General features: G+C 48.1%; 2 protein-coding genes, 1 non-coding gene and 1 pseudogene across 5 annotated transcripts; 2 read left to right on the forward strand and 2 right to left on the reverse strand.

Annotated features, from left to right (window-relative positions):
* Nucleotides 1-588: 588 nt before the first annotated feature.
* On the reverse strand, nt 589-59,948 carry RFT1 (RFT1 homolog). 2 transcript variants are annotated; one of them, XM_066245135.1, is made up of 13 exons: nt 59,845-59,948; nt 55,845-55,930; nt 53,385-53,501; nt 52,014-52,203; nt 51,108-51,209; nt 46,113-46,250; nt 38,770-38,848; nt 23,817-23,867; nt 22,956-23,086; nt 20,869-21,013; nt 8,983-9,088; nt 2,073-2,322; nt 590-1,362 (listed from the first exon to the last, which is right to left on the reverse strand). In XM_066245135.1, the coding sequence occupies exons 1-13, from the start codon at nt 59,905-59,907 to the stop codon at nt 1,195-1,197; spliced, it is 1,626 nt and encodes a 541-aa protein (XP_066101232.1). In that variant the 5' UTR covers nt 59,908-59,948; the 3' UTR covers nt 590-1,194. The 2 variants fall into 2 exon arrangements, with proteins under 2 accessions (XP_066101233.1, XP_066101232.1); XM_066245136.1 differs by lacking the exon at nt 2,073-2,322 and having other exon boundaries at nt 589-1,362.
* An 8,133-nt stretch (nt 59,949-68,081) lies between these two features.
* TRNAA-GGC (transfer RNA alanine (anticodon GGC)) lies at nt 68,082-68,157 on the reverse strand. Its single transcript has one exon. It is a non-coding gene; the product is annotated as a tRNA-Ala (tRNA).
* A 23,515-nt stretch (nt 68,158-91,672) lies between these two features.
* Nucleotides 91,673-122,458, forward strand: PRKCD (protein kinase C delta). Of its 2 annotated transcripts, none has more exons than XM_066244904.1 (18): nt 91,673-91,902; nt 108,701-108,823; nt 109,977-110,176; nt 111,457-111,517; nt 111,688-111,850; nt 111,948-111,979; nt 113,751-113,836; nt 114,098-114,227; nt 114,873-114,973; nt 115,811-115,907; nt 116,101-116,201; nt 116,314-116,487; nt 116,704-116,795; nt 117,374-117,436; nt 118,404-118,542; nt 118,717-118,905; nt 119,491-119,619; nt 121,754-122,458. In XM_066244904.1, the coding sequence occupies exons 2-18, from the start codon at nt 108,709-108,711 to the stop codon at nt 121,910-121,912; spliced, it is 2,031 nt and encodes a 676-aa protein (XP_066101001.1). In that variant the 5' UTR covers nt 91,673-91,902; nt 108,701-108,708; the 3' UTR covers nt 121,913-122,458. The 2 variants fall into 2 exon arrangements, with proteins under 2 accessions (XP_066101001.1, XP_066101002.1); XM_066244905.1 differs by having other exon boundaries at nt 116,104-116,201.
* A 13,677-nt stretch (nt 122,459-136,135) lies between these two features.
* LOC136314015 (protein FAM118A pseudogene) lies at nt 136,136-136,975 on the forward strand (annotated as a pseudogene).
* Nucleotides 136,976-142,512: the final 5,537 nt, after the last annotated feature.

Genomic DNA, 142,512 nt, shown 5'->3' on the forward strand with positions numbered 1-142,512 from the left:
TCTGTGCAGTCTCCATGTGGGAAGTCACAGCCAGCTGTAAAGCAACATTTCCTTCAGCGGACAAGGTAGCTCACATTGGATCACAGTTTCCTTCAAAATCCCCTCTGCCAGGTGACCAGGTCACGGGTCTTCAGCCAGCTCACACCTCCTCTGGGGAGGCAAGTGCTGGCCCAGGGCACCCAGCAGGGAAGACGTGTGGTTCTGAAAGATTTTGTGTTTTAATTTCTTGTATTTCTACTGAGTAACTTGTTTCCTTCTCTAAAGACCCAGACCACATGGCTGACATGGGAAAGCCACAACTCCAGGGTACGTGTTCTTGTTTGGCACTTAACATCAGCTTTCCTTCCTCCTTTCACAGAAGTCAAATATTCCTGTGCAAGGTAAGGTGGCTGTATCTCTTTTTCTGTGCCCGATGATTATTTACATCCCAGGTATAGTTTGTTGGAGCATATAGCTCCTAAGATCAATCATATCCACAAGGAATTAATACATTAATCAAAAGTGAAAATGCTGATTAGAACAAAATGGTGAAAAAAATTAATGTAACTATTTTATTTTTATTTTTTATTATTATTATTATTTTTGTATTTTTCTGAAGCTGGAAACGGGGAGAGACAGTCAGACAGACTCCCGCATGTGCCCGACCAGGATCCACCCGGCACGCCCACCAGGGGCGATGCTCTGTCCACCAGGGGCGATGCTCTGCCCCTCCGGGGCATTGCTCTGCCGAGACCAGAGCCACTCTAGCGCCTGGGGCAGAGGTCAAGGAGCCATCCCCAGCGCCCGGGCCATCTTTGCTCCAATGGAGTCTTGGCTGCGGGAGGGGAAGAGAGAGACAGAGAGGAAGGAGGGGAGGGGGTGGAGAAGCAAATGGGCGCTTCTCCTGTGTGCCCTGGCCGGGAATCGAACCCGGGTCACCCGCACGCCAGGCCGACGCTCTACCGCTGAGCCAACCGGCCAGGGCCAATGTAACTATTTTAAAAGAGCTTCTGGTCTTTCCTTAAAAATAGAACTCCTTCTTCCTGATGGAGACGTCAAATGGATAGAGAGTGTTAGGTCCAGTGGTTCTCCAATGTCTCCACTGCCTGGGCTGGTCTCACCCTACTGCAGACCCCTCTGTAGGGCTCTTCTGCCCAGGAAACGTTTTCTGCCCACAGCTGGTCCAGGTGCAGAGGTGTCAGTGAATTCCTAAGGTCACGTCGTTTTGTCAGCAAGCCTGGGAACACCTAGCTGAGTCCTAAGAAAGTGGATCAGCTTGGTCTCTGTGAGGAACACTGTCCCAAGAGTCGCTCCCAAGCAGAAGGCCCCCACAGCCACGTGCGCCAGCCTGGCTGGCCAGCCCTGCTCGCAGCACAGGAACACCTGCAGAGAGAAACCACCGTCACTGCCCTGGCCCTGCCATCTGCACCTACCTCCTTGCTCCGGAAAGCCAGGGAAAGTGCAGGCCCTACTTACTGCCCCAGCACTGAGTCGGACAAAAGGCACGACAAGTATGTACTGCAGTGTCTACACTGCAGTGTCTACTCCAGTGGTAGTCAACCTGGTCCCTACCACCCACTAGTGGGCATTCCAGCTTTCATGGTGGGCCATAGCGGAGCAACCAAAGTATACATAAATGATAGATTTAACTATAGTAAGTTGTTTCATAAAGATTTATTCTGCCAAACTTAGTGAAAATCCGACATAAAGTACTTGATAAGTAATTACTATTATATGCTTTAACTTGCTATAACTCTGCTTTATCAATTTTATAAAGTAAAGTTACTTCCCTACTTTATAAATCACCATTACTGTGGAACCAGTGGGCGGTTAGAAAATTTTACTACTAACAGAGATACAAAAGTGGGCGGTCAGTATAAAAAGGTTGACTACCCCTGTTCTACTCTGTCTCCACTGGTAACATGGTTTGGTAACAGCTATCATAAGATACTGTCCTGGAGGCCTAGGAGAAGGAATACTAGGGGGCAAGTACTAGCCCAGCTGCTTCAGGCAGAGCGGGAAGGGGAAGCCTAGAGGAGGAACAGTGGACAGCTTGCCAAAGCATGTGGTGTGAAGGCTGCAGGGACTCTCACCTCTGATACACAAGTAACCCCACCACTGAGGGCAAAGGCTCCAAGGAGAACTGGCGACAGCTGCAGGCCAGCCAGGGGCCGGTAGGGGCTGTCCCGGTAGTAGCGGTGGATGAAGCAAAGGCTCTGCGTGATCCGAATGCCCATGTTAAAGCAGTTGGCCAAGATGAAGCCCACGCTGCCGCACCAACGGGTCAGGAGATAGGATAATACCAGGAATGAAGACGACAGGGCCAGCATTGTGAAATTGTACCTGGGGAGAGGGAAACAGGCAAAGCAAGGCCGTGGAAAACTTGTCCTAAGACAGTACTCCCGCAATAATGGTAGTGGTGAATATGAAGTCACAGAAAGTACCTCCAAGTTCCCATAATCCAGCTGGTCTTCATAACACTGAATGCTACAGATAACGTGGAAATGTCACTGCCCCTCACCCCTGGATAGAAGAGTAAGAAAATGAGCAACTCAAAATGTTTATGGTTTTTTAAAATTTTTTTAATTGATTTTTAGAGGGGGGGGGAGAGAGAGAGAGAGAGAGAGAGAGAGAGAGAGAGGAGGAAGCATCCACTCCCATATGTGCCTTGACCGGGCAAGCCCAAGGTTTCGAACCGGCAACCTCAGCGTTACAGGTTGACGCTTTATCCACTGTGCCACCACAGGTCAGGCTGTTTATGGGTTTTAAGGATAACAGTTGGTTAGTTTAAGTGGTACTTTGTGATAAAAACACATAAAAATCCTATTCAGTTCAAGTCTTCAATGTGAGTCACAAGAATATGACGCAGGTGTCTACGGCCATACCACCCTGAATGCGCCCGATCTCGTCTGATCTCGGAAGCTAAGCAGGGTCGGGCCTGGTTAGTACTTGGATGGGAGAATATGATGCAGGTAATGATTACATACAAACGCTAACCCTATGCAGGTACTGTGAGGGTGTTGTGAATGAACACAAATGGACTTGCTCTGTGGAATTCTGCTTCATTTTACAGACCAGGAAACCAGACACGTGGAGCTTGAGCAATATGCCCAGAGAGTGAGCCGACACTCCAACCTGATCCCTGGCTCCTGAACTTTAGCACTGCACACCACCACCTTTGGGAAACAGAGAAGCCCCAACTTTGCCAGTGGACATCACTCAAAGCCAATGACCGGCCTTCAAACTGAAATGTAAACAGAGAACAAGGCCTGGATCATCATCAGTGCTCCCCAGACTCTTACACATCCTTTTCTACATCGCTACAGCTCTTCAGAGCCTATGGCTGGATGGACTGTAACTGTTCCTTTCTCTGACTGCAAAGCAGCACATCACCTAGTTGTCTCCAGTTGTCAGCAAGGGAAACTAAGTCTCAGCAAAGGCAGAAGAGCTGCCATCGTCCTCCAAACGGCTGTGGCACAGCCACAGACAAAATTATCCAGCTTCTGGCTTCCACCTAGTGCACAGCAAACATTCTCAGTACACAGTTGTTGAGGGAACTAAATCCCTTAGGTTCCCCCAACCTGCATCTGCTGGGTCAGGAAACCTCAGAGGCCACCACTCAGGTTCTGCACATGAGGGGCGGGTAGAAAGTCACTGTGTTGCTGGAATACCCAAGTACTGGTCCTTAGGCTTAATAAGCTCAAGGTACTATGCAGTATACTTTACCAGAGTGGGTGGTAAGACTACCTACTGCTACACCTGCGCGCACGCGCACACATACACACACGCACACACAACCCTATGCTCCAACAGAGAAGGTGTGCTCTCATCCAGAAGTACAGAGAGGGAATTTGTTTCTTAGTTGAGAGTCTCTTTTAATAAGCAATGAAAGTACATGAGCCCACACCTTCACAAGGGGAGTTTTTTCACTACTAATCAGTGATGAGAGTAGCCGACTTGATAACAAGTCACTGAGGTGGGACCTACCATAGACTAGTACTCTGAAGTCTTTTCAAAAAAGTCAAAATGTGTAATCTTGCTAATTTTGTTTTCTTTTTCAGAAACTATCAGAAAGGTCCACTACACCACCAATCCTTAGAGTTTAAGCCACAGTTCACAAACTTTCAAACTCATCCTCACCCAACTCTAAGTAAAATGGCAACAATGAATGAATCCAGTCACTAATTCAAGCAGGGATGAATTCAACAGTGTGGCTTCTTTGGTATGGCCATTTGGGAGGAGCTCATGATATTGTCCACTGTTTTTCACTAGAATAGGATTTTGCAGCTGCTGAACTTTCAAGAACTCATAAATCTACAGTGTTACAGACATAATCCAGGAAAAAAATGAAAATTTTAAAGATGCAATTAAAATACCATTTTTTAAACCAATGCAAAATTAGTGACAATAATGAATATTCTATAAGGTTTAGTTAACATAAACAGTAAATTATTTATGAATCCTTATTTTTCCATGGCCCTAAGACACTGAGCCTAAAATCAGTTTGATCAAAAGATGGACGGTCAAGGATATTTTTTTTTAAGTTTTGCTTTTTATTTTATTTTATTTTATTTTATTTTTTACAGAGACAGAGAGAGTCAGAGAGAGGGATAGACAGGGACAGACAGACAGGAATGAAGAGAGATGAGAAGCATCAATCATTAGTTTTTCATTGCGTGTTGCGACACCTTAGTTCAGCAGTTCTCAACCTGGGGTCGCGACCCACAGGTTGAGAACCGCTGCCTTAGTTGTTCATTGATTGCTTTCTCATATGTGCCTTGACCGCGGGCCTTCAGCAGACCGAGTAACCTCTTGCTTGAGCCAGCGACCTTGGGCTCAAGCTGTTGACCTATTGCTCAAACCAGATGAGCCCACATGCAAGCTGGCGACCTTGGGGTCTCAAACCTGGGTCTTCCGCATCCCAGTCCGATGCTCTATCCACTGCGCCACCACCTGGTCGGGCCGGTCAAAGATATTAACTGCAGCAGCAACTGAAGTGTCCCCCAGTGGGTGCTGGTTGACTACATCAAGGCACAGCCACACAGCATAGCCAGCATGAGATGTAGCCTCCACTGCCATGAAAAGGACGGTGCCAGTCTATGCCCACTGTGAGAAGACTGCACTCATTCTCTTTCAACATTACAGAGTCCCATGTCATGTTGGGCACTCAGAGACAAAGGAGCTGTCAATCTCGGGCCTTTGTATCACTGTCCTCTGTGCCTGGAAGGTTCTGTGCCATCTTTGCATGGTAGACTCTTCTTGTTTATCCAGGCCTCAGCTTAAATGACACCTCCTTGAATAGGCCTCCCACTCTCACTATATACCCCTGTTTTAGTTCTCTGTGTAGCACAATATTTTCTCGTTTATTTATTTTTAAAAGAGATAGAACGAGACAGAGACAGGAAGGGAAAGAGATGAGAAGCCTCAACTTGTAGTTGCGGCACTTTAGCTGTTCATTGATTGCTTCTCATATGTGCCTTAACCGGGGGGCTTCAGCCAAGCCAGTGACCTGTGGGCTCAAACCAGTGACTATGGGTCATGTCTATGATACCACACTCAAGCCGGTGACCCTGCGCTCAAGCTGCAACCTTGAAGTCTCAAACCTGGGTCCTCATCCAAGGCCGATGCTCTTTCCACTGCACCACCACTGGTCAGGCAGGTATTTTCTTATTTATTTACTTGTTTGCCATCTGTTGCTCCCACTGTCAGCTCCAGGAGACAAGCTCTGTCTTGTTTATTGCTATGTTTTTGGAGCTTAAAACAATCCTTGTTAGAGAGTAGATGCTCAAAAAGTATTTGTCAAATGAACAAAAGGAAATGAGATATTCTTAACAAAACAGAACAAAAATTCTTCAATAGGGCATAATGAAAAATCTATAAATCATATTCAATGTATATTATGAAGTTAGTAACAAAAAAAGCAACTTGCAAGTCAAAGGATGTTCTAATATTTCATATCCAGCAAAATACTCTGGTTTTATTTAGAAAAACACTGATCAACCTAAAGTTGATTAAGTAAAAGCCCATGATTTTATCAATATTTTTTTCAACTCAGAATCTGAAATATCCAATATAAACCAATCATCACACTGAAGTAAGCTGCCCAATTCTACTATGAAAATTCTTACTTGAGTTTTATGTCTGGTTAAATTCACAGAGATGAAAAAAATGCCAGGAGTCAGTGATGAGCCCAGGTGCTCCATATGCTCAGACCAGGGCCAGGTGTTGGGGCCAGGGCCCACTATGTTTAAAACATATCTGAACAACACTCTTAAAGTCACATTTTACTCTTAAGGGAAGTGAGCTACTTAAAATGAGAACTGCATTAGAAGTCACTCTGCTCTCTTTTCTCTCTGTTGACTACTAATACCATGAAAATAACAGATTATTTATGTACTGTTAAATCCCAATACAACTAACTTAAAAGTTGTTTCTTTTAGTTCAGTGAATCATAGGAGAAAAGAAGGAACCAGCCACCGTCTATACTCCCTCACAATTTAGTTTTAAGAGATATTTTTTCACATTTTAAGTAGGCATAATGTTGATTCTTTCGCTCAATAATAATGCTAAAATTATTATCACAAAATTCCCTTCAAAGAGATAGTTTCCTAGTCCAGAGCCCTTTCCGCTTTGACTTATTGCCTCTTTTAGTATGTTTTAAATTATAATTAAAAATTATTTCAGCCTTCTGTTCCTTCTGGACAGGAAGGAATTGCTGTGGTCTGACTATGCCGAGTAAAAATGAAGCCTCTCATTGTTGTCCTGGTGGCAGGTGGTCCAGTGCCACCAGGTCTCCCCTCCAAACCAGGCGGACCATAGAATTCAGGTGGTCCTTCAAGAAACACGTTATATATGTCGCAACACAAACAACCTCAAACTTGTTCCCAAGTAGTAATTTAAATATTTATGTATATATGATCAGCCCCAAATGTACAAAAGAGTCACAAAGAATAATGGCTTACAAATTGTCCAAACAATATTATTAAATACTAACTAATATAAAAAAAAATTCAGTGGTACAGTGGATAAAGCATCGACCTGGAATGCTAAGGTTGCCAGTTTGAAACCCCAAAGTCATTGGCTAGACCAGGGGTAGTCAACCTTTTTATACCTACCACCCACTTTTGTATCTCTGTTAGTAGTAAAATTTTCTAACTGCCCACCGGTTCCATAGTAATGGTGATTTATAAAGTAGGGAAGTAACTTTACTTTATAAAATTGATAAAGCAGAGTTACAGCAAGTTAAAGCATATAATAATAATTACTTACCAAGTACTTTATGTCGGATTTTCACTAAGTTTGGCAGAATAAATCTTTATAAAACAACTTACTATAGTTAAATCTATCTTTTTATTTATACTTTGGTTGCTCCGCTACGGCCCACCATGAAAGCTGGAATGCCCACTAGTGGGCACTAGGGACCAGGTTGACTACCACTGGGCCAGAGTGTGGGCTCATCAGCTTAAGCCCAAAAGTTGCTGGCTTGAGCAAGGGATAATGGCTTGGCTTGAGACCTAGGTCTGATCCCCAGTCAAGGCATGTACGAGAAGCAATCAATGCACAACTAAGGTGAAAGCAACTACAAGATGATGCTTCTCACTCTCTCTCTTTCCTTTTTCCCTGCCTGTCTGTCTCTTTCTCTCTGCCCCCTTCCGGTTTCTCTATATCTCAATAAACAAACAAACAAATAAATAAAGTTATCTTTTTATACTAGAAGCAACTTTCAAATAATATAGTATTTTCAAAATTAAACTTAAAAAAGACCTTTCCATCCATGGAAGAAAAGGGGAGCAGTGATGGATTCAAAGCAGTTTAGTAGCTACAAATTTAACTATCTGAAGTACTCCCTCACATGTCTAGACCAATATATGAAAACTTTGTTATGATCTAAAAGTAGGCTGGAAAATCATTTTAGTGAGTCATGATATGGCAGCTTAAACATAAAACAACAGAATTAAAAAACATCAGTGTATCCTGTGCATAACTGCTGTTATTTACTGCCTCGTGAAAGCAGAACATTTCCATCACATCCACCCAAATATATATTGGATCACAGTGCTCACTGTAGTTTTTACTGTGAAAGCTGGTTTGGGCAGCAGTTCCTCGGGCCCTAACTATCATCAGGAGCTGTGTAATGAAAGAGTCCTTGGCCCAAGCCCTTACAATTCTAGTTATGTTGGCCTGAGAGGGGGATAAAACTTCCTAGGAATCTGGTCTAGGCTGGGACTGCTGCTTTAGATTCTAGCTCTAAACTGTGGTATAGCAAATACAATCACCAAGCTTTTTTTTTTTTTTTATCACCAAGCTTCTTGGTGAGACAGTCCAACTTGGGAAGAGAGGTACTCCGAATGAGAGGAATGGTTCCCTGACTCTTCGAACTATCCTTTCCCATTCTGCCCCCACCAATGGTCCTCTGAGGGCTTTCAACAGCACTCAAGGCAGTACAGAGGCTGCCTGAACACCCAGAAGGACCCAGCCCTCAAAAGGCAAAGAGATAACAAGGGCCACTCATCCCATTACCTACACCCACCCCTTCTACTTCCTTTTCTTCTCACTATCACTTTTATCCTTCTCCTCAACCTCATCCTATAGTGATGTCTTAAGATACTGCCTTTCCACTTTTGGTATTTGGACATAAGGGATAGATAATTATGGGTGTGAGGTTCTTAGTCAGCAGTTCGTGTGAGAATCACCGAAGAGCTTCTTAAAACATACACACTGGTGAGGGGCCTGTTGATTCTATAGGTGTGGTAGGAGAGAGAGAGGTGGAGAAGTGGAGCTTGTCTTGTGCCTGTCTCCACAAAGCTGGATTAACACAACCCTGCAATGTCCAGATTTCTCCTCCACAAATGGTGCACTGGACAGCCTGGGGAAGGCACTGTACTAGTGCTACCTCCCTAAGAGCCTCTGTAAATGCATGTCCAAATGAAAAGAAAGAAGACTGGCAAGTTACTTCACTTTGGCTGAAGGCCATGATGAAGATGTGTCTTTAAGGTTACCTACCTGTCAACCTGCTCTTTGCTCATGGCAGCAAATGTGAAGCACTCGGTTACTCCATTGATGGCAAGCAGAAGGACATAGAGACAATAGGAACGCAGCAAAACAGGACCTATAAGGAAACAAACCACTGAGATGCCACAGCCTCAATAGGAGGCCCACATCCACCCTCACGGCTGGGTGGCCAGAGAACACCAGAACTGGGTCATGAGCCCTGTTGGTATCGACAATGGCAAAGGCATGCTCAAGCCTGTGGTCTTAATCATCTGGAAGCAGTCCTATCATTCCACGGCACCAACTAAATTAACAGCTAAAAAAAAAAAGGACAAGTATGAATAAATGCATAGATCTCTTGCTTAACAACTAAAAGCTTATTTGGCCAGCAAGCGAATCTCACTTTTTAAATCAGCAAGAAGAGGCCTGCTAGTGGGAGCACTCAAGGACACTAGTGGCCCTGCATGTTAAGAGAATCTCAGTAGAAAGGGTCTTGAAGAAAATACCTTGGGGAGCAGCAGGAAGCTATAGAGATAGATCTCCCACAAATCTGCAGGGAGAATCAGAGCCCAGTGTTATTTTTTTCTACAACAGACTAATGCAGTTCTATAGCTAACTAAGAAGCTTTGAAAAAATGTGCTAACAAAAGATCAGAAGCCTTAAAAATGGGACTGATCCCCTCTTTTAAGAGGGCCATTATCGAGACAGCCAAGCAGTTGGTAAAATAAACATATACCCAATTTGTGACCTGGCAATTCCACTCCTACATATACCTCTCACAGAAATAAAAGCATGTGTTCACAAAAACACTTGTACATAATGTCCACAGCAGTTTTATATATAATGGCCCAACAGGAGAAAGAATAAATAAACTGTGGGCCATCTATACAAAAAAATACTCAGCAATCAGAGAGAAAAAACCTACTGAATCATGTAAAATCATGGATAAATCTCAAAAACTTCATATTGAGGGAAAGAAGCTAAACACAAAAATAAATAAAAATTAAAAAAAATAAAAAGAGGCCAAACACAAGTGTCCATGTTATAATATTTAATTTATATAAAATTCTAAAAGCAGTTCTTATCTATGATGACAGAAATTAGAACTGTGGTTATTTCTGAGGTGAAGGGGAGAGTTGGTGGAAGGGGTACTGAGAGACCTTCTAGGGTAACAGAAATGTTCTATATATTATTCTGAATGGTGGTTACCTGGAGATATATATATATATACACACACACACACAAACACACACACATACACACACATATACATCAAACTGTACTCTCAAGAGCACAGCATTTTATTTATATAAATTAGACTTCAATAAAAAAAAATGTGCCAGTTCAATCCCTGGTCAGGGCACACACAGGAATAGCTTGATGTTACTGTTTCTCTCTCCCTGCCTCTCTTTTTTTTAATTTATGATATTAATTTATTGTGTTTACATAGATTCAAATGTCTCACCGAATATATCTCCCCCCACTCCCGTGTTCCCCTTGGACCCCCTCTTGCCCCCTCCCCCCAGTGCCTTTCCCCCTTCCCTCCAGGATTTGCTGTCCTGTTCTCTGTAATGAAATTATGACAAAGTATATATAATTTCACTAATCTCTTTCCCTTCTCTGATCCCATCTTCTTTCTACTTTCCCTCTGACTGCTTTCACTCTGGTCCCTTTGATCCCGCCTCTGCCTCTGTTCCGTTGCTCAGTTCACATTGTTCATTGGATTCCTCAAATGAGTGAGGCCATAGGATATTTTTCTTTCTCTGCTTGGCTTATTTCACTCAGCATGATAGTTTCCAGTTACATCCATGTTGTCGCAAAAGGTAAGATTTCCTTCTTCCTCACAGCGGCGTAGTATTTCATTGTGTACATGTACCTCAGCTTTTTAATCCACTCATCCACTGACGGACACTTGGACTGTTTCCAGATCTTGGCTGTGTAAACAATGCTCCAATAAACATGAGGGTACATTTCTTCTTTTGAATCAGTGATTTGGTATTCATAGGATATATTCTTAAAAGTGGGATAGCTGGGGCCCTGGCCGGTTGGCTCAGCGGTAGAGCGTTGGCCTGGCGTGTGGGGGACCCGGGTTCGATTCCCGGCCAGGGCACATAGGAGAAGCGCCCATTTGCTTCTCCACCTCCCCCCCTCCTTCCTCTCTGTCTCTCTCTTCCCCTCCCGCAGCCAAGGCTCCATTGGAGCAAGGATGGCCCGGGCGCTGGGGATGGCTCCTTGGCCTCTGCCCCAGGCGCTAGAGTGGCTCTGGTCGCAGTACAGCAACGCCCAGGAGGGGCAGAGCATCGCCCCTGGTGGGCGTGCCGGGTGGATTCCAGTCGGGTGCATGCGGGAGTCTGTCTGACTGTCTCTCCCCGTTTCCAGCTTCAGAAAAAAAAAAAAAAAAAAAGTGGGATAGCTGGGTTCAAAGGGCAGTTCAATTTTTAATTTTTTGAGGAATCTCCATACTGTTTTTCACAGTGGCTGCAGCAGTCTGCATTCCCACCAGCAGTGCAAGAGGGTTCCCTTTTTTCCACACTCTTTCCAGCACTTGTTATGTGTTGCTTTGTTAATGAGCGCCATTCTGAGAGATATGAGATGATATCTCATTGTGGTTTTAATTTGCATTTCTCTAATGATTAATGATGTTGTACATTTTTTCATATGCCTATTGGCCATCTGTATGTCCTCTTTGGAGAAGTGTCTATTCATTTTTATTGCCCATTTTTTGATTGGATTGTTTACCTTCCTGGTGTTGAGTTTTACAAATTCTCTATAAATTTTGGTTATTAACCCCTTATCAGACGTATTGGAGAATATATTCTCCCATTGTGTGGGTTGTCTTTTTATTTTGTTAATGGTGTCTTTTGCTATGCAAAAGCTTTTTAGTTTCATATAGTCCCATTTGTTCATCATGTCCTTTATTTCATTTGCCCTTGGAGATAAATCAGCAAAAATATTGCTACGAGAGATATCCGAGAGTTTACTGCCTATGTTTTCTTCCAAGATGTTTATGGTTTCATGACTTACATTTAATTTTTTATCCATTTTGTATTTTTGTGAATGCTGTAAGTGGTGATCCAATTTCATTTTTTTGCAAGTACTTGTCCAATTTTCCCAACACCCTTTGTTTTTTTTTTTGTTTGGTTTTTTTTTTTTGTTTGTTTTTTTCTGAAGCTGGAAACAGGGAGAGACAGTCAGACAGACTCCCACATGCACCCGACCGGGATCCACCCAGCACGCCCACCACGGGGCGATGCTCTGCCCACCAGGGGGCGATGCTCTGCCCCTCCGGGGCGTCGCTCTGCCGCGACCAGAGCCACTCGAGCGCCTGGGGTAGAGGCCAAGGAGCCATCCCCAGCGCCCGGGCCATCTTTGCTCCAATGGAGCCTTGGCTACGGAGGGGAAGAGAGAGACAGAGAGGAAGGAGGGGGGGTGGAGAAGCAAATGGGCGCTTCTCCTATGTGCCCTGGCCGGGAATCGAACCCGGGTCCCCCGTACGCCAGGCCGACGCTCTACCGCTGAGCCAACCGGCCAGGGCCCCCAACACCATTTGTTAAAGAGACAGTCTTCATTCCATTGTATGCTCTTACCTCCATTGTCAAATATCAATTGTCCATATAGGTGTGGGTTTATTTCTGGGTTCTCTGTTATGTTCCATTGATCTGTATGCCTGTTCTTTTGCCAGTACCAAGCTGTTTTGAGTACGATGGCCTTGTAACATAACTTGATATCAGGAAGTGTGATACCCCCCACTGTATTCTTCTTTTTCAGGATTGCTGAGGCTATTCATGTTCTTTTTTGGTTCCATATAAATTTTTGGAATATTTGTTCTATGTCTTTGAAGTATGTCATTGATATTTTAATAGGAATTACATTGAATTTATAGATTGCTTTGGGTAATATAGATATTTTAATGATGTTTATTCTTCCTATCCATGAACATGGTATTTGCTTCCACTTGTTTGTATCTTCCTTGATTTCCTTTATCAATGTTTTATAATTTTCTGAGTACAAGTCTTTAACCTCTTTGGTTAAATTTACTCCTAGGTACTTTATATTTTCTTGTTCCAATTAGTGAAGGGGATTGTTTTCTTAATTTCTCTTTTAGACAGTTCATTGTTGGTGTATAAAAATGCCACTGATTTCTGAATATTGATTTTATATCCTGCCACCTTGCTGAATTCATTTATCAGGTCCACTAGTTTTTTGACTGAGACTTTAGGGGTTTCTATGTACAGAATCATATCATCAGCAAATAATGATAGTTTTACTTCTTCTTTTCCAATTTGGATGCTTTTCATATCTTCATATTGTCTGATTACTGTGGTTAGGACTTCCAGAACTATGTTGAATAAGAGTGGTGAAAGGGGGCACCCTTGCCTTGTTCTTGATCTTAAGAGAATTTCTGTAAATTTTTGTCCATTGATTATGATGTTAGCTTTGGGTTTGTCATAAATGGCCTTTATCATATTGACATATGATCCCTGGATCCCCACTTTGCTGAGAGTTTTGATCATAAATGGGTGCTGGATTTTTTTTTTTTTTTTTACAAAGGCAGAGATAGACAGGGACAGACAGACAGGAACGGAGAGAGATGAGAAGCATCAATCATCAGTTATTCGTTGCGCGTTGCGACTTCTTAGTTGTTCATTGATTGCTTTCTCACATGTGCCTTGACCGTGGGCCTTCAGCAGACCGAGTAACCCCCTGCTGGAGCCAGCAACCTTGGGTCCAAGCTGGTGAGCTCTTTGCTCAAGCCAGATGAGCCCACGCTCAAGCTGGCGACCTCGGGGTCTCGAACCTGGGTCCTTCCGCATCCCAGTCTGACGCTCTATCCATTGCGCCACCACCTGGTCAGGCGGGTGCTGGATTTTATCAAATGCTTTTTCTGCATCTATTGATAGTATCATGTGATTTTTATCCTTCCTTTTGTTTATGTGATGAATCATATTGATTGATATGCAAATATTGTACCAGCTTTGTCTCCCCAGAATAAATCCCACCTGATCATGGTGTATGATTTTTTTCACATATTGCTGGATCTGGTTTGCTAATATTTATTGAGAATTTTAGCATCTAAGTTCATCAGGGATATTGGTCTATAGTTTTCTTTCTTTGTAGTGTCTCTGCCTGGTTTGGAATCAGTATTATGCCTGCCTCATAAAAGGAGTTTGGAAGTCTTCCCTTCTCTTGAATTTTTTTTGAAATAGCTTGAGAAGGATAGAAGTTAGTTCTTTGAATATTTGGTAAAATTCTCCTGTGAAGCTGTCTGGCCCAGGACTTTTATTTGTTGGGAGTTTTTTGATAACTGTTTCGATCTCATTTGATGAAATTGGTCTGTTTAGGTTTACTAATTTTTCTATATTGACTTTTGAAAGATTATGTGTTTCAAGGAATTTGTCCATTTCACCTAGGTTGTCTAATGTTATGGCATACAGTTCTTCATAGTATTTCTGCTGTGTCATTTGTTACTTCTCTCTCATTTCTAATTTTATTTATTTGAGTCCTCTGTCTTTTTTTCTTGGTGAGTCTGGTTAAAAGTTCATCTATCTTGGCCTGACCTGTGGTGGCGCAGTGGGATAAAGCGTCGACCTGGAACACTGAGGTTGCCGGTTTGAAACCTTGGGCTTGCCTGGTCAAGGCACATATGGGAGTTGATGCTTCCTGCTCCTCCCCCTTCTCTCTCTCTCTCTCTCTCTCTCTCTAAAAATCAATAAATAAAATATTTAAAAAAATAAAGTAAAAAAAAATTCATCTATCTTGTTTATCTTTTCAAAGAACCAGCTCTTGGTTTCATTGATCCTCTGTATTGTTTCTTAGTCTCTTTGTCACTTATTTCCACTCTGATCTTTATTATTTTCTTCCTTCTACTTCCTCTGGGTTTTACTTGCTGTTCTTTTTCTAGTTCTTTTAGATGCTGGGTTGTTTATTTGAGCTTTTTCTAGTTTCTTAAGGTATGCTTATAGTTCTATGAACTTCCCCCTCCGGACTGCTTTTGCTGTGTCCCATAAATTTTGAGTTGTTGTATGTTCGTTTTCATTTGTTTCAAGAAAATGTTTTTATTTCTTCTTTGATCTCATTGTTAACCCATTTGTTATTTAATAACATGCTATTTAGTTTCTAAGTGTTTGAGTGTTTTTCAATTTTTCTATTGCAGTTGATTTCTAGTTTCATGCCATTATGATACAAGATGCTTGATATGATTTCAATCTTCTTAAATTTATTGAGACTTGTTTTGTGTCCTAATATGTGGTCTATCCTAGAGAATGTACCATGAGCGCTTGAAAAGAATGTATATTCTGCTGCTTTAGGGTGAAAGGTTCTGAAGATATCTATTAAATCGAGTTGATCTAGTGTGTCCTTTAAGTCTGCTATTTCTTTGTTAATTTTCTTTTTTGAGGATCTATCCAGTGATGTTAGTGGGGTATTGAAATCCTCTACTTTTATAGTATTGCTGTTGATTTTGCCCTTTATGTCCATCAAAATCTGCTTTATATATTTAGGAGCTCCTATATTAGGTGCATAGATATTTATAATGGTTATATCTTCCTGTTGGATGTTCCCTTTATCATTATGTAGTGACCTTCTTTAGACAGCATATGTACAGGTCCTGTTTTCTTATCCATGCAGCTATCCTATGTCTTTTGATTGGAGCATTTAATCCATTTACATTTAAGGTTATTATTGATATGTAGTTATTTATTGCCATTTTATTCTTTAAATCTACATTCCCTTTTACTAGATTTCCCCCTTTTTGTTCTGTTTACAGCAGGCCCCTTAACATTTCTTGTAGCATTGGTTTGGTTGTAATGAATTCCTTGAGTTTTATTTTTTGTCTGGGAAGTTTTTTATTTCTCCTTCAATTTTAAATGATAGCCTTGCTGGATACAGAAGTTTTGGTTGTAGGCTCTTGTTTTGCATTACTTTTAATATTTCTTGCCATTCCCTTCTGGCCTCAAATGTTTCTGTTGAGAAGTCAGATGTCATCCTTATGGGGGCTCCTCTGTAGGTAATTAATTGACTGCTTTTCTCTTACAGCTTTTAGTATTCTTTCTTTATCTCTTAATTTTTGTATTTTAATTATGATGTGTCTTGGAGTAGGCCTCTTTGAGTTCATCCTTAATGTAACTCTCTGTGCTTCTTGAACTTGTGTGACTTTTTCCTTCATCAATTTAGGGAAGTTTTCAGCTTTGATTTCTTCAATCAGATTCTCTATCCCTTGATCTTTCTCTTCCCCTTCAGGAACCCCTATAATGTGAATGTTGTTTCTCTTCATGTTGTCACAGAGCTCTCTTAAGAATTTCCTCAGACTTTTTGAGCCTCTTTTCTTTTTGTGCACTGCTTCCTTGCTTTTGTTTATCTTGTCCTCTAAATCACTGATTCAATCTCGGCTTCATCCATCCTGCTTTTAACTCCTTCTAGTGTGGTCTTCGTTTCTGATATTATATTTGTCATTTCTGACTGGTTCATTTTTATTATTTCAATGTTCTTTATAATACTTTCTATCTCTTTATTTAGGTGCTTGTTATGTCCATCCATTGTTGCTCTAAGATCTTTGGACATCCTAACAATCATTATTTTAAACTCTGCATCGGTAATTTGGTTATTTCCATCTCATTCAGATCTTTTTCTGGGAATTTCTCTTGTTGATTCATTTGGGTTGCATTTCTCTACCTTCCCATTTTGTCTTTTTTTAAGAAGGGTGTGGCCACAGGAGACCAATGGGTGTGGCCTCTGTGTTCCCCTGGTGTGGTCTGTTTGCAGGACTGCCACCCACTCTGCCGCTGCCTTTGGCGTTGGGGCATCAGCCTTGCCAGTGCTGGCCCTCTGCTGCTGTCGCTGCAGCTCCCACCTTGCCTCCATGTGCGGGACTGCATTCACACAACTGGACTGCAAGCCCTGGCCTGCCCTCTGCCTCCGCCCTGCCTCCACAGGCGGGACTGTGCTCTCGTGTCCAGGTTGCAAGCCTTGGCCGGTCCCTGGCTTCTGCCTTGCCCCCATGGGTAGGACTTCAGGCGGGACCATTCTTGTGCCTGGCCTGCAGCTGTGGGTTGGACTGCTTTCGTGCACCCTGTCTGCAGCTGCGGCCAGTCCCCAGCTTCTGCCTCCGCGGGCTGGACTGCGCTCTCGCGCCTGGGCTGCAGCCACAGCCAGCCCCTGGCTTCCGACCCTGCTGATGGGACCATGCTCCCACCTCCTGCCACTGCTCACCCTCCGGGGAGCACTCAGCAGTGTGGGGGTGGTGATGCAGCTGAGACCTCAGAACTCAATACTGTAACCCTGATGCCTCCCTGCTTCTAAGTGATTCTTTGCTCTGACTGCAGCAAGGGAGCTTCTGTTTGGCAGGTCTCCCTGTCTCTCTTTAAAAAAAAAAAAAATGTAACCACTAAAGGAAAACGATTGGGGCTGTGTGTGATGGGTGGAAGGGGGGAACTTAAGTTCCAGAGTCTCAGTATCTGGGTCTCATTCATGGTTTATGAAGCTGCTTGATCTGAAAGATCTCTGTGCTGTGAGGATCCTAAATAGTCTTGTGGTAGTCAAAAATTACAAAAGGAGGTCCTGGCCAGTTGGCTCAGTGGTAGATTGCCAGCCTGGCATGTAGATGTCCTGGGTTTGATTCCCAGTCAGGTCACACACCCACTTCTTCTCCACTCCTCCCCCTCACCCTTCTCTGTCTCTCTCTCTCTTCCCCTCCCACAGCTATGGCTTGATTGATTTGAGCACGTCAGCCCCAGGTGCTGAGGACGGTTCTGTGGAGCCTCTGTCTCAGGCACTAAAAATAGCTTGGTTGTAAGAATGGCCACAGATGGGCAGAGCATTGGCCTCAAATGGGGGGTTGCCAGGTGGATCCTGGTTGGGGCACATGTGGGAGTCTATCTCTCTATCTCCCCTCCTCTCACTTGGAAAAAAAGAAAAAAATTACAAAAGGAATGCTAACAGGGCAGCCCTGATGCCTAACAAAAACTATCTCGCATGGCCTTCTCCTGGTTTCCACATGTTATCATGGCATGTTGCATTTCCTTCCCCAACCTGCTGCAGGAAGTAGCCTGGCCTCCACCACAGCTGCAGGGTAAGTCCAGCAGAGGGGACAGGGACCAGGCTCTGCCTTGTGATGGCTCAAGGCATGCTCAGTGTGCTCCCTTCTCTTCTCCATCCCTTTCTCTCTGACAGAGAGAAATGGGGCTCTTCTTATAACATGTACCTCTTACTTGGTAACTGAAAGCCAATGGCATGTGTGGGTCTCTCTAAAGGTGAATAATGAACTGCTTTGCATCATGGAGAACACAAACTCCTGCATAAAACAGTAATTCAAAAAAAAGGGCTTTAGGCCCTGGCCGGCTGGCTCAGTGGACAGAGCACCAGTCTGGCATGCAGACGTCCTGGGTTCAATCCCTGGTCAGGGCACACATGTGAAGTTACCATCTGCTTCTCTTCCCCTCCCTCTCCCCCTTCTCTCTCTTTTCCCCTCTTGCAGTCAGTGGCTCAACTGGTTTGAGTGTCAGCCCAGATACTGAGGATAGTTCGGTTGTTTTGAGCTCCAGCCCCAGACAGGGTTGCCAGGTGGATCCTGGTGGGGCACATGTGGGAGTCTGTCTTTCTATCTCCCTTCTCTCACTGAAAGAAAGAAAGAAAGAAAGAAAGAAAGAAAGAAAGAAAGAAAGAAAGAAAGAAAGAAAGAGAGAGAGAAAGAGAAAAAGAGGAAGGAAGGAAGGAAGGAAGGAAGGAAGGAAGGAAGGAAGGAAGGAAGGAAGGAAGGAAGGAAGGAAGGAAGGAAGGAAAAGAAAGAAGGCTTTAATTAATTTAGGGGAAAGAGGTTGAAATTGAGGATTGAACTTTATGGATTGAATTGAGGAATGTTATAGGTCGGTGATGGCGAACCTTTTTATAAAAACCGCCCACTTTTGCAGTGCTGGTCAACCTGGACCCTCCTGCCCACTAGTGGGCGTTCCAGCTTTCATGGTAGGCAGTAGCGGAGCAACCAAACTGGCGCCAGGATTGGAACTGCCCCTACCAGAAGCCACAGGGGGATTTACAGAGAACTGAAGTTTGGCCCAAAATAGAGGAAGCTCTCATTTTGGTCAAAAAATGAGGAGAGAATGCTAGGAGAACAAACTGAGACACGACACTGATGCAGCCCTGGGCCAGGCAAGAGATGACGATGGCCCTCAAGATCCTCGGTGGCACCCCAAACCACAGATTCTTTTCACAGACTAAGAAGCCAGACCATTCTCAAGACTGTTCTCTCTGAAGATGATACTGAAAGACTATCTTTTTGAGTCTAAAGTTATTAATGACTCTAACACAAACCATTAGAGACAGAACTTATTATTTTAGAAATCAACTAACACTGACCTCTTTAATTGATAATGTATTAGCAAACTGGCACCTGGATCTCACTTGAGTAAAAGAACAACACAATTACAGTCATTTGTTTATATATTCTCTGTGACTAATTACTCTACCGGGTGAATGTAACATTGATGGGACAGCCCTCTCCTCATGGCAATGTTCTGTGATGGCCCTTACATTAAAGGCTGCTCCCTGGTGATTACCTTGTCCAAGGGGCAGAGCTGCCATGAAACAGCAGAGCCTGCAGTCTCCGCACACTGACTAATGACTTCCTACTGCGGCCTCCTGCAGTTGCCTGATAGAAATGTACTTCTCACAGCATGAGTCCCAGGGAGCTGCAAACCACCCACTGGTTTCACAGCAGGTGTTTTCACTGCCTTTGTTCCAGTGTAGAAACCTGGCCCTTTTTTTTCCTAATACCAAAAGTTTGGACTCTAAAGCGTGCCATTAAACTTGCAAAATGTAAATTGACAAAAGCTCTTAACACTGAGATGGGACAGCAGAAAGAATTCTTCAGGGTTCTGGTCTAGTGGCCTGAGGAATAAAAACACCTCTGCTAAACCCAAGATGAAACACTGCAAGTGGACTGCCGGCCTATGGCCCAGTGCATTTTGAAACTGGTGATGTTCCAGGGCCCAGTAAGTGCTGTGAGATGCTTAGTGGCCTGCAATACTGGGTGTTTAAAAATTTGACAGTCGCCCTGGCTGGTTAGCTCGGTGGTAGAGCATCGGCCCAGCATGCAGAAGTCCCGGGTTCGATTCCTGGCCAAGGCACATAGGAGAAGCATCCATCTGCTTCTCCATCCTTCCCCCTCTCCTTTCTTTCTATCTCTCTCTTCTCCTCCCTCAGCCAAGGCTCCATTGGAGCAAAGTTGGCCCAGGCACTGAGGATGTCTCCACGGCCTCCGCCTCAGGTGCTAGAATGGCTCTGATTGCAGCAGAGCAACACCCCAGAGGGGCCTAGCCTTGCCCCCTAGTGGGCATGCCGGGTGGATCCTGGTTAGGCACATGTGGGAACCTGTCTGTCTACCTCCCCCCACCCCTTCTCACTTCGGAAAAATACAAATAAATAAATAAAATTGACATTGTCAATACTTTTCTTTTTCAAAAACTGAGTCACTGGGTTAAATGTACAATATTATTTGCTGAGATCAATTTTATTCTCTGAAAATGGCTGCACATTATCCTTCAAAGGCTTCAATGCATCAGGCCATGAGATTTATGTGGTACTCACTATCTTCAGATGTGTTCAGTACCAAGCGGAGGCTCATTAGAGGGAGCCTCCAGAAGGGGAGCACACAGAATCGCTTGGCAAAACACAGTTTAGGCCTAGGAGGAAAGCCAAGGATTCTTGACAACTTCAAGTGAGGTTGGGATCAACCTGTGCCAAAGCCCCCAACTGTGCTGAGTTGGTCTGACCTCCTGTGAGGGAACAGCCCCCGCCTCCACCCATAGCCTTAGCCACCAACAATTCTCCCTACATGACACAAGTTCCTGAATTTCAAAAGACTCTCCTATTTCTGTTTAGAAATTAGGCAACTCTTGTGCATACCTGATCCTGAGCTAAGAATGGTCCCTCCGTAGAGATCCAAAGCCAGCTGAGAGTAGGCAAAGCCAAAAACGGTGATGGTCAGGCCAACCAGCAGGGCCAGCTTGAGCAGGGACTCCAAAACCATGGTGGCCACAGCAATGTCCTCCTAGTACCAAGGAGAGGAAAGGAAGTGGGATGAATTATAAACTAAAAACTTCAGGCCACCAAAACCAAGATAGCCAGGATACTCGCCACCTTCCTCAAGAATGCCTGGGCTGGTCCTGGCTGGTTGGCTCAGTAGATAGAGCGTTGGCCCAGCATATGGACATCCTGGGTTCGATCTCTGATCAGGTCAGACATGAGAAATGACCATCAGCCCTGGCTGGTTATCTCAGCAGTAGAGCATCGGCCTGGTGTGTGGAAATCCCAGGTTCGATTCCTGGTCAGGGCACACAGGAGAAGCACCCATCTGCTTCTCCACCCCTCCCCCTTCTCTCTCTCTCTCTCTCCTCTTTCCATAGGCATGCTCAAATGAGCAAGTTGGCCCCAGGTGCTGAGGATGGCTCCATGGCCTCGCCTCAGCTGCTAAAATAGCTTGGTTGCCAAGCAATGGAGCAGCAGCCCCAGATGGGCAGAACATCAGCCCCAGACAGGGGTTGCCAGGTGAATCCCAATGGGTGCAAATGTGGGAGTCTGTTTCTCCACCTCCTTGCCTCTCACTTGATAAAATAAACAAACAACAAAAAAAAAGCCACCATCTGCTTCTCCTCCCTTCCCTCTCCCCCTTCTCTCCTTCTTCCCTTCTCGCAGCCAGTGGCTGGATAGATTCGACTGTTGGCCCAGGGCACTGAGGATAGCTCGGTTGATTTGAGCTTCAGCCCCAGACAGAGGTTGTTGGATGGATCCTGATCAGGGTGCATGTGGGAGTCTGTCTCTCTATCCCCCCTCCCCCTCACTTAAAAAAGAAAATGAATGCCTGGGCCAAGGAGCAGGTGCTGGTCACATTCTTCACCATCAGCAGCCTTGCTATAATTCTGCCCACCTTCAGCCTCTACACCCAGTAAACCACCATGACTGATCAGGTCACACACTAAAACCCCGTGCCCATCAAGATTATGGGAACATGCCTGACATGCCCAGCCACCCCCAGGACCTCCAGGGCCCAAGCTTCAAGTGACTGAAGAAACTGTGAACACCTCCACTGACATGGAGAAGGTACCCTCTTCTGTGGCCCCCAATAAAAATGTGAAAACTGAAAGAAAAAAAAAACCCGGTCTTCACATCTGGCCTTCCCCCTTTGCTGTTTTACAGATCACACTCTCAACTGGTGACAGGCATCATTGCTTTTCTAGAGCCTGCATTTCTTTCCATAAATTAGCAAATGAAAAAGGAGAGGCAATGTGTGCCTCCTTCAGGAGTACAGGGGACATTTAGTTTTTCACTTGGGATACATTATTTCATATGTTACTTAGGAAACACTCACTTTTCCCTCTCATGTTTATTCTTAAACGGGATAGCAAATTCTCACATTTCTAGCCAGCATTGCCAGTGTTCTTCTGACAAACATCTACAAGTCCTGAGGTCCCTGTCAATGTCCTTAGAAAAATATGCCTGAATCAAATTGAGAACCAGACTAGCTCATTGTGTGATACTGTACATGAACTACATTTTGCAAAATGTCTTCTAAGACATGTAAGAGGCTGGCTTAGCTTGCTTTTAATTCTAAAATAAGCCAGATATTTTCAGTGGTTTTAGAAAAAGGGAAGTTTATACAACCAAATGTTCCTGGATTAAAATCTCTACTGTATTTAGCAACCGAAGTATGTAGAATCTCACGTCAGAATGTAGCTCTGGGCACTTAACAGTCCTTAAGAACATTGAAAAACTGGTGTGGTGACAGAAACCGAAAGACCAGGTCATTTCTTCCTCAGATCCTAGGTCAGCCTTGCCCCAGTCTGCATCCCTTGGCTCACCTCTGGGTCTCACACCTAAGACTAGTGTGAGACAGATCAGACAGAAGGGAAACAGACTGTACCACATTCCTGTCTATTTATCTTGCAATTAGAGAGATAATTCATTTGAGACGGTGACATAAGAATGAAGACTACCTGCTTCTGAAGTGTGGCATCTTTTTCTCTCTCCAGCACCTTAGCAAAGAATACATAAAAACTCTCCTCTATTGGATGGAAAATTAACCTGGCCACGAGGGAGCCAAGATTGTTCACTATATCATACACACCTACAAAACAAAAGGGAGAAACAACAATTGTACTGGTTTTCCTCTTTGAATTTTCACAGCACTAGATACTTCTTTGCTAATTTAATTTTTTAAATGCATCTTTGAGATAACTATAGAGTCACATGTAGTTGTGAGAAATAACAGAGATCTAAGTACTCTTTACTCAGTCTACCTCAATAATAACATCTTGCCAAAATGATAGTACAATGTCACAACTAGGATACTGACATTAAAGGTCAAGACACAGAGCACTTCTATCACCAGAGCTTTTTTATAAAAGTCACTAATGCCCAGTTGACTTTTTTCTATTTTTATTTCCACTACTCTGAGGTTATATGCAAAAATAAATATGAAAAAAAATACTGAGACCTATCCAGTCACAGAAAAATGGGGTGAATCTTTGTGACCATGATGATAGCTCCGTTTTCTCTTCTCTTAGTACCTCCAGCCCCCAAAATGAGTATCAAAGTTCTGCAGAAAGCAGAGTAAGGGCAGGGGAGCTCAGCGAAGAACCTGCCACTTAAGTCACATGAGAAGGGAGAGTCAGTACACTACATATATTTATAAAGATCTATAATTTTCAATCTTCAGGAGTCATGTTTTTATTATATTCATTTTTTATAAGCCTTAGTTTCATTTTTGTTAAATATATCAAAATGTAAAGAAAAATGTTAGAAAGTATTTACTAACAGTATTCCACTTTAATTAAAACTACAGAATTTCACCTTACCCTGATCACCAAAATTTAATACATTCAAAAATGTCATCACATATCGCTCCCCTGCAAAGAGAAGAGCAAAATAATTAGCATTTCGAATGTACATTACTTTCTTGTTTCCTTTTCTCATTGCTATCAACTTTCACAGTTGGCAAATACTCTCAAAAGAGAAAAATTAGATAATCAATTAAAGAAACATTCCTTGTCCTAATGTTGATTTCAAATAATCTCAAAATAGTAACAATTTATTTATTTATTTATTTTAAAAAAAATTTTTTAAAAAATATTTTTCTGAAGTTGGAAATGGGGAGGCAGTCAGACTCCCGCATGCGCCCGACCAGGATCCACCTGGCATGCCCACCAGGGAGCAATGCTCTGCCCATCCAGGGCGTCGCTCTGTTGTGACCAGAGCCATTCTAGCGCCTGAGGCAGAGGCCATGGAGCCATCCTCAGCACCTGGGCCAACTTTGCTCCAATGGAGCCTTGGCTGCGGGAGGGGAAGAGAGAGACAGAGAGGAAGGAGAAGGGGAGGGGTGGAGGAGCAGATGGGTGCTTCTCCTGTGTGTCCTGGCCGGGAATTGAACCCGGGACTCCTGCACGCCAGGCCGACACTCTACCACTGAGCCAACCGGCCAGGGCCAAAATAGTAACAATTTAAAAAGTGCTGGGGGATTTATTGACAACAAATCTAAAACAGTTATAAACAAAACAAAATCAATAAAATCTGTTGGATAAGTTTTTTTTTAACTATGAGGAGATGATTAAAATATTAATAATGAAAATAATTGTCCAAATTTAAGGGAGGTCAGCTAATTTGAGTGTGAAAATTCTGTAAAATGAAAGGTCCAAAAAAAAAAAAAAAAAAAAAAAGAAAGGTCCATGGTTATGTGCACAGACTCATTAAAAGTTTCCTCTCCAGGTAGAGAAAGTTCCATGGAGGCTGGCAAGGCTCTGGAGCCCAAGTTCATGATTCAAATTTAACTCTAATGCCTTCACAGTGAAGACACCAGTCCAGAGCCCCGCTCCTCCATCCCCAATTTTCATGAATTCTCCTATTATCTGTGAATGAAAAGCACTGACCACTATGTAGATAGAATACTGAAAAGTGTTCACAGCCCCACAGAGCAAATTCTCACCTCCTAGCATCCTGCCTTTTTTTTTTTTTTTTTAAAGGCAATAAAAGCAGTGCTCTTCTCTCAAGTCTCTCTGGCCCTTACCTCCCTACAATCTCCTAGCTGCTGCATCAGCAGCAGGGACCTCCCTGGGTCCTCCCAGGCACTGGCCCCATGGCTGCACTCACTCCCATTTGCATCTCTGCACTGCTCCAACCCATTCTCACTGCTAATAGTCCAGCTGCTGCAAATCCAGCTAACCCTTGCTTTCACACCTTTAAATATACCTAATGTTTGTAAAAAGTCCATATTTCTTAATTCTGCATTTGAAGGCTTTTATAAACTAACCCCCAAGCTATCTATTTTATTTATTGTATTTATTTCTTTAGAGAGAAAAGGAAAAAGATGAAAAATATCAACTCATAGTTGCCAGTGTCTCCTTGCTCAAGCCAGCGACCTTGGGCTCAAGCCAGTGACCATGGGGTCAAGTCTATGATCCCACGCTCAAGCTGGTGATCCTGTGTTCAAGCCAGCGACCTCAGGTTTTTGAACCTGGGTCTTTAGCGTCCCAGGCCAACGCTCAATCCACTGTGCCACTGCCTGGTCAGCGCCCCTCCCCAACTATCTTTTTGGCCTCCCTTCACCAACCTCATCCGCACCTCCCACCGTCACATGGTCATCCTCTGCTACACCCTACCAGGCTGTAGCCTCCAGCTGCTCTGAGTCAGGCTCAACATTTCTGCAGGGAACTCCTTGTGTTCTGGCACAATAGGCCTTTCCTTCCTATGCTCTGTAAGCTCCTGGAGGGCAGGAACCAGGTCTCAGTCATCTCTGTGTCCCTGGTTTCCTAGCAGAGCACAAGGAAATGAGAGGGCACTCAGGAGATGCTGGTGAATGAGCTCACATTTCCAGTACAGTCCTCACAGCTCTGTACCAGACTTGTTGCGACACCTTAGTTGTTCATTAACTGCTTTCTCCTATGTGCCTTGACCGTGGGTCTTCAGCAGATGGAGTAACCCCTTGCTCAAGCCAGCGACCTTGGGTCCAAGCTGGTGAGCTTTGCTCAAACCAGATAAGCCCATGCTCAAACTGGCGACCTCGGGGTATCAAACCTGGGTCCTCCTCATCCAGGCTTAGCAGGGTGCTGGGGAGACAATGGTGGACAACACCCTCTCTGCTCTCAAGGAACTTACATATGATGCACACCTGAAACTAACATATTATTGAATGTCAACTATAATTAAAAAATTAAAAAACAAATTTTAAGTTAAAAAAATTATCTGAGTTGATCAGTAGAAATATTCAACAAAATAATTTAATTCCATTTTTTTAAGTGGGAGTCCAACACTCTATCCACTGTGCCACCGTCTGGTCAGGCTCTGTACCAGACTTAATCACACAAATGTGCATCTCTGATGAGAGAATGAGCTCCTTGAGACCGTGCCCTGCTACTCATTCATCTGTGTACTCCCAGCACCTGGCACACAATGTTCAGAGAATATGGGGGCAGCATATACATTTTTGCTACTACAGTGAATGATTTCAACTTTTTCAGAACTATAGTTTTAAAGAATCTGGGGGGGGGGGGGCCTGGCTGGTTAGCTCAGTAAGTTAAGAGCATTGTCTCAAAATAAAAAGGTTGCAGGTTCGATCCCTGGTCAGGGCACACACAGGAAGCAACTAAAAAAATGCAATACTGAGTGGAACAAATGCTCCTTTCCCTTTCCCTCTCTCTCCCTTCCTGTCTCTTTCTTAAAAAATGAATAAAAATTAAGCCCTGGCTGGATAGCTCAGTTGGTTGGAGCGCTGGCCCAGAGCACAGAGGTTGCTGGTTCGATTCCCCAGTCAGGGCACCTATAGGAGCAGCTTGATGTTGCTGTCTCTCTCTCCCTGCCTCTCTCAAAAAATAAATAAATAAGTAAATAAAAATAAAAAGAATCTGGAGGTCCTTGTCAAGCCACTTCCTTATTTCACAGCCATGGAGATTGCAGCCCTGAGAAGTTCCTAACATCCTCTACCAGTCAGGCCAGTGTGGCCCAACTGTGGAGCAAGCAAGCAGTGGTACCTACTTCAGACCTAGCTCAGGAGGGTTGAGTATGTGGCTAATTTACACCTGCTGCTACAAATACATGTCTAGCCACAGCAATCCAGACAACCAACTCAGAGCCACTACTTGGACTAGATCCATTCCTCCACTCATTTAAACTGCTCTTAAAACTTTTGGAGGGCTTGACTGATGGTAACACAGTAAATAGATCATTAACCTGGGATGCTGAGGGCCCAGGTTCAAAACCCGAGGTCTCTGGCTTCAGTGTGGGCTCATCTGGCCTGACTGCAGGCTCATCAGCTTGAGTGTGGAGTTGCTGGCTTGAGCAAGGGGTCACTGGCTTGGCTAGCGCTCTTCCCCCAATTAAGGACATGTGGAAAACAATGAACAACTAAAGTGTCACAACTATGAGCTGATGCTTCTCATCTCTCTCCCTTCCTCTCTCCCTCTCTCTCTCTCTCTCTCTCTCTCACACACACACACACACACTCACATGCGCATGTACATGCGTGTGCACACATGCATGCAAAACAAACAAAAAACTTTGGGAGGAAAAGAAAAGTGCATATCAGCATCCACCCTTTCCAAAACTTTAACAATAAGGTGAACTATCACAATACACAACTGCACAACAGATACCTTTATCAGCAAATAATGAATACCAGTCATGAGCCAGGCTTAGCAGGGTGCTGGGGAGACAATGGTGGACAACACCCTCTCTGCTCTCAAGGAACTTACATATGATGCACACCTGAAACTAACATATTATTGAATGTCAACTATAATTAAAAAATTAAAAAACAAATTTTAAGTTAAAAAAATTATCTGAGGCTTGACCTGTGGTGGCGCAGTGGATAAAGCGTCGACCTGGAAATGCTGAGGTCGCCGGTTCGAAACCCTGGGCTTGCCTGGTCAAGGCACATATGGGAGTTGATGCTTCCAGCTCCTCCCCCCTTCTCTCTCTCTGTCTCCCCTCCCTCTCTCTCTCTCTCTCTCTCTCTCCCCGCTCTAAAAAATGAAAAAAAAAAAAAAATTAAAAAAAAAAAAAAATTATCTGAGTTGATCAATTAGAAATATTCAACAAAATAATTTAATTCCATTTCACAAAAACAATTTTTCCCCTAATGATGAGTAGGAACTGACCAATTTGTAAAGAAATCATGTTTATTTTTTTAAGTGGGAGTATGGGAGATAGAGAAACAGACTCCTGTATGCAGTCCAACCAGGATCCACCCAGCAACCCCTGGCTGGGGGGGATTCTCAAATAAAACAAGCTATTTTTAGCACCTGATACTGAGGCTTGGACCAAACAAGCTATCCTCAGTGCCTGGGGCTGATGTTCAAACCAATCGAGCCACTGGCTGCGGGTCAGGAAGAGAGAGAGAAGGGGGAGAAGGAAAGGAAGAGAAGCAGATGGTTGCTTCTGATGTGTCTCCTGATCAGAGATAGAACTTGGGACGTCTGAACACTGGGCTAACGCACTATCCACTGAGCAAACTGGCCAGGGCCATATTACATTAACAAATTTTAAAGTATATTTATTTTTAGAGAGAGAGGAGGGAGGGAGGGAGGGAGAGAGAGAGAGAGAGAGAGAGAGAGAGAAGGGGGGAGGAGCAGGAAGCATCAACTCCCATATGTGACTTGACTAAGCAAGCCCAGGGCTTTGAACCGGCAACCTCAGCACTTCAAGTCTATGCTTTATCCACTGCACCACCACAGGTCAGGCCATATTATTTTATTAAAAGAAACTCTTTGGCTATTAGGATGCTACTAGATACAATACTCGCTTACTAAAAATAAATGAACAAAATATGAAAGAAAAAGAAAAGAAATACACTGATAGTTAAGGCACTCCACTCAGCTCACCAAAGGCTTCTGACCCTTACTTCTCTTAGAGTCCTCAAATGGTTTCACTTTTGTAATGGCCATGTAATAGGCTCAGGCTAGAAACATGTACTCTCAAAGCTCAGAGAGCCCTCAGACATCTCCTGGTCCTACCCCTTAATTCAGACAAGAAAAGTGAGGTTTACAGGGAGTTACTTCCCTTTGGAAGTATAATTAGTAAAAAAAAAAAAAAAAAAATGGGGGGAAGGAAAAATAACAAGATAATAATAATGATGGTTGTAGAGTGCTAAAATTATTGGAAACTTTTCTTTCCCCAAAATTTTATAACAGAGTCATATTATTTCTTTTAATAATTGACTTTAGAGAGACAGAGAGGAAGGGGGACTGGCGGAGGAGAGAGGGAAGGGGAGAGAGAGAGAGAGAGAGAGGCATTTATTTATTGTTCCACTTAGTTGTGCATTCACTGCTTGCTTCCATATGGTCCCTGACCGAGGATCAAACCCAAAACCTTGGCATTTGGGGATGACGCTCAAACCGACTGAGCTAACAGCCAGGGCAGGAGTTATTATTTTTATTATTAAAAAATAATTTTTCAAAAGATTTAAAAATATGTTCAGTAATAGATACATAGGTGTATAGACATATGAAATTTATATATAGAAACTACCACCTTCAGCAGCTTACAGCTGTCTCAGATCTCATTCTTTGACCTAAAGCTGGGTATAAATAAACCAACATACATACATACATACATACATACATAGAAAAACTAGATGTACTTATAGGTCCTTGCTGGCCCTCTGCATTGAGAGCTCTGTCAATGTTAAACCGGAAAGCTTAGAAAGTTGGAAAGCTTACCAAACTATTATACAAGTGAGTCTTATTGTCTGAGAAAATAAAATGATGAAAACCTGGTTCTTAAAGAAAGTTCAAAATGAAAAGAAGAAAGCGTATAAAAAGTTAATATAAAAAATATAAAATGAGGGAGAGACAAGATGGCGCTGGAGTAGGCGAACGTACCAGCATCTACCTCCCAGAACCAATGTGGATTACAAACTAATTTTATGAACTATCAACTGGAAAAACCAACTTTGGACTAAACTAAAAGGACTCTTCAACCCAGGAACGCTGAAGAAGCCACCCAGAGACTGGTAGGAAAAGCGGAAACGTGGAGAGAGCTGCCCAGCTTCTCGGAGCGAACGGCAGCAGGGAGAGACTCGCGTGGCGGGAAGTGAGTTTAGCAGAGGGGAAAGGGCCCTGAGCCCCAGGAACAAAGCCCCAGCCTGCAGCCCCAGAGCCCAGAAGAAGCATAAGGACAGTATTTAGCTTGAAACAAGTCAGGATACTGTTTGTGAGAGAGTCTGATTTCTCAGAACCAGGATCCTTCTTAAAGGGACCACGCAGAACATCTCTCTCACAAACACTCACCCGGGGCTCCTGGAGACGGAGGGAGAGGGGAGAGAACCACAGTAACAGAAAGAGAGTGCAATCTAGGAGGCATAGGGAGAAACATTTTTGGGAGATAGCCACTCTAACCCCTGGGACGAGTCACTCCCCAAAGCTGAAGTGAATATTTCCCCCGGAAACAGCAATACCAGCAAAGGGAAGCAGGAGAGCAGCCAAACAAGCTCCCCCGCGGCATTCAGAGCAGAGTCGCATAGAAGGAGGGAGCTTTCGGGTCTACGGTAGTGAGTCTTAGGGTCCGAGCTGCAACGCCCCCACCCACACGGCTGAGGGTGCACCGGAGAGCGGGCGGCAGCGGGAGACAAAAGCGAGGTTCTGCTGGCAGGGGCGGAAGCCGGCTGGCCACCAGTGGGCTCAGGTGTGAGCTCAATCTTGCCCGGCTAGGGAGAAGGGGGCGTGCAAAAGCGGCTAAGCTCAGCTGCCGGCAGCCTGTAATCCAGCCTCCGGGAGAAGGGCGGGAAACCCAGAAAGGGTAGAAACCAGCCCCGGAGCAAGGGCAGAGGAGCACATCCCTGCCCCGCCTGTGCAACCCAGGCTTGCGGTCTGACTTGGTAGCAGGCTCCTCCCGCGGGGGTGGAGCCAAAAGCCCAGAAGAGGCGGAGTTCCGCTACGAAGCTGAGCTTGGGCACGCAGCTTTTCCTGGTGGTAGAGCCAAGGCTAGCAGCTGTTCCTTGAGTGGGATCATCCTGCAAAGGCAGGGCGAAAGCTCGGAAACAGGCGGAGACCCGCAGCTGAGCAAAGGTGCTCGCCAGTGCCCTCAGGACCGAGCATAACATCACACACGGGGGCGGGGCAAAGGCCAAGGCCACCAACCCTTGTGCACCCGAGCACGTGATCACAGCCACTCACGTGAAGAGAAAATGCGGAGGCAGAGAAATACAGCACAAATAAACCAAGAGAAATCCCCAGAAAAGGACCTAAGTGAATCAGATATAACCAAATTACCAGATGCAGAGTTTAAAATAACGATTGTTAGGATGCTCAAAGATATTAGAACCACCATAGATGGCCATTACGAAAACCTAAATAAAGAGATAACAAATATAAAAAAGGACATTGAAATAATAAAAAAGAATCAGACAGAAATGACAAATACAATATCTGAAATAAAGAATACAATGGAAGGAATTAAAAGCAGGATGGATGAAGCAGAGAATCGAATCAGTGAGTTAGAGGACACAATAAATAAAGGCATGGAAGCAGAGCAGAAAAAAGAAAAGAGACTCAAAAAGTCTGAGGAAACTCTAAGAGAGCTCTGTGACAACATGAAGAGAAATAACATCCGCATCATAGGGGTTCCTGAAGAAGAAGAGAAAGAACAAGGGATAGAGACTTTGTTCAAACATATTATAGCGGAAAACTTCCCCCAATTAAGGCAGGAAAATATTTCACATGTTCAGGAAGCACAGAGAACTCCATTAAAGAGAAATCCAAAGAAACCAACACCAAGACACATCATAATTAAATTACCAAAGCTAAATGATAAAGAGAAAATATTAAAAGCTGCTAGAGAAAAAAAGACAATCACCTACAAAGGAGCCCCCATAAGGATGACATCTGACTTCTCAACAGAAACACTTGAGGCCAGAAGGGAATGGCAAGAAATATTCAAAGTAATGCAGAACAAGAACCTACAACCAAGACTACTTTATCCAGCAAGGCTATCATTTAAAATTGAAGGAGAAATAAAAAGCTTTACAGACAAAAAAAAACTAAAGGATTTCACTACAACCAAACCAAGGCTGCAAGAAATGCTAAGGGACCTGTTGTAAACAGATCAAAGGAAAAAAAGAATATAGCAAAAGAGAAAAACAGTTTTAAAGAAAAAAAATGGCAATAAACAATTACATATCAGTAATAACCTTAAATGTTAATGGATTAAATGATCCGATCAAGAGACATAGGGTAGCTGCGTGGATAAGAAAACAGGACCCATACATATGCTGTCTACAAGAGACACACCTTAAATCAAAAGATGCACACAGACTGAAGATAAAAGGATGGAAAAAAATATTTCACGCAAATGGAAATGAAAAAAAAGCTGGGGTAGCAATACTTATATCAGACAAAATGGACTTTAGAACAAAGACCATAGTTAGAGATAAAGAAGGTCACTACATAATGATAAAGGGAGCAATACAAAAGGAAGATATAACCATTATAAATATCTACGCACCTAATATAGGAGCACCTAAATATATAAAGCAGACTTTGATAGACTTAAAGGGTGAGATCAACAGCAATACTATAATAGTAGGAGATTTCAATACCCCATTAACATCATTAGATAGGTCCTCAAGAAAGAAAATTAACAAAGAAACAGCAGACTTAAAGGACATATTAGATGAACTCGATTTAACAGATATCTTCAGAACCTTTCACCCTAAAAGAGCAGAATATACATTCTTTTCAAGCGCTCATGGGACATTCTCTAGAATAGACCACATGTTAGGGCACAAAAGCGGGCTCAACAAATTTAAGAAGATTGAAATCATATCGAACACTTTCTCTGATCACAATGGCATCAAACTAGAAATCAACCACAATAGAAAAATTGAAAAACATTCAAACACTTGGAAACTAAATAGCACGTTATTAAACAATGAATGGGTTAACATTGAGATCAAAGAAGAAATTAAAAAATTCCTAGAAACAAACGATAATGAGCATACATCAACTCAAAATTTATGGGACACAGCAAAAGCAGTCCTGAGAGGGAAGTTTATAGCATTACAGGCATACCTCAAGAAGCTAGAAAAAGCTCAAATTAACAACTTAACCCTGCATCTAAAAGAACTAGAAAAAGAACAGCAAGTAAAGCCCAAATGTAGTAGAAGGAAGGAAATAATAAAGATCAGAGCAGAAATAAGTGACATAGAGGCTAAAGAAACAATACAGAGGATCAATGAAACCAGGAGCTGGTTCTTTGAAAAGGTAAACAAGATCGATGAACCTTTAACAAGACTCACCAAGAAAAAAAGAGAGAGGACTCAAATAAATAAAATTAGAAACAAGAGTGGAGAAATAACAACTGACACAACAGAAATACAAAATATTGTAAGAAAATACTATGAAGAACTGTACGCCAAAAAACTAGACAACCTAGATGAAATGGACAAATTCCTTGAATCATATAATCTTCCAAAAATCAATCTGGAAGAATCAGAAAACCTAAACAGACCAATTACAACAAATGAGATTGAAACAGCTATCAAAAAACTCCCAAAAAAGAAAAGTCCAGGGCCTGATGGCTTCACAAGTGAATTCTACCAAATATTCAAAGAAGAACTAACTCCTATCCTTCTCAAGCTATTTCAAAAAATTCAAGAGGAAGGAAGACTTCCAAACTCCTTTTATGAGGCGAGCATAATTCTGATTCCAAAACCAGGCAAAGACAACACAAAAAAAGAAAATTATAGGCCAATATCCCTGATGAACTTAGATGCAAAAATCCTCAATAAAATATTAGCAAACCGGATCCAGCAATATATGGAAAAAATCATACACCATGATCAAGTAGGATTTATTCTTGGGAGGCAAGGCTGGTACAATATTCGCAAATCAATCAATGTGATTCATCACATAAACAAAAGAAAGGAGAAAAACCACATGATAATTTCAATAGATGAAGAAAAAGCATTTGATAAAGTCCAGCACCCATTCATGATCAAAACTCTCAGCAAAGTGGGAATACAGGGAACATACCTCATGATAAAGGCCATCTATGACAAACCCATAGCCAACATAATACTCAATGGGCAAAAATTAAAAGCTATCCCCTTAAGATCAGGAACAAGGCAGGGTTGCCCCCTTTCACCACTCTTATTCAACATAGTTCTGGAAGTCCTCGCCACAGCAATCAGACAAGAAAAAGAAATAAAAGGCATCCAAATTGGAAAAGAAGAAGTAAAACTATCATTATTTGCAGATGACATGATATTGTATATAGAAAACCCTAAAGTTTCAGTCAAAAAACTACTAGACCTGATAAAAGAATTTGGCAAGGTGGCAGGATATAAAATCAATACTCAGAAATCAGAGGCATTTTTATACACTAATAATGAACTGTCAGAAAGAGAAATCAGGGAATCAATCCCCTTTACCATTGCAACCAAAAAAATAAAGTACCTAGGAATAAATCTAACCAAGGAGATTAAAGACTTGTACTCAGAAAATTATAAAACATTGATAAAAGAAATCAGGGAAGATACGAATAAGTGGAGGCATATACCGTGCTCATGGTTAGGAAGAATAAACATCATTAAAATGTCTATATTACCCAAAGTAATTTATAAATTCAATGCAATACCAATGAAAATACCAATGACTTACTTCAAAGACATAGAACACATATTCCAAAAATTTATATGGAACCAAAAAAGAACACGAATAGCCTCAGCAATCCTGAAAAGGAAGAAAAAAGCGGGAGGTATCACACTTCCAGATATCAAGTTATATTATAAGGCCATTGTACTCAAAACAGCATGGTACTGGCATAAGAACAGGCACATAGATCAATGGAACAGAACAGAGAACTCAGAAATAAACCCACAGCTCTATGGACAACTGATATTTGACAAAGGAGGTAAGACAATACAATGGAGTAAAGACAGCCTCTTCAACAAATGGTGTTGGGAAAACTGGACAGCTACCTGCAAAAAAATGAAACTAGACCACCAACTTACACCACTCACAAAAATAAACTCAAAATGGATAAAAGACTTGAATGTAAGCCATGAAACCATAAGCATTTTAGAAGAAAACATAGGCAGTAAGCTCTCTGACATCTCTCGCAGCAATATATTTGCTGATTTGTCTCCACAGGCAAGTGAAATAAAAGACAGGATAAACAAATGGGACTTTATCAAACTAAAAAGCTTCTGCACAGCTAAAGACAATAAGAACAGAATAAAAAGACAAACTACACAATGGGAGAATATATTTGACATAGCGTCTGATAAGGGGTTAATAACCAAAATTTATAAAGAACTTGTAAAACTTAATACCAGGAAGACAAACAATCCAATCCAAAAATGGGCAAAAGAAATGAATAGACATTTCTCCAAAGAGGACACACAGATGGCCAATAGGCATATGAAAAAATGTTCAACATCATTAATGATTAGAGAAATGCAAATTAAAACCACAATGAGATATCACCTCACACCAGTCAGAATGGCGCTCATCAATAAAACAACACAGAATAAGTGCTGGCGAGGATGTGGAGAAAAGGGAACCCTCCTACACTGCTGGTGGGAATGCAGACTGGTGCAGCCACTGTGGAAAACAGTATGGAGATACCTCAAGAAATTAAAAATCGAACTGCCTTTTGACCCAGCTATACCACTGTTAGGAATATACCCCAAGAACACCATAGCACTGTTTGAAAAGAAGAAAGGCACCCCCATGTTTATGGCAGCATTGTTCACAATAGCAAAGATTTGGAAACAGCCCAAGTGTCCATCAGAGGATGAGTGGATTAAAAAGCTTTGGTATATATATACTATGGAATACTACTCAGCCATAAGAAATGATGACATAGGATCTTTTACAACATGGATGGGCCTTGATAACATTATACTGAGTGAAAGAAGTAAATCAGAAAAAACTAAGAACTATATGTTTCCACACATAGGTGGGACATAAAGATGAGACCCTGTAACAGTGTTGGGGTTACAGGGTGGGGGGAGGAGAGGGAGGGGGTTGGGGGAGGGGAGGGGCACAAAGATCATGGCTTTTCAGCATTGGCCATATTCCCCCCTTAATCTATAGACAGATAGCAAATATTTACGTATGGTGTTCCCACTATAAAGACTGCTGTCTTAGGGACAAATGCTGACAAACTATTTCAGCAGTTCCTCCTTCTTCAAAGACTTATATGTAAACATAGAGCTCCATGTTTCATAGGACATACTCAAGCTCACTCCATGCTTCCTGGTGCTTTAGCACAAGGGAATGCCCCCCCCCTTTTTTTTTCTGTATTTTTTCTTTTATTTATTTATTTTTTGTATATTTCTGAGGATGGGGATGGGGAGGCAAGCAGACAGACTCCTGCATGCGCCTGACTGGGATCCACCTGGCATGCCTACCGGGGGGAATGCTCTGCCCATCTGGGATGTTGCTCTGTTACAACCGGAGTCATTCTAGCAACTAGGGCGGAGGCCATGGGGCCATCCTTAGTGCCCAGGGTGGATTTGCTCCGGTGGAGCCTTGGCTGTGGGCGGAAGGAGAGGGACCGGGAGGGGGGAGAAGGGGAGGGGTGGAGAGGTAGATGGGCGCTTCTCCTGTGTGCTCTGGCCGGGAATCGAACCCGGGAATCCTGCACACCAGGCCAATGACTCCGACGGGTCTACCATATCATGCTTTTTACTTAAAAAAAAAAATTCACATTTCTTTTGAAAGCTGATGAACAGAAGACACCAAATCTACCTTCTTTATTAGATCTAGCTAATAACACTGTTCTGTCTTTTTTCCAAATAGCTCCAGATATATGGAAAAGATTTATATAGGCGGATGGGGATCCTCAAACCCCTCAGCGAGATCTTCTGAGAATGGCTTTTAAGATACCTAGAGGCAGAAAAAGCCCAATAGAGATCAGGGGGAACTACCAGCTTTTAGGATACACCCTTAAAGGCTCCAGCACCCCAAAGGGGTCTCATAGGATGCCATCTGGGTCCTGCTTCAATAGTGGAAAGGAAGGTCATTGAGCTAAAGCCTGCCAGGCTTACACACCTCTGCTGTGAGGAAACAGGGACACTGGAAGGTGGGCTTCCCCCTCGCTCCTCTAAGGGAGGGTTCAGTCTCTTCCAGGCCTGCTCCAGCCACCTATGACCTAACCTTGCCCAGAATGCTGGGGTTTGCCACTGAAGGCTGAAGGTGCCCAGGGCCGTCGACCCCATCTACGACACTGTGGACGAGCCTAGGGTATTTCTTCCAAGAAGCAGGTAAACTGATCTCATTTGCACAAGGGCCACTTAACTATGTTTTGCCTGAATAGTCAGGTTCTTTATTCTTCCCTCAAAGATCTCTGTCGTGGGTGTTGATAGTCCTATTTTCTGCTGCTTTGCTTAATATATAGTGTTTCCTTTATTCCTCCTACCTCAATGCCCCACTCATATTTCAGGCTGGGACCTACTCTTAATTTAGAGCTCTCTTTCCTCCTTTTGCCAACTTGTATTATGAATTTACCTTTGCCACCCAGCTTAGTGTATCCCAAGGTTCTCTTTACCAGGCCACAGTCACAGAGCTCCAGGGAAAAGCAACCTGGTCTCAACTCTCCAGGCAGAGGAGAACAGAAGCTCCATATCCACGCATGCTGCAAATGGCTTTTTCCAGTCTACCTGAATCATTACCAGCTAGAAGCAGCGGTCATTGAGACTTGGACATGAGCTGCAAAGTATAGAATGGTGACAACAATTCCAGTGCCATACGGACTTTTCCTGTGGGGAACTTTCCTGGACTCCTGCTCCCTGTGACAGCTCCTAACAGACTGAACTGTGGTTGGGTTGCATTTTTCAGGGATTTGGCATGGTGAGGGGGCCAACTTGGACTTGGGGAACATGTTAAGGACACTACTCATTTATGGATTCTTGCTGTATTGGCCAAGAGTTTGCTTAAAGGCTTTTAATCACTGTAAAAAAAATAGAGGACTAGATGAAGAAGATGGGGCACATATACACCATGGTATATTATTCAGCTAGGAGAACTGGTGACATTGGATCACTTATAGCGGAATGGTGGAGTCTTGGTAGCATTGTGCGGAGTGAAATAAGCGAATCAGAAAAAAACAGGAACTGCAGGATTCCATACATTAGTGGGACATAAAAGCGAGACTGAGAGGCATGAACAGGAGTGTGGTGGCTATGGGGGGTGGGGGGAGGGAAGGAGGGAGAGGGGGAGGGGAGGGGGAGGGATACAGAGAGAACTGGATGGAGGGTGGCAGAGGACAATCTCTCTTTGGGTGATGGGTATGCAACATAACTAAATGACAAGATAACCTGGAAATGTTTTCTTTGAATGTATGTACCCTGATTTATTGATGTCACCCCATTAAAATAAAAATTTATTTATATATAAAAATAAAAAAATAAAAAAATATATATATAAAATGAGACTACAGATAGCTTTCTCTATTTTCTGATTTTTTCTATAATTAATATAATACATTTATTTAAATGATATAATATGTGGTTTTGAAATTAAACTTAGATTCCAATTAAGTTGTTCTTATAGGACCCTGAAGAAGTTATATAATCTCATTGACCCTCAGTTTCCTCATCCATAATAAATAAAGACAATATCTTTCTTACAAGGGTGTGGATTTAATTAGACAATGTGTAAAGTATCAAACTAAATAAATATTAGTTTTCCCTCCTTATATGAAAAGCTTCCATTTCCAAGGTTCCTCTGACCAGGGGCTGTACACAGCAGGTGGTCTGGATCTAAGTGACAGGAGTTCTGTGGAATCCCCTTACTTATACTATGACCTTTTACTTACCTTCTGTCAAAATCTGTTTCAAGAAAGACTGTTTGAAAAAACTCCAAGTCAGTTTAGCCTCCTTCCAATTTACAAAACCCTAAAAGAAAAAACAGAACAAAAAAATCGCAGGCATTACAAATCTAAGAGTACAATAATGCTACATGCAAGGCAAACTCATTTTGGTCCCTAAATGCCAACTTGGATGGTTTCCACTACTTTTTCATTTAATGCTATGCACACAGAGGCACACAAAAATACTGGCAAAGAATTTACATTCTTAAACATGAAGATAAAGCCTGACTAGTGGTTGCACAATGGGTAGACTGTTGACCTGGGACGCTGAGGTTCCAGGTGTGAAACCCCGAGGTTGCCATCTTGAGCACGGGCTTACGGATCACAGACATGACCCATGGTTGCTGGTTTGAACCCCAAGTTGCTGGCTTGCACAAGAGGTCACTGGCTCGGCTGGAGCCCCCCAACCAAGGCACATATGTATGAGAAGCAATCAATAAGCAACTAGAGTGATGCAACACCGCTCTGATGCTTCTCATCTCTCTCCCTTCCTGTTTCTCTCTCCCACTGCTAAAAACAAACAAACAAGCAAACAAAACGTGAAGACAGAATGTCTAGATAGGACAACCCCCTATAAGGGGCCTGCCCAGGATTCATTCACTATGACCCCTGATGAATTGTGCTGTCCTCTTGCTGCTACCTAGGCAGTAAGCTGACCACATCTCACACATACAGCTTGCAGTCAGTTATTTCCTTAAAAAATGTCTGAAGCATGCCAAACTGCAGAACAAATTCTGCTCCATTTTACTCCACATCTTATGCTATATTTAGCCATCCAGGATCCCTTTACATAAAGTATATAAACTTTGCTTGTATGTTTTCAAAAGAAAGTTAAGCTTTTCATGTTAGTTAAACCACTCAGAATTGGTATGACAGAGGAAGGGAAAGAAACAAAAACAAAACTTCTGGCATGGCTCTTCCAAAACTCCCAGGGGTCCTTAGGAAGAGCAGAGGTCAACCTTTTAAGAGATAGGCAGCCTCAAAGCCAGAGAGCTGAGCACAAAAAGGAAGATTGGGACAGCTAGCTGAACATGACTTCTCTTTTCTACCTCCATCAGTTCTCTCTGAGGTATCCTCCTCTATCATGAAGGAATCCTCCCAAACTATGCTTCCTTCGGGGCATCTGAACCTGGAGCAGATGCCAGAGGTAGCTCTAGTCCAGGAGTAAATCTTCCCAAATGAGGAAACAGGGCATCTCCTTTACCCAGAACAAAGAGCAGCAGGCTCCCTTCCACCACAAGGGGGCACTGTGGACCGTGTCATGTTTGGGGATCTGGTCCTGCCCACAGTCAGAAGCCATGGGCATAGCACCTTCTCTCTCTTACATTCCCCATGCCAGGTGATCCTCTGGGGGGCTCTGCACAGCACCACCTTGCTCTTTGAAGGAAACAAAGTTACAGCTGGTCCACAGGCTCTTCTGAAGCCTACTTGCCTGTAGGTTGTGAATGGGTTTGGAAAGATGACTGAGCTCTCCTTAAAAAGCTCTTTAGGGCCCTGGCCGGTTGGCTCAGCGGTAGAGTGTCGGCCTAGCGTGAGGAGGACCCGGGTTCGATTCCCGGCCAGGGCACACAGGAGAAGAGCCCATTTGCTTCTCCACCCCTCCACCGCGCCTTCCTCTCTGTCTCTCTCTTCCCCTCCCGCAGCCAAGGCTCCATTGGAGCAGAGATGGCCCGGGCGCTGGGGATGGCTCTGTGGCCTCTGCCTCAGGCGCTGGAGTGGCTCTGGTCGCAACATGGCGACGCCCAGGATGGGCAGAGCATCGCCCCCTGGTGGGCAGAGCGTCGCCCCTGGTGGGCGTGCCGGGTGGATCCCGGTCGGGCGCATGCGGGAGTCTGTCTGACTGTCTCTCCCTGTTTCCAGCTTCAGAAATAGCAAAAAAAAAAAAAAAAAAAAAAAGCTCTTTAGGAGGGTGAAATCATGCCAGTGTCTCTGATATAATACCTCACACTTGAGCATTCTTTTCTCCTAGTGCCTTCAATTTAAATGGACCCGTGGTTCAAAAGGAATTACCACATTACTTCCTTTGCCCAAAATGCTCATTAAGGACATAGAGGCAGGAAGTCCAGAGTTTGGGTTTCTTCTCAAAGGCATCTGCTAAGTGATATAAAAGAAGTGCATTCTTCGGGCTTTTACCATTCTGTTCAGAATGGACTTGTTACTTGGGACAGTTAAAAGGCCTATTTCACAAGAGTCAGGTTGGTACCGCTGAGCTGGTCTACAGGCTGTGACCTTCTCTGGAATCATCAAGTCATTCCACTGGGGAGTCTGTGGCCACCCTCCTGTCCCATGCCTTCCATAGCCTTCAAGCCCCACACAGCTCTCCTTCATCTCCCTCTTGCTCCAGGGCTATGGACTCTGCCCTAGCTTGTCCGTGCCCCATTTCCATCTGCCCACTGTTCTTAGCACTTCTCATCTGGATGACTGCCACCGCCTCCTTGTGGGCTTTTCACGTCAACCTTTCCTCTAGCCCAGCGGTTCTCAACCTGTGGGTCGCGACCCCAGCGGGGGTCGAACGACCAAAACACAGGGGTCGCCTAAGTAAGGCTTATAAAATGTATTGTATAATAAGGCTTTAGGCGACCCCTGTGTTTTGGTCGTTCGACCCCCGCCGGGGTCACGACCCACAGGTTGAGAAGCGCTGCTCTAGCCCATTCTTACCATAGTGAGGTTTGAACTTCAAGCCCAGCTCAGAGAATGGCGCTCAAACTGCAGCCTTCCAACTTCCTAGTGAAAAGGTCATGAGCAAGATACTTAACTTTGCTAAGGCTCAGTTTTCTCATCTGCAAAATGGGATAAGAGGTCCTATCTGTTGGAGCTGACTGAATGAGAGAAAACAAGATAATAAACCTGTATCAGAGGGTAAGCTCCTCAATACAGGCAATTAGATCATGACACTGTTCAAAATCTTTCATTAGGCTCCATGGCACTGTGGCCACCACTACCTGGTCCCAGCCCAGCAGGCCACCATTTGCTTCCTCTCCTTTCCCTAACTGTTCAGCCAACCTAAGTACCCCAGTCAATCCAAATTCCAACACAGTGATGGCACATAATAGGCTCTGAGCAAATGTTCTTCCTTCCTGCAGCCACAAATGCACATTTCTAACACACACACACACACACTCACCTCTGCCCACCATATGTCAAAAGCAGCTTTCTCCATGAAGCCTTACTTGATGCTCCCAGATGGAATTCATCAGTTTTTTGTTTCTATTTTGTAAACAGCAGGCAAACACACACACTGTTTTGCTCTGTTTTAGCTGAGTACACTTCTTAACTCCCCACCACAGTGCAAGTTCAGAGGGCAGAACTTGCCTGGTTAACCACCTTGTACAGTGGTTAACACAGAATCCTGCTTAATACATGCTTGGTGTGTTAAATTCCTTAGTTTGATTCAAATATTAGCAGATATCTCATACTAAATCACTCAGAAGTGTCAAGAATAAGAGATATAAAGGGAAGTCATTATTTGTGGGATCATTAATTTAAGACTAAATAAGTATCTTTAACCCTTTTAATACGAACATTCATGTACATCCTCGTGCCTCCTGACCATTCAGAGTACGACTGTACATGTACAATGGCAACATTTATTTTTTTTATTTTTTATTTTTTTGCATTTTTCTGAAGCTAGAAACAGGGAGAGACAGTCAGACAGACTCCTGCATGCGCCCGACCGGGATCCACCCAGCACGCCCACCAGGGGCGATGCTCTGCCCATCCTGGGCGTCGCCATGTTGCGACGAGAGCCACTCTAGTGCCTGGGGCAGAGGCCACAGAGCCATCCCCAGCGCCCGGGCCATCTTTGCTCCAATGGAGCCTTGGCTGCGGGAGGGGAAGAGAGAGACAGAGAGGAAGGCGCGGCAGAGGGGTGGAGAAGCAAATGGGCGCTTCTCCTGTGTGCCCTGGCCGGGAATCGAACCCGGGTCCTCCACACGCTAGGCCGACGCTCTACCGCTGAGCCAACCGGCCAGGGCCTGGCAACATTTAAAAAAAGCAAATGTACATTCTTCTTGTTTTCATAAATTGGCTATCAAACAAACATGATTTTAAGTTAATAAAACCGTAATTGTAACTAATTTCAATTTTTGAAAAAAAAACTCACTTTCAGGGGTCAGCGAGCATGAAAAAAACTCACTACTCAAAGGGTTAAAGAAGATTGAATTCTATAAGAATAGGAAATAAATCTCTCAATTTGGTCAAATTGAGTTTGAATATAATTGACCAGCTTTGTATGAAGACCCAGCTCAGAAAGCTGCTCCAGAATCAGGTTAGGCATGTTGCCAGTGGTAAAGTCGTCCACTGCATTCAAAACACATCTTGGCCCTGGATATCTGGCTCAGTGGATAGACCGTCAGCCCCACATATAGACATCCCAGGTTTGATTTCTGGTCAGGACACATAAGAGAAGCAACCATCTGCCTCTCTTCCCTTCCCTCCCCCCCTTTCTTTCTTCACCTCTCGCAGCCAGTTGCTTGACTGGTTCAAGTGTCAGTCCCAGGTGCTGAGGATAGCTCAGTTGGTCAGAGAGTTGGCCTTAGGCACTAAAAATAGTTCTGTTGATTTGAACATCATCTCAAGACAGGAGTTGCCAGGTGGATCCCGGTGGGGGCACATGCGGGAGTCTGTCTCACTATTTCCCTTCCTCTCACTTAAAAAAAACCCAAAAACCGCGTCTCATTTCTTTTCTCTTTTTTAAGAAACAAACTTGAACAATAAATTGTTTTACCAGGAACTTCCCAATCTTTATGTAAATAAATCACTTGAGGCAATAAGCCAAATTTTGGGGGGAAGACTATATAGCACAGAGATTAAACACATAGACAGACTAAGGTTAGTCCACAGGCAGAAGTTAGACAGAAGTATGTCCAAAACCAGCTGTGTGATTTCAGGTTAGTCAATTAACTCCTCTGATGCTGCTTTCTCATCTATAAAATGGAAACAACAGAATTTGCCCTCTAGGGTACTAAGAGGGCTAAAGACAAAAGTGCATGTAAAGTACTTAGCACACAGCCAGGCAAAGAGAAGCATATAGTCAATGGTAGTTATTATAAACGGCTCTGTGCCAAAGTTCAAATATTTTCACAAAACTCCTTGAGTCTTCAGAGGGCCCCCAAAGTTCATGTAGACCAACAATCTCACCTAAAACATGAGGACCCTGATGTCTGGAGAGAATCCTTCACATCTACACGTACTGCCTCCAAAATGCACAGGGAGCCTCTGAGGCCCAGCAATCGCCTTCCTCCATGTCTATATTCCAGCCAGCAGCCAGCAGGGGACTGTGCTCTGTCCCTCAGCAGGAACGGTATCACTGTGTATACAGTGCACACAGCCTTCTCAATCATCTTCCTCCATGTCTATACTCCAGCCAGCAGCCAGCAGCCAGCAGGGGACTGTGCTCTGTCCCTCAGCAGGAACGGTATCACTGTGTATACAGTGCACACAGCCTTCTCAATCACCTTCCTCCATGTCTATACTCCAGCCAGCAGCCAGCAGGGGACTGTGCTCTGTCCCTCAGCAGGAACGGTATCACTGTGTATACAGTGCACACAGCCTTCTCAGGGTCAAGGCTTCTGTCCCAGCACTATGAGCATGGGTACTTAGGACAGACTGCTAGGTTAGACTGCTGAGCTGTCACACTAATTGTTTGCCTTGCTAGGACATTTTGGTGAAGCTACTTCTGCTCTCACAGCAGCAGTGTGATGGTGTGATAGTATCAGCTGTCACTATGGACACCCAGTTGGGCCAGGCCAGTGATAAGCACCTTACGTACCCCACCCCATCGGCTCTCATAAGCATGTTAGGAGGGAGGAACTCTTATTATTCCCATTTAACAGATAAGGAAATGAAACTCGGAGTTCTGAGCCCATCACAGGATTAAATACACACTTGATAGACTTCTTTCATTACCCTCCTTCTCTTGCCTATATTAATGGTCCTAATGCTTCTTTCCAAAATACTGCTAGGGTGCAGGGACTGGCCCAGTGTGTAGAGCTGGACAGGCTTGGTACCAGTGAGCCCTGGGGAGCACTCAGGGGAGGGGACTCTCCTGCATGCTCAGGTCTGCTGGAAGGCAGAAGCTCCATACAAGAGAAGTGATCTCAAGTCCTAAGCCTCCATTCTAAGCCTGCAGATGAGGCACCGTGGTATGCCAAAATGGTCATGTTGATTTCAGTTAAAGATTAGGTCTAGTTGATCAGAATAGAGAACCCTTATCTAACAAATCAGAACATATCTGGCTTTGTAACATAAATCAGGTTTTTCTTGAAAAACTGTAGAGCAAGATTCCATAAATTCTGAGACTAAAATCCCAAATATTTTACCTCTTTTTAAAGTTATCACAAAAGAGGGATAAAGAGAAGTCCAGTCAGATAAATGCACCACACCCAGCCAGGAAACAGGCAGGGCAAAGGGAAAGTGGTCGGCCCGGAACGGAGCAGTGCACTGAGCAGAGGCAGTGCAGTACACCACATGTGCAACTCGGGGCCTCGGACAGCAGTCCTAATCCCACAAGAGTCAGGAAACAAAAGTCAATGCGCTAAGAGACTATGAAAACATTATGCCTCACTCATTAGCATCTAGAATCCTCAGAGGCCGACGTGGGAAAGCGGATCACTTGAGAAACAGGCCTGACACTACAGACGAAGGAACCATGCAGAGGTCAGCCTTGTTTTATCAGCACTCTGGAATGGCGGTGCCAGAGGTCAATCCTGGTAAAACCGAGATAGCAGGACAGAGAGTGAAACAGCGGTTACAGCCTGCGCTCTGCTGGCTTCAAGCCACTCTAGGCGTCTGTCCTCACTCTGACTCTCACCTTGGGCAGGTATTTAGTCACTAAAGCCTCAGTTTCTAACCATAAAATATAAACAATAGTGTTAGCCTCACAAAGTTATTGTAAATAATGGAATGTAGAGGACTTGGCCTAAGGTCTAGCACATTGGCTCTCAATGCAATTTTGTCCCCCAGGGGATATTTGGCATGTCTGGAGCCACTGTAGTTGTTATAACTGGGGGGTGGTAGCTACTGGCATCAAGTGGGTGAAAATTTAGAGTTCTTTTAAACATCCCACAATATTCAGGACAACTCTTACAACAAAGAATTATCCAGCTCAAAATGTCAATAATGCCAAGATTTAGAAACCCTAGCTGAGCTCATAGCAAGCACTCAATAAATATGAGCTATTAAATTATCTTGACTATTATAATAATAAACAATCAAGTTGTAGTTTCTTTCCCTCAAGGATAACCAGCAACTGTGATTACAATGATAAGAGACAAAAATACATTACTTACTCTACTTCTCGGAATGCTGGGTAACAGATCTGTCATTCTGGAGACAGGAAGAGTTTGTTGCTTGTTTGATTTCGGGAAACCTAGTAACTTTTTGAAATAAATAACATAGCAGAGCATCAAAACTGCAGTAAATAAAAGCTGGAAAAAAATAAAGAAAATAATGGGTTTAAATCAGTTTCAATATAGGTATAATTAAGATATGCCTATTAATTTATCTTTAAAGGCCAAACAAGAAATAGAATGGCCTTAATTAACTGCACCTTCTACTGAGCCATGGCTCACTGTCTGGGCTGTTCCCTGAGACTGAGCTTCACTGCTGCATCTCCAGGGAAAGTGTTCCAAGCACCTCACCTGACTGGGGGTGTTATGTTCTTGGTGAGCAGAACATAATTTCCATGACAGATATCCACCGATGTCAGAGATGTTCTCAAAGGACGGGCAAAACAAACAAACAAAAACCCACGGCTCTCCCGACTAAACAGCACATTATGAGGATTCCAGGGTCCTGGCTGGGCTGATAGCCAGAGACCTGTCATCATCTAGGAATGGGATTTCCCATAAACTCTGGAAACTGACTTTATGATTACAAAGCAGAATTGAGCTGCTGGCTCTCTCCTCTGTACCCAGTGTGTGGGCAAGGCAAGAACTACTACTAGATGAAAAGGGAAAGGTGGAATGACAAGCGAGCCCACTTTCCTTCCACCCATTTGGGACAAAGGATGGCTTTTGGCCAGGAGCAGCAGCCTGGGGATTTATTTGCAGGCTGGGAAGGAATGTTCTAAGAGCCCCCTTCTACAAGTTCCCTTCTACACTCTTCCCCCATGAAAACAGCTCAAGAAGGAATAGGACCTCCAGGCTCCCTTTTAATCTGGAAACACCTGTAGGAAAGGCACAGAGCAAGGACAAGAGGAGTCTTGGTTTAGCAGGTTTATGCTCCTCTGCTATCCACACCTGTTCCATCCATGCCTGAGAACAGAGCCTACCATCCACTATTCTTCTTTTTCTTTTTTAATTTTATTGAGAAATAATTGACATCCACCACAGTATAAGTTTAAGTCTCACAGCATGATGGTTTGATTTACACATATTGTGAAATAATTACAATAGGTTCAGCTAGCATACATCTTTTCTTTCTTTTTTTTTTTTTTTTTTGGTGAAATGAGGGGAAATAGAGACTCCTGCATGTACCCCAACTGGGATCCTCTCAGCAACCCCATCTGGGGCTGATGCTCAAATCAACTGAGCTATTCTCAGCACCCAGGGCCAACACGCAAACCAACTGAGCCACTGGCTGTGAGAGGGGAAGAGGGAAAGAAGGGGGAGAGGGAGGGGAAGAAAAGCAGATGGTTGCTTCTCTTGTGTGCCCTGACTGGAAATTGAACCTGGGACATTCATTCACTGGGCTAATGCTCTATTCATTGAGCCACCAGGGCCCCTCCTCTTTATTTCTAGAGGAAAATTGATGTAACATAACATTGACTGTTTCAACCATTTTAAAGCATACAGTTCAGTAGCTTTTAGTACATTCAGTGTTGTACAACCACCATCACTATGCTATTCCAGAATATTTCCATCACTCCAAAAGGAAATTCTGTACCCATTAGGCAGTCACTCTCCATTTCTCGTATGCTATGACAATGACTGATCTGCCTCTGTCTCTCTGGACTTGCCTATTCTGGATATTTCATATTAATGGAATTATAAGATAGGTGGCCTTTTGTGTCTGGCTTCTTTCACTTAGTATAAAGTTTTCAAGGTTCTTCATGTTGTAGCATGTATCAGTATTCCATTTTTATGGTTGAAAAATATTCTATTGTATGAATAGAAATGTAAACACTACATTTTGTTTGTCCGTTCATCAGGTGGGCATTCCGAGTACTTCCACCTGAAATTGTGAATAGTGTAGATATGTACAATAGTGTAGATATGTACAATAGTGTACATCCATGTACAAGTTGTTTGCACACCTGTTTTTCATTTTTTGGGTATATACCTAGGAGTGGAATTGCTGGGTCATTTGGCAGTTCTACATTTAACTTTCTGAGGAACTGCCAAACTGTTTTCCATAGTGGCTGCACCATTTTACATTACCGCCAGCAACATACAAGGGCTCCAATTTCTTTATATCCTCACCAACACTTGATATTTTCTGTATTTTTTTTATAATAGCCATCCTGATGGGTGTGAAGTAGTATCTCATTGTGGTTTTGATTTACATTTGCCTAATGACTAATGATATTGAGCATCTTCTCATGAGCTTACTGGCTATTTATTTGTCCATCTTCTTTGGAGAAATGTCTATTCAAGTCCATTATTCACTTTTGTTGTTGAGCTATAAGAATTTTTTATACACTCCAGAGTGATCCTTTTGAAATCTGATGCCATGGGGTGAGTGGCTATATGAGAAAGAACTTGGAGGTGGGTTGAACAAATGGAATCCCAGGGTACTGGCTGTGGCTTGTCTTCTGATATGAGGTGCTGCTGGCTCTTAGGCCTCTGACACATAAATTGACAGAGAATGTGCCAGAGAAGAGCTCTCAGAAGTCTTAGGATAAGCAAGCAAATAAACTCAGAACTGGCCTTGCTGAGGCCTTGCTGACTTATGACCTATGTAAGACATATCCTGGGTGGGAGTTATGATCATCAGAAAATCATCGCCTGACCAGGGGGTGGCGCAGTAGATAGAGCGTCACACTGGGATGCGGAGGACCCAGGTTCAAGATCTCGAGGTCGCCAGCTTGAGCGCAGTCTCATCTGGTTTGAGCAAAGCTCACCAGCTTGGACCCAAGGTCGCAGGATTGAGCAAGGGGTTACTCTGTCTGCTGTAGCCCCACGGTCAGGGCACATATGAGAAAGCAATCAATGAACAAGGTGTCGCAACGAAAAACTAATGATTGATGCTTCTTATCTCTCTCTGTTCCTGTCTGTCTGTCCCTATCTATCCCTTTCTCTGACTCTCTCTCTCTATTCTCTGTAAAAAATAAATGAATAAATAAATAATAGAAAATCATAATGAGCCCTGGCAGGATAGCTCAGTTTGTTAGATCATTATCCTGAAGTATAGAGGGTGCTGGTTCAATTCCTGGTCAGAGCACATACAGGAACAGATTGATGTTTCTGTCTCTCTCTCTCCCCCTTCTTCTCTTGCCACAATCAATAAATAAAATTTTAAAAAGAAAGAAAGCCCGGTGATGGCACAGTGAATAAGGTATCAGCCTGGGATGCTGAGGTCCCAGGTTTGAAACCCTGAGGTCACCAGCTTGAGCACAGGCTCACAAGCTTGAGCATGGGGTCATCGACATGATCCCATGACTGCTGGCATGAGCCCAAATGTCATTGGCTCAGCTGGAGCCCCCTGGCCAAGGCATGTATGAGAAGCAATCAGTGAACAACTAAAGTGCCACAACTACAAATTGATGTTTCTCATATCTCTCCCTTCCTCTATCTCTTTCTCTCTCATGTTCTCAAAAAGAAAGAAAGAAAGAAAGAGAGGAAGGAAGGAAGAAAGGAAGGAAGGGAACAGAGGGGAGGGGAGGGGAGGGAAGGGGAGGGGAGGGGAAGAAAGGAGAGGGGAGGGAGCAAGGGAATCATAATGAAAGTACCTTTCCCAAAAAGAGTTAACCAATAGCTAGGTGTCTGCGTGGCCCTCCTGTCCTATTAGGGAGAGTGCATCAAAAAGTATGATGAGGTCCTGGCCGGTTGGCTCAGTGGTAGAGTGTCGACCTGGCGTGCAGAAGTCCCGGGTTCGATTCCCGGCCAGGGCACACAGAAGCGCCCATCTGCTTCTCCACCCCTCCCCCTCTCCTTCCTCTCTGTCTCTCTCTTCCCCTCCCGCAGCGAGGCTCCATTGGAGCAAAGATGGCCCGGGCGCTGGGGATGGCTCCTTGGCCTCTGCCCCAGGCGCTAGAGTGGCTCTGGTCGCAACAGAGCGACGCCCCGGAGGGGCAGAGCATCGCCCCCTGGTGGGCAAAGTGTCGCCCCCTGGTGGGCGTGCCGGGTGGATCCTGGTCGGGCGCATGCGGGAGTCTGTCTGACTGTCTCTCCCTGTTTCCAGCTTCAGAAAAATACCCCCCCCCAAAAGTATGATGAATGCTGAGAACTATAGCTAATAAAATGTGGCAAAAATAATCACAAATAACTTGTCTGAAATATGCAGTTGTTTGCAAATATACTAGCTTTCAGGAGGCAATTCTCATTCTTATTCTATTCATTTTAAACTATTCAATATCTCTTCTGTGTTTCATAAAAATATTTGTAGTTTTTGCCTAGGACATGGAAAAGGTTTTCACATAAATCATTACTAAAAATTTTAACTTACCTTCCTATACATTAAGAAAAAAATTACAAACTGCTTTAAACTATAAGATGTTCTGGTAACTATCTGATCTTAGGCTCCATTTTTTAAATTAACACTTGTACTCTATATTTTTATTAGAACTAGAAATATGAACTAGAAAATAAGATGAAAATGAAGCCCAAACTACTAAAACTAAAAATATATCTACGAAGACTTGATTCATGCCCTCTGAATTATGTAAGATATTTTTATCTCAGGTTAAATAGGTGTGGTAGAGCTTCCTTCTATTCTGAAAACAACTGACTGCAATCCAGGGAAAAGAATAGACATGCAATTTGATTCCCACCCTATTCCCTTATTACTTTTTTCCTCCTCCATAAGACAGTCAGACAGTCAGACAGTCAAAGATCAGTTTGATATGGGCTTGCCCACAGAATGTCTACAGGAATTTTGATGACTGACAGTGAGGCCCAGTGTGTGGCCTTCACCAGGTTCCTGGGGACCCCAGTGGTGTCAGTTTGTGGAGCAGGATAAACATGACAGCCAGAGGAGAGGCAGTGACAAGACCATCTTTTTAGAGCTTCCTGCCTTCCTCACATGCCTGGATACTTCACAGCTAAACCATGTAGGAATGGGAACAAGAAGGAAAAACCAGATGGAAAATAGATTACACAAAAGTTAAAAGCTATAAGTATTACCTGGGCTAGAGAGAAAATGTGCAGTCCCCAGTGAGGCAGCCACAGCACGAGACAAGCTGTCAGCATGCTCTTGAGGATTACCGACAGGCTCTCAGCAAACATCTGCAACATGTGGTAAGAAGTGCACTTTACAAACACCATTATAAACTATGCAAAAACATTATTAAAAACTATTTTAGCCTGGCCTGTGGTGGCACAGTGGATAAAGCGTCGACCTGGAAATGCTGAGGTCGCCGGTTTGAAACCCTGGGCTTGCCTGGTCAAGGCACATATGGGAGTTGATGCTTCCAGCTCCTCACCCTCTCCTCTCTCTCTCTCTCTCTCTCTCTCTCTTAAAGAAAAAAATTAAAATAAAAAAAAAAACTATTTTAAAAGATGTAAAAGAATGACAAATAGAAAATCTGGGATACTGGTTGCCCTGGCAGTGGGGGTGGGGCACATGGTTGGACACAATTTTGATAAAGGTCTGTTTAGGTTGAGTGGTAAGTTCATGGATCTTCAATATATTATCATGCTTTACGATTTACATGTATGTTTTATACATTCTTTTGTACATATCAAATTATATATTTTAAAAGATGAAGAAGAAAGTTAAAATTAGTATACAACTAAAAATAGAATTAATAGAAAAATCTGAAAGACCTTTATCGTTCTTTTACACCGTTATCTAAACTATTAATTTCCCTATTAGCAAACCTGTTTTTTCATTAATAGCAGAGGTAAACTTGAGCTCAGCCCACTGCCAAATTTCAAGTGAATGAACTAAACTGATCGCATTACCTCTCTCCAAATACCTTTTTAGATACAAGTCTGAAAAAAACCCATTCTTTCCCATAAAGGCATTTAAAAACAAACAAACAAAAAACTACTTTTGCATTTCCTATTCACAGCAGAAAGTATACTGACCTTGAGCTTGACAAACATATGTGCTTGTGCCAAGACCCAGAAGGGCTCTCCCACAAGTTCCACCACAGCTGAGAGACCAAACACCACAACTCCAGTTCCATAGTGGGGGATAACATTAGGGTCAGGCACTTCAAGCAACTGTAACCAAATCCAGCCCAGGAACAAGGACCAAAACACACCCAGAGGGACTCTAGAAATGGAAGAGGGGGAATGTTTTTTAATATGCTAAATATTGAAAAATAACTATATATTAAAATAGTAATACTGAACAGAAAATAAATACAGTTATAATCATAAAAATAGCTAATTCTTATTTAGGCACTTACTATGTGCCAGGTACTATATGATTCACCCCCTTTATCTCACTGACACCTCACAATGATCCTGTCATTATCTCCACTTAAATGATGAGGAAACTAAATAAAAAATAACAAATAAATGATGAGGAAACTAAGGCTGACAGGCACTGGGTAATTTGGCCAAGGTCATGAACAGGTAGTGAAGGGCAGAAGTAGGACCCAATCCTGATCTAATGCCAGACTATACTCCTATCCATTGTGTTATACTGACTAAAAATGCAAAAGTCCCCTAAAGTGTGTGCTTGTTTCCACTTAGAATGACTAAAAGACAGTATATAGCTGGTACTTACACCCAAATGAGCAATAGTCTAGTGCACAGTATCCCTTCCCATGTATACCACAAGAGCACTTAAATATGGCTGGGTAATTAGTGCCATTCCTCTAATAAAGAGAAACCTACCAGCCCTTATGATATCCATAAGGAAATAAGGAGTTGCACAAGGGCAGCACTGGGAAACAGCCTCAATCACCAGCCCTCCCTACAAGGATTTAAATGCAGAAAAGCTATTATAATTTTTAACTGATGTTCTTGGTCTTCAAGATTATTCTAAAAGGCTTAGAACTGAAATCAACATAACAAAATTGAAGCAAGATATAATGAAACTCCTAAAAGGCTTTTATAAAATACTAAGTGGTTGTTAAAAGTTCAGGAAATCCCACAGGGGAGAAAGATTAGGAATAAAAAAGGTGGCACAGGCCCAGTGGGGCCCAGTGAGGCCCAGATAGGGATGAAGAACAGCAGAAACAACCTCCAAAAAGGGTAGAACTAGGGCTAGAAACCTGGCCCAGAAGCCCCCCAGAGCCTCCACCTGGCTCCTGGCCATCCAGAGAAAACAGTGAGGCTGCTTTTTCCACACAGAGGCTCTTCCCTTTTTAAACCATGCCAAGGCTCCAGAAACCCACTGCAAAACCAAAGCTGGAGACAATTCAGATTTAGGCAACTGTTATTCTTTAACTGGTAATATTTGTTTCACTTGCCTTTGAAACTGTTTCCTGACAAAGCACAACTCACGTTAGCCACAGGAGGTTGATGGTCTGGCTCCAATTTCTCTGGGTGCTTCCACTCAGACATGCTCTACGGAAGGCCTCCCTGGCCAGGAAGATGGTGGTCGAGTAAAGCAGTGTCAGCCTGAAAAGGAAACGCAGAAATCAATAAGGTCTCTAGTGTTTTTATAGAGAGAATTTCTGAGATTTTACCAGCAACAGGGAGGAAAGAGTCTTGATCATAAATCATTGGTGGTGATGTGGAAAACAGTGAGTTCTTACAGGACCCCTCGCTAGTCCAGTCAACTCAAACAACAGAGTTAGGAACCAAATAAAGAACACCTGAGTGTGTGTCTACCTACGCTGTTATGGCTGGGATAGAAACTGGCACCGTGGCCCCAAACCCAGCAGGATCTGTGGCTATAGGCAGAGGTGTAGCTCAGACGGTAAGGAAAAGGACAAGATATGACCCTATACAGCAAGGGAACCACTTGGTCACTGTGAGACTGGAGACCTAATGGCCCCTGTGAGAGAAGCTGAGGCTCTAGCTAAAAGAATCTCAGGACAGGCAAAAAAGGCTGGCCACCATTACAGAGGCTGCTGCAGCCCAGGTCAGCAAGGCTTGTCTGTATACTTCTTAGGCGGCAGCATCCTGGCGAACCTTCCTGCCCCTTAGTGAGGAGTAGCTGAGGTTTCCCTTCCTCAGCAGACTGTGGATGGCCCGGGGCTAAGGTTTCTGAGATTGCCCAAGCATCATCCTGGCACCCAGTGTTTCTGTCCAACATCGCGAATGAGGAGACGGAACCTTATATTAAGCTGGCTGGAGGTCAGACAATGACTATCAAAGCAGGGACCTACCAATCTGGAGTAGACTAGCTGGGGAGAGGCCCAAACTGCTTTAAAGTCTGAGCACCTAAGAGCAGTGGTCCCCAACCTTTTTTGGGCCACGGACTGGTTTAATGTCAGAAAATATTTTTATGGACTGGCCTTTAGGGTGGGATGGATAAATGTATCACGTGACCGAGACAAGCATCAAGAGTGAGTCTTAGACGGATGTAACAGAGGGAATCTGGTCATTTTTTAAAAATAAAACATCGTTCAGACTTAGATATAAATAAAACGGAAATAATGTAAGTTATTTATTCTTTCTCTGCGGACCGGTACCAAATGGCCCACGGACTGGTACCGGTCCGTGGTCCAGGGGTTGGGGACCACTGCCTAAGAGGATTTGATCTTTTCCTTCTTGCCTTTTTTTTTTTTTTTTTTGGAGGCAAGGGGAGAGAGAGAGGGAGACAGGAACATCAAGCTGCTTCTGTATGTGCTCTGACCAGGGAATCGAACCGGCAACTGCCATGCTCCAGGACAACACTCTGACCAAGTGAGCTACACATCCAGAGCTTAATTTTTATTGATTTTTAGAGAGATAGAGAGAGGGGAGAGGGCAGGGAAGCACCCAAGTGTTGCTCTACTCAGTCATGCATTCTTTGGTTGCTTCCCATGTGCCCTGACCAAGGATCAAATCCACAACCTTGTTTCAGGATGGCGCTAATAACCAACTGAGCTAATCAGCCAGGGCCTCCTTCCTGCTTTTAAAACAGTAGTTCTCAGACTATGGTCTTTACTTCAAAATCACTTGAGAAGCTTGTCAAAATGCAGATTCCCGAGCCCCTCCTCAGTACTACCTTGTGCAAAGCTCCCCCAGTGATTTCTTTGTCCATCAATGTTTGAGAATCTTCACTAAGCTCCAATACCAGAGCCAAGAGCATATGTTTGGTAGGTATCAGAAGTGAAATGCTGTCTGGAACATAATGTCTTGTTTATTAGGTCATGAAGATGCACCTGAGAAGCTAAGATATTCTGCGCACTCAAATCACTTCATATACCCTTGTGTCACTTGTGAATACAGAAGATGAGTGGGTGTTCTTGAACAGAAAGGAGGAGAGTAGAAGAAAAAAAACTGAGTCCAAAAGACAAAGCAAGTCAGCTAAGAGCCTCCAAGGAACTGATGACAAGAACACAGCTCTTACCCCAGTGGCCTGTTTCCATTACACAATTCACTGAGAGAGAAAAAAATTCACTGAGGGAAGGAAGATGGTGCTCCAGCCCTGTGATTACAAAGCACATCCTCGTGAACTGCAGAATTCCTGCTGCCTTTGCTATCAGCAGGACAAGAACGTACAATTATCCCCGAGATAAGGTTTGCAATGAATTACTCCCACTCCTCTCCTGGGTTATAAGAGCAGATGAACAGGAAAGAGCTGGCAGGGAAACGTGCAATTGGAGGCTACTAATGGAAAACACTCCATGGGTTCCTTAAAAGCAACGCTCCCTGCTCATTCCCCCTCCCCAGCATGCTTCTCCTCAGCCCACTGCTAACACACTCTGACTTAATAAATGTCCAAGCTTCTAGAATTCGAGGGTGACACACAGTCAAAACCTGACTGGGGATGTGCCGTTGTGGACACCACCAGGGCACATCCCTTCTTACCTTACATTCACTATGCCAATGATTTCCTTTGACAGGAAGCGAAGAATAAATGCATTCAAGACAAAGGTGATCAATCGAAACAACACCTACAAAAAAGAAGAAAAAGACGTAAAAATAAGTTATGTTGGGAGTGTTTACTTTGCTGAAATGAAAACAACATGGCTGCTCTTCCTAATGTAATAACATACAGCAGCTTTGCCATGGAAACCCTTTCTTTTTTAAAACATTTTTAAAAAATTGATTTGAGAGAGAGAAAAGAGAAGAAGTGGGAGAAGGAGATAGAGAAAGAGATCAATTTGTTGTTCTACTTACTTATGCATTCATTGGTTGCTTCTTGTATGTGCCCTGACTGGGGATCAAACCCTCAAACCTTGGCATATGGAAACGATGCTCTAACCAATTGAGCTACCCAGCCAGGGAGACCTTTCTAAAATACTCAACCTGTCTTGCATTTCTTCCAAAATTTCATTCCTTGGACCTGACCAAGTGGTGGTGCAGTGGATAGAGCATCGGCCTAGGATGCTGAGGACCCAGGTTTGAAACCCCAAGGTCGCAGGCATGAATGTGGGCTCACCACCTTGATCTTGGGGTCACTGGCTTGAGTGTGGGATCATAGATATGACCCTATGATCACTGGCTTGAGTCCCAGGTCACCGATTTGAGCAAGGGATCACTGGCTTGGCTGGAGCCCCCAGGTCAAAGCATATATAAGAAAGCAATCAATGAACAATGATAAATGAAATCAATGAACAATCAATGAGCAACTCCCTTGCTGTCTGTCTGTCCCTGTATGTCCACCTCTCTCTCTCACACACACACGCTAAAAAAAAAAAAGAATAATTCATTCCTGGGGATCTCTTGACATGCCTGGGCAGTGCTCAAAGAACCCATCAGTAAACTCTTATTTACAGATGAGAATAGGGTGGCCCTGACAGACTCAAGGAATCTCTTTGGGTTCAAAGTCAGGCACTCCAGGAGGCAGAAAGAAAATTTTAGTTAGTGCTTCACATTCCCCCTCCCTCCAGCCTGTTTGGAAATAGCATGCACTTAGCAAGTGGGAGCCTGCAGGGTATAGCAGACTCACTATTAATCTAATTTCTCTTTCTTTTCTGCTTACTAATATCTGGGGATTCTGACAATGACATCTAATCTCTGAACTTCAGTTTTTAAATTAGAAAACAGGAAAGGCTGTATTTACTTACTGAATATTTGCCACTTTCCAGAGAGGAGTTGAAATAACTTTTACTGATTTTTTTTAATTCATTTTAGAGAGGAGAGAGACAGACAGAAAGGGAGAGAGAGAGGAGAGAGAGACAGAGAGAGAAGGTGGGGAGGAGCTGGAAGCATCAACTCCCATATGTGCCTTGACCAGGCAAGCCCAGGGTTTCGAACCGGCGACCTCAGCATTTCCAGGTCGACGCTTTATCCACTGCGCCACCACAGGTCAGGCTGAAATAACTTTTAAATGACAACTGTGATAATAATGTAATACAATATGGGGGGGGGGACAGAGTCCAGCTACTGCCATTTGAAAAGAATATATCCTGAGCCTTTCACCTGTCAATTAAAGAAAATCCCTTAGCAAAGAACTCTTCCCATGAGACAGAGAACAGGTTGCAATTAAATGGGGTTACTAAATGGGGACACTGGCTGAGGTGCAAGCCTAAGTGGCTCTCCCTCTGTGCACGAGCAGCACCACAGGTATAATTCAACTGCACTCAAGAGGAAACCAGAAATCACTCCTCTGTCAAGCACTCTCAGTTACCATGAACAGCTGCAATCTTAGTCAATCAAAGTATGCCAATGAACCGTTAAAGTCTGAAAACCTCCAGGGAAAGGTATGACCAAAAAGGGAGAGTGCAGTTTAACACGGTCCCTTGAAGTGTCACAAAGCAGCAAGGTCTCCAAAGCCAAGGTATCACAATCTAAACATTCACGGTGTCAAAAGTGACCTTTTTTGTGAGTCTAGTGAAAGCTCTGTAGCTCCCCTTAGAAACATGCAGGTACATACAGGGGTGGGCTAAAGTAGGTTTATAGTTGTGAGTATGCGAAACAGAGTTTATTCTTGTATTATTACTTATTGTATTACTTATTTGAATTACAACTGTAAGCCTACTTTTGCCCACCCCTGTACATACATACACACAAAATTCTGTATTCAGTATTAGAGGTTTTAAGACAATTCACTGAGCCATTAATGGGAAAAACCATTGAGCTGAAAATCTCAACTCATCATTTAACTGTTAGCCCCATCATGCTCTAATGTTTATAAGTCTCAATTTCCTCCTCTGTCAGATGAGGCCGCCTATTTCATGGGTTGATAACAAGAATCAAACAACATTGTGTAAGTAAAAACATTTTTGAAAAATGCATAGATGAAAAACAGTAATACTTTCATGATGGCCAGCTTGGAGTTAAGACAAAATAAACTCTCAAATTCTTGCAGATTTCAATGTAATTGCAAAGCTACCTCAAGTGTCTGTATTGTAATCTGAGAAAGCATTCAAGATTGAATGAAAATACTCATAAACCCTAAAGATTGTGTATACTTTTTAAAAACCTCATGTTTATATTAACTTCAAAGTCAAACTTATCTTTGTCTAAGAAACCTAATGTCTCAGGCTTTTCCCAATCTCTCAATTGGTTGGAATAAAAGTTTGAACTAATGAAGCTCTGAGGCTGCTCATAATACCTACTGTGTGCTCCACACAGTGGCTCTTATTAATAACAGTCTTCTTATTAATAAAGTCCTTTAACTTTGTAAAGGAATTTACAGTTTAAAAAGAGCTTTCACATGTTAATTATTTGACCCTTAAAAGCAAACAGGTAAATGCACATGAAGCAAGTAAGACTCAGAGCAAGGTGAGTTGCTCAATGTCATTTCATCTCTACAACCATTTAAAAAATTCTAATGATCATAATGAAAATAGCTAACATTTATTATTTATAATGTACCAGGCACATAATAGGCATTTCATCTAATCTCCCTAATGACCTATGAGGTTGCAATACTGTTCTCATATGAGGAAACTGATGCTTGGAGAAGTTAAGCAATCTTCCCAAAGATGGGCATCTAGCAAGAGACAAGGCCCAAACTTTAGCCCAAGACTGCTTGTTTCTTCTCCTAAACTCCATATGAAACACTGGCTCTCTAAAAATAAGGGGAAGGTGGACTCAGGACTTTTGTGAAAAGGGTTGAATGACTGCAGAGTGAGACATAGAGAAACTGAACCACTTGATTTAGAGTAACCAGCTCCTAGTGTTAAAAGAAGCTTTGGATACTACTTGGACCAACTGGCATGTACCATATCTGACAGATGATGAAAATTAGGACCAAGAAGAGGAAATGATTGGTCCAAGATCATATAGCCAGAAGGGAGGCACAGCCAACATTTACTAAGTACATAATAAGAGCCAAATACTGTGTTAAGTGCAATTATCTGCATAACTTCAATCTAGACTAAGAGTAACCTTACCGGCCAGGTACTATTATTACCCCCAGTTTCCAATGAGGAGCTGAGGCTTAGGAGGTGAAGCCACTTGTCTTGGTTTATGCACAAGAACACGGTAGAATCAGGATTTCAATTCAGGCCTGCCTGAGCCAAAGTCCTTGTTCTTAGCTATGCCATATTGTCTTTCTGAACTCAGTGCAGAAACTGAGAGTTTGAGGAAGGTGTTTGAAGATAAAAGGTGGAGCATAAAGAAAAAGAACCCTTTGCCTTAAAAAATAACAGATTCTACAGCACCACAAACACCCCTGGCACGTGACCTCTCTCCTACTGCCCTAGGGGAACTACAATCCTCAAAAGGAAAGTGGCTTGTTTGCAATCTCTCCGCCAGGGCTCTGAACGCAGGCTCCCAACTCCCGGCCCAGGAGCTCCCTCTTCGCCTCCACGCCCTGCCGAATCCTTCTGTAGCGGGTTCGACCGAGACTGAGTCTGCCTGCAGACTCGCGAATGCCAGCTGCGGGTCGCCTTGGGGTCGGCGAGGCAGAGAGTACCTGCAGGAGCAGTCCGGAGGAGGCCTGCCGGGCCGCCTGGCCCAGTACCTCCTGGATGCGCATAGCCACGGCGACCGAGCTGTCACCGGGAAACGCCGCTGCTAGCCGGCTTCGTCGCGAGAAGACAGCGTCACGGAGTAACTCGCTCACTGATTGGTGATTTGGGGACAAAAGGCGGGGCATACAGAGTATGGGCCCTTTAAGTGGGCCGGGTTGGGGTTCGTCAGTGCGTCTGCGCCGCATCTCTTCGTTTTCTGCGGGTGTGCTTTGTGTGCCCACCCCTACTTGTCTCCAATAAGGTAAATAATGGCCGTAACAGAGAAATGTAGAGTCGCTAAAGCCCTTTCTGAGATTCTCAGCCTACCACCCAGAAAACACTGACTTCTCTGACCTCATTAACAAAATTCATGTCTTTTGACCTTTGCCTACAAAATCGTAGCCATAGCCCCTTGAATTAGGCTGGACAGGAAATGACCCAATTTAATAGAGAAAAAAGCTGAGGACCAAAAGTTAAATTTTGACATGTGTGGTTTTATGGAATCCTTCCTAAAGTTCTGAGAATTGGGCCTTGTCAAATGAGTAAGGTGAGTGAGACCTGGAGATACGAAGTGACCTCTACATACACTTGTCCCGGGGTGGAGCAGAGCAGGCCGCAGGCTCCTGATCCTAAGCTTACCTCACTTGCCTGCATACTACCAGTTGTGAGGACAGAGCAGAGAATGGACAGGAAGTGCTTTATGAAATGTAAAGCACCCAACACACACAGTTAGCTGTTCTGTTGTTCTTATTATCTGCTATGCAAATTCTAGGAAGCCTAATCTATTCTAGGCTTCCTGTGATTTGACCCCTAACCTACCTTCTTAACCATTTTACATACAATCACTGTGCTTTCCCTATGCACTCTAGACTCAAGCCATTAGGAGCCCATAACTGTTCCTCAAACAGACCCTGCCTCATTGACCTTTGCTCCTGATGCCCTCTTTGTCCAAAGTGCCTTCCCTGATGGCACCCTACTCACCCAGACCCCACTGTCCTGACTTTTCTGAGTACCACCATCAGCTCCTACTGCTGACTGAATGTGTGTCCTCCCCAGATTCATATGTTGAAGCCTTAATCCATGCTGTGATGTTATTTGGAGGTGGGGCCTTTGGGAGATAATGATGTCACAAGAATAGAGCTCTCAATGAATGGGATTAGTGCCCTTATAAGAAGAAACAAAAGAGAGATGAACTTTCTCTTCACCCTGTGAGGATAGCAGTAAGACGACAGTGATCTTTAAAACAGGAAGAGGGCTCTCACCAGAACTGAATTAGTCAGTACTTCATCTTGGACTTTCCAGCTTCCAGAACTGCAAGAAATAAATTCCTGTTGCTCAAGTCATTCAGTCTCTTGTATTCTGCTACAACTGCCTGAGCAGGCTAAGATAGCATTTGTAAAGCTCTGTGTAACCCTTTGTAACTCAGCACAATCTGCTTTGCAATGAACACTAGCATACGTTTCTCTGTCTAAATAGCCTCTGAGCTCCAAGAAGGCAAGAGTGAAGCTCACCTGGCTTTATCTCCCGCAAGGTGGCAGAGAAAGTTTCTAGGACACCCATAAATACCTCCTGGTACTTACTGCTGTTGGAAACAGATAATGAGGCTCAAGGCCTATGTACCTCCATATCCCCATCTTGCCAGATTAATTGATCTCTATCTTATGGTAGAGGCTCAGAATGTGAGCTTTTGACTGTCAGAAAGACCTGGCCCTGAATCCTTATTCTGCTACTCACTGAGTGACCTCAATACGTTTAACTATTAAATCGGGAATATTATCTGTCCTATGAGGATAAGCATAAGAATTAAATTAGACAAAAGTCTGGCCCTTAAGAAGCTTAAATTCTAGTAGGGGGAGACTGAAAAACAAAAACCTAACAACAAACAATAAAATTGTACATAGTGATAAGTTCTGTGAAAGAATGAAGCCAGAGAAGGTAATAGAGACTCTTGGAGTGGCAGGAAGGAATAATGTTCTGGAAGGCAGAGCAAATCAGGCACCCATGTGAGAGATGAGTGTACCCACAAAGGAGAGCAAAGTGTTGGAGGGTCAAGATATTCAGCCTAAAGGCTGAGATGCCCAAGGCCTGGACCTGGAAGCTTTCCTACCCCATGGACCTTGGATTGGCAGGTAAGGTAGGCTCTTGATCCCCAGCCAACCAGCTGCCTCCCCCACAGCTCATCCCTGGAGCAGAACCAGCCAAGAGCTCTTTATGTCCACATGCTCCTAACCCTGGTCATCCAGGTGGACTGGACTGGGAGGGACAAAGGGATCATTTCACTAAGGTCCAAGAAGGGCAAAACCTCCTAGGGATCCAAGGTACAGACCCCAAGGGGCTCCTGGGAAAAGAGTCATGGGTCTTTTTTTCTTATTCTGAAAGTTAAGACTTAGCAAGGAGAGACTAAACAGTACTTTGTGCCCAGAGCCATGCTAGGTGCTCAGGGGAGTGGGGAAGAAGGAATTGTGATGAAAGTCAATGACCACTGGCCTGACCTGTGGTGGCGCAGTGGATAAAACATCAACCTGGAATGCTGAGGTCTCCGGTACAAATCCCTGGGCTTGCCTGGTCAAGGCACATATAGGAGTTGATGCTTCCTGCTCCTCTCCCTTCTCTCTTTCTCCTATTTCTCTCCTCTCTAAAATGAATAACTGGCTGACCAGGCAGTGGTACAGTGGATAGAGCATCGAACTGGGATGCGGAGGACCCAGGTTCAAGTCCCCAAGATCGCCAGTTTGAGCGCGGGCTCATCTGGTTTGAGCAAAAAGCTCACCAGCTTGGACCCAGGGTTGCTGGCTCGAGCAAGGGGTTACTCGGTCTGCTGTAGCCCCACGATCAAGGCAAATATGAGAAAGCAATCAATGAACAACTAAGGTGTCACAACGAAAAACTAATGATTGATGCTTCTCATCTCCGTTCCCTATCTATCCCTCTCTCTGACTCTCTCTCTGTCTCTGTAAAATAAAATAAAAATTTAAATTATTTAAAATAAATAAATAAAATTAATAACTAAAAAAAAGAAAAGAAAGTCAATGACCACTGATGCCACATCAGGCACTTGTCTGAGCTCTCTACTCCTTCATCCTCTCAACAACCCATGAGGTAGGTATTACAAATAAGGGAACTGAGGCACAGAGATGTTATGTCACTCATCCAAGTCCATTTAGCTAGGAAGTGGTCAAGCTGGTATTTGAACCCAGGTGCTTTCTACAAGAGTGGTGTGCCTGCCCTCAAAAAATTTTCTGGTCCTGGCCCTGGCCGGTTGGCTCAGTGGTAGAGCGTCAACCCGGCGTGCGGAAGTCCCGGGTTTGATTCCCGGCCAGGGCACACAGGAGAAGCGCCCATCTGCTTCTCCACCCCTCCCCCTCTCCTTCCTCTCTGTCTCTCTCTTCCCATCCCGCAGCCAAGGCTCCATTGGAGCAGAGATGGCCCAGGCACTGGGGATGGCTCCTTGGCCTCTGCCCCAGGCGCTAGAGTGACTCTCGTTGCAACAGAACAACACCCCGGATGGGCAGAGCATCGTCCCCTGGTGGGCGTGCCGGGTGGATCCCGGTCGGGCGCATGAGGGAGTCTGTTTGACTGCCTCCCCGTTTCCAGCTTCAGAAAAATACAAAAAAAAAAAAAAATTCTGGTCCTGAAGGACACCTAAGAGTCCTCATATCTAAACCACAGGAAATATGTGGGGCCCTGAGGGAGTAGACCCTAGGAGGGCTGCAATGGCCCAGTTGCACTGAGCCTCTCCAAAGACATCGCCTCTGTTAATGGTATTGGCACCAACAGGGCATGGCACACTCCATGGTCTTTGTGAGGAGGCCTAAGCTCAGGGCTGGTGAGCTATGGCCTGCTGGCTGTGGCCTGCTTTGTATGACCTGCAAGCTAAGAATAGTTTTTATAGTTTTAAATGGTTGGGAGACAAAAAAATCAAAAGAATATTCTGTGACACATGAAAATCATATGAAATTAAAGTTTTGGTGTCCACAAATAAGGTTTTATCGGAACACGGCCACATCCGCCATTTGTTTATACACTGTCCACAGCTACTGTCTTGCTATAACAGCAGAGTAGTTTGGCCCAAAATGCTGAAAATATTTACTATTTGGCCTTTTACAGAAAAAGTTTGCCAAGCTTGCTAAGCCCCAGTACCTGACACACAGTAAACACTTCAGTATTGAATGACTGAATGCATGGGTGAATGAATAATGGAGGACTAGGAAAGGAAGAAAGACAAATAAGAAGGTTGTTTGCCCTGGGGGTCACCTGGTTTGGGGAGCAAGTGATCCTTGGAGAACACCAGACCATAATTGGTGGTCACTGAAGGAGCTGTTTCCCCAGGCTCCCCCTCCCTTTTGCTCTCTGTGCCAGGTGGCCTCCTTGCCAAAGAAAGCTGACCCAAGCTGGCTATTTTATTACAAAGCTGGAGGGGGTGCCAGGGTTTGACCCCACGCCAGTTAGACTCCCGGGGTGCTGGCAGCAGGTGGGGAGGCAGGGTAAAAGCCTGGGCAAGAGGGGCTTGGGACTCCAGCTGGGTGGAGGCAGGAGAGCTGGGCATTATCTCATAAACCAGCCACTAGGAGGCAGAACATCTTGGGTGAGGGCCTCCCCACAAAGCTTTCTGCTGCCTACCTGGTGGAGGACCTCCACCAGGGGTCCCTCCTTGCAAGAGTACTCAAGTCTCTGCCTTTCACTCAGAAGTCCCTGGGCATGAGAACATGGCTGTGCTCCAAATAGTTCACATTTGATGTGTGTGTATGGATCCTGCACTGGGCACTTCACTTTCATAATCTTGTTTTACTTCAGGAGCAGACCCACGAAGCAAGCACTATTATTATCCCTATTTTACAGACCAGGAAACTGAGGCTCAATGAGGTTAAAAGACATGCCTAAGGGCTAGTAAATGGTGGTGCCAGAATTTTCCCTGAGCAGTCTGGCTCTCAGACGCTTAACCAGGAATGAACTAGCGTCCAACCTCAGCAGCTCAAATTCAGGAAGGCTGAGTAGGTCTAGGGATCTGTATTAACCCACACCCTGGGTGGTTCTGATGCAGTGGACCAGACTGTGAGAGGCACTGTCCAAAGGCAGATCTTCAAGCACCTTGAAAAATCTGCCCCCTTTTCTGGGCTGGAGAGTCTGTCTGCTTAAAGCAGGCAAAGCAAGTCCTGAGATCTACCCCTAGGCTTGTCCAGCCACAAGGGGTTTTGTTTTCAGGATTAGGCTGTGGGTCAGTGTTCAGGGCAGCAGGGGCTGGAGGCAGTGCCTGTGGGAGGGCCTTGAAGAAATCCTGTGCCAGGAAGGGTGTACAATGTAACCCTTGGGTCCCAGCATCTGCCCATGGGTTGGGGGCAAGCAGCCACAGGGCCCTGGCTCTGCTGGCTCCTCTAGGCATTGATTTGTGCAGAGACAAAAGAGTAACCTGCAATACTCACACATCAGCCTGGTTCATTTCACTGCAACCTCTATTCCTGAGCTGTCACCCTGTGCTGGGCATCAGGAGGGGCCATGAGAGTGAATGAGACACTATCACTACCCCTTCAGAGCTGAGGATCCCTCTCAGAGGAAGCATAAGTGTGATACCAGGCAGGCTGAGGCTGAAAAGGGGGAATTCAGGGTGGGCAAGGGGAATTCAGGGCTGGGGACCAGATCTTTCTGGCTGGGGCATTAGGGGAGCTTTCTTGTAGGGGCTGTTTTTGGAAGGCAGAGGTCTTGGTCAGAGAACACAAAGGAGGGTACTTGATGAGCCAGTTGGGCCCCAGGATTGGCTTTGACTGCCCTGGAGAACAGAAATTCTGCCACCCACTGGTCTGTGGCCAGTGCCCAGCTGGTGGCCCTGAAAAGAACAGCAAGTTCACAGATATGGACATGTATTTAGGAATGAATAAAAATTCAGTAACATGTGTTCACATGCATGTGGGAAGTGAGTGTGCATCTGCACATGTTTACAGGCCTATTTTCCAAGGTGTGCCTTCAGATAGTCTGTATGTGGTGAATGTATACATGCACATGAGTGGATACATACTTGTGAATTTACATATGAGTATGGATGGGAAAGCATGTATGTCAGATCACATGCAGTGCATGCTACGTGGGAATGTATGAGGGTATGAAGGTGTGTGTGCATGCAAGCATACAAATGTGTGTGCTACTCTGGAGGTCAGCTTTCAGGCTTTCTGATTCTGGGTCCGTGGCCCCCACAAGTGTGATACTGGTTGATATTCTAGTGTCAGACCCCCACTTTCCATGCATCTCCTCAATTAATCCTCTCATCAGTCCTATGAGGTGGGCTTATGATAGTTATATAATAATCTTATGAGTCATTATTTCCATTTTACAGAGGAAGAAACAGGCTCAGAAAAATAAAGTGATTTAGCTAAGGATTACTCAGCCAGTAATTACAGAGCTAGGATTGAAACCAGGCTGCTGGACTTCAGAGGTCCACTTTTACCTTTTTCTACAAGCTCGTTCTCGGTGATTCAAAAGCTCCTGGTGAGGAAATGCTCCTGGCACACTCACAGCTGGCCTGGACCTAACATAGACACCTAGGGCTTTTCACATGTTAGGGAGTAAGGAATTGTTGTCCCTGGGGTCTGGCTCTCAGGACCCAGGGCTACACATGTAGAAAGGTCACATTGATGGAGAAAAGGAGCAGCCCTTGTTTATCCAAAATCCCAAAGAATTTGGGCCAGAGCGAGCAGAGGCCCTTAGCCTGAGCACACGTTGTGCTTCCTAAACTTTGGAACAACAGTCCTGCATAGAGAGTTGCCCCAGACTCTCCTGGGCCAGTTTCTCAAAGGCTACTCACCAGCACCTGCCCTTGGAGAAACCCGGGATCCCAGCCTGTGGAGCCAGGACAGGCAGGGCCTACCTGGGCCCTGACAGACTGTCAGCTGCTCTAGCATCACCAACTTGCATTCCTGTCTTTCTTCTTGCATTGAGGGCCTGAGTGCCACGCAAAAAATTAAAACAAACAACAATAACAGTGCAAAAAATAATAATAATAATAAAAATGAGTCACACAGAATTATTTCCTCCACCATTTGGAGATGAACTAATCTTAAGTTCAAATGCCTTCGGAACAAATCATTTCATTTCTCTGAGCCTGTTTCCTCATCTGTAATATGGGGGAGGTGATAATAATGCCTGTCACATGGGTTACTGTGAGAATTAATGAGATCATGCATGTAGAGGCTTCCACACCACCAGGTACACAAAAGAAGTGTGCGCAACAAATGAGGAGCTCCTGGTGTCATTTTCATTGACAGATCTGACGACATTTTTCCCTGTGACCTTGGAAAAGCATTCAGTATTGCTAGACTTCCACTCCATACCCTATAGAGATTCTTTCGACTTTTTATTTTGTTAGGCTTAATTAAATATCTTTAAATATTTATTTTTATAACTTGGTACCATAAAATTCACCTCTTTTAATATGTACAACTTAGTGGCTGTCCATGTATTCACAGTTGTACAACCATCACCACTATCTAATTTCAGAACATTTTCATCAAAAGAAACCCCATATTTATCCCTTTTTTCTATTACCTCAGCTCCTGGCAACCAGTTATACACTTTGCATCTCCTTGGAGTTGCCTGTTCTGGACATTTTATATAAATGGAATCACATAGAATGTGGATTTTTACATCTGGATTCTTTCACTTAGCATAATGCTTTTCTAAGTCATCCATGTTGTGGCATGTATCATGTATTCCTCTTCGTGGTTGAATAATGTTCCATTTTATGGGTATACCATATTTTGTTCATCAACTGATCAACACTTGGGTTGTTTCCACTTTTTGGTTATTATGAACAGTGTTTCTATGAACATTTGTTTACAGATTTCTGTGTGGACATGTTTTCAGTTCTCTTGGGTGTGTAACTAAGAGCGGGATTTTTGGCTGTTGTGGTAATCTTTTTTTTTTTTTTTGGTATTTTTCTGAAGCTGGAAACAGGGAGGCAGTCAGACAGACTCCCGCAACCGCCCGACCAGGATCCACCTGGCACGCCCACCAGGGGGCGACGCTTCGCCCATCTGGGGCATCGCTCTGTCGCGACCAGAGCCACCCTAGCGCCTGGGGCAGAGGCCAAGGAGCCATCCCCAGTGCCCAGGCCATCTTTTGCTCCAATGGAGCCTTGGCTGCGGGAGGGGAAGAGAGAGACAGAGGAAGGAGAGGGGGAGGGGTGGAGAAGCAGATGGGCGCCTCTCCTGTGTGCCCTGGCCGGGAATCGAACCCGGGACTTCCGCACGCCAGGCCGACGCTCTACCACTGAGCCAACCAGCCAGGGCCATGTTGTGGTAACCTTATGTTAAGCCGCTTGAAGAATTGCCAGAGAGTTTTCACAGTGGCTGTGCCATTCTTTTTTTTTTTTTTTTTTTTTTTGTGTGTGACAGAGATAGAGAGAGATAGAGTAAGGGACAGATAGGGACAGACAGGAAGGGAGAGAGACGAGAAGCATCAATTCTTTGTTGTGGTACCTTAGTTGTTCATTGATTGCTTTCTCATATATGTCTTGACCGAGGGGCTACAGCAGACCAAGTGACTCCTTGCTCGAGCCAGCGACCTTGGGTCCAAGCTGGTGAACTTTGCTCAAACAAGATGAGCCTGCGCTCAAGCTGATGACCTCAGGATTTCAAACCTGGGTCCTCCGCATCCCAGTCTCACGCTCTATCCACTGCGCCACCGCCTGGTCAGGCTCCATTTTTTTATTACAACCAATAGTGCATGAGGGTTCCAATTCTTCCACATCCTCACCAATGGTTACCATAGTCCATGTTTTTGATCATAGCCATCCTAGTGGGTACAAAGTGGTACCTCATTGTGGTTTTGATTTGCATTTCCCTAATGACTAATACTGTTGAGCATCTTTTCATGTGCTTATTGGTCATTTGTATATATTTTTGTAGACATGTCTATTCAAATCCTTTGCCCATTTAAAAATTCCTATTTTAGGCAACATTTACTGAGCACCTACTAAGGGATGGGGAAGGGCACATGGAGTCAGGAACTCTGCTTGAGGCATGAGAGCTCGCTTTGCTCTGCTTCTCAGGGCTGTCACACTGAAGCATGTGTGTGAAGGAAGAGACACTGCTCAAAAAAAGGAGGCACAGACCGGACAAGGGCCTCAAGTTTCAGAGGCTCAGTCTGTGCAATGCATCCTCTCAGGGCCATACTCAACATGGGTTGATCAATACCTAGCAGCCAGCTGACTCGATGTGGCAGCCACTCAGGTCACCAACAGAGCAGGCACCCCTTGGGTAAGCACCCTCGGGGAGTCCCAATTTAAACCCACCATCCCCCAGCCAGGGCCAGCTATATACAATCCCTGGTCATCCCCAGGCAGTTCTGCAGGGTGAGTGTTAGAGGCAGTGAGGCTGCTGGAGCCTGAGCAATAGGGAAAAAGAGGGACCCTGCTCTACCCCAACTTCTGTGTGTCTTATACATGTCCTTTGGCCTCTCTGAACCTCCATTCTCTTATGTGTGAAATGGGAGGATAATAAATAATAGCACAATATCTTAAGGTGGTTATTAAGCTGAAATGGGATGATACATGTAGAGGACTTTACACAGGTTGAGGGCAGAAGAAATGTTCACTAAATATAACTCATAGTATTTTTTAAATTTATTGATTTTAGAGAGAGGAAGAGAAAGAAAACCAGAAACAGACAGAAACATTGATCTGTTCCTATACCCTGACTGAGGATCAAACTCACAACCTTTGCATTTTGGGATAATGCTCTAATCAACCGAGCAATTCAGCTAGCGTAACTCATAGTATATATTTTTTGTCATCTAAAAACTGAGAGGGATAAGATCAGAGGTGGATTTAACAGCGGGTGCACCAGGTGCATGCCCCGGGCCCCGACTTCTGAAGTGCCCCACAAAACCCCAAATTTACACTTTTTCTAATGATACCAAGTTTGGTTTCATATATTCAATTTTAACATTAGTAGTACATAATATTTTTATTTATTTAAAAATATGGTTAACATGTATTTTTATTTTCCCTGTCTTTTTTTTTTTAAGGGACCCAATATTTTCTTCTGTGCCCAGGGCCTCAACTGACCTTAGTCCGCCTCTGAATAAGATGATCTATAAAGGCCCAACTTCCTTAGAGAAAAGAGACGTGATAGAAGCCAGGAGTATCTCTGGGTCCAATGGGAGGAGCACAGAGGGCTGCCAGGCTCTTTCAGTCACAGCTGCTTCTATGGGAGCAGCCACTCTGAGTTCAGGGTTACCCAGAAAGGTTGCTCGGGCAATCAGACCACTCCAGGAAGCCTTCTGGCCTCTGTGGCTCTCTGGTCTCCCTCCTAGCTGTGTCTCTGCCCTCCCAGCTCTTGCCATAGTGGCCAGGAGCCTTCTCACTGATCTACCAAGCACATGGCTGAGGGGAAATGTTTCCAGATAAGGTGAAAATAGATCCTTCTCCAAATATGCCCATCGTGGCTAAGAAAAATAAATAGATCCAAGAAGGAAAAGATTAGGGACCAGCCATCAAATGAGGCCAGGCCTTGGCAGTTCTGGAGGCTGCCAGATTGGTGGGGGTTGGGCTTGTGCAACAGAAGAGTATGTGTGAGTGTGTGCATATGTGTATGACTGAATGAGTTTATGCATAACAGCATGAGTGAGCATGTGTGACAGTAAATGTATGTGTATGGATTTGCATTTGTGTGAGTGTGTGCCTTTATGTGTGTATGCAAATTGGGTATGTGAGCATGTGTGAGAGACTGTGTTGTGCATTTGTGTATAGGTGTAAGTATGTGAGCATGTATGGGTGTGAGTGTGTGAGTATGGAAGCATTGTGGGAGTTCATTGAGAGCATGAGTAGTGCAAGTGAGTGCACATATGACAGTGTACAAATAAGTGTGTAAGCATATATGAGTGCAAACATGTGTTCAAGTGTGAATGAGTGAAAGTGTAAGCATCTGTGTGTGTGTGAGTGTGTCTGAGTGAGATGTATGAGTATATGTGTGTGAGTGTTCACCTAAGTTGTGTGGTGTATGCATGTGAGCAAGTGTACACAGGGATGTATATGAAGTGGAATACTGCCTGCATATAGACTGAGTGTGTGAGTGGACGTATGAGTGCATATGAGCTTGTGTGTGTGGTAAATGTGTATGTACAAGTGCTTCAAGTATATGATTGCATTTAACCTCTTCAAATACCTTAGAAAATGTGTATTGATGTCACCCCCAGTTTATAGGTGAGGAAAGGGAGGCCCTGTTTAAGTAACTTGCACAAGGTTACACCACTAAGAAAAGGCAGAGCTGCCTGACCAGGCGGTGGCATAATGGATAGAGCATCGGACTGGGACGTAGAGGACCCAGCTTCGAGACCCCGAGGTCGCGAGCTTGAGCACAGGCTCATCTGGTTTGAGCAGAGCTCACCAGCTTGGACCCAAGGTCACTGGCTCGAGCAAGGGATTACTCGGTCTGCTGAGGGCCCATGGTCAAGGCACATATGAGGGAGCAATCAATGAACAATTAAGGTGACCCAACGAAAAACTGATGATTGATGCTTCTCATCTCTCTCCATTCCTGTCTGTCTGTCCCTATCTATCTATCCCTCTGACTCTCTCTCTCTCTAAAAAAAAGAAGAAGAAGAAGATGCAGAGCTGCCATTTACAGTCAAGTCTCTGTGACTCCAAAGGCCACAGCCCCTGAGAACAGACCCCAGCCCTCCTGCCTGCCTGACCTTCACATCTCACTGATATAGGTCCTCCTAGCTGTCCTGGTCCCCTGAGATCACCCTGCCTGCTCTTGGAGCTCCTTGGACTCAGGACTCATGATCTGCCACACAGTCCTGAATTATGCCACTTGCTGGGTCATGATCAACATCATTGTCCTAACAGCTCCTACTATGTGCTAGGAACATTGGGACCTTTACATGTGTGATTGCAGTCTTTACAAGAACCCTTCAAGGTCAGGATTATGTATCTCATCTTACAGTTGAGGTGATAAAGGGACTGCTCAAGGTCTGGCAACTGTAGGAGGGGTGTGGGTAACCTGACCCTAGAGCCTGAGAGCCCCCATGCCTTCCCACAGGATGCTGGTGAAGAGCTCAGCCTACTTTACTTCATTTAAGCCTCAAGATTAGTGACTTCCTCCCACCACCAGCTTTGACCTATTCAGGGTTCAAATTTATGCCTCACCAATACCACAAGACAGACAGAAAATCCCTAATAATTGTGGTCACTCTCAAACACTTGAAACTCCTAATGTTGAAATGGTGATTGCCAAGGGTTCTCCACATTTATACCTCAGGGAATGAATGTAAAATAATGTAGCTCTATCTTAGTGTAAGGACACTGGGCAAGTGACTTAACCCTTCAGAGCCTCAATTTCCCCATCTGTAAAATGGGTTATATAATGATGCCCACCTCACAGGTTTGGAGTCAGGTAAAACCAAGTTGACATAATAGTGCCTTAGTAAAGAACTGTGGATCCATTAGTTGGTTAAATATTGGCCTCAAGACTCTGACAGGCTGGCCTTAGATGGAGCCTAGATGGTATGGTGGAGATTTCAACTTCCAGATTTCCGGGGACTTGCTCAGAACACCTCAGGCCTTAGCGCTCTGCTCAAGTCCCTGGTGTTTGGGCCCAGCAGGCCTGGCTTTCCTTATAGGCACTCTAGGGGCAATGTGCCGGCCCCAGCCTCTCCATTTCACAAACAAGTCCAGCAGAGGAAGCAGCAGATTCTCCAAACAGCTGTGGGTCCCAGAGTTGCAGCCCAGGGAGGGAAGTGTGTGCTTGATGGGGAAGTTGCTGCCACAAACACAGGGTTGAGAAACACGGTGGGGAAAATCCACCAGGCTGCTGAGCTCTGGGGAGGGGAATCTCCAGGGATGGCACACGCACACCACTCCCTCCTTTGTTCCTTGGGGAGGTAGGGGCGTGGACTTCTGCTGGTGTGGCTCTCTGAGGTGCCTGCCTTTCCATTCCCTGCATAGCTTCTCTACTTTTTTTTATTATTATTATTACCTAGATTCAGTTTCCTCTGTCTGAAATACCTTGAATGGCTTCTCTTTTCTTGTTCAACTCTGAAGTCCAGAATGGTGAGACCACTTGTCTAGGATCAAAGGGCTTGCTTGTGACATCCATCCTCTGCTTCCTCAGACCCTCTTTCCCTTTGGAAATCTGCCTTCCTCATCCTAGCTCTGTGCCAGTTTCCCTCTGCTTCATGGAGGGCTGTCTGGAAATACAGACTTAAGGAACCATATCAATAAATTCTCACTAAAGTATTACTGATTGATACGTGAGCCATCCAGAAGAAGCTAAAACCTCATTGGCCTGTCTGGGGGGATTCAATGCCACAGAAGGACATTACTTTTTTTTTTTTTTTTTTTTTTTTTTTTACAGAGGCAGAGATAGACAGGGACAGACAGACAGGAATGGAGAGAGATGAGAAGCATCAATCATCAGTTTCTCATTGCGCATTGCGACTTCTTAGTTGTTCATTGATTGCTTTCTCACATGTGCCTTAACCGCGGGCCTTCAGCAGACCGAGTAACCCCCTGCTGGAGCCAGCGACCTTGGGTCTAAGCTGGTGAGCTCTTTGCTCAAGCCAGATGAGCCCGCGCTCAAGCTGGCGACCTCGGGGTCTCAAACCTGGGTCCTTCCGCATCCCAGTCCGATGCTCTATCCACTGCGCCACCACCTGGTCAGGCAGAAGGACATTACTTAATGTATCTCTTTCCTTTCCTCCCTCCATCTTTTCCCTAGTGCTCCCAATTCTGATCTTGTGTGGCCTTCTGATCCCTCCTCTCTCTGGCTTTAATATGGCCGTCTGCTCAATGGAGAATTGGTCAGGCTGGTCCTGGAGGGCCTTGGAAGAAAACCCGGGGTGCAGGGCTGATTTTTCATGCACATAAGCCACAATTCCTGAGCTCCTCTCAGGAATCTGCTGACCTCACCATCTCCACCCATCAGATGTCCTTCCATCCTGCTGTCCCAGGCTTGAGGGACCCAGTCCTGTGTCTACTTTTCCTTATAGTCTAATCTTCATGAGCCTGACAGCCCATCCGCATAAGCTCAGACCTCCCGCTCCCTGGGGCCACTTTCTGCCTGACTGAGGGCTGTTCCTCCTCACAGGAGCAGGAGGCACCACCTGGCCTGGTCAGAGGTTCACTTGAGCCGCTCACTCTACCTCTCTCCCTTTGTTCTAAGCTATTCCTTTCTCCTTTTCCAGAAACAAATAGGAAACTGGGCCAGTTTCTGGAATGATTACAAGAAAGATTTCTAGAAAGACTCAAACCTGACCAGAGGGAATGGCTGGTCTTCTCCCAAGGAGGCTGAGGTTGGGCCCTTCTAAGGTTTCTGCAAGCTCTTGGTTCTTTTTTTTTTTTTAGATCTTATTTACTCATTTTGGAGAGAGGAGACAGAGAGAGAGAAAGGAGGAGCAGAAAGCATCAACTCCCATATACGCCTTGACCAGGCAAGCCCAGGGTTTTGAATCGCTGACCTCAGCATTCCAGGTCAACGCTTTATCCACTGCGCCACCACAGGTCAGGCAAGCTCTTGGTTCTTAACCCAAGCAGGTTAAAATGCACCCACTTCCCACACAGAGCACTTTTGAATCACTTTATAAGACTTGAGATGTGCTACAGTTGACAGACTGTCCTAATAATACACTTTGCAGACATTTAATGAAACACGTAAGATTTTCAAGCTCCTTGTCACTGAGCTTACACCTTGCACTGTGTCATCTCAATATGCTCCTCAAAACACTGTACTACTGTTAATCCCATTTTACAGGATGAGAGAGGTTCAGCGCCTTGTCTAAGACTGCACAGCCAGTGAGCACTGGGCCACTGAATGGGTCTGCCTCTCCCCACAGCCTGGATGGATCTTTGTCACCCTCGACTCCTGGTTCTGTCCTATGGACTCTGGGGTGGAACTGTAGGCCATGGGGCTCACGCCTAGTCAGAAGAGCCAAGTGCTGCCAAAGGGCCTGGCCGGTAGAACCAGAGCCCTCCTCCTGGCCCAGTTAGATGCTTGGCGCCAATAACCTGGGACTCCTCCCAGGGGTGAGCTGCAGGGCACATGCTTTACCTGCCAGGAGCCCGGAGGTATGAAAGAAAACACCATAAATCATCAGGAAGCCTGTGTAAATATTTTATAGCTGGGTCAGTAAATAATGCAGCTCCCTGGACAGACCTGACCCAGTTCATCTGTCCCACATCCAGCACCTAGGCCAGTCTGTCTGGGCCCCTCTCCTACCTTGTATTTTTAAAGCAAATGCCGAGGCTCAGTGCGGGGCACTTCCACATGCACCACCTTCACTGCTTCCTCTGTCTGAAATACCTTTGCCCACGGTTTGGATCTGCCTCTTTTTCCCTAAGCCTGGCTAATTCGTCTTTCTCTTTTAGGAGTCACCTTCTCCAAGAAGCCTTTTATGATATTTTGGATGGTGACAGAGTATTCTGGCTCCACAGTGCCTGGGCTTCCTGCATCTGGGCTCCACTCACTCTGTGTGGCCATTTCTTGGTGACTTGTCTGCTCTTCCTCTGTCAGCTCCTAGAGAGAAATCATATCCATGAAGTTGAGTGCAGAGCTTAGCATATATTAGGTGCTCAACAAATAATGTTGAAGGATCGAATAAATTATCTTGTTTAATCCTTAAATAAGTCTGAGTCAGGGATTCTTGTGTTATTGCTATTATTCTTATTTTACAGACAAGAAAACTGAGGCCCAGTAGCAGTGCTGGGATTGTCTGATCCTAAGGCTAACCCTTTCTCAATAACCCATCTGAGAACATGCCTCTTTCTCAGTCTCATGCCTCTTGCTCAGTCTCCTTGAATCAGGGACCCTCTGTTTCTGCTCAGGGAGTCCCTTGACCCCTGCCACAAGCTCTAGCACCCAGTGAGTGCTAATCTATGTGTATGAGTGACTGTGAAAGGCAAGGCAGCAGTCAGGATTTTGTCCTTGACCTAGGCAGGTAAGCATAGTGAGCACCTGGGAGCATTATGAGGGGAACTGTGATCCCCAAGCCCCAGAGCAGCTCTGAGAAGTCATGCATCATGGGAGGGTCTAGGCCCTAGATGGAGACAGCTGGGGAAGGTGATCAAATATAGCAACCCAGATGCCTTCCATCTTAAGGCACTGTGCCACTTGGGGCCAAGTCCTTAACCAGGCCATTGCAGCCTTGCAGGAATCTGAGACACAAAGACAGATGATCCTGTCTGCCTTCTCCTCATCCTGTGTTAGGCGCTGAGAACAAGGACAAAGAAATCAGGGCACAGGCAGTGTGAGGTGAGACAGGACAAGGACAGCTTTGCGCAAGAAGCCCTGGCCTAACCCTGGCCTCAATCCACTGCAGGAGATGGGCCACAGAAAGAAAGTTAAATGGGTTTTGACTGACGTGTCAATTTCAGCTGGTTGCCAAGTCTCCCTGGAGCTGTGTTGAGAGGGATTCTGAGCTGTATCCCTCCAGGCCCAACAGGAAGTGCTGTGATCAGTTAGCAACATCTACCTCAAGCACAGAGGTGGGCACAGTAACCCACATCCAGATTTGCCACCCTCTCACCTCTCTGAGGCTTTCAGCACTGAGTAGAGGTTAAATACAGGTTTGTGGGTTCTTGTTGATTATTAACAAGATAAGTGCAGAAGTCATTTGGAGTTTCCATTTATGGAGATGAGAAATATGAATATGTGGCTTTTTTACTATGATAATCTGCAAAAGCCAGAAAGAGAATGGAAGGAAAAGAATGGGAGAGAAGGACAGCCAGCCAGTGAGAAGTGAGATGCCTGTAAGAACCTTCTGGTAGTAGAGACTGAGCCCCTGAACCCAGGGGCAAGGACAGCCACAGCCTGGCCCCACCAGTCAGCAGGAACCGGGAGTTTTCCAAGGCAAATTCCACAGGCAAATTTTGGCAGAGGCCCAGGTGGTGGCGCCCTGTGTTGCAGGAGGCTGGGCTCAAACCTTCAATGCCCAGCAAATTCAGATATCCTGACTGGGCCCAGGGCAGTGCAAGGGGCACAGAAGAGTCCTGGGTGAAGGTCTTGCACGAGCCCCTCCCCTCACGCAGCTTCTGTGCGGGGGAGAATCTTGTGGGGAACAGAGCAGGCAGGATGCTCCCTCTGGACTGAGGAAATCTAGGCAGACCATGGAGGAGGTGGCAGGGCTGAGAGGTCTGAGGGGCAGCCAGATGTCATGTCTCTGCCCAGCCTCTCACTGCCCCTTGGACACCCAACCGGTAAGGCGACACAGGCAGGGTCCACACAAGCTTTGGCAGCTGGGTAACAAGCCTCCGGAAGGGGAGTTCTGTCCTTCCCCTTCCAGTTGCCGACACCTCATACCCATCACTGTCTGACTCCACCCAGGCCAGTTACCAACTGTCCCACCCTTGCTCCTGCCTTTAAGAGTAGGATGACCTAGTGACAGTGAACTCTGGCCTGAAATTCATAGCAGTCTGCAGTGTGAGGCTCAGTTTGGCTACCACCCAGCCATGTGACAACAGGCATGTCATTTGGTCCCCCTGGGCTCAGTTTCTCTTCCCATAAAATGGAGCTAATGATGGTGTCCACATTATAGGGCTTTGTATGAAGTTTGTGAGTTAATGAACATCAAGTGTTAGCTCAGGGCCTGCTAGGCAGTGAGTACTTGATATATGGGGGCTAGAATTACTGTCATAATGACTCTAATCTGAGACCAAGTTCATGTGCTCTACATCCTATGTATGGTCCATATTTCACCCAGACTCCCAAGACTCCTTCTAAGATTCGTAGGCATGTAGGCTGTGGAGGGCCCAGGAGCTGGCTCTGAATCAAAGGCCTAGGGCAAAGCAAGATAAGGAGAGCAGGGGCTCCCTGCAGCCCTGTGGATCCAGGGTCCACCGAGCTCTGGACTGTGGGCAGTCGGCCATCCCAGGCCTCCTATAATTACCTTCCAGCAGAACTCTGTGGCACTGGGTGAAGGCAGCAATTGTCAGGTTTTATTTTGATACTCAGACAGTACCCTTGGGTAGCCCCACACCAGCTGGCTGCTGCCAGATATGAATAAAGATTGAGTTTTTTTGGGAGGAGGCCCTCCCCAGCAGGTTGACCTCTGAGTACATGGTCCAAGGGTTCAGGATCCCATGTGTCCATGGACTGACCTCTGCCAGGCACTGGGGCAGAGGCTGCCCTTGGGAGCCTGGGGCAGCTGGGAAAGAGGATGGGGAGTGCTCCAGAGCCTCTTGGACACAGTGTGGAGCTGGAATATGAAGCAGGTAGGAGGACCCAGGAGACCCAGAGTGGGCTCTCTATCTTTGTCTTCTTCCCCTCTGCTCCTTTCCCTTTTCCCCTCAGCCATGCAGGCCTTGGTCTTATGTGAGAAGATGCTAGCATGACTTCCACCAGGGTGGCTTAGAGGAAGGGTGCCTCAAGGGAAAACTCTGAGCCTGAGCCATCTCTGGAGGCCACGTACCCTTGTTTGCTTGAGCCTGGCCCTCCCCTTGCCCTCCCAGTGACCTTTCACTCTCACCCAGGCCTCTCACACAAAAGAGTGTATGCACATACAATACCTGCACACTCTGGTATGTCAGCGACTACCAGGGTGATGATGGAGGAAGTTATCATGACTTTCCACCCCATACTCCCCATCTTGAAGCAGGGAGAAGGGAGGAGGACTTTGGAAGTCCGCCTCCAGGTGGGGAGAGAATCCTGTATGCATTTATGTGCATACGGACACTCTCAGGCATTAGCACAAGTCAGTCTGCCCCCAAGCTACCTAATCATGTGCTGCTGATCCCAATTCTTTTGGGAACATCACCACCTACTGCATCTGACTCCCCAGAGCAGAGCTAGGTATCTCTGGGTCCCCAGAGGGGCATGCAGAGCACGGTCTACCAGTGCCCCAGTGCAGTGCAGTGCAAAGAGCCCAGAGGCTCAGGCCAACCCCAGCCAGCTTGATTTCCATAAAGCTGGTGCTCCCCAATCTTTGCTCCATGAAGGCCCAGGATGCTGGAGAAGCCAGTACACATGCAGTTGACAGATACTGTTGAGCATTGTCTCTGAGCACAGGGGTGCCACCATGGGAAAGCTAGTCTTTACTAAGTGCCTCAGTGTAACTGGCCCTCACAGGGTGGGGGCCGTGTGTGTGATGGCACAGGGAGAGATCAGGAGGAAAGGACATGGCCCTTAAGGGGTGACCCGACAGCTAGGGAAGGAACAAAGACATACAAGAAAGGTCTTAAAAAGGACACATGCCAGAACAATGGCATCAGGGAGCCTGGAGACCTAGAGGCAAGAATTCTAGAATCTACAGTGAAGAAAGGAAGGGTCTTTGAGGTGGTCCGTAAGCCCCCTACATGCACCCACGCTCTCACCCAGGAGTCTGCCTGTCAGTGTCCCTGTAGCCCAGCATTAGGGCTGGACCGCCAAGCTCACAGAAGGGCAGTGACTGGTGAAGTTACCCTGGACTCACAACCCTGTGTACCCACCCTCTCATGTGAGCAAACCCTGTGCTCATAGAGCAGGCTCTAATCAGCCCCAGGCACAGCCTTGAGGAAGGAGCTTGGTCTGTTGGGCAAGTAGAGATTTCTGACTCTGCATCTTCACTCCTGCACTGCCTGTCCAATTAGTCCCAGGAAACCCAGGCAGCATTAATATGAATAATAAAGTCATGCCTTCATTTATCCACTTATTTAAAGCTGCTTGTTGCAGTTATTCCTGCCTCCAGGCCTCTGCTCTTACTGTTCATCTGTCTAGAATGCCTTTTCTCCTTATCTTTTCCCCTCCAGTTTCTGCCTAGAAAACTCCCTTTCCAAGGCTTCCTTTTCTTTCTTCATCACAGGTCCAAAGGCAGGTTGAAGCCTTTGTATCACATCGAAGTCCACTGAGAACATGAATCCCTGCTGGTCTCTGGGGTCCCCTGTGCACCCCATGTTCCATCCCCACAGGCTTACCTTGCTGTTCCCTAGAATTGTCCTTGGATGCAGTAAGTTCATCAGCTCTAAGTCTTTGCTCTAGCTGTTCCTTCCGCCTGGAGTACTTTCTCTGCCTTCCCACCACTGCCCAAAATGGAATTCTTTGTCCTTTCTGGCCCAAGCCAGGGCCACCTTTGCAATGGAGGCTTCCCTTTTTCCTCAGCTCTAGTACAGGGCCTAGCACACAGCACATGCAGGTTAAATGCTTGCAGGAGGGAAAAAACAACAGATTTCTATCCTTGGCTGGTAATCATGAGCAAGTCACTTTGCCTCTTGAGACCTTAGTCTCCCACCTCTACAATGGTGAGTTAGGTGAGATGGTTGGAGCCTTAGATTTTATTCAGAAGACTTCAGGCCATGTGAACTTCCTTGTCCCATCCCAAACATACCCTGATAGTAACAAAGTTAAGTCATATAACAGAAATAGCAGTAATCTATTGAGAGCTCACTATGATGCAGGCACTGCACTTGCCCTTTCTATTGTCTGCATTCTCTGAGCCTCCCTAAGGGCTACAAATAGCCCCATTTATACACAAGGGAGTTAAAACCAGAGATGGGAAGTGACTTGCTCAAGGTCACACAGCTGAGCAGCTGAGCTCCCTGCAAGTAGACCACCCCCCAGTGGCCTCAGGGGACTCCTAACTTCAGGCCAGGGCCTCCTGAGATGGCCACTGCCCTCCAACACACTTGTAGGAATAGGCTTTTTGCTAATGCTTGCTCCTGACTCTCAGGAGGCTCAGGCTGAGGGTCCTGGGCTGCCCTGAGGGTCAGGGACCCCCAGCCATGTGGAGGGGAAGAGGAAGCCCCAGAGGGCAGGCACTCAGGCATGTAGCAGTAAGGAGGCTATAACTTAGCATCCCTGCCTATACAAAGAAAACAGGTACCTGGCCTCCCAAATCATACTGGACTCTATCCCCTCCCCTGGTAGATATAAGAGCCAAAGTCCAGTCTGCCATCTGGGCCTAGCTCAAGCAAGACTTGCAAAACATCTGCCCCTGTTCTGGTTTTGGAGTTGTCCTGACGATGCCCCTGCCAGAAGTGACTGGCAGGCAGCCAAGCCAACCCCCACTACAGCATCCATCCTTTGTCTAGGGAAAAGTCCAGGGACCCCCTGCAGGACATGCAAACAAGCCATGCTCTGGGCTACTGAATCAGTCTCCAACAACCTATATGGCCTTATTCAGAGATTCCCCTGAGCCTCAGTTTCCTCATCTGTGGGATGAGATTAGAATACCTGCCCTACTTGGGTATAGGCCATCAGAGAGCAAGCAGCAGACTCTCCATGGTGCTTAGGGAAGCTCTTGGCCAAGAGGTAAAGAAAAGAGTGTGTCTAGGTGTTATTGCAGGACCTGATCCTTGCACCCCTCAGAGCAGCCCATTCCTGTCCATGCTCCCATCAGACCCTCAAGTATACCTGAAAAGGAGGGAGACATGGGATAGGGAAGGTAATAGGCCTCCTCATCCTTACTCAGGCAGTTAATCCTTGTGACCACGCAGAGTTGGGTCTCTGATTCCTTCCATCATGTTTCTGAGGAGCTGAGCTACCTGCACGAGGTCACACAGCCAGTGAGAATGAGCTGGGAGGGGAACCCTGCAATCTGGGGCCCAGGCGAAGTCACTAGGCATCCTACCTCTGAAGCCACCAGGTTTTTTCCCTGAAAGCCTAGAAGCTGCAGCCTCACACATCCCGAGGGCCTGGCCCTGCTACCTGACATTCTGAATAGCCTTGGGCAATGGCCTTGTTTCTCTGAGCCTCACTTTTCCTCACCTATAAATTAACCCTTTGAGTAGTGGGTTTTTTTCATGCTCGCTGACCCTGGGGGAATAAGGTTTTTTTTTTTTTTCAAAAAATGAAATTAATTATAGTTAGAGTTGGAGTTTTTTTTGTTTTGTTTTGTTTTAGTTAGAGTTTTATTAACTTAAAATCATGTTTGTTTGATAACCAATTTATGGAAACAAGAAGAACATATATTTGCCCTTTTTTAATGTTGCCTTACACATTTTTAAAATGTATACTCTGGATGGTCAGGAGGCACGAGGACGTATGTGAACGTTCATACCCCTCAAAGGGTTAAGGCTGCCCTTACTTTGAAGGCTGCCCCTAGCATTAAACTAGAGGCTCAGCCTGAACCTGGCAGGAGCCAGTAAACATCCTAGTGATAACAATATGTACCATTCCGTCCCCACCCTTGTGTAGCTGAAGTGTTCAAAGCCTGGAGGGGTGGGGACCTGCCAAGACCCTGCAGCAAGTCAAAGGCATTGCAGGGTGAAACTCTAGCCTGTGCGTACCAGGTATCTTCTGGGCCTGTTCACTGGGGACCTGTATAAGCCTCGACTCTGCTGCCACCTCCATCCCCGACATGAACTCACTACTTGGGTGCACTCAGGCTCACCTCAGCCCAGTGGTTAGAACTTCTCCAGAAGCTTCACCTCATGCTTACCTCCCATCAGACAAAACCCAGGATGCCAGGCCTACCCCAGTTGCTAGATAGAGTTCTCTCAAAGCTGGGGCTTAGCTAGGGGACCTGAATCCGTGGGAAGCCCAAGTGTCCAAGAACCCAAGCTCTGGAAGCCCCAGGGGAGGCAGATGTGGGGGCCAGTTGGTGGTGCCAGCTGCCAGGGGAGGCCCTGTAGGCAGGTGGGGTAGGGCTATAGGAGGCATTCTGAGGCCCCCTGGTTGTCCCCTGTCCTCACTTCTTTTTTTTTTTTTTTTTTTTTTTTTTCTGAAGCTGGAAACAGGGAGAGACAGTCAGACAGACTCCCACATGCGCCCGACCGGGATCCACCCGGCATGCCCACCAGGGGCGATGCTCTGCCCACCAGGGGGCGATGCTCTGCCCCTCCGGGGCGTCGCTCTGCCGCGACCAGAGCCACTCTAGCGCCTGGGGCAGAGGCCAAGGAGCCATCCCCAGTGCCCGGGCCATCTTTGCTCCAATGGAGCCTTGGCTGCGGGAGGTGAAGAGAGAGACAGAGAGGAAGGAGGGGGGATGGAGAAGCAAATGGACGCTTCTCCTATGTGCCCTGGCCGGGAATTGAACCCAGGTCCCCCGCACGCCAGGCCGACGCTCTACCACTGAGCCAACCGGCCAGGGCCCTCACTTCTTTCTGATCATCCTATTCTCTCTTCTTCAGAGAACTGAAGGCTGAGGTGGGACATTGGGCTGGAACTTGATAGCTAGACAGGAATGGGTGAGGTGGCAGAGGGATCATTCCTCAAGCCCTAGGCCTGGGCACTACTATTCCCCAGGATAGAGGGCCCACTCTGCCCTGGGATCTACCTAACCTGTTAAAAGGGCTGAGGGAAGAGCTTCATAAAATAGGTGGTAACTAAGCTACCTGAAGATGTACAAACACCACCTATACATACACTGAAGACTGAGGAGTTAGCTAGGGATGCTATTCCAAGCAAAGGGCACAGTGTGGGCAAAGGCGCAGAGGTGAGAGACTGCGGGATGTAATCTGGCAGGAACTGAAAGAAGCTCTCTTCCTGGAGCTGGGGGACTCCTGGCGCAGAGGCTGAGCCACGCTGGGCCTGACAGCCATGCAGACTCTATCCTTTATTCCGAGAGAACCATAATCTGCTTCAGGGCTGGGAGAGACCAGTCCTTGACACTTTAGAAGGACTGGGTCACTGCTGTGAATAAAGAGAATTACAGTATTAGTGATGTGGTGGGGGGGTCCTGAGTAGAAGAGACTGCAGATGGCCCGACAAGATACACCAGTGACTCAGGCCCGGGTGGTCGCAGTGGGGACAGATGACTGGAGAAGTCAGAATGGAGAGACTAAGGCACTGAGGGGACAAAGACCTGTACAAGCTTCCACAGTAACCTAGGGCCTGGCTGGGGTGTGGGAAGTTGAGCATGGGGAGCAGGGCAGAATCTTCCCTGATACTTGTAGCGAAGCTTCTGCTTGAGGGAAGAAAAGTTCCTTTTCCTTCTTTTGTACCATGATTGTGCCCCCATGGCACTCCCCACAGTGGATATAGTTAGACTGCCACCTACCTTTTCGAAAGCCTGGGGGTGTTGGAGTGATTCAGCTGGCCTGAGTCCTCACCCACTAGCCTAGAGTAGAGTTGTAAAAAGCCCCACAAGGAGGCCCTGGCCAGTTGGCTCAGTGGTAGAGCGTCGGCCTGGCGTGCAGAAGTCCTGGGTTCAATTCCCGGCCAGGGCACACAGGAGAGGCGCCCATCTGCTTCTCCACCCCTTCCCCTCTCCTTCCTCTTTGTCTCTCTCTTCCCCTCCCGCAGCAAGGCTCCATTGGAGCAAAGATGGCCCGGGCACTGGGGATGGCTCCTTAGTCTCTGCCCCAAGCACTGGAGTGGCTCTGGTCGCGACAGAGCGATGCCCCGGAGGGGCAGAGCATTGCCCCCTGGTGGGCAGAGCGTTGCTCCCTGGTGGGCGTGCCGGGTGGATCCCGGTCGGGCGCATGCGGGTGTCTGTCTGACTGTCTCTCCCCGTTTCCAGCTTCAGAAAAATACAAAAAAAAAAAAAAAAGCCCCACAAGGGGCCTGACCTGTGGTGGCGCAGTGGATAAAGCGTCAACCTTGGGACCTTCTCCTTTAGATTCCAATGGCTTCATGTGGGTAGTGGTAAGGAAGGGGCTTGATGAATAGTAGGGAAGACTGGTCTTTTCTGCCACTCCCTTCCCTCCAGCTACCCCCCCCACACACACACACATGCATATACACCAGCTGGCACTTAGGTGCATACACGAGAATCCAAAGTTGGATTCCACAGAATGCTCCCACTGCAGTCCCTATGGCTCCACACTCAAACCCACTCACACTTCCCCCAAGGTCCCTCTTCAACCTTCCAGCTTTTCTTCCAAAGAGATGTCTCCAAGGCTAGGAGTGGCCCACACACAGGGAGCTAACCTCCTTCCCCAGAGGATAGACAAGTATGGTTGCAGTGCAACATGATGGAACTAGAGCAAACATTGCACGAACATCTCAGGCTTCCAGCCTGTGGAACCCAAGGCCCAGTTTGAAAGTCAAGTTTATCTTCTTTGCAAGGCCCCAAATCTTCCCCACACCTGGCAGCTCCTGTGATCCTGGGCACAGTAGTACTAAAGCTGGGGAAGCCTGTGGAGTTGATTCAGCTGGCCTGAGTCCTCACCCACTAGCCTAGAGTAGGGTTGTAAAAAGCCCCACAAGGAGCCTGACCTGTGGTGGCGCAGTGGATAACGCGTCAACCTGGAAACGCTGAGGTTGCCGGTTCAAAAAACCCTGGGCTTGCCTGTCAAGGCACATATGGGAGTTGATGCTTCCTGCTCCTCCCCCCCCTCTCTCTCACTCTCTCTCCCCTCTCTATAATGAATAAATTTAAAAATCTTAAAAAAAAAAAAAAAAAAAAAAAGCCCCACAAGGGGCCAAGGAAGGCTTAGCTTGTATATCTCAGTCTTTGACCTAAGTTTTACATACTGTCCAGAAATTCCAGCCTTCTTCCTCTCATCCCTCCACTGCCTTGGGATAACTGCTTCATACCCAAAGGCCCTGAGGGGCTGGCCTGGGAATTGGCTGTGTTTCTGGCCCCCATTCCTGCTCACCATTCCTGCTATCCAGACCTGCCCAGCAGCTTGGCTGCTTGCCTAGATGTTGTGGCCATCTTGGCCACAGACTGTGGCCGCTGAAGCCTGTGGGCAGAGGCAGGACCTAGGCGTGTGAAGGTGGTGCTGTGGACAATAGCCTGAGGGTGAGACTCAGCTCCCTAGGGAGGCTCCTCCCCTGACAACCTCTGCCTTTGCCCACCACAGCCTGCTGGGCATTGGGGAGGAGGCATGTCTCTGCCAAGGGAGCTTACAGTCTGAGGGAGATGGATATAAACAGCCAAGCTGCCCATTTCTAGAGCTGAACACAGGGGTGGGCCCACTGCACCCAATTCAATCCATCCTCAAAGCAGACCCAAGGGGTGAGGATTTTACAGATGAGGAGCCTGAGGTTCAGAAAGGGCTGGCACCTTGCTCTAGGTCACACAGCCAATTAGTATGGAGGTCCTTTCCACTCTGGAGCCTCTGTACCATGTGGTCAGTGCCTCAAGAGAGGACAGTGTGAGTGGGGGTGAGGTTGAGTTGAGGGGAGGGCTCATAGGAAGCAGAGGGCCCCTTGGTTAGGGGAAGGTATCTGGAAGGCTCCCTAGAGAAGGATCTTTGGCATGGGGCCTTGTTAGACGACTAAGAGCTTGAAGGAAAGGCATTCCAGGATCAACCCTCACCCTGAGCAGAGGCAGGAGCCTTGATAAGCAGTGTATGGGAGGTGGGTTAGCAGGGGTATTCTGTTGCCCCAGGGCCTTTCATACCCCTGGAGGACCTGAGCCAGAGGGTGCTGGCTATGTGGGCACCTCACTCAGGCTCTGCTGGTCCTACTGGCCCAACCACTTCTCACTAGGCACTGCCCACAGCCCCTGCTCACAGTCTTGCCAAGATTTTTGTTGGCAAACCCTGGATGAAGTCTTGGAAAGGAGCCTACAAATCCTCCCATTCTGGTCCTGGGACAAAGTCATTAAGGGGTCCTGAGCCCCAGACTACTCTGCCATCTCCTTCAGAAAGTCTGCCCTGATTGTGCCCTCCAACAGAACAGTTTCTAAAATGCACTGACAGTGTGGAGGGTTGATCTGTGTGGGGAGATTAAATTATTTGTGCAACTATGGGAGATTTCTACTCTCCTCTGTAAACGTGTCTTTGTTTTCCTTATTTGCTCCCCCCCCCCCCAGAACAGTCAATATGTGTCATTACTCTTCTAGGTTTCCGTAACTCTTCCTCCCCATTCTCATCTTCATCCAGGCCCCTGTCCTCACAGTTTTCTCAGAGGTTGCCAGGTAGGGGACAGGCTGCGGTTCCTTGTGGGACACCCACACCCAGGCCCTCGGTTGCGCCATTCATGAAATGGGCGTGCGCAACTCTCCCTAACTTTCCTGGACGGAGCCTGTAGCCGGGAAGGACGAAGAGCGGAACGCGCCACCCTGCGCCCCAGCCCAGGTGCCGGCGCCAGTTCGGCCTCCAGGTGGCTGCCCAACCCCGGAATAGAGCCGGGTCTTTTATAGTCCGGCTCGCGTCACGCGACTGGGCGGGGCCTCCGCCCCCGGCCAAGGCGGGCGCGGCGGACCCGAGCAGGCCAGTGTCCGAGCGCAGGGTATGGGCCTGCGGGGGCAGGGATGGAGGTGTGTGCCTGCAGTTCTGCCCCGCCCTCCCGGCCTTTAGGAGCCTCCTCCAGCTCAGCCCCACCCCTACCCCCCTGTTTCCCAAGGGCCAAGCTGGGCTTGGTGAGCTGCCGTCTGGGGAGGAAGACTGAGGCTTGCTCAGGCGAGATGGCCGTGGGCCTGGTGAGGCCCGCGGCCCTCCGGGTCCTGTGGGTGACTGAGCCTCTCTGCTCCCAGGTGTCCGACCTGGTGTGAGATCTGATATATCAGAACAGAGCGGGGCTGTTGCTTGGGGGTTCTTCTGGGGCTGTGTGTGAGGGAATAGCTGTCGCTCAGTGCTGACCCTGACAACACCAGCGCCCAAACTGATCCCCCCTACACACCCCTTTTGGGAGCACGGTGCGGGGGGGGGGGGGGGCTGTGCGGTGGTCATTGTAGGACTGAGGCAGTCCAGGGGATGCACACCCCTGTGAGAGCCACAGGAAAGCCCTGTGCCCTGCACACCCAGAGAGCGCCTTCCCCTTGTGTACCCCAAGTATTTTTCAAGTTTCACCCAAACACAAATATGCTGAGGACAGAACTTAAGGACTATTAGCTGGGCCTCAGCAACTCTGGTGGTTAACACCAACATAGATTGAGCCTTGCGCCCAGTGCTTTATGAGCTTGATCTCTGCCAGCCTCTCAGCACCCATCAGGCCAATATTACTGTTATCTCTATTCCACAGAAGAGAAAGCTGAAATACAGTTTAGTCACAGGTCCAGGGCAGAGCTGGGATGTGAACCTGGACCTTGTAGCCAGCTGGCCTGACACTTCCCTACCATGTGGCACTGCCCTGACTTGCCCCCTACCCAGTGCATGAGGGTGAAACCCTTGCTCATGACCATCTTGGTGGCCTAAGGCATGTCAGTAGGTTGGACCATGTCCCAAGTGTCCTTTTTACTTGCTCTATCCCCAGTGGTACCCTCTAAGGCTCTGCCATTCCAGCAGTTGCCCAGGCACATCATCCTTGCTGGCCTAGGCCTCCCATTCCAGAGACAAGAGCCCCATTCTCACCTGACCTGTGGTGGTGCAGTGGATAAAGCGTTGACCTGGCATGCTGAGGTCACTGGTTCAAAACCCCAGACTTGTCTAGTCAAGGCACATACATGAGAAACAACTGAGTTGATGTGCTTCCTACTCCTCCCCCTTCCCTCACCTTTTTCTCTCTCTCTCTCTAAAATCAATAAGTAAAACATTAAAAAAGAGAGAGAGGGGAAAAAAATGAAGAAAAAAAAAGAGAGAACCCACTCTCCCTTGGCTAGGCCAGCCCTCTGGGTGTGATAAAGATGGCACTGGCAGTCAAAGCTTCGGGGACAGGGCAGGGATGGTGATACAGAGCAGAAACAGAATGGGAATGAAAGGAGAGAGGCCAGGACAAGGACTACCCTTCACAGGCGTCAAGTGAGGGACCCCATCCTGCTTGTAGCTGGGTGTGTTCCAGAGACAGAGGGAGGTCTAGGCCTTTTCCTGTTTGCTTGGCTGAGTCCTGGATTTCCTGTGGAGGGGTCTGGGAACCCCCAGGTTCATGACCTCTGAGTGGGGTAGGAGGTTGCAGGGGTCAGGGTGGCCCTTCTTTGAACAACCCCCCCCCCCCCCCCCAGCGAGCCTGCAGAGGAACAGCCCTGGGAGAATGCTAGGGGTAGGAGTCTGGACGCTGCCCAGGGCTACTCATGATGGCCCATTTCCCTGGCTGCAAACATGGAGGAGAAAGGGAAAGTACCACTTCTGGCTGCTATGAGCCCAGCTCCGCTTGGAGAGTTATGCCCCATGTCACAAGAGGCTATTGAGGGCTCTTCTAAGGCTGACAACCTGTGACTCGGTCAGGTGGCCATATCTGTATCTCTGACCAATGTGAGCTGAGCTCAGCCCTCTCCAGGTGGCCGTCGTGGCTGAGGCTCCACACACATCATCTCACCTAACCCTTTCTCAACCCTGGCATGGGCCTGTCATCAGCCCCTTTCATAGGTAAGGACTCAGGATCAGAGAGGTGTGGTCACCTGCTCAGGGCCACACAATTAGCATGTGATGCAGCCAAGGCTTGCTCCCAGGATTTAGCAGGCTCTTCTAAATTTGAGTACAGGGAGGTTATGGGGGACAGAAGTAAGTTTATTTGAACCCTGCACTGATATACCCAGTGTGGTACACAGGAGCAGCTCCAACATGCAGAGTGGCCCCAGCCAAGTTTGGCCTGGAATCCCTGGCTCCCACAAAAGCCTGTTTTCCCTAGGGCCCTAGTCCCAGGGCCTGTCTCAGGAGGAAAACGTCCCTTCTCTAGGCCAAAGTGTGGCCTGCATAATCCTGAGGGCCAGGAGAATGCTTCCTGGTGTCTAATCGAATTTCTTGCTCTTGTAACACCAGCCCCATTCTAAAATAGTGGTTCTCAATAAGGGGTGAATTTTGGCTCCCAGGGGACATTTGACACTGTCTGGAGACATTTCTATTTGTCACGACTTGAGGGAGGGGAGTGCTACTAGTGTCTAGTGGGTGGAGGCCAGCAATGCTGTTGCACAGGACAGCCCCCACAATAAAGAATTATCTGGCCCAAAGGTCAGCAATGCTGAGACTGAGAATCTCTGAAGTAAAACATGGGCTTTGGAGCCAGACAGACATTAGTTTGAATCCTGCCTCTGCCAATTTACTAGTTGTGTACCTTTCACCAAAAGACTTTACCAGTCTTTGGTGATGGTCAATTTACCCATCACCAAAAGTGACACTGATAGTGTCCTTAGTCTTAAGGGGACTTGAGGACTAAAGAGATCATGCATACTCAGTATCCAACACAGAGCCTGGCACTGGGGGAGCTGTCAGTGGCAGCCATTATTCTTTTTTTCCATTTTCCAAAGTGAGCCTACAGTAGGAGAGCAAAGGTCTGGTGGCTGGACCTGCAGCTCCCCACCAGTGGTGAGCCTATTGTTGATACCAAGGTTTGACCACTGTGGACCTAGAGGGAGGAGCCAGAAAGGAAATGTGTTCCCAGATGGGCAAAGGTCACTTGAAACTCACCTTGCTTACCCTTCTCAGGTAAGCCATGAGGTTGGGAGTCGGGATGGGGGTGGGGATCAGGACACAAAACACACTAATAATACATACACAATAAGGTCCCTTAGCTCAGGGAAGATCCATGGATTCACAACTGGGCTCAGGGAGGAGTGGCATTTCAGTGAACATAACCGAGACAGGGCGAGATATGGGGGTGGGTGGGAGATGGTATCCTAGCCCTGGGAACAGCATTCAAAAGTCTGGTTGTAAGGAGTTAAGTATAAGGCCTATTTCCCAAATGATAGTCCAGTGAGGCCAGAGGGGTCTGTTTGGTAAAAAGAGCTTACCCCAGTGGGGTGGGGGACAGACATATGGGCTGCGAACCTGGACATTAACTATTTTCAAACTAGGTCCTCCTTTCCAGGGATAATTCCTTCCCAGGACACCAGGGACTCCTTCTCTCTGTGGTGGGAAGGGTCTTAGCAATTTTTCTCTTTGCAGTTCAGACACACCCCCCCCCACACACACACTTAAAACATAATTTCAGGATCCACATCTCTGCTAGGGGTCTCCATCGTTGGGGGTCACACTGAACATTCCTCCATCCTCATCCTCACAGCCTTTAAGTACCCTTCTGACCAACCCAGGGTCCTCCTAGCTAAACAATGTGACAGCCATTCTGCCCTCATCTAGCCCCTCCCTTCTCCTGCCTCTCTGCTCATCCATCCCTGCGGAGAAGCCCATTCCTTTGTAACAGCTGCCACCAACTGCTCCTTGAGAAGACCAAAGACCTAGCCCTGGCCTGTCTCTGCTGAGGCCCCCTTCATCAGCTTAGGCCTCTTCAGAATTGCCGTCCATTTTTATTCCTTAGGTTTCAACTAAAAAGAGCTGTCTGGACTCTCCTCATCTCCTCTAGGTGGTCCCCCAGGGGTCCTGGGACCTGGAACCCACTTCTCTGTCTCTGGAAAGTAACATTTCTTTTAGAGTATATAGCCAATGTCTTGGCTTTCTGAGCTTTGGGGGCAGGGGCAGGGAAGTAGACTCCCTGGGTCCCACTCCTTCCTTAGACTTCAGCCCAAGGAATACTTAGTGAATGAATGAATGAATGGATTATGCTTGGCCGCCAAGAACCAAGCCTGGGAAGGAAGCTTAGGCGCCTGCCAGGGGCCTCGGAGAGCAGTGGAAAGCCGGGCCAGGAGAGCGGACGACCCGTAGATCAGGGTAGGGGCTGCTCTCAGAATTACCTGACCAGCAGCGGCAGGCCAGATAGAACCTCCCGCTCTGGAGTCTTCCCATCTCATCTAAGGGCAAGGCTGAGACTATCTGGCTTGGAGGCCGGCACCGAGCCCGGCCGCGTCCGCACTCTAGCCAACAGGAAGAGAAAGAGAGAGGCCAGGCGAGGCGGACCAGCTGGCCGGTGGGGAGTCCCAGGCGTGGGTGCCAGGATCAGGGGAACCCCGGTCGGGTGAGTTGGGCTAGAGGAGAGGGCAGCGCCCCCCTTGCCCGAGCCTCAGTGTTCTCGGAAAAATGGGGCCTCTTTTAAGGGCTGGTGCACGCACTGATGGGGGCGGGGGACGAGGTGTTCCTTAAGGGAAGAGAGGCCCAGATGCTGAGTGACCCGCGCAGAGAGGTGGAGGCGCGGGACCCCAGGCTCTGGGCGGGCGGAGGCGGGGTTTTCGAGGGGCAGGCCCTAAGCGGGGGCGGGGCCGGGCCGGCACCTGGGTGAGGTTGCGCCGCCCCGCCCCTTTGCACTTCCGTGTGCAGCGGCGCTGGAGTAGGGGGTGGCTTCCCTGAGATCCCCGAAGAGACCACCAGCCCCCGCCCGCGGCGCCGAGGTCCGGAGGATACTTCAGTGGCCGCCCGGCCCGTCCGGGTCGGGGTCCCGCAGACTCCCGTCAGCGCGCACGCCCAGGAGCCGCGCTGGGAGCGGGACCCTAGCCACCGCGACCCCTGACGCCTGGCTGTGCGCCTGGAGGTGAGTGCGGGGCCCGGACGTGGGATCAGGGCTACCCCGAGGGCGCGCCGCCCCTCCCTTGTCCCTTCTCGCTCCGGTTCCCGTTTCCGAAACTGAGAAACTGAGCCGCGGCCAGATAAAGTCCTGCGGCGCTCCGGGACCCGCCGGTGCCTCCGGCCCCCGAGTCTGTCTGTCTGTTGCTCCGTTCACCGTAGGGAGGCCCTCTCGTCCGTCTTTGTGCGCCTGGCCCCTCTACCCGCCTCTGTCCCCAGCTCCTCCGAGCGTCCGCCTGTCCCTCCCGAATCTCTGGGGCCCTCTCTCCGGCCATTTATCCCTATCCCCTCTAGATTCGCCCTCCCGCCTCTCCTTAGTCCCTGTCTGTCCTTCGCCCTTCGCTTGCCCCATCGCCCCACCCAACCCACCTCCCACCGCCCCCTAGATACTGTTCTCGAGCCGCGCCCCCGGCCCACGCTCGCCATCCCCAGCCTGCCCCGCGCCTCTTTTTTTACTGCGGGACCCAGGCCAGGCCGCCCGCCCGCCGGGCCTCGCCTCCCGCCCCTGGGTCCCTGCCTGGCCCGCGCGGCGCCTCCTTCTTGCTCTATCTCCGTTCAGTCTCGGTGTCTCTCGGTCTCTCCATCTGTCTCCGGGCTGGGCGTGGCTCCTCGTTTCCACCCCTCCTTCCGTCCCTGCCCTTTGGCTTCTCTGAGCCCCCTACCATGGTGGCCCCTTCCAGTACCTGTCTGCCCCAGGCCTCTACCCAATCCAGACGCCACGCCCTTGGGGGCCCAGCCAGGTGAGGGGAGGTGGTGGAGAGAACCAGGGTGAAGAGGCAGGAGGTGGGCACGGACAGTATTGCTCCACTTCCCCAAATCCCTCACTGAGCTCCTCACTTAAACCTGATCAGAAAGACTTGATGCGAGTTTCCACTTGTATGGATGGATCTTCTCTCCTTGAGCTGATTCCTCCATATCTGGGCTTGTAGGTATGTTGTGTGTCTGTGTCTGCTTGGGTGTTGTCACTGTCTGGAACTTGCCCCTATGTGTCCTTTTTCATATGTGCAGTTTGCCAGTGTGTGTGTGTGTGTGTGTGTGTGTGTGTGTGTGTATGTATGTTTGGGTGTTCTGAGGCTGTGTGTGTGCTGTGTCTTGGTGTGTTCTTTATCACCAGACTCCCCTCTAGGTATTGGTGTGTATGTGTCTTTGTGTGCCCATGTGTGCATCCCTGTGTGACTGGGAGAGTCCTATGTTTATGTTGCACAGTGGTGACCCACTAGCAATGAGTACATTCAAGCTTTCAATTGTGGAAGCCCATAGTGTTAGGGTGCCAGCCCACCAGGCTCCTGTGTGTGTCTATGTGAGTATGTGTATGTGTGTGTGCTCTCACATTGTTCTTTCTCTCTTTCTACCACCAAGTCATTGTAATCAGGCTGACCTGGTCACCAAGGGAGGGGACTGGTCCCTTGGGTTTCCTCGTTGCTGCTGTGGACTGAGGTGGGGTGCAGTGGATAGGCCAGCAGAGGGCAGAGGGTGTGTGTGTGTGTGTGTGTGTGTGTGTGTGTGTGAGAGACGTGGAGGTGTTTAGACAGCTGTATCTGACTGTAGGGTGGGGATCTGGGGTGTGACGGGACTGGGACTGGGGCTGGGGGTGAGACTCACAGTCTGACTGTATGAAACTGTGAGTATATGTACTAGGGGAGTAACTGATTGTGGGGAACCGAGAGTGCTTAGGCGTGGGTGTCAGGAGCAGGAGGGGATGAAACAAGGTGTGTGTTGCCTGCACCCTGGGTGACAGTGCTGGGTGGGAAGGTGAGAGCCGTGTGTGTGTGTGTGTGTGTGTGTGTGTGTGTGTGTGTGTACGTGGGAGGCTGTGAGGGTTTGGGTGTGCATGTAGCACACTCACACCCAGCCCTGGCCCCTGGGGAGAGGAGGAGGCTTCCTTCTCTCACTCTCCTCTACTCCCCCCAGGTTGACAGATAGCAGATGGCAAAGCTTGGGGTTTGTAGTGTTGTGACCAATACCTCGGACTCTGGACCCAAGAAAGAAGGGCACAGAAATCACTATTAAGAGCAAAAGACTGGAGCTAGGCTTCTTTAAAGCTGTTTCTTTATTTGCTGAAGGGAGAAAGTTGTGAGGACTAGAGGTCCTGTGTCAAATGTCTGTTAGCACAACTTTGACCCATAATGAGAGCTCAGCACATGTTAAATCTTATGTGGTGACCACTTAAAACTTTTTTCTAACTCTCCTTGGAGCTGGGACTAATAAAAGCCTAGATAGTCCCCCAACCCAATTTCTTGCTGATGATGTGTCTGTTGCCCCCGCCCATATCCTTGACCAGACTGCTTGTGGGAGGGAAGACAGCTGACAGAGCACCCACCAACATCTAGTCCTGTTCATCCCATATGACAGCTACCCACCCTCCCCCAGTCTCAGTGGTAGTGGCGGGGGAGAGATTAGTGTGTGTGTGTTGGGGGGAGCTTGATTTGGAGCTGTGACTGCAGGTCATTGACACCATTTAGCTGGTGTAGCTAATTGGCGTTTAAATTGAAATTAGAAATAACTTAAAATACAGACAAAAAGATAAAGCCTAAAGGTGCCTGAGGCCCCAGGAAATGGTAATAGGGGTCTTCAGCTGGAAGAGGGGCTCACAGCTGCACATCTGTGGGGGGAGGGAGGTTTATGGAACCCTGGCCTAAAGAAAAAGTACTCAGGCACCAGGGGACCTTGCTGCCTTTGCCATTTCTTCCTTCAGGATCTCTATGGGCCTTTTGTTGTTGTTGTTTTAGGGTTTTTGTTTATTTTAGAGAGAGGAGAAAGAGAGAGAAAGGCGGAGTGGGGGAAGAACGGGAAGCATCAACTCATAGTTGCTTCTCATAAGTGCCTTAACCGGGCAAGTCTGGGGTTTTGAACTGGCAACCTCAGCATTCCAGGTTGATGCTTTATCTACTGTGCCACCACAGGTCAGGTGGGCTTCGGTTTTTTAGGTGTATAATGGGCACAGCAGTAATATGAGAATTACCTCAACTAGACCATGTAAAACAAGGAACAAAAAGTGTCACTACTCATTTGGCACTCTCAATTTGAGTCCTGCACAGGAGCTGGCATGCCACATCATTGGAGCCTCTGAACCACCTGGAAAGATGTATTCTCCCCGTTTTGAGGATGAAACAAACTAAGGCTCAGAGCAATTGTAACGGTAGCCAGTTGCACCCTAGTTCTCACAGGTCACAGGGTAACCTATCACAGACAGGAGGATTAGGAACAAATTTCTTACTGCTTCTGTATGTAGCCTGCAAAAATTGGGCCCAACACCCTATTTCACAGAAGAGAAAGTCAAGTTCGAAGAGACCTGAAGTTTTAGAATCAGACAAGGCTGAGCCATACTTCTGTTGGTCATGCAGGGGAGAAGCTCTTTTTTTTGTACCTGCCGGTCTGCAGGTAGTTGGCCCAGGTGAGGGCAGCAGGCCTGTCTCTGGTGGTTGTTGTGTGGTGGTAGCGGCAGCAGGAGCCAGGACTAAGGTCAAGGGAGAGCCAAGAGCCCCTGGTAAGACTAGATCCTCTTGGACAGATAGACAGTGGGTAGGGTAGACTTTCCTTTTGTGCTCTGCTCCTCCCCTTCCTCTCTGGGACTTGGTTTAGGGGGGGTGGGGCAGGGCACCTAGAGTCCTTGGTTTGACTGTGGGGTCTGGGTGCCCAGAAAGGGTAGCAGTTTGCCCTGCATATGAGTGCTCCCTGCCTGGAACTGACTGGCCCAGTAAAGGCTTTGACCTTGATGCTCAGAGACCTGGAGCCCAGCAGTGGTTTGGTGTAAGGAATGGTGACAGTTTGCTGGTAAGTTAGAGAGAAGGTGGTGTGTGAGCCCAGGGTTGAAGGTGGATGTATCAGCTTTTCCATGGTTGCTTATCTCTGCTTCGGGCTGTCCTCATCACACAGGGAAATTGAGGTTTTCCCTGAGTCCTATAGTGGGTGGGACACTGAGCTGGGAATGGAACAAATTCTTCCAGATCCTGAGCTCTCTTCTATACCCATTCCTACATTTTCTCAGCCTCTCTGGAGCCAGAGGAGGGACTCAATTCTAAATCTTCCTCCCAACCTCCAGATGCAAGGTGAGTTGGGCAGAGTCACTAACGAATATTGAAGAAGGCTGTAGTCTCTGAGGCCCCTCATAAAGCTAGAAATTCTTTTCTTTGGGGCCAGCTTTGCCTCCTTCAGCCCTCAGTTGCCCATTGCACCTGAAGACAACCCTGTGAGTTGCCCATTGCATGTCCAGAGCCCAGTGAGCAGGATTCTGGGGGCATGGCAGGAGATGCTGAAGGCACAGACCTAGGGAGTGACAGTGGGGAGGAGTGGTCTTGGGGGTAAATAAACAAGTGGGCCTAACTGGGGGGAGGTGTGCATGGGTGGGAACGGGAACTGAACGGAAACAGGGTCTCCCCTGGGTCTCTGTTTATTTAGTCTACCCGCATATCTGGTGGGGAAGAGGTAGAGTGCCCTTGGCTGGCTGGGGCTTACGCCACCTGAGTTCAGGGGTCAGTGCTCTTCCAGCACTGAGCCTCATTCCCTGTTAATTAAGTAGCCTTAGTGTCAACTCACTTTCAACTCTCAAACATCACCTACTTAGCCAGCATAGACATATACTCACACTGGGATACAGAAACTGAGGCTGCACTTGACATCCATGCCCACAGGCGCACATGCGCCTGCGCACATACACACACAGATGTTCCTATGCACTCACCCACAGGCATGCTCAAACGTGCACTCATGCTCACCCAGTCACCACGCACTCAAATGCCTGCCCACACACACCGCACTGTGCCCGTTCTGGGTCAGGAACGGGGGGGGGGCGGTCCTTGGTTAAGGTCACAACCCAGCTTGTGTCTGACACTGAGTGTGGTTTAAGGTGTGGCTGTGAACACAGGTGCTCCAGGGGGCTGGGTCACAATGGAAGATGGGCTCTGCCCAGGCATTTACTACCTGTCCTACCCAGTCCTCCAGACTGACCACGGCTTCTCATTGGAGATGGGGGAGCAAGGGTGTGGGGGAGGGGCCGTGTCAGCTGTGCTGGCACCGTTTGTGGCTGCTGCCACAGAGGAGGAAGTGGGCTGCTTGTGGTCATTGGGCCAAGGTGCTCACAGGCGAGTGGAGGTCCTGTCACCTCTTCAGTCTCCCACAGTGTCCATGCCTAGTGGAGATGGAGGACTGGAAGGCAGAAAGGGTACTTCTCCTTGGGCACTCTGCTCCCTTTCCAAGGCCTGGGCCCAGGGCAGAGGCCATCTGTCCGAGGTGTTTCCGGAGGCTCACTTCCTCTGCGCTGCCCAGGAAGTGGTTTCAGAGTGGGACTGACCAGCCCTCCGTCTGTGGTTTGCCCTGCCTGGCCTTGCCTGCAAGGAGAGCAGCGTCTGGCCAGTGAATTAAGCCTACTGACCAGACTTTACACTGTCCACACTGCCCAGACCTTGACAGAGGTTCAGGGAGCCCTCCACCGTGAAGCCCTCCACAGTCCCCACAATCCTAGCTCCTGTCTTGCTCCAAACCAAGGCTCAGAACATTAGATCTGGCACAGCCCCCTTGTGGTGAGTGGCTACTGATGGGCTGCATCTCTGGGATGAAGCAGCTCTAAGCAGCTGTATGAATGAACCTGGGCAAGTGGCTCTGATGCCCAGTGCCTCAGTAGTCCCTCATCCCCCCCTGCCCCCTGCAAACAAATGAGAAAATGATAGCATCTATCTTTATGGGGTTGTGCCAGAAACAGCAGATAATGTAGGCAAAATAGCTAGCACTGTGCCTGGCATATTCCTATTGTTAAAGTAGTAGAAAGTGTAGTCATGCAAAGCTCTTAACACCTGGTTCATGGTGACTGTTCAAAAAACAGCAAGTGGTACTGATGATGAGATTGTTATGTCAGAAGGCCTGGGCATTGGCCCAATGTCACAGGACCACGTAGCTAGCTGCAAAGCCTGGCTGAGAACCAGGTCTCTGGGCTCCCTCATGCCCCCTCCCTCGATTCTGCCTGCAGAGGCAATGCTGCAGGGTGGGCAGGGCTCCGTGGGTTCAGTAGGTCCCATGTCCTCTGAGAAGAATAGCTCCAGGGTGGAGCGGTACTGCCCACTCAGCAGCCCAGACCCCTCCTGTCCTTCTTTCAAAGGAAGAAAATTGATCTCATGACAAATAGAAGGGAAAGTCTGCAGCTGCCTTCTGCCTCCTCAGGCCTCCCTTGGGTCCCCTCCCCCACCAGGACATTGGGCTTAGAGAGCTGAAGCTGGCAATGAGGGGGTGGATGTTGAGCCCTCCTGCTAGCCTGCCTACTCTTTAGGCCCCTGGAGTCAGCCTTTGGGCTGGGGATGTGGGCGGACATCTGCGGCTGATGGAGGCTAAAGGAGTGGGGGAAGCTAGAAGTGCCCCGTGCACATACAACCTTGACAAATGCCAGTGAATGGCAGGGATCTGCCTGTCCCAGGGACATGCAGGTCAGCCCAGTGAGGGTTGGGCTGAGCTTTGGCTTTTGATATCCAGGGCCAAGAGTCTGGGGACCTTGGGTGTGGGGATGGTAATGATGGTGGGGTAGTTGGCAGGGCTGAAAGGCTAGTGAGCTGGTGATTGGGAGAGACCCTGGCTAAGAGTGTGAGTAAGGGCATCCTGAAGGTTTTAGGAGAAGACCTCTGCAGGCATCAGACAGACCTGGGTTAAAATTCTTGTTGGATGTTTACTGACTGTATACTCTTGAGCCATGGACCAGACTCCTATGAGCCTCAGTTGCCTCATCTGTGAAATGGGCAGAACAGGGAGTATCCATTTGAGACCTGAATGGTGAGAAGTAGCCAGTGTATATTTTGGGGAAGAAGGCCAGAAGATGCAACAGCAAACACAGAGGCTGTGTTCCATCCCGAAGTGGGATGGAACTTATCTGCTCCGGGAACTGAAAGGGCCGTTGTGACTGGGACAGAGGAGTGAAGGAAGACAGTGGCTGAGGAGGTCAGGGAGGTTATGAGGGCAGGCTGGGTGGGGCAGGCCAGGGAGAGGAGTCTGGGCTTATCAGAAGGAAAACGGGGAAAACTGGGGATTTAGGCAAGGGTGATGAGATCTTAAAAGACCCACCTAGTCGCTGGGGCAGAAGGAGTCCTTCTGTGGGGGCTGGAGCAGAAGATGGAGAGCAGAGAGCAGGCAGGTGCAGAGCCTGGGGGCAGTGGTGGTGCCAGGATGGGGGCAGCAGGTGGAGAGAAGAGAGGACTTCAGGACAGACCGCAGAGACAGAAATTATAGTATGGCTGTGCGGGAAGGAAGAAGGAAGAGGAATATGACCCCCTACATGTTCAGCCTGAATAACTGGGCACACAAGGGTGCTGCTAGCAGATGGGCACTTGTGTGTGGAAACATCAGAAGGTCTGTTTTGGATGTGTTTGAGTACCTCTAGAGCAGGGGTCTCAAACTCAACTCAGCATGTGGGCCGCAGAGCAAGATCACAGCTGTTTGGCGGGCCGCACTAGGTCTACAAAAGGCAACTGTTACGCAACACTTTTCTCACTGCAGTTGAAAACAAAAAAAAATCAGTACAACAAGCACAATCGTACATGCAGTTTACTCAGTGTCACAAAACGACCAGAAACTGTAGTTTGCAGCACAACTGCTATTAACTAAGCTAATATCTAGCTAGGATGCTAGAGAAATGAAAAATACAAGTAGGCCCCTAGGCTTACTTAATTTTATCCAAAATATTTTGAACTTCGTGGATTAGTCTGCGGGCCGCACAAAATTGTTCGGCGGGCCGCGAGTTTGAGACCCCTGGTCTAGAGTGTGGTGAGGTCAGGGAGGCAGGTGGGTTCAGGATGGTCTGGGCTGAAAGTCAAGAAAGTCAGCTTCGATTGGAGAGGAGTGTGTTCAAGTGAGCCTTTGGTGGAGGCTCTCGGTACAGGTCCAAATGGCTGTCGCTTGAAGGTCCCTGCCAAGGTGCCCAAGAGGGCAGGTTTGTGGCGGCTGAGCTGCTGTTTTCACAACAGCTTCGGAAGCTTTGGATCATGTCTATGGCTGTGTTGGGTAAACAGGTGCAGTGGAGCAGCCAGTCGCCAAGGCCCAAGGCTGGATCAGGTGTCTGCTTGGTGTGGGCTGTGGGTGCTGGGGGCTGGTGGGGTGGGGGAAGATAGGAAGATTGCAGGGTCTTAAAGTATCATGGCTGGAAAAAGCTTAGAAGTATTCATTGTCAAGATAGAGAGGACCTGAGAGGGACAGCAGCTGACCTGGGGTCTGCCAGTGGACTCAGGCTTCCTTTGCCCAGCCTGGTCTCTTCCCAGAGCAGCAGACCAAAGCAGGTCACGGCAGGGCTGGGTGGCTTGAGAGAGCCTCTTTACCCGCTGATCCAAGGAAGTTTGTAGGCCCAGGTAATCACCAGGAATAGCTGAAATGGTACCAGGAGCCGGACTCAGCACAGGGAAATCTACTAGGCAGGGAAGGATCATTCCCTTTTACAGAGGACACCATAGTGCCTTGGCCAAGTTCGCGGGGCACCCAGGGCAGACCAGATCTGAACTAGACCTGTCCAGCCCACACCCAGGTCCAGTTTCTCTATTCACTGCCCATTATGGGATGGCACACCCAAGTCCTGCCTCTCTCCAAAGTGGGGAGGTCCCTAAAGTGCCTCTGATTCCTAAAGTGGAGAAGCATCATCTGGGCCCACTCCCCTTGTGGGGTTGATGGGAAAGCCATAGGTGGCCACCTTGCTCTCTCCTAAATACAAAGATAATTGTCAACAATCAGGAAAACCATGGGATTCTAGGAGAAGGACTCCATGGGTGTGCGAAAGGGCTGAGGAGTAGACTTGGTGCCCATCTCTGTGAGGACTGGTGAAGGAACTTGCCCTCCCCAACCATATGCACTCTCCTTTGCCCCACTGGAGGCCAGATGGACAGTTCTAGGGCCAGAACCAGAGGGTCCCTCTTAGCCTTCCCCTGGGGGCTGCTCCATTGGCTTTGTGGCTTTGGATGAATTGCTCCACCTCTCCGTCAGTTTCTGCCCAGTGAGTGTGGAGCTCCATGGAGGTCATGTGTGGGGTGCCTGGCATAGCCTTTCCACCTGCACAGGTTCAAGCCCTCCCCTTCTCCTGTGTGCCAGGCCTGTGACTGCCTCCTCCTTAGCCTCTGCTGACTTCCCCTCAGACAGGTAGGTGGAGGAGGCCTGCTCATCAGTGAGCCTAACCCGCCCACTCCTTCCCTGACTCACACACTCCTTCCTTGGACACTTTGGACTTCGATCTGGGCCAGGAGGGACTTTCTCTGCCTCCCTCAAGGGGAAGGCCTAGCCTGCCTGACACCCAGCTGCCCTTTCCTCCCCCTTATCTCTCTCGCTACTGCACCCCAGGGGCTGTGGTAGAAAAAGCTACATTTGAAGTTTTCTGGGGCCAGAGCTAGACAGGCATGTGTGGGTCCTTCCAGGCTGTTTATCTTTTTGCCTGTGTGTACATTGTATGCTCTGGCACCATGTGTGCATGTGGATCTTCCTGTGCAGGTGAATACATGAGGATATTAATGTCCCGTGTGGTCTGCGTGGGCCTGGATGTCTGTTGACATATGTGAGCCTGTGAGTTGGGTTGTGATTCTCAGTATGTGTCACTGAATTGTCATAGGAGTCAGTATGTGCCTGTGGGCAGAGCTGCCAGTGTGTGTGTCCAGCTGCCAGCAGGGCTCCCCATGTGTAATGTGTGTTTGGGTTGGTGGGTGTGCCGTGTGTGCACATGTGTGTGGTTATTCCGGCAGAGGCCCTGCCATACCCCCTCACCCCAGCTCCTCACAGAGGCCCCCTTGTCCGCAGTCCTGCAATGAAGGGGCCTTTGTTCCTCCCCCAGGGGTACTGAGAAGTTCCTCCCTCTAGCCGAGCCAAGTGCTCCCCCAATCCTACAGCTAAGCAAATGACTCAAAACCTGTGCCTGGTGTAGGCCACACCACCAAGGAGGTCCTACCCCCACTCATGCTGGCAGGGGCAGGTGCGAGCCAGTGTCAGCCAGGTGGTCCCACGTTCTGCCTCTCAGACACTTCCTGACCCTCTGGCTGGCTGGGCCCATGGCACCTCTGCTCATCTCTCACTCTGAAGTGTTCTGTGACCCCCAGCCAGCAGAACCTCAGTGCTCATGCAACCCCAGCCCCTCTCATTCCCTTCATCCTGCTCACTGACTGAGCAGTGGTCCTCTCCGCCTCTGTAGTTACATATTGTAGTTACATATTGATGTCCCCACCAAGCTGTGAGCTCCGTAGAGCTGGTGTGTCTTGTCACTGTGGTGCCCGCTGGCTGGTACTGAGGAGAGCTCTGGGTGACCTGGGGCTGGATTGGGCCTTTGGGACCTACAGCCCTCATCCCGTGTTGTGCAGATATCTCATGCATGGGTTTTTTGGGGCAGAGGGCCCAGGTTTTTTATTGGTGCGTACAGTATTGTCACCCCTTTGCAATTGCAAACATTTTAGTCATACTGCCCACACCTCTCCACTGATTCCCATCTGATTTCCGTGGGCTGGCTTTGGCCAATCAGTGGAATTTTTTAATATCCTCAGGATAGTCAGTGTTTGACTAGAAAACTGAGTTAGAGGCCGAGATCCTGCCCAGACAACAGACCCAAGTCCTCCACAGGAGCAGGATCCCAGGGTACCTGCAGGGAGCTGGTACCAGAAAGCAAGCAAGTATCTTCCTGGGAACTGAGGAAGGATGCCCAGGGCTAGTCTTTAGAACTGTCTGGAAGGATGCCTAGGAATTCAGGAGGATATTCTGGCTAAGGGAGCTGCTTGTGTAAAAACGGGAGTAGCCAGAGGGGAGGCTTGAGGCAGAACAGAGGCCAAGGCCAGGCTAGACATGGGCTTTCTCCAAGGTCATGAGAGCCCAAGAGGTTCTAAGCTGCAGGAAGAGGGAACAGGAGTGGTGACAGGTGGTAGGGGCTCCCAGGGAGAGGGTGGAGAGTCTAGGCAGTGTATGGAGTGAGGGAGGGCATGAGAAGGAGCCCTGGCTCTGGGATGAGGCATGTGTCCTGGGGATGAGCAGGTGTGGGGAGTATCTCCTGCTCTGGAACTTGGCCATGACCTGAGACCACAGCTGGTTCTTCTTCCAGGACAGGGCTGGGCACGTGGGGTCTAGGGCACAGGTCCTGGTGGAGGACCTTGGAAGTGTCTTGCTAGCCCTTACCCTCCCCCAGCCCCTGTTCTTGCTGGGCCCATTTCCTGGGTTGTGAAACTCCTGTGGCCTCCTTGACTTGCTTCTGTAGGGGAAGGCTGCCTGGAGAGGCCATCCTCCCAGCCAAGCTACTGCCCTCCTGCCTGCCCAGCCTGGCAGCTTCTGCTACACCTGGCCCCCCTGCCCTGTTGCAGCTCTGCCAGGCCAGCCCTGCTGCCTCCTGCTGATCACACTGCCGCTCACTCTTCTTCTCTCTCACTGCCTGGGTCTCAGGTGCCTGCTCCCTCCTTCCTTCATCCTTCAAGGCCTATGTGGCCTGGACCTTCACAGGTTCAAACAGGGTCTGCATCTCTAGAAGGGTCTGATCTGATACCGCCACCACCCTGTCTTGGTGGTGCCTTCCATGGGCAGGCAGCAGGGGCTGCCCCAAGTCTGGGCAGGTATGTGTGGAGAGGGTGGCATTGGAGAGCCATCCTCTGCTCCTCAGGGTTCTGTTTAAGAGAGCAGACCTCAGACCCCCCAGGGGCCTCAGCTGATCTCTGTTCCCCTTGTTTGCTGGACCTCAGCCTGCCCGTCTTGCTTGCCTGGCAGACTTTCTGAGGCAGACCCTGCATGTTCACACACACTTCAGGAGCCTGGCCAAGGCCTTTCCTATCAGGGCCCCCTTGGCTCCTCTGTCCAGTGGACTTCACCCTGTGGCCTGTGAGGCAGAATTAAATGCCAGAGAAGGGCTGGGGTGGAGGGGACCAGGTCAGCTCTGTGAGCCAGGGGACCTCATTGTCCTCGGTTTCTGCCTCTATGAGGGCACGTCAGTCTCTGAAGGCCCATCTCCTGGAGATATTTTGGATTTCATTTTTTTACCTTAAAAAAAAAATGTTACCAAACAACATACAAATGGTTGTAGAAAAAGTAGAAGACGCATTTCTGTTCCTGGCGGTGTCGCCGCTCAGGCTTTGTCCGCTTTCCCGTCTCCTTTGCTTCAACACACACATGCACATGTGTGGATGTACAACATGCGTACTTGTCCTCTGTCCTGGGAGCTCCAATCAGTGCAGTCAGCTTGACATCAGCCTTGCCTGCTGGCTGGAAGCAGGCTTCTATCACCCCGAGGAGGTACGTGCCTGCTCTGGCCTGGCCAAGCACCACCTCTCCTTCCCTCTGGGCTGCTGGCCTGGGGCAGGGTGGGGAGCAGGGCCGGAGAGCCTTGATCCCTGAGCCTAGAATCCAGTACGGCCAAGCCTTCCCCAGGTTCTGAGAACTGGAGGCTAGCCCACGCTGCTGGGACAGGAGAGAAGGCGGCAGTTTAGGGGTCTGTACCACTCTCCTTGTATAGAATGGGTGTGGTCCTCAAGGTTAGGCCTAGGACCAACCAGCCTGGAGGGGGTGGGGGGACAGACTCTGGTCAAGCACGGGGTGCCTGTCTCCTGGTGTCCTCCCCTGTTTTCTCTGTCCACATGGGCGTGCTGCTCCTGTCACACTTATCTCTCTACTTCTGCCCTCTAGTTCCCTTCACCTTTATTGATGTGGCACACTGGGAAGAATGTGGGCCAAACATCTGGCAGACCTGGATTCGAATCCTTCTTCTACCACTTACCATATGTCCCCATGTATAAGACACACCTTTTTAAAGAAAAAATTGGGGGTCTAAAAACTGGATGCATCTTATACAGTGGTTGTAGATTTTTTTTTACTTGCATTTTCCGCTTTTTCATGCTTGTTTTTGTGCTCATTGTTGAAGACAATGATTTGATATCAGACACAGATGAGGACAAGCTAATGGATGGGAGTTCTGACAGTGATGAGGAGTTGTATGAATTTTATGGTGAATAAAACTTGAGTTCAATAACTTTATGTAATACTTTTTTTTTTCTTTCAAATTTCAGGCCCCAAAATTAAGGTGCGTCTTATACATGGGGAAGTACAGCACTGGCTCTATAATCTTGGGCAAATCATTTAGCCTCTCTGAGCCTGTTTTTTCATTAGTGAAATACCCATCTCCTGGACCTGCACAGAGAGAAAGCATGCTAATGCCATTATAGGGCTAATCTAGTCCATTGTTGGCCTTAGAAGGGGATACTTCTTACAAGTGAAGACTCAGATCATACCCAGACCCTTTGACTCCAAGTCCAGTGCTTTCTGTTTCATTGGGCTGCCTTTGCTGTGGGCTGGAGAAGTAGGAGAATAGAAACTAGCAGCCCACAGGTGGCTCCTAGTGTAGGGTCTGGCCCCTGCCACTTCCATGGCCCTGCAGAGCAGCGATGAGGCTGAGTCAGTGGCCTTCCTCTGGGGCCTGTGAGAATGGGCCTATTTGCATGGGGCTATAAATAGTTGGCACACCTTGCTTTTGTGCCATTACTTTACCCCCTGGCCTTCCCACCAGTGCTCAGATGCTCTGCAAGGTAGGTGGGTGAGTCTGGTTCCACTGTGCAGTGGGGGACTTAGTGTGCAGGGACCCAGGACCTGTCCAAGTCTCAAAGTGATGGAAGATGCTGGCTCATGGACTCTCTCTCCCTTCTGAGGTCCGGGCAGTATGATTGGGGTAGAGGAGGTGGTAGAGCCTGGCAGCGCCCATGCTCTAGTTTTAGTCCTAGGAAGTTGGGGCTATGTGTCCTAATCCTGGGGTTACTGCTGAAGAGTCCCAGAAGGTCTCCCTCTTTGTGGCACTGTGGCCTGGTGGTACAGTTTGGGGCTGTGGCCCGTTGTGGTTGTGGTTTTCCCCCAGTGGCTTCTAGCTAACTGAGCAGCAGTTTCTCTGAGTGTGGCTGAGGAGAGCTGGGGGGACAGCCTGAGGGCGGCCTGCAGGGCTGGGCTCTGCCTCACCCCCCCAGGGCTTCTCTGACACCCCCACACCCCTCTTCCATGTAACCTGGGTGGTCCCCATGGGCAGCTCCTGTGGGGCCACCTGGTGGCAGGGGAAATCATGGTCTGTGGGCCATCTGGGCTGGGCCCCAAGGGGAGGCAGTGGGGAGGAGGAGCTGCCAGCAGGTGTTTGGCACACTAGCTGCTGCAGGGCGAGGCAGCTCTGTGTTGCTGGAGACTTGGTTGCCCTATCTGAGAAGTGAGCTCAATTGTCTTCTCAGGCTGGTGGGTGGGTGGAGGTAGTGGGGGATGCAAGTGTACTTCCTAAACTGAGGAGGGAAGTACACAGGTGATAGAGGGTGCTGCAAGCAAGACGGGGGGTAGCATTAAAGGGATCCCCCCCTGAGGCCTGTGGGGCTGATGTTGGCTCTTGTCCTACACAAGTTCTTATCGTGACAGTCCTGCACCAAGGGACCATTCTTCAAAGGGAAGATGGGAACTGACCGAGACTCAGAGAAGCCAAGTGCCCTGCATGGAGTCCCACAGCCAGGGCATCATTGGTATTAGGGTGTTGCCACCAGGCAGCTTAACTATCATTTTGCCACTGGGGGCTGTCCTGACCTCTTCTCCCCAGGAGTCAAGCCCCTTGCAACACAACTACTCCTCTTTTGTCCATGCCCACTTTGCCACTCAACCTTCATCATCTGAGACCCTCAGAAAGTCTGTCATTGCCCCACCTGAGTCTCGAGGTTATCTTGCTGGGAAGCAGGAAGCTGAGCCATGTCTGCTGGGCTCTAGCCTGGGGAATGTGGATGTAGATGTATAGCAAGCATGCGCTGTGCAGGGGCCCTGCTGATCATTTTGGCCCCCAGGGAGCACTCACTTGGGTGCTTCATGCATTGGACAGGCAAGGTGGCAGAAGGGACACAGTGTTCTTTTTGTCTGAGGCTTTGAGACACTCCTATGCTCATTGTCAGCCAGGCCTGTGCAGGTCACTCACTTCAACATTACCTGAGTGCCCACCATGTGCCACCCACTCCACGTCCTCACAGGTACACACGTCTCCACAGCAGTGCAGTCACACACCTGTTCATACACACCAACTTGCACATTCATGCATGCTCTGGCCCCGAGAGGAGCCAGCGGCAGCCCACAGCTGGCTCTCTCTCCCTTCTATGAAGAGGTCATGGCATCTGGCCTGGCTGGGCTCAGATGTGAGTTTGCACACCCCTCTCAGTCCCTCTGAGTAGGAGCCAGGCCCAGGCAGGGGACATGGTGGTGTCTACCCCTCATAGTCCCTCCCCTTTGTTCTGGCTGCTGGCCTCAGAGGACTGGCCAGGCCACTGGGCTGGGCTGCAGGATGAGGTCAGTGTTTCCTGTGAGCTCATCTGGGCTGGGAGCTCTCAGCAGACACAGCTGCTCCTCTGGCTGCCTTGTGGGAGCCAGGGAAGCTGTCCCTGGGCTGGGTGGCTGCTACATGTGTCCACATACATGTGCGGGGGTAGGAGTGTGTGTCCAAGCCCACACCTCTGCCGGCCTGCTTGCCTGGCAATGCTCTGGATAGAGTACAAGTTCATATGTGTGTGCACATTCATGAGTGAGTGTTCGTTTAACCAGGGTTATGGAGCGCTCTCCTCTGTGAGGCCTAGACATGCAACCAGTGTCCAAATAGGTGTATGAGTGTACAAGCATGGGCTGGCACATGTGAGCATCTCTTATGAATGACAGCCTGAAAGACCCTCAGGGCCATCTTCTCTAGTGACCCTCGATTTGAGGAACATGAGGAATGATGTAGCGTATGGCCAACCTGTGTGGTTTAAAAAGCAAATTCAGTGTTACATTGAATATTAAAGTAGTTTTATATTTGGAAAATAATTTTTTGAAAGTGCAGGCAGGCTCCAGCTAGGTAGCTCAGTTTGTTAGAGCATTGTCCTGCTATACCAAGGTTGCAGGTTCAATCCCCAGTCAGGGCACATACAAGAATGAACCAATGGATGCATAAATTTGTGGAACAACAAAATTGATGTTTCTCTTTCTCTCTTTCTCCCTTCCTCTCCCCCGCACCTCTCTCTATCTCTTCTCAAGTCAACCAATCAATCAAAAATAAATTAAGAAAAAAGGAAGTGCAGGCAACCTTCCAGGAAGGCAAGAGGTCCCTGACCCCAAGGGGCTCCTATTCAGAAGTGTCGGGGACACTGATGTGGGTGGGTCCTTTCACTGCCCTGGCCTCTGAAGGAAGTGAGTGGCTCATCAGTGGAATTTTAGCTTTAGGTTCTGCCTTGGCCTCAGAGTCAGTTTCCCCATTTGTAAAGTAGGGATAGTTATCTTGACCCAGCTTGTCTACCTGGGTATTTAGGAGCAAAATATTGTGAAAATCAAGAAGTGTGCGGGGAGGAGAGGGTCACTTTTCTTCACACCTTGGCCAGTATGTGCTGTGTACCAGGCATATAGTAGTAGATGTGTTCATCTTGGTAGTAAAGGAGGCGTTGAATGACTTTGCAAATGAACAACTGGGGCAGGGGCAGTGTCACACACTCAAATGCCCACATGGCCCAGGTAGGTTTTGGAGAGGCGTGAAAGGGGTCTCTATCTAGAGTGAACTGGCAGGGGTACCCGACCAAGGGAGCCATGCCATCCAGCTCTTGCCTGGTATCCCATCTTCTAGTTTAACCAGGGATGCCACGAGTCTCGACTCACATAAAACTTCTCAGTTTTGACATTGGCAACTAGGATTAGTGCATTTTAAGCACCATGTGGGCCAAACCCAATGCTGTGAGAGCCCTGGGGGGAGCAGATTCCTGACCATCTCTCAGGGCTGCTCCGGCTGGCTCTGCCCTGCTGCCTGCCCTACCCCTTCTTTCTCCACAACCTCTCCACAGGCCTCAACATGGCCCCATTCCTGCGCATCGCCTTCAACTCCTACGAGCTGGGCTCCCTGGAGGCTGCAGACGAAGCAAGCCAGCCCTTCTGTGCTGTGAAGATGAAGGAGGCACTCAGCACAGGTAGGGCTGGAGGCTGGACCCTGGAGAGGTGGCAGCAGCCAGTGGGGCTGTGAGTCCAGCCCCAGCGGGAGGCAATGGCAGGGGCCAGGCCTTGTTCCCCCAGTTCCCCAAAACCTCTGAGGGATCCTGCTCTTCCTCATCCTCATCTCCCTGCCCAGTCCAGCTGGGGATAACAGGACAACAGAGGCCTCTGAGTGCCTATGATGCCTCCAGCACTGGCTGCATGGAGCGCTAGCTGGGGATTGGGGCTTCTGGCTCTTCCCTATTGGCCGTTCCATCAACAGTTTCCATGTGTCCATCTGTGCCAGGCCCTGTGCTGGGCACCGAGGACATTGCTGTGCTCCAGGCTTGAGCTGGCCCTGCCCTTGTGGGGCTCACAATCAGACGAGGGAGCCAGACAGTGAGTCCTGTGAAAGGGAAGCTGAGAGAAGATATTGTCTTAGGCTGGGGGTGGGGATGTCTTCTGGGAAGATGTGAACATCTCAGGCTGTTCCTTCTTGCTTCTACCCTCACTTGTTGAATGCTGGCTCATCCTGGAAGTCTCAGCTGAGCTTCTTCCACGAAGTCTTCCCACCCCTTAGGCTGGGCAGGCCCAATGACATGGGTGGTCTAGAACCACTGGCCTTGCCCACTTCGAGTTCATTATAGCTATGATTTAACATTTACTGGAGGCATGAATTGGCTCATGTCTCTGCCTGAGACTGAGTTTAACTTTTCTTTTGGCCGTGTTCCTTGCCTCTAGTCCAGTGGCTGGCATGTGGGAGTGCTCAGCATGCATTCACTGAGTGAATGCACAGGGAAGGGGGAATGCATGAGGGGACACATCTAAGCAGGGCTGGAGGAAGAGGGTCATAGGAAGTGGGAACAGCAGGAGCAAAGGCCTGGGGATAGGACCTGGCAGGACACCCAAGAAGAGCTGCCAGCAGTTCTGTGTTCTGGAGTGTGTTGTGAGTGAGATGAGGCTGGTGAGGTGAGCAGAGCCCAGTCGTGCAGGCTGAGCAGTGGACTCAGTCCTGAAGACTCTGGGAAGCCATGGCAGGCCTGCAGGGAGACAGCCAGGCAGATGCTGTCAGAGCTGAAGGCTGTGGGAAGTCTGGGAAGGGAGTGACAGAGGGGCCCTACCCTGATATGGCCAGCTTGGTGCATATTGCAGAGCGTGGGAAGACACTGGTGCAGAAGAAGCCCACCATGTACCCTGAGTGGAAGTCCTCATTTGATGCCCACATCTATGAGGGTCGTGTCATCCAGATTGTGCTGATGCGGGCAGCTGAGGACCCAGTGTCTGAGGTGACAGTGGGCGTGTCAGTGCTGGCCGAGCGCTGCAAGAAGAACAACGGCAAGGCTGAGTTCTGGGTGAGGGGCAGGCGAGCTGCGGTCATGCGTGTGTGTGTGTGTGTGTGCGCGCGTGTGTGCAGGGTGCAGCTTTGCACCCGAACAGCTGAGTTTGAATCCCAGCTCTGCAATATATCAAACCCCGGCTTCTCTGGCCCTGTTTCCAAATCTGTAAAAAGAAGAAGCTGCTAAAAGACCCTACCTCGGTGCTGGTTATTAAGATGTAAGGAGCAAGCTGGGTGTAAAGGGCTAATTGTAGAACCAGGCACAGGGTGGGTGCTAAAAACAATCATCCTTGTTATTGCAACTATTCTTTCCCTTTTAATTTTGTAAAGTCAGGATGTGAAAATAGTAAAACATTTCAGACTGTATGTAAGGGTGTGTCTGGTCCTAACCCCAGGCACCAGGCCCCCTTCTCAGAGGCATCCATTATTCCCAGGTCTGTTTGGAATGTGCAGATATTCCAGGCCCAGGCAGGCATTAGGGAACAGCAGTGATGATCTTCAACAGCAAGGGTGTGGGAGAAGGGGAAGGCTGATGGCCTGCCACTCACTTGCCAAACCGGGACTCTGTACACACATGTGGCCATGTGGCCTCTGTGGCCACAGGATGCCAGCACTGGCAGAGCATCCCCTGCTCCCCTTAGGGCTACATAGGATCTTCTACAGCCAAGATGTCCTCACGGGAAAAGAACTGGTCAGCCTCCGGTAAGGGCTGAAGGTGGGGGCCAAGGAAAAAGTTGACTTAGGGCTCTACTGACCTTCGACCAGTCAGGCAGAGACACTTGCTAAGCACTCTGCCTGTTACCCCAGGGACAATGTGAGTCACCAGGACTGGGTCCTAGAGAGGTGAGGGGTCCTGCCCTCAGAACTAGCCAGTTTTATGTGAGGAGACTAGACATGAGAACCCCTAACAGACAGCACTACCATGGGTGTGTTGGTATGCATGCGCCTTTGTCTCTGCATGTGGTGAGATGGGTCTCCATTCTAGTCTCCTTGTTAAGGGGGCAGCAGTGTTGAGGGTGGGGACTTTCCCTTCCCATTTTGTTCCCAGGCCATGTGGCCAGGCTGGGTGTGGGCTGGATTCTTTCACTTCCCTAAAGGTAATAATACCCCTGAGTGGGTTGTGGGGGGCGGGGCTCAGGGGCGGGGCCTGTCCCTGCCCACACCAGGCAGACAGGACAGGTGTCCTACTGGGCTGCCAGGACCCCCTTGTCCTTGGGGGACCAACCATGGGGGTTGGTTCTGAATCTGGCTTGGCCTGGGCCTGCCCTCATTGACACTCTACCCTCACCCCTGCAGCTGGACCTGCAACCACAGGCCAAGGTGTTAATGTCTGTGCAGTATTTCCTGGAAGACGGAGGTAAGACATGCCCTACCTGGGCTAGAGCTGTAAGTTCGAGGCCAGAACCAGGATAAAGATTTAAAGAAGCAGCTCCCACCAACCATATGTCCAGGGCCACCCTGGGAGGGACTGCAGGGGTGTTGTCCCTCCTTTGGTTGCGTCTGACCTCTCCACTCCATGGCCCTTAGATTGTAAGCAGTCTCTGCGGGGTGAAGACGAGGCCAAGTTCCCAACGATGAACCGCCGTGGAGCCATCAAACAGGCCAAAATCCACTACATCAAGAACCACGAGTTTATTGCTACCTTCTTTAGGCAGCCCACCTTCTGTTCTGTGTGCAGAGATTTTGTTTGGTGAGGGCTGGCTGTGCCTGCTGGGAACTGGGGGAAGGGAGGGCCAGCCACACTCAGTGCTTTCCCCACTCACCCTGCGTGGGGATTTGCCTTTCAGGGGTCTCAACAAGCAAGGCTACAAATGCAGGCGTAAGTGTCTCTACAGTCCAGTTTGTACATGTGCACATGTGTTCATGGGTGCTTGGCAGTGCTTGGGTGTGTTCATAGGAGAGCCTGTGTCCTTGTGTTGGGACTGTGTGTCTGAACAAAGACTGCGTGCCTGAGTGTGTGCGCATGAGACTTTCCATGTCAGCATGCATGTGAGTACGCTAGCTATGTTCAGTGAGTGCTGGAGCTGGCTCGCTTCAGCTGGTGTAACCAATTCTGCATATCTCTTCCCAACTCTTTGCATTCAGTGACATCACATTGGTAACCTGAAGTAGGTCACAGGGGAGTGTCTGCAGAGAAGTCAGCCAGTATTGCACATCAGAGCCCTTTTCCCCCAGATAGGCTGTAAGACCTTGACCAGCACACCCCTGGCCACGGGGGTGCGTCTCTTATAAGCACACCTTTCTCCGCTTATGAGCATGGGTTCTGGAGCCAGGCTGCCTGGGTTTAAATCCCAGCTCTACCACTTCCTAGCTGTAGGCCAGGGGTTGGGAACCTATGGCTCATGAGCCAGATGTGGCTCTTTTGATGGCTGCATCTGGCTCGCAGATAAATCTTTAATAAAAAAAAAAAACGTTAAAAATATAAAACATTCTCATGTATTACAATTCATTCATTTCCTATCACTCATGTTCATGGTTGTGGGTGGCTGGAGCCAATCACAGCTGTCCTCCAGGACAACACCGAATTTTTATTGGATAATGCAAACGTACATGGGTCATTGTATGGCTCTCACGGAATTACATTTTAAAATATGTGGCGTTGCCTGACCAGGCGGTGGCGCAGTGGATAGAGCGTCTGACTGGGATGCCGAGGACCCAGGTTCGAGACCCTGAGGTCGCCAGCTTGAGCGCGGGCTCATCTGACTTGAGCAAAAAGCTCACCAGCTTAGACCCAAGGTTGCTGGCTCGAGCAAGGGGTTACTCGGTCTGCTGAAGGCCCACGGTCAAGGCACATATGAGAAAGCAATCAATGAACAACTAGGGTGTTGCAACGAAAAACTGATGATTGATGCTTCTCATCTCTCTCCGTTCCAGACTGTCTGTCCCTGTCTATCCCTCTCTCTGACTCTCTCTCTGTCCCTATAAAAAAAAAAAAATGTGGCATTCATGGCTCTCTCGGCCAAAAAGTTTCCCGACCCCTGCTGTAGGCCTTAGGCAAAGTTGCCTAACCTCTCTGTGCCTCAGGTTTCTCATCCATAAAATAGGGATAATAGGATTATTGTGGAGATTAAGTGGGGTAAAATATGTAAAGCTGTATTTTAAGTGTGGCTGGCATTCTGTGGGAGAAGCCTTGTCATTATTGCACATGCGGCCTGTATATATTTGTATGTTTTTGAGTCAGGGTGCATCTGTCCGTGTGTGCATGTGTCTGAGAGAGCTTAGGAGCTGTTAGCTGTCCTGGGACAGAGAAGAGGGAAAAAGGGGCTCCTTTGCCTCTACCTCTTTCACTGCAATACCCCACGCCCTCACTTCTGCACCCTCCCTGCCCACCGGGACTCCTTGAACCTTTCCTAATATCTAAGATCCATAAGATCAGCCTGTCTTCCCTGCTCCATCCTTCCCAGGCCCCTCCTTTGAGGGCTGGCAGGAGGAGAAAAAAATTAACCCCTGGGCCTGAGGCCTCTAGAGGGTGAGGGTGTAGGCGGCTGGGAGAACGGTGGCTTTGTGTAGGGGCCTGGACTCAGCCAGCTCACAGCCTTTGCCCCTCCCGGTACCTTCCCATCCCCCTCCTGGGCCTGCGCCTCCTCAAGAATGCAACGCCGCCATCCACAAGAAATGCATCGACAAGATCATCGGCCGATGCACTGGCACCGCGACCAATAGCCGGGACACCATAGTGAGGCTGGGTCGAGGGCAGGGCCCCGGGGGTCTTGGGGGCTTGGCTACATGGGAGGGATTTGGGCTTTCCCTTCCCCTTCCCCCTGGGGCTCACCCTTCCTCCCCGTTTTTCTTGGTCCTTCCTTGGACGTCTGCATTCCCTAGTCCTCAGTGGAGCCCTGTTGGCATCTTGCCATGCATGGGATTTGGGGGAGAGCTAGGGGTTAAGGAAGGGGCTGGAGCTGCCATGTGATCCTTGACCTATGACCCCCCACCCCAGTTCCAGAAAGAACGGTTCAACATCGACATGCCTCACCGGTTCAAGGTTTACAACTACATGAGCCCCACCTTCTGTGACCACTGTGGCAGCCTGCTGTGGGGGCTGGTGAAGCAGGGGTTAAAGTGTGAAGGTGTGTGCCACCAAGCTCTGGGGCTGGGTGGAGGTGGCAGTCAGGAGGGCTCCCTGCTGTGCCTGCCCACCCGGGCCTCAGAAACCCCACCTAACCAATGATGCCTTTGCCCTCTCACTGGGAGATTTCACATGGGGAGGCCTTGGAGACCCCTCCCCACTGGCCCCACGGGCTCTACCATTTACCTGCTGTGTGGTTACTGGATAGGAGGCCCCACCTCTGAGCTCTGCATCCTCAAGTGTAACATAGGGGTCCAAAGTCAAGTAGGACCTGGAGAGTCACTGCTGCAGAAGAGCAGGTGCTTCCCAGATGCGTCTCACCCCTCCCTGGCCCCAGCTCTACTAACAGGAGAAACAAGACCCCAGCAGGAAAAGAGACTTGTCTCAGTTGTCCCACATACTCTCTGAAGGGTCAGAATTAGGCCCCATGTCCTCTGCTTTTTCTTTTTCTCCTTTAAATAATGAAAGATTTGAAGAGCTCGTGATGGCTTCAGATACATTTCTTCTAAGGACAAGGAACACAGCAGATCCCACCAAAGCCCTCCTTTTTCCTGTTCTTTCCGCTATCCCCCCTGCCCTTTTCTGGGCCTGCTGGCTGCCCTGCCTGGGTGAAGGCCCTGATGGTCCTGCTTCTCCCTCTCCCCAGACTGTGGCATGAACGTGCATCATAAGTGCCAGAAGAAGGTCGCCAACCTCTGCGGCATCAACCAGAAGCTCTTGGCTGAGGCATTGAACCAAGTCAGCCAGGTGGGCAGTGCCATGGGAACCTGGGACTGTGGGTAGTGGGGTTGGGGCAATCAGGGCCCACACCCATTCCTGGGGAACCACAGTGGGGTGCTTTATACCCAAGAGCTCACTTCTGGAAGATCTAGTTCAAGAATTAGGCAGCAGAGGGTATTGGGCTTATTCCCATTAGAAATTAGTTATTCTAGCAGTTCTGTACTTGAGAGTGAACCTGGTGGGGCCACAAGGTTGAAGCACTTGGAACTAAAAGTCTTTGTGTATGTTTTTTTGTATATGTTGGGTGTGGTGGGGCTTAAGAAATGCCTCAAAACTTTAAGGTTGGCCTGACCTGTGGTGGCGCAGTGGATAAAGCGTCGACCTGGAATGCTGAGGTTGCCAGTTCAAAACCCTGGGCCTGCCCGGTCAAGGCACATATAGGAGTTGATGCTTCCTGCTCCTCCCCCCTTCTCTCTCTCTCTCTTCTCTAAAAAAACGAATAAATAAAAAAAAAACAAAAAAAAACTTTAAGGTGAAATTCTAGATTCAATCACAGGTGAGGGCAACACAAAAATCTAATGAGTACGTGGCTGGGAAGATGGTGTCCCGTTTGCAAAACGTTTGTTTGTAATTATTGCCTTCCAGACCACCCAGGCATCCCTGTGCCACTGGAAGAGTGTGCGTGGGTGTGTGTGCTGTGTGTGTGTGCACCACTGGGAGGCCCTGGGCCTTGCTGCTGCTGTCCTCCTTTGGTATCGAGGTGGACTTATTAATTGTTGGGGTCTTCCTTCTGGACTGGGAGTTCTGACCACAGTATGACCAACTGTCTGGCCCCCTCAACCACCACCCTACCCCCTTCTCCAGAAACCCTTCCGGAAGTCAGAGACAGAGAATGCGGAACCTGTTGGAATCTACCAGAATTTTGAGAAGAAGCCAGGAGTCTCTGGAGATGAATCCACAGGTAAAGCTACTCCTTTCCACAAGGGCCCAGGATGGGGCCTGGCCTCTCTCTTGTCAAGTGAGACCTGAGAGGAGGTACCACCATGGGAAAGGAACCATTTATTCTTGGAGGCCTCTTACCCCAGCCCACCCCTTGGCCTCAGGGGAGGGGACTCTGCAGATGGAGACCTGAGTCTAAAGTGCCATCTCTCCAGCAGACAGTGGGACGTACGGCAAAATCTGGGAAGGTAGCACCACATGCAACATTGACAACTTCATCTTCCACAAGGTCCTGGGCAAAGGCAGCTTTGGGAAGGTGAGGGGTCACACGGCCCTGGGGAAGTTCAAGGGACCTAGTTGGGTGGGGCTGTGGTGCCATGGACTTTGGCCTGGGCCCCTCCTGCTCAGCATCTCTGCCCACTCGTCAGGTGCTGCTTGCAGAACTGAAGGGCAAAATGCAGTTCTTCGCTATCAAGGCCCTCAAGAAGGATGTGGTTCTGATCGACGATGATGTGGAGTGTACCATGGTGGAGAAGCGGGTGCTGGCGCTCGCCTGGGAGAACCCCTTTCTCACCCACCTCTACTGCACCTTCCAGACCAAGGTGTTTGACCCTCCCACTGCCACTGCCCCAGGGGCCACGGCCCCCCCAGCCTCCCACTCAACGCCATGTCTCAGACCACTGAAGGCAGAGTTGTGTCCCCCTCCTCATATACCATGAGGGTCATGTGCCCTCCACTCACGTCCCCCAGGGCAGTTGTCTCCAACCTCAGGGGCCCTCCTGTTTCTGTGCCTCTGCTCACCTCCGTTCCCACCCCAGGACCACCTGTTCTTCGTGATGGAGTTCCTCAACGGAGGAGACCTGATGTACCACATCCAGGACAAAGGCCGCTTTGAGCTGTACCGTGCCATGTATGTGAGGGCCCTATCGGGGAAGAGCCGACCACCAGTCTGCCCGCAGTTCATTTTTCCTCTCCCTGGAGAAGTCACTTGGGCTAGAGCTGGGGTTGGAGAAATTGAGGGTAGCGGGGTGGCTACCTCGTATGGGAAAGCTGGGTGGTGGGTGAGCCCTGGATGGGCACACAGCACAGACATGTCAGCTCCTGTCCCCTTTTTGGGCTCAGCCGGGCAACCTCACTCATGGTGATCCTACACAACACAGAGCCCTGGTGTGTGGCTCCCAGACGAGCATGTACCCCCAAACTGTGTGTGTGCATGTGTGTACATACATATGTATATCAGTATAAACGCATATACTCTTATCACAGAAAATTGTCTTGTTTGGAGCTTTTTCTTCATAATTTTCTTTTCTGTCTTGGTTGCTAGTCCCTACTTACCAGATACAAGATGTGCTTTATCAGGCCCTGGTTGTCCATAGAGTTATTTGCAGCATTTCCTGCCCCTGGAGGTGGGGATGAGAGACCAGGGAGAAACAAGGGCTGGTTGGCAGAAATTCCAGAACACTTTGTCTCTCTTTCTCTCAAATCCAGGTTTTATGCTGCTGAGATAGTCTGTGGACTGCAGTTTCTACACAGCAAAGGGATCATTTACAGGTACAAGGTGGTGGAGAGATGGGGTTTGGGGGGCTTTTGGGAAGGGAAACTCCAACCCCATTCTGTCCTCTGAATTACTCTGAGTGGAGCTCGAGCCAGCTATGGCCCTGTCTCCACTTGGAGTCAGTGTTTAGTTGGGTATTTGCCTAAACCTCCTACTCCATTGCTAGAATTCCTTGTGGCCCCTCAGCTGAGGCTGGCATAGCTCCAGGGTCTGGACACTTACTGCCCATACTGGGCGCCACTGGCAGAGCGTGACTCCCTTACTCAGCTCAGTCTCACCCTGAAGCCCCACCTGAGCACTCTAAGCTTCCACCAATAGGAACTGGTTCCATAAACTCCCACCCAGTAAATGATGGTCCCATCTGACAGTAGATTACTGTGCATTCATCAAAAAGGCTGAGGCCACACTCTATATCCTGTTGTGGGATGATGCCAATATGAATATTAAAGCTCATATTTTTAAAGGTGAGTAGGTGCATATTGTAATGTGCTTGCCCAAACCTAGAATCAGTCTAAGGAGGGCCTGGCCGTCGAGGTTAGTAGGAGGTGGACTTCGTTTGTGCTGCTTGTCCTTTTCTAGTCCTTGTTACCATGTACATAAATTATCTATTCAAACAGCGAACTACATAAAAACAGATGTGGTCCCTGCACTTGTGGAGTCACACAAACCTGAACCCAGGTCCACTTTTACTGCTTACCAGCTGGGTGTTCCTAGGCAAATGGCATCCCCTCTCTGAGCCTCACTTTGGGCTCAGGAAAGTAGACGGCATGTGTCCAGCATGGCACACAGTAGGTGGCTGTGGGAAGCGCCGTTCTGCTACCTCTTTCACTTTTGCTTCCTTTTCTCCTCCTCCTTCCCTTGTCCCCTGGGGAAGAGTTCCAGGCTTCCAGGACTGAAGTGGGAGGCTGGGGACAGGAGCAGAGTTGGTTCCTGATGACCCCCTCTCCTTTCCTTGCCCCGCAGGGATCTCAAACTGGACAATGTGATGCTGGACCAGCATGGCCACATCAAGATTGCCGACTTTGGGATGTGCAAAGAGAACATATTCGGGGAGAAGCAGGCCAGCACCTTCTGTGGCACCCCTGACTATATCGCCCCTGAGGTGAGCTGGCTTCCGCCCAGCCTCCAACCCAGTCAGACACCTTGTCTCAATAGGGTGCAGCCAGGAAGGCTTCCCCAAGACAGAGATGTCTGCACTGAGCCAGAAGGGTAGGAGGCCTGGACAGGGCTTGTGCTCCGGGGCCCCTCTCAGCTCCAGTGCCTTCTCCTGCCCCAGATCCTGCAGGGCCTGAAGTACTCGTTCTCTGTGGACTGGTGGTCCTTCGGAGTCCTTCTCTACGAGATGCTCATTGGTCAGTCCCCCTTCCATGGTGATGATGAGGACGAACTCTTCGAGTCCATCCGTGTGGACACACCACATTATCCCCGCTGGATCACCAAGGAGTCCAAGGACATCCTGGAGAAGGTGAGAGGCTCTGGGTAAGGCTGGCCAGGGGCAGGAACTGGTGCGTGTGGGGTGACGAAATGCCAGGAGCCTCTGGAATGGCAGCCTCACTGATGCCCCCATCCTAACATGTTGAGGGTGTTGCTCTCTCGCCATGTTTGCAGAAACTCCTGTCTGAGTACCCTGCATTGAATCGGCCTGGCATGGTGCTTACAAGCCTAGATCAGGAGACAGACAGACTTGAGGTTGAACACTGAGTCTGTCTCCTTATCTGCAAAAGGGAGCTATGAAAAAACCTGAGTTGTTGGGAAGAAAACATAGATGTATGAGGCTCAGGTCTATGCCAGGCAGACAGCAAACACTCACTAAACAGCTACTGCTTTTACCAAGAATCCTAGCAGCCCTCGTCCACAGCCTGTTGTCTCTAGGGGACCTGGGGGCACAGTGGGCCAGAGAAGACCCCCTCAGCCCCAGCAGCCCTGGGCTGCACCACTGGGCTGGACCGGGCCAGGCCTGCCTGAGCACCCTGGGTCTGCTTGCGGGGTTGCTGAGGCTCCAATTTCCTGCAGCCCTTGGGTACTAACTGGGGCTCCTGCTGGGTTGTAGCTGCTTGAAAGGGACCCAAACAAGAGGTTGGGAGTGACGGGGAGCATCAGAATCCACCCCTTCTTCAAGACCATCAACTGGACCCAGCTGGAGAAACGTCGGGTAGAGCCGCCCTTCAAGCCCAAAGTGGTATGTAGTCCAACTTCAGGAGGGTCTGCCCGCTCAATGTCGCCCCTGCTGCCTTTGGGAGAGGCACCTCCTCTCCCACGTCATGTACATGCTTTCTCCTCTCCCTTCTTCCAGCAAACCTGCTTTCCAGACCTCCCTGGCACCTTCAATCACAGCCTCTTCCCTGATATTCTCACCTCTCTGCTCACTCAGTCATTCAGCAAACACTGGGATTCCGGGAACTGTGCTTTGGGATTCAGAGTTAAGGCCTCACTCCTTCCATCCATCCAATCCATTTTCCAATAAAACTGGAAGTGCTGAGTGCCTGCTGGGTGCAGGGCTCTGTGCTGAGCTGCTCAGCAAAGTGGGAGGTCCTGTCCCAGAGCTGGAGGAGCCCCAGCTTGACAAAGATAAGAAATTTGAACACAGCCTGACCAGGCAGTGGTGCAGTAGATAGAGTGTCAGACTGGGATGCAGAGGACCCAGGTTCAAGACTCTGAGGTCGCCAGCTTGAGTGCGGACTCATCTGGTTTGAGCAAAAGCTCACCAGCTTGGACCCAAAGTCGCTGGCTTGAGCAAGGGGTCACTCGGTCTGCTGAAGGCCCATGGTCAAGGCACAGATGAGAAAGCAATCAATGAACAACTAAGGTGTCGCAACGAAAAACTGATGATTGATGCTTCTCATCTCTCTCTGTTCCTGTCTGTCTGTTCCTATCTATCCCTCTCTCTGACTCTCTCTGTCTCTGTAAAAAAAAAAAATTTGAACACAGATAGTCATTCATCATATAATACAACAGTCCGAGAGCTGTCACAAGGCCGCACATGATCAGTTGTCATCAGGCGGGTCTGTCAGCAGGAGCCCAGAATGCATAGAACCGGGTGTGTCTGAGAGGAAGTGGGATGTGGGCAGGGCTGGGGGCAGCCGGGGTGTGTTCCAGGTAGAAGAGGAATGGTTCCTATGAAGGCCCAGAATCCACAGGGCACCCAGGAGCCAGCAGGAGAGCAGCGGTAGGTTGGGGCCAGAATTCCGAGCACCCCAAACACCTTAGCGGTTGGAGTTTATGGCCCTTCTCTGATCAGTTTCTTCTTCCCACTCCTTTTCTGTCCTCTGCTTCCCCTCCTCCGTCAGAACACGCTGTCCCACTGGGCGGCCTGTGTAATGTGATGTGCCCCACCATTGTGCCTGGAGGTTGCAGAGCACTGTTCCTACTTCAGAGACATCAAACTTGATGCTTCCTGGGCTGGGCACATCACTCCCTGGCCAGCTGCAGGAAGATCATGCAGCCTGCTCTCAGTGTCGCTCATGATAGAAAGAGGGACAGGTTGATTCTCTGCACTAAGAAACAAGGTGGGAGTGCTGATCGGCAGCCCATCTGGGAAGTGGGGGTTCCTGGCAAGTGCCCCAAGGGGGCGTCAGCACTGGGGGAACAGGCCAGGAAATGGGCCCAAGGCTGCTCTGCTCTGCCTCTTTTCTAAATAAGCCAGAAGTCTGGGTTTTTATGTTAGAATGCCCAATTTAAAAGTATTGGCTCAAATGCCATTAACACCCGATAGTCGAAGTGATGTAACTTGCCAGCTCCGTTGGGCTGGAGTGGAGGGCCACCAGCTTGAGATCTGTTACCATTTCTCATATCCTCAGAAGCAGAGCTGGCATGCTGTTCCTGGGAACAGCCCGATAGTAAATAAATAGTTAGGTCTTGCTGGCCAGCCCATCTCAAAGTAGCCATAGATGATATGTCAATGAGTGGGTGTGCTCATGTACGAATAGAACTTTACTTATGGATGCTGAAATGTGAATTTCATTTAATTTTCGTGTCATGAAGTATTATTCTGCTTTCGGTTTTTTCCTAAATATTGAAAAAATATAAAAGCCACTATTAGCTTGTGGGACTTATACAAACAGGTGGTGGGTGGGGGGTTTGGCCAGAACTCTGCTCAGGAGGCACGCCCCTTCCCTCACCCAGGCCCAGGTCCCTGCTGGCTTCCCTCATCCCTGTGGAAAACAGTGTCCACCTTCTGGCTGGGCTCCTCTCAGCCTGTCGGTCTTAGGGCAGCTCTAGCCTGGCCCAGCCCGACAGGGATTCTGAGGTGTTTGGGAACCTTCAGGAGGCTGCCTCTTGGGTCCCGCTCACCCACCCCTGCCCTGTACCCACAGAAGTCCCCTGGAGACTACAGCAACTTCGACCAGGAGTTTCTGAGTGAGAAGGCGCGCCTCTCCTACAGCGACAAGAACCTCATCGACTCCATGGACCAGACAGCATTCGCTGGTTTCTCCTTCATGAATCCCAAATTCGAGAGGCTCCTAGACGTGTGAGGTTCTCAGCCCATCCCAGCTGAGGAACCTGGGTCAGCCAGCATGGGCTGCCTCCCAGCTCGGGCAGAGCAGGCTAGCCCCCCCCCATCAGCACCTGCTGCCCCCACGATAAGCAACAGTGTGACTGGTGACTTCTGCTGCTGCCCACCCCATCCCCAGCCCCAGGAGAGGCCTCGGCTCCTATTGGCTGGGCTCTTAATGGTACTTACTTCCTCTGTGAACTGAGTGTGAATTTGCTTTCCTCTGCCCTCAGAGGAAAACTGTAAATCCTGTGTTTCATTACTTGAATGTAGTTATCTATTGAAAAAATGTATTATATATGCATATATATATATATGTATACACAGACACGCATATATATATATATATAATAGGCTGTATATATTGCTCAGTAGAAAAAAAACATGGGGGACTAGTAATGTGTTGATCTTTTTTAAAAAAGAAAAAAGAAAAGAAAAAATATATGAAAAGGAAAAAAAAGGAACACAAGCTGTTTGAACCACCAGCTTTTATTTGTGTGTCTAAATAAACACCAGATGGTACTAACGTGGTTGTCGGGACACGTTTGTCCCAGGAAGCTGATAGCTGCTCCCAGTCGGCAGCTGTATCCTGGAAGCTAACTGAGCCGTTAGCTGCAAGCGCAGACCCCTGTGCTGTTATGCAAATAGTTTATTTTTATGGACTTCTTCTGGCTCTAGGGCCCTGGGCTTTTCTGGGTGGCAGGGGAGAGAAAGTTAATACAGCTCAGGCTTCAGGCAGATCTGGACTCCAATTGCAGTGGCCAAAAGACTTGGGCATGTCACCTCATCATTTTAAGCCTGTTTCCTCATCTGTAAAATCAGAACAAGGCAAGGTGAGGCTAGATGTAACTCCCATCTCATTACTCTTTATCCCTGTCCCTGCCACAGAGGAGCCTGTGTCTGGGTTCTAGAATCTATTTAGGAGCCCTTGCCTACCTGGAGAAGGGGAGGGGAACAGGGCAGGAGAAGAAGGTGAGAAAATACCAAGTGGCTGAGTCCAGGTTAAGAGCCATGCTCCAGTATCCCCTGACCCATGCAGATCTCTCCCACCACTTCAATGTCTCCACTCTCCCGCTTCCTAGTTCTTCCTCTCCCCTCCACCTCTCTCCCTTCTGCTCCCTCGTTCCACCTCTGGGGCCTTGAGACCAGGCCGGCCTTCCAGCTCCTCTGGTCCAGCCCTCTGCCCTTTGTCCTTAGAGGTGGGTGAGGCGCCCCTGCACCTCATTGGCTGGCCTGGCGGCCAAGCAGCTGCTTTCCAGCAAGTTAACTTTTCTGGGCTGGGGTACAAGTTTCCGTAGAGGAATAAGATGAGGTGGGCTGGTGCGTGCCAGGGGAGGGGACTGTGGGGATGAAGAAGCCGAACTCTACCCAGAGACCAAATGTCCTCCACCCCTCTCCACCCACCATCCTCTCAGGAAACACTTGTGAGTCCCTGTGGTGCGCAGAGCAGTGCAGACCCTGGGGAAGAGTCCCTGTGGGGGAAGAGTCCCTGTGGCGCGCAGAGCAGTGCAGACCCTGGGGAAGAGTCCCTGTGGTGCGCAGAGCAGTGCAGACCCTGGGGAAGACAGCGTGGCATGGGCTGTGCTGGGGGCTGCTGGGGCTGTGGGAACCCGGAGGAGGTGCCTGGGAGCCCTGTCCCCTTCCTGGGCTGCAACACTCAACAGGCCTCACCCTCACCCCACTGGGGCGGTACAAAGTGAGTTTAGAACAAAAATCTGAGGGTTTTTAAATTCAGAGCCTCCAACCACCTTCCTTGCAGCTTTAAAGCAGAGCTTTGCACCCAGAGCCCCAGTTTTCTCCCAGGAGAAATGGGGGAATAAGTAGTTTATCAGCCAGAGGTAGTGGAAGATAATGGGAAGAACATGGTGCCCGGAATCAGGGGCCTGGGGGTTGTATTCCATTCTGCCACCCACACACTGTGGCACCTCCATGAGTTTCTTCACTGGGTGTGTTTCCTCATCTATAAAATGAGATCAGTACTCCCTGCTTCCCTGTGGAGCGCCTGGCTCTGGGAGCCCCTTGTGAACTGCTGCTGGGTGCCATACAGTGCGGGGCAAAGCCCAGGAAAGGACAGAGCCAGGGACCTGAGGGGCCCACTTCAAGCAGCCTGGGGTGGGGAAGCAGCTAGGAGACCCAGACAAAGTGCTGGGAGGCTGTGGGGCTCCAGGCCTGTTCCCAGAGTTGGGTAGGTACCAAGCCTGACTTGGCTGCCTCAGGAAATACTTCTCGTGGCTTGGCTCAGAGCCACACATTGACTGGGATTTGGGGGTCTGGACGCAGGCAGGCTGCCCCATCCCACCTGTCAACTAGAGCAGTGAGCGTGGCCCCCCCACAGGGCTGGTAAGAGCAACACCACAACTGAAATGTGTGCTGGGCCGAGTAACACAGACATGTCCACTGTGCCGGGTTCTAACCGACGTGGCTCAGTCCTGACTGTACCCTGGAACCCACTGCCTAGGCTGCCCAGGTCTAATAAAATGATGGTCTCTGGAGGGGGCCCAGGCATCCGTACTTTTAAAGCTCCCGGGAAGGTCCAACCTGCAACTGAATTGGGAGCCAGTTGGTTGAGATCTGGGAATCTGCATTCCCAGTGAAGCCAGGAAATCCTGCTTTGAGCAGACCACAGCCTGGAAGGCGAAGTTACTGCCCAAACTTTGTGTCTGGCAGAATCTGATCCCGGAGACACCCTGGGGGGTGGGGGAGGGGGGCAGTGATGAGAAGCCACTGCCTGCGTCGGGCTGCAGCGCCCTCTGGTGGTCGGCCACAGACTCGAGAAGACCCACTTTGCGCAGGTATAGGGCTGGGTTCTTAAACCCATTGCCTGTCACTAGTCCCTGGGGAAATGTTCCTGCAAGGAATTGCTGGAGTACAATTTTGCAGAGACTCAGAGACACTAAGGATACACATCGAGACAGCCCCCCCGTCCCCCCCAAAATTTAAGAGGCTAGTCCATATATCAATTCCATTCTCTGGTATTCACCCAACATTACAGTCACATTTCCTCAATTTATTCTTTCTTAAGGTGTGAATAATAGGAGCTTGGAAGTCCCTGTTTTCTGCAGGATTTTTTTTTTTCTGAAGTTGTAAACGCGGAAGCAGTCAGACGGACTCCTGCATGCGCCCAACCAGGATCCACCCGGCATGCCCACCAGGGGGCGATTCTCTGCCCATCTGGGGCGTAGCTCTGTTGCAACCAGGGCCATGCTAGCGCCTGAGGCAGAGGTCATGGAGCCATCCTCAGCGCCCGGGCCAACTTTGCTCCAATGGAGCCTTGGCTGCGGGAGGAAAGAGAGAGACAGAGAGGAATGAGAGGGGGAGGGGTGGAGAAGCAGCTGGGCGCTTCTCCTGTGTGCCCTAGCCAGGAATTGAACCCAGGACTCCTGCACGCCAGGCCAACGCTCTACCACTGAGCCAACAGGCCAGGGCCTCTGCAGGTTTTAATAGCAGGAAATAAGGGGGTGTGCAGCATTTGCCATTGGCTTCAGGACTTCCCACTGATGACCTTGGCCTCATTCCAGCAGCCTGGGGATTCTCACCTCTGCAGCCCACCATGCACCTGTCTCTGGCTCCTCCTGGGCCTCCTCCAGGCTAGGTGGGACCTCTGGCTCCCCCAGCCGCTGACCTCAGACTGCCCTGTATGACACTCAGGCTGCAGCACTGGTTTTGGTTCCTCTGAGTCCTGACCACCCTCCCAGGCACCTTATCTCCTTGGGGCTAGGGAGGAGGGAGATGCACGCAACTGCAGACACAGAATCTGGCAGCAAAGAAAGGGAAAGGGGACAAAGAAAGGCCCTTAAAATGTGAGCCAGGCCCAGGCTAGGCCAGACCCATGAGGTTTGAGGCTCTGAGGCACTTCCTGGATTTTTCACATGATGAATTCAACCCTTGCTAGCTGTAACCTCAGCAAGTTAAGTCTTTGGAAGTTTAATACCAGCCCCAAAGTCAGGCTTCTTAAGTGGCCTTAGAAGACCCCCAAACTCTGTTTCCCTGTGGTGAAATACATACTCAGAAGGCCATCATATCTGCTGCTCAGAAGGGGGTTTTCCTTCTTCTTCTGAGAAGGGAATCTAGTTTTCTATAGGTTTCACCTCTGGTGGTGGACACATGAGCTGGGGGTGGGGCGGCAGTGTTGGACTCTCTTCCTGAAGTCATGCATTCCTTCATGGCACAGGTGCCTGCCCGGTGCCAGAGCTCGACCGGCAGCACGTGGAGCTGTCACTCAACGGCACGATCTAGTTCTCACTCTATGCAGCTCAAGAGCTAATGACGGTGACATCTTGGGTCCAGCACTGTGCTTGATGCCTTCTCTGCATTGTTGACAGCAATTAATCCTCACAACAACCCTGTGAGGAAATGACTGTTAGTCTCCCGATTTTATAAACTAGCAAATAGAAGCTCTGGGAGAGTAAGGAATTTGTCTAGTAGCTCTGGGTTGGGGGCTCTGTTGTGTCGTTTCCTGCAGAGATGAGCACAGTGTCCTGGACATGCTCGGGAGCTGTTAGGGGGACACAGGTCTCTTGTCCTGGGCCTCAGAGGCACCAGGAATAAGGAAGGTGAGCCCAATGGCAGGCGGGAACAGCAGAGAGTAGCTAGGTTGGGGCTAAGGCAGTCTGACTTGGAGCTGGAAGAAAACTTGGAGAGCCTGGGTCTTCAATGGGGATCTCCGTGGGTCCATAATGGGAAACTGAGGCTAGAGATGGGAAAGGGATAGCCCAGGGTTGCATAGGGAGACCCTCAGAAGGAGCAGCCAGGTGGGTTCCCAACCTTCTGACATCTACAGGGCAGAAGCCTGGCTCCTTTTCCTTTCCTCCCACTGCAGACTCTTTCTAGCCTGGCACACTGTGGGTGGTCGGTGAATGTTGGTGAATGAGCATAGGTGTGTGAGTGAACTGGAAGGGTCCGCTGAGCACTTTTGCACTCTGCTCTTCACTCTGATCCCTTCCCCCTGGTCTGGTATGGGGAGAAGCAAGGACAAGGATAGGAGGGGTGGCTGCCAGGTCTACCTTGGGGCATTAGGTGACCAAAGCCTAGGAACCTCAGAAATCGATGTCTACCAGCTGGTGGATGGTGGAAGCCCATAGCCCCAGTTGGGGGTTGGGGTTGAAACCTAGTTCAAGAGTGAGGCAGCTGTGACTGGCCGTAGTCCATTAGAAACCTGCCATCAGGAGTATTGGCAAGGCCTCTCTGAGACACTTCCTGGGTTTCAAATCATGAGTTCAGAAACAAGCCACACTTCATATCAATAATAAGTTAAAAACACACTTCACAAAATGCTTGCATTGAATTAAAAATGGATCTTGTTAGCTTTAATTGTTCTTGAATGTCTTGCTTGGAAATATGGTATGCTCGAAAAAAGGAAGAAAATGGTCTTTAAACCATGGCTCAGATTTGCTACAGCTAGATATCAAATGCCCCTTTTAATATTGGACCTGTACTATTTTTTTTTTTTTTTGTATTTTTCTGAAGCTAGAAACGGGGAGAGACAGTCAGACAGACTCCCGCATGCGCCCGACCTGGATCCACCCGGCACGCCCACCAGGGGCGATGCTCTGCCCACCAGGGGGCGATGCTCTGCCCCTCCGGGGCGTCACTCTGTTGCGACCAGAGCCACTCTAGGGCCTGGGACAGAGGCCAAGGAGCCATCCCCAGCGCCCGGGCCATCTTTGCTCCAATGGAGCCTCGGCTGCGGGAGGGGAAGAGAGAGACAGAGAGGAATGAGAGGGGCAGGGGTGGAGAAGCAGATGGGCGCTTCTCCTGTGTGCCCTGGCCGGGAATCGAACCCGGGACTTCTGCACGCCAGGCCGACGCTCTACCACTGAGCCAACCAGCCAGGGCCTGGACCTGTCCTTATACTCAGCCAGGAAGTGGCAGTGTTCATGGCCAAACCCTAGGACCAGACTTGGAGACAGATCTGGGTCTCCAGCTTCCTGCCGTATCCCCAGTTGCCCTCTGAGCCTTGTTTCCTCACCTGTAGCTTGTGTATAAGAGTATCAGCTTTCTGGGGTTTGAGGCCGATGGATGAAAAACTGTTGGTGCAGCCTAGCATGTAGTAAGTACTCAGGAAATCTAAGACTATATTCTTAGTCTTAACTCCATGAACATTTTCTGTCTTTGTATGTTTGCCTTAACAATGCTGTCAATATGTATGGCATGGCTGGGCCCAGGGTAGTAGAGCCCAGGAGCTCTGCAGAAAGGAGACAGAATTATCCTGGGGTGGGAGAAGGGTGCAGAGCCCGGGGTGTGAGCAGGAGTAGGTTCCAAACCTGGCAGCAGGGTCCTTCTCCCTCCCCCACTCTGGGCTCTGGGCTCTGGGCCCTCAGCCAGCTTAACAACAGGAAAATGAGTGTCTGAGGCTGATACGAACAGTGAGCGGGTCTCATGTGGTTTTAAATTATGATAAAGAACATTTGAATGTCAAATGTCCCAGTTCTTGGCACAAATTAAAAGCAAATACTATGAAAGGCAGTAATTACCACTGTCATGAAATTTTCTCTCTTTTTTAAATACAGTATAAAAACACACTGTCAGCCCTGGCTGGTATATCTCGATTGGTCGGAGCATCGTCCAATACACAAAGGTTGTTGGTTTGATCCCCAGACACAGCACATATCAATAATTCTGTCTCTCTCCCTTCCTCTCTCTAAAATAAATAAATAAAATAAAAAGAAATATTGTCATTTTTATTTATCTTGGCAACACTCCTGTGAGAAGTAAGACCAGATAAATTATTACGTTTACAAATAAGAGCTCAGAGAGTTCAAGTGACTTGCCTAACATCACACAAATTTTTAGTAGCAAAGCAGGAACCTAGGGCTCTTCTCGTGTTCTGAAACAGAGATGTTGATTTCAAATACAAACAGGAAATTGCCTTTAATGACTTACTCATGAAATTCTGTTGAAAGTTGTGGCAGGCGCAGAATGAGCTGCTGATTCCTGGTGTGTGTCCCTTCTCTGCCCCCTCTTGTTTGGTCTCAGGGCCCACTCTGCAGTCTCTCCCTCAGCCCTCAGGACCTTCCCCAGCACGCTCCAGAGGCAGGGCCGGAGAGCTGCCCCAGCTCCTGAAAGGTGGCCCCTGCTGGGAGCATCAGGACATCAGCACAGGGATATACAGGTTGTGCTGATATTTCTTGAGCAGCTAGTAAGGTTATACCCTGCACTGCAGGCTTTTCTAGTACATTTGTGGTCTTGACCCTAAAATGAAGGCTGGTCTCCTTAATTCACTCTGCGAACATTTAGCGAGCGCTGACTCCATGTTGGGGACTCTGCAGGATGGTGAGAAACTGGTGCAAACAATCAACAGGTGCCTGACCTGGTAGTGGCACAGTAGACAGAGCAGCGACCCGCCACGCTGAGGACCCAGGTTTGAAACCCTGAAGTCGCCGGCCTGAGTGCGGACTCATCCGGCTTGAGTGAAGGGTCACTGGTTTGAGCATGGGTGGGATCATAGACATGACCCCATGATCTCTGGCTTGGGCCCCAAGGTTGCTGGCTTGAGCAAGGGGTCACTGCCTTGGCTGGAGCCCCCCCCCCCCCCCGTCAAGGTACATATGAGAGAGCAATCAAGGAACAACTAAAGTGCTGCAACTATGAGTTGATGCTTCTCATCTCTCTCCCTTCCTCTCTCCCTTCCTCTCCCTTCCTCCCTCTCTCTCTCTCTCTCTCTCTCTCTCTCTCTCTCAAGCCTCATGAGGGTCTGTCAGGAATTACATTTCAGGGAATGGTGGGCACATACAGGAGCTGCTGGCTCTTCCTGGGAGGGCAGTAGGCACCGGGGAGGGCCTCCTGGAAGATGAGATGCCTACATCCTCAGAACCAAAGAATTAGTAGGTTCCATTGTCAGCCTCAACGTGTCGGGAAGATGCTCTAACTAACTTAACAACCTGGCAAGGGCCAGACCTGCAACACTTTCAGTCTGCTACTACCAAGTATTGCTGAGAGGCATAGCAGTGGGTCCCTATTAGCAAGGGTGGGAATGTATATCGACCCCCTTCTCCCTGGAAGACAGTTTGTCACCCTGAAGACCGGAGTTTTTTCACTGCTGTAGAAAGCCTTGGTTGTGACATCAAGAGCCCTATGTACAGGACCGTTCATTGCTGTTTGTAAAGTGCGAAGTTGGAAACAACCCCTGTGTCCTCAACAGGAGAGTAGACCAAGAACTGGAGGTACATCCCTGTAGCAGCATACAGGTTCATCTGTTTTACCTTCCTCAGCAAAGGTAGAAATCTCAAACCCAGGTGAACGGGAAAAGCACGATGTGAGAGGACATGTGCAATTGATGGAACAGTGCAGAGCAAAGCAGCTCCAAGCTCAGGTGCAGACATCTGTGAAGTGCACGGACGCACAGGTGTGGAACACCAGGCTAGGACACTGGCTCTACAGGCAGGGGCGGGGATGGGGAAAAGGCCTAGAGTTCCGTCTGGAATGGTTTGGCTCTTTGAAAAGATCTGAAGAATGTAAGAAAAACCGTCAGAGGTTCATAGGACTTGGTCGAAGGACTGTGGGTGCTTATTTTCATCTCTGTGCTTTATGTTCAAAACATGTTTTTTAAAAAACATGGAGGTGTTCTGTCTCTTCACCTGACTGCTGGGTACCCAGGCATCCCTTTTAAATGGTTTGTTACACTGCCCATTTGTTCTATGTGCCTCCATGGAGGTGACATTTCTGGGGTTTTTGTTTGTTTGTTTGTTTTGTTTTGTTTGTACTTTTCTGAAGCTGGAAACGGGGAGGCAGTCAGACAGACTCCCGCATGCGCCTGACCGGGATCCACCTGGCAAGCCCACCAGGGGGCGATGCTCTGCCCATCCAGGGCGTCGCTCTGTCGCAACAAGAGCCACTCTAGCGCCTGGGGCAGAGGCCAAGGAGCCATCCTCAGCGCCCAGGGCCATCTTTTGCTCCAATGGAGCCTCAGCTGAGGGAGGGGAAGAGAGAGACAGAGAGGAAGGAGAGGGGCAGGGGTGGAGAAGCAGATGGGCACCTCTCCTGTGTGCCCTGGCCGGGAATCGAACCCGAGACTTCCGCATGCCAGGCCGACGCTCTACCACTGAGCCAACTGGCCAGGGCCAGACATTTCCGTTTTTAAAAGTTAAGAGGAATGAGTAGGCAAGAGGCTGGGGTCAGGGAAGCAGTCCCGGTCAGAGGAACCGTCAGGAGCCAAGGCCTGGGAACTGGGCAGAGTGCTGAGTATGCAGGGCTCTGGGAGTCTGGGCCCACGGATGGTGGTTCCCTGAGGGCAGCCCTGCTCACAGGCCTGGTGTGCACGAGGCCAGGCTTTTGCCCCCCACCTGTCACCTGGGGGCCAGGCCTGACACAGTCCCTGGCCTGTGTGAGGCTGGGTAGGAAGTGAACTCCACTCAGGAAAGGCACCAGTGGGAGGTGAGGGGAATGGTTTAATCAAGTGTGTGCACCAGCACCTGGTGCAGAGGAGGCAGTGGTGCAGCCTGCAGGTAGAGGTTATGAGCCTGCCATTTCTTGTTGGAAGTGGCAGGGGCAGCTGCGCTAATGGGGAACTCGTGGCAGCAGCCGTGTGACAGTGACAACATGTCTGGAGAAAGAGTGGAGTGGCCCTGGGCTGAGCACAGAGGGAGCTTCATGAGCCTGGTAGGGTTCCCAGGGCTTTTGAAGACTGAGGGAGGCACAGCATGGACAAGGTTGATGGGAAGGTTACGTTTTTCTGGGGGAAGCCGAAAACAAACTTCAGGAAGCTGTTTCTAAAACCATCCAGTGTTCTTTCTGCATCGGCCATGGTAAGTCAGAACCCGAGCATGGTGCTGGCGTTCTCAATGTGGTACCATGCGGGCACAGGGAAGGAGGGGACGCCTGGCATCAGGGGAAAGGCTGAGTGACTTATCTGACAAGTAATCTTATTAAGAAAACTCTTGTTTGACCGGTGGTGGTGCAGTGGATAAAGCGTCAACCTAGAATGCTGAGGTCCTCACTTTAAATCCCCGGGCTTGCTTGGTCAAGATATACAGTGTGTCCGTAAAGTCATGGTGCACTTTTGACCGGTCACAGGAAAGCAACAAAAGACGATAGAAATGTGAAATCTGCACCAAATAAAAGGAAAACTCTCCCAGTTTCTGTAGGATGAATGGCAGCATGTGTGCATGCGTAGATGATGACGTAACACCCTGTATACAGTGGAGCAGCCCACGGCCATGCCAGTCGAGATGTGGATGGTACAGAGGAAAGTTCAGTGTGTTCTTGGCTCACTAAATTTGAATTCGTGACCGAAGTGCAACGTGAATATCGATGCATTTATACTGAAGCGCCAACACATAGGAATAACATTACTCGGTGGGCTAAGCAGTAGAAGGAAACTGGCAGTTTGGTGGAGAAACCCCGTTCTGGTAGGCCATCAGTCAGTGACGAGTCTGTAGAGGCTATACGGGATAGCTACCTAAGGAGCTCTAAAAAATCTATGCGTGAGCCCACATTGAACTGCACTGAATAGGTATGAAACTGGGAGAGTTTTCCTTTTAGTTGGTGCAGATTTCACATTTCTATCGTCTTTTGTTGCTTTCCTGTGACCAGTCAAAAATGCACTGTGGCCTGACCTGTGGTGGCGCAGTGGATAAAGTGTCGACCTGGAATGCTGAGGTCGCCGGTTCAAAACCCTGGGCTTGCCTGGTCAAGGCACATATGGGAGTTGATGCTTCCTGCTCCTCCCCCTGTTCTCTCTCTATCTCTCCCTCTCTCTCTCTCCCCTCTTTCTCTAATAAAAATGAATAAATAAATAAATAATCTAAAAAAGTAAATAAGTAAAAAAAAAAAATTAAAAAAAAAAAATGCACTGTGACTTTATGGATACACTGTACATGAGAAGCATCTGTGAGCTGCTTCCCGTTCTTCCCACCTTCTCTCTCTCTCCTCTCTAAAAACTCAATTTAAAAAAACCCCACAGCCTGACCAGGCGGTGGTGCAGTGGATAGAGCGTCAGACTGGGATGCGGAGGACCCAGGTTCGAGACCCCGAGGTCGCCAGCTTCAGTGTGGGCTCATCTGGCTTGGCAAAGCTCACCAGCTTGAACCCAAGGTCCCTGGCTCCAGCAAGGGGTTACTACTCAGTCTGCTGTAGCCCCACGGTCAAGGCACATATGAGAAAGCAATCAATGAGCAACTAAGGTGTCACAATGAAAAAAAAGAAAAAAACAACTGATGATTGATGCTTCTCATCTCTCTTCGTTCCTGTCTGTCCCTCTCTCTGACTCTCTCTCTCTCTGTCCTTGTAAAAAAAAACAAACAAAAACAAACAAACAAACAAAAAAACACAGCCCTGGGCGGTTGGCTCAGTGGTAGAGCGTCAGCCTGGCGTGCAGGAGTCCTGGGTTCGATTCCCGGCCAGGGCACACAGGAGAAGCGCCCATCTGCTTCTCCACCCCTCCCTCTCTTCTTCCTCTCTGTCTCTCTCTTCCCCTCCCACAGCCGAGGCTCCATTGGAGCAAAGATGGCCCGGGCACTGGGGATGGCTCTGTGGCCTCCGCCTCAGACGCTAGAATGACTCTGGCTGCAACAGAGCGTCGCCCCCTGGTGGGCATGCCGGGTGGATCCCGGTAGGGCGCATGCGGGAGTCTGTCTGACTGCCTCCCCGTATCCAGCTTCAGAAAAATGAAAAAAAAAAACCACACAAAAACCCCACAAAACTCTTAGGCATAAAGAAAAGCGTAGAGACTGATGCTACTCCAGACTAAGAAATAAAACATTGGAGACACAGTTGCTACCCTTGTAACCTCCTTCCTCACACACAACCTTAATTTCCTCTGTGTTTTTCCAGTGAGAATCAGCCCTGCTTTTAGTGTGTGCGGCATTTCTCTGCACTACAGACCAGAGACATCCCTGATCAAATCTAGAGAATTATTTTGCATGTTTTTAGGCTTCATATAAAGTTATCTGTGCCCAGAGGATCCTTCTGCCACCAGATTTCCTCCTGGCATGTTTTTGAAATTGACTTTTGCAAAACCCTGTAGCTCAAATGCATTTCTTTTTTTTACCATTTAAAGTGTACAGTTCCATGATTTTCAGTGTATTTACAGAGTTATAGAACCATTGCCACATTTTAGGACTGTTTCATCAGCTCAGAAGGAACCCCATACCCCCAACTGTCAGCCTCCAGGTCCCCCACAGCTTCAGCCTGAGGCAACCACTACTCAGCTCTCTGACTGTACAGATTTGCCTATTCAGGACATTTCATATAAAAAGAATCATACAACTATATAGCCTTTTGAGACTGGTGAAGGCTTTCTCTTTCATTGTATGATATTCCATCACATAAACTTACCACAATCCTTTTTATCCAAATGGATGACGTGTAATCCTGCTTTCGACCAAGATGGGGTAAAAGGCACTATATTAACATTCTTGCTTAGAGAGAAACTTTAAAAAAAAGAGAGAAGTGCCCAGAACCAACACAAAATACTAATATTAAAATTTTGTAAACTTTATCAATTTACAAAATTGATAAAACAACACTTCTCAAGATGGCAAACATCAGGCAAGGAAGGGTAGTACTCGCTGAGAGATGAAAACAATGGAGGTGAGCCCTGTGATCGCCTCAGCTTTATTGCCTGCAGACAGTCCCCACAATGAGGCACAGGGAGGTGGGGCCAGCAGGGTCCCTAAGGTGAGAAGACAGAGCTCTGGGAGTTCAGGGGAGCCAAGGTGGTAGAATTCACAGTGCAGCCCATTGGAGATGAGATAGAGCAGAGTGTCCTCCTCGAGTACTCAGCTGAGTACTTTCTAGTGCGAGCAAGTGAGGAGAGCCAAGGCTGGGGAAATACCATCTGAATGGATGAGGGGGAACAATCCTCAGAACTCACACAGGGTTGGGACAGTGCCTGTTCTCAGCAGCCAGATGGAAAACCTCATGATTCAGGGTCACTGCGTACGGTACTCAGAGGCTACTGCATCCTAGAATAAAGCCCAATAATATTTATGAGAATACAAAAGAATACTCAGCACCCAACCAAGTAAAATTCACAATATCTGGTATCCAATAAAAAATCGCCAGGCCTGACCAGGTGGTGGTGTAGTGGATAGAGCGTCGGACTGGGATGTAGAAGACCCAGGTTCGAGACCCCAAGGTCCCCAGCTTGAGCGCGGGCTCATCTCGTTTGTGCAAAAACCCACCAGCTTGAACCCAAGGTCACTGGCTTGATCAAGGGGTTACTTGGTCTGCTGAAGGCCCACGGTCAAGGCACATATGAGAAAGCAATCAATGAACAACTAAGGTGTCGCAACACACAACAAAAAACTAATGATTGATGCTTCTCATCTCTCTCCGTTCCTGTCGGTCTGTCCCTGTCTATCCCTCTCTCTGACTCACTGTCTCTGTAAAAAAAATAAATAAATAAAATTAAAAAAAAAAAAATCGCCAGACATGAAATTGGAGAAATACTGACCTAGAACCAACACAAATATTAAAATTAGCAGACAAGGACATCAAAACTGTTATTATAACTGTACTTCAAATGTTCAAAAAGTTAACTAGAGGATGACTAAGTGGAGCACTGGATTTTTAAGACAGTGAAAATATAAACTTCTGTATTATGTAGGGGGCATATAACAATGGACATATGTCATTATACATTTGTCTAAAACCCAGAGAATTTACAACATTAAGAGTCAACCCTAAACAATGGGCTTTGGGTGACAATAGTATGTCAATGCAGGTTCATCAGTTGTAACAAATGTACTACTCTGGTGAGGGGTGGTACATTTTGTTGATAATAGGCAATGTTATGCATGTGTGAGGGTAGGAGTATATAAAGAACCCTTTCTTCCTCTCAATATCTGTGAACCTAAAACTGCTCTAAAAACTAGAGTTGATCAGAGATATGGAGATATAAAAAAGATCCCTCCGGCCTGACCTGTGGTGGCGCAGTGGATGAAGCATTGATGTGGAACGCTGAGGTCACCGGTTCAAAACCCTGGGCTTGCCTGGTCAAGGCACATATGGGAGTTGATGCTTCCTGCTCCTCCCCCCCCCCCTCTCTCTTCTCTAAAATGAATAAATAAATAAAAATAATTAAAAAATATATATATATCCCTGCCCCCCACCCCCGTGGGTGAGGGCGGTGCGCTCTGGCTCCCTCTCCGGTGCGCGCGCAGCCCCTCCCCGCAAACCGGCCCCGCCCAGCGCCAGCGGCGAGCAACCGCCCCAGAGAACCGTTGAGCAGGAGCAGGCGGCGGGGCACGAGCTCCGACTGGCCTTTCGGGGGCGCTGCAGGATTCACAGATGGATTCACTGGAAAAGACAACAAATAGAAGTGAACAAAAGTCAAGAAAGTTTTAAAAAAGCCTCATCCAGAAACAGCCGCAAGAACTGCTCCTGGTGATCAGGACCGGAGTCAGTGCAGCCGTGGCCTCGGGGATCCCCGCCCTCTGCTCCTGGAGGAGCTGCCTGGAGGCCGTCCTCGAGGCTGCGGAGCGGCTAAAGGTGCTCCACCCCGGGACGTGGCCCAGTTCCGCAGGAAGGTGATGGAGGACCGGGACCTGCTGGTTGTTGCCCATGATCTGATCCGGAAGATGTCACCTCGGACAGGTGACACCAAGCCCAACTTCTTCCAGGGCTGCCCAACTTCTCCTGATGGAGATCTTTGACAACCTGGAGCAGCACATCCAGGACCCGCTGGCGCTGCAGTCCATCCGCAGCCTGATGGAGAGGGGAGCAATGGTGCTGACCACCAACTACGACAACCTGCTGGAGATCTTTGGGCGGCAGCAGCAGAACAAGCCCATGGAGTCCTTGAAACTGAAGGACAAGACCAAGGTCCTTAAGTGGGCAAGAGGACACATCAGAGACGGAGTTCTTCACATCCATGGCTTATACACAGACCCCTGTTGGGATGGTATTGGATCCTTCAGGATATAAGGATGTCACCCAAGACCCAGAAGTGATGGTACGACCACCTGCTGTGACACTGCTTGTACTCCTGGGAACTCTAGTGGCAGCAGTCTGGGTGGGTTCCTGGCCCCCCAGCTGCTGGGGACGGTCCTGTGCACGCATCCTGCACTGTGTGCAGGGCTTGGCATGGGACACGTCGCACTGATGCTCAGTAGACTTGGGGTGCAAGACTCGTGTCCAGCACAGATCCAGTTTGCCTCTCCATGCCACCAGCCTTTCCATGCTGCTGCTGCTCAGGGATGCAGCTGAGTTTCTTCAGATTGACTTGCAGGCCCCACAGGGTCTGTGATGCCGTTTCCTGGGTACTCCTCCTCCATCATTTTTCTCTTTTCATTCAGGCATCTTCCTGTCTGAAATTCTCTCTTCTCCTTTCTCTACTCAGCACTCTGTCTAGCTTTCAAAACCTAGAGTTAAAATTTCATTCTCTGTGAGGTTTTCTTGAAATCAGAGGTAAAGCAAAGTGTGGAGACCTGCTTCCCTGCTTTTTCTAAACTCCTTTATTGTACTGAAAACCACAGGTCCCCACTGAGTCACTGGTGAGCACAGGGTTGTGCACCAATCCCTTGGTGCTGGCCCTGGGCCTGTGGGGCATGGCTGTGGTGGCATGGGGGTCAGTGGGGCTGAGGCTCTTCAGCTGCGTCAGTGATGTGTCCTGGGTTATGAGAATTTCTGAGCTGATACTGCTCCTCTGAGACGTTGGGTATGTGAATTGGGGGGTCTCCACTGCAAACATAGTGACCCCCAGTCACTTTGCTCCAACCTGTGCCCAGTCCCCTGGGTCACCGTCACTGGTCCTGCCTCAACTCTATTGCTCATTCCATAAAATTCTATTCCCCTGACCTCAGCCACCCATCCCCAAAAGTTGTCGATGATCCATTGAGACATGTGAATTCCAGGAGTGGTGTGTGCAATTCTGAACTGGAACATCTCATATTCTTTGTTTTAAAATTGTACATGAGGCCCTGGCTGGTTGGCTCAGTGGTGGAGCGTCAGCCTGACGTGCAGGAGTCCCAGGTTTGATTCCCGGCCAGGGCACACAGGAGAAGTGCCCATCTGCTTCGCCACCCCTCCCCCTCTCCTTCCTCTCTGTCTCTCTCTTCCCCTCCCACAGCCAAGGCTCCATTGGAGCAAAGTTGGCCTGGGCACTGAGGATGGCTCTGCGGTCTCTGCCTCAGGCGCTAGAATGGCTCTGATTGCAACAGAGCGACGCCCAGATGGGCAGAGCATCACCCCCTGGTGGGTGTGCCGGGTGGATCCTGGTCGGGTGTATGCGGGAGTCTGTCTGACTGCCTCCCCATTTCCAACCTCAGAAAAATACAAAAATAAATAAATAAATAAATAAATAAATAAAATTATACATGATTCTAGGGAAAAAAAAAAAAAGATCCCAAACTTACTTCTAAAAATTAAAATTATGTCTGAGCCTGACCAGGCAGTGGTGCAGTGGATAGAGCATCAGCCTGGGATGCAGAAGACCAAGGTTCAAAACCCTGAGGTTGCTGGCTTGAGCAAGGGTTTACTTGCTCTGCTGTAGTCCCCCAGTCAAAGCACATATGAGAAAGCAATCAATGAACAACTAAGGTGCCACGATGAAAAATTGATGTTTCTCATCTCTCTCTTCCTGTCTGTCTGTCCCTATCTGTCCCTCTATCTGTCTCTCTTTCTCTGTGTCTCTATCTCTCTTGCAAAAAAACCCCAAATAAACAAAACAAAACTATGTCTAAGGTGAAAAATATGATAGCCTGACCTGTGGTGCCACCATGGGTAAAGTGTCGACCTGGAATGCTGCAGTTGCTGGTTCATAACGCTAGACTTGCCCAGTCAAGGCACTTGTGAGAAGCAGCTACTAGGAGTTGATGCTTCCCGTTCCACACTTCCCTTCTCTCTCTCTCTCTCCTCTTTAAAATCAATAACTAAAATCTTTTAAAACTATATGATAGATGGGATTAACAGCAGATTAGACATTGCAGATAAAAAGATTACTAAACTGGAAGACATAGCAAGAGATAGTATCCAAAAATGAAACCCAGCCCTGGCCTGGTAGCTTGCCTGGTGCAAGCATTGTCCTGAAAAGCCGTTGTGGTTTAATCGCCAATCAAGGCACATATAAGAATCAACCAATGAATACATAAATAAGTGGAAAGACAAACTGATGTTTCTCCCCCTCTCTCCCTGTCTCCCTCCCTCCCTCCCTTTCTCTCTCTCTCAAAAATCAAGAAATAAATAAAATTTAAAAGAAACCTAGAGGGGAAAAAAGATTAAAAGAAAGAAAGAACAGAGCACCAATGAGTTGTAGTACAATTTTAAGTATTCTAATACCTGAGTAGGTGGAACTGATGGTACAGAAATAATACTGGAAGAAATATGGCCGGCAAATTGGCAGATTTGATGAAAACTATAAAATCTATAGTATAGCCCCAAGAAGCTCAATGAATCCTCAACACAATAGACACAAGGAAAACTACACCAAAGTACATCATAATCAAATTGCTAAGAAAAAACAGTTATAAAGAGAAAGTCTTAAAAGAACCAAAGAAAAACATGCTATTGATAGAGGAACAAAAATAAGGATGACAACAGATTTTTCTTTCAAAACAATACAAGTGACACAATGGGGGACAATCTTTAAACTACTGAAAGAAAAAACATGCAGAGTAAATCCAGAATTCTACAGCCAGCACGGGCCCCAAAGGGTTTTTCAGATATCTAAAACTGAGATCATTCATCTCCAGCATCTATAGAAAATGGTAAAGGAAGTCCCTCGGGCAGAAGAAAAATTATTCTAGACATAAATACAGATCTACCCTAAGGAACAACAAAAACCACCAGAAGGTGTAATTACATGGGTGAACTGTAACCTGGAATTGCACAGGCAAGCGTATAACTTGCAGAGGTCAGGTGACTTGACAGTCCTTTATAAAAGTAAATGTCATGACTGCTGCAGGGGTGACCACAGGCAGGAAAACTGTTTCTGTGTAGATAACGAAATGCAGGAAATCTTCAGCAATGCTTCTGTGCAAGGAACTTTCTCAACTACCAAAATGAAGTGTTCTTGGGTTAACCTGCTATGGCGCTACTCGGTTCTCTACTGCCCACTTTGCAGCTGCCCCACACGAAACGCTGCACCTGGCTGTGTGGAGGAAATAAAGACAAACCAGAACATCACTCAGGTTTGAAGGGTTTTACAATCTACTTCAGAATGAATCTCCATGAGAGAAGATAATGAATACGGTTGTCTTACACACGGAAGAAAGACATAGGAGGAAGAGTTCCCTGACTAGAGATCTAAGGAGGGCCGTTTCTTTGATAAGTCTCCCAAACATGAGAATTTGGAAGTATTTAGTAAAGAAAGGCTGCATCATATTTGTCATTTGCTGGCAACTTCTGATTAGAATATTAAATTTCTGGCTATAATATTAAAAATTCTGCTCCCCACCCTCAAACCTTCTGTTACTCAACTGTGTTACAAACCAGATAGAGCCTGACCAGGCGGTGGCGCAGTGGATAGAGCATTGGACTGGGACGCTGTGGACCCAAGTTTGAAACCCCAAGGTTGCCAGCTTGAGCATGGGCTCATCTGGCTTGAATGCAGGTTCACCAGCTTGAGCGCGGGCTCACCAGCTTGAGTGCGGGGTCGCTGGCTTGAGCGTGGGATCATAAACATGACCCCATGGTTGCTGGCTTGAGCCCAATGGTTGCTGGCTTGAGCCCAAAGGTTGCTGGCTTGAAGCCCAAGGTCACCGGCTTGAGCAAGGTGTCACTCACTCTGCTTAGCCCCCCAGTCAAGGCATATATGAGAAAGCAATCAATGAACAACTAAGGAGACCAAGGAGCCACAATGAAGAATTTATGCTTCTCATTTCTCTCCCTTCCTGCTTGTCTGTCCCTAACTGTCCTCTCACTGTCTGTCTCTGTCACACACACACACAAAAAGAAACTAGAGAGAGAAAGAGAGGGGCACACAGAGCACAGATAGCGGATGTGAAGGGCAGAGTAGAGGAAGATTGTTTTTGCCACCAAAATGTCTAGATGAACTGTCGCCAGAGGTGGCTGGTGAGAGGGTGGCTGGGAAATTCTGACTGCATATTGGGCGCACGTGTGGATTTCTCAGATGAGAACAGAAAGACAACATTTTTATCTGGGAGGTTTAGGAACCTGTGCAAAGTCTGATTAATATTTTTAAGGCTTAATTTATTGATTTTAGAGAGAGAAGAGAGAATAAAGGGAGAGGGGAGCAACAGGAAGCATCAAACCCATAGTACCTATTTCTCGTATGTGCCTTAACTGGGCAAGCCCAGGGTTTTGAACCAGCGACCTCAGCATTCCAGGTCAATGCTCCATCCACTGTGTCACCACAGGTCAGGCAAAGTCTGATTAGTTTTATACGTCAAGTACTCTAGGAGTTTATTTCCTTTGTTTGCCCTTAGCTTTGTAAACCCTTTTTTTTGGAGAATTTTAGCTAGTCTAGACTCTGGCTAAAAGAAAGCCACAGAAAGGTGGTGTTTAGGGCCGGGGACCTGTGAAACTCTCCCACTCTGTTCCTCATCAGGTCTAGGAAAGCTCTGGCTTCCATGACATGAAAAGAGAAGTTCCTTTTCCTGCGAACGTAAAAATGGAAGTCTTTTTAGGCAGAGTTGGGGCCTAAATAATGAAGTTAGCATTCGAGGCCGCATCATCCTGAGACAGACAGTAAGCCAGGACAAGCGCAATAGGGAACTGAGACAGACAGCCAAGCAGTTTACAGCCATCTAGAAAACTGCAAAATCCTGGCTTCCCTAACCGAGGACACTTGAGGGTAAATGGTTTACACTTCTCCCCAACTAGGATCACCCTATTCAGGAGATAGATAATAGAAATCCAATTAGTGTCATCTGTGCCAACCAACACTGAAGGACAGACGAAGTCAGGAGAATTAATCTCACTTTGGCCCACCAACATAAAGCTGATGAATATTCTATTGAGATCCTCCCCTAAACTTCCTGCCTTTAGAAAACATAAGAATTCTCAAGACAGAAGGTCCAGCATGGGCTCTCTCTGGAGCATACACTTTTCTTCCCTCTCAGGCAGGCACCTTTACTTTTCTCTCCTAAACTCTAAGGGTCCCCATGAGACTTGCATCCAGGGGAGCCACAGGCAGTGGCAGCTCGTCCGGGGCTAACCCCGATCCTGTCTCCAAGGCCCCCTTCTCTTCGACTTTTCAGTAAGCCAAAGCAGCCCCATCGTGCTCACTTGTCTCCTGTAACGTTCCTAGAGGGCCAAAGCAGAGCCCACCAGGCTCTCTCCTATTGCTTCTCTACCTGAGCCAGTGCTTCTCAACCTTTTTACACTTGGGGGCTGGTGAAAATAGAATTATTTCGGGGACCGCTAAGGCAGAAATCACCCTGAGCATAAGTGAATTTGACTCAGATCACTGGGTCTATAATCTTCATATGACATTAGATGGTTAACTCTTCTTGCACAGATTGGCATGAAATCTCTAGCCAATTGTGATTGAAAAACACTGGCCTAGGCCCTTCTTTTGTTTCACTGTCCCCAGCTTTTTTTTTTTTTTTTGTATTCCTCTGAAGCTGAAAACGGGGAGAGACAGTCAGACAGACTCCCGCATGCGCCCGACTGGGATCCACCCGGCACGCCCACCAGGGGGCGACGCTCTGCCCCTCCGGGGCATCGCTCTGCTGCGAC

Source organism: Saccopteryx bilineata, chromosome 10 (assembly GCF_036850765.1).
Source record: "Saccopteryx bilineata isolate mSacBil1 chromosome 10, mSacBil1_pri_phased_curated, whole genome shotgun sequence".
Lineage (NCBI taxonomy): Eukaryota > Metazoa > Chordata > Mammalia > Chiroptera > Emballonuridae > Saccopteryx > Saccopteryx bilineata.

Bases quoted from the DNA above. Each gene is read 5' to 3' on its own strand.
- PRKCD (XM_066244904.1), top strand. From the start codon at position 108,709: ATGGCCCCATTCCTGCGCATCGCCTTCAACTCCTACGAGCTGGGCTCC. The intron at 111,980-113,750 runs GTAAGTGTCTCT...CGCCTCCTCAAG, and splicing joins GCAAGGCTACAAATGCAGGC to AATGCAACGCCGCCATCCAC. The intron at 113,837-114,097 runs GTGAGGCTGGGT...CCCCCACCCCAG, and splicing joins CCAATAGCCGGGACACCATA to TTCCAGAAAGAACGGTTCAA.
- RFT1 (XM_066245135.1), bottom strand. From the start codon at position 59,907: ATGCGCATCCAGGAGGTACTGGGCCAGGCGGCCCGGCAGGCCTCCTCC. The intron at 46,251-51,107 runs GTAATACTTATA...ATTTTTTTCCAG, and splicing joins ACATTTTCTCTCTAGCCCAG to CTTTTATTTACTGCAGTTTT. The intron at 23,868-38,769 runs GTAAGTAAAAGG...TTCTCTTTGCAG, and splicing joins GAAACAGATTTTGACAGAAG to GGGAGCGATATGTGATGACA.